Below are 144,179 nucleotides of genomic sequence, written 5' to 3'. Positions count from 1 at the left end.
CCTGGAGCCACCCAAAAATTCAATAGAACTGTCCTACTAATATCTTTGAAACCAAAGATTCTTGAGACCTTCTTAAGTTTCCCTGTGAAATCCTGTCGTGCTTTTCCTGACCAACCAAAACAACAACGTACAAGTCCATACAAGTCAAAGAGCTGCAGGAAAACCTGGTGCAAATTGAAAAACAAAAATTCCAATGTTGGTGGGCTTCAGAGCTGGACTATTGTGAACTTTGTGAAAATCTAATAAAGCAACCCCCTAACGTTCATATAGGACGTGTAAACAGAGAGCCATGTCTGCAGCAACTGGACTGGGTTTCTGCTGTGGGGCTGTTATTGCTTTAGCCAGACCACATGCATGACAAAGTAAAACATATCTTTGTCTTTCCTCAGCCTTACTTGTTTTAGAATGAAGTGCAACGTGAAGCTCAGCTTCGGGGAGGTGATGGACAGAACTACATGCAGGCTGCTTTCTCATATGTCCTCACCTTTGTTAGCAACAGAAGAAGTAAAAATTAATAAAGATTTTTATTACTCCTTTTCCCCCAATCCTTCTCACCCCAGCTTTATGTCAGCAAAAGGTCAGTCTTTTAAAGCATGATTTAAAATGTGCACCCATAAAAAGAGAAAAGCAAAACCACACAGATCCTGGATGTTAAAAATATACCCATCTGTAAACTGTGCATTTGTCTTGTGTCAAATACATACTCCCTTGCTGAGGTCTGGTTTTCTTGTACTGTTTTGTGAGATATCTTTGCGTGGAAAGAGCTGGTATAAATGATACCTCAGAGGAGCAAATGAAGGAGCTAAGATCCTGATCACTTTCTTCTACAAGGCAACTAATGAGATGGAGCCTTAATGAAGATCCTTAAAAAGAGAGCCATACTTAAAGAGTATGGCTTGGGAGGGGGCGGGTTGAATATCCAGCTCCAGATTCTCATGGATCTGCTAGAGGAGATCCACATGCTTTGCTGGTGCTTCCCTGATAGCACAGAATAACTGAGGCCTCATGCGATACTCTCAAAACCTCACTTTTAAGCAGTCCCACAGTCTGGTGCCATTCTGAAGAGAAGTCCTATTAGGCCATAATAGCATCCCATAGCGACCCATGAAAGCTCAGGCCTGCAGCAGACTTGCCACAAGGCACAGGTTAGACAATTTGTACACTGTGAACATTAAATAATAACAAAACTGAATGCATGTAAAATGCAGGAATTTCACTTCTCACGGAATGGAGCATTGCTTGAGGCTTGGTAATACCAAACCCCTGGATGTGGACGTGGTGACTAATGTATTTAATGCTCAGCAGTTCACCTCTGGAACAGCTTGAAAATGGAGGTACATTAAGGAAGGGTGTTTACACTGCTTTCTTTCACCATCTTCCTCTGTAGGAACATTCCCTTGTCCTGAAAGCCCTGAGTGATCTGTAAGATAAAATAGCTGGCAAATGTGTGTGGAAAAGTAACACACTGCTACTGAAGCTTCTGCAAACACGGGAGATGTGGGAAGTAAACCTCCCCCTGCACCTCTGTCTGGCATAGGCAGGAGATCAGTAAAGACAAAGTTGTTGCTTGCAGGCAAGCTGTGTTGCAATGAACCAACCTGTATGCTTTGTACTAAGATTCATTAGGTTTACTGACATTGTGTAACATTCTTAGTGTGGCAGTAAAACACTTCAGTTTTCCAACTTTGCATCCACTGAGGCTTTTAAAAATCCTGTGAATTTATCTCTAGTCATTTGCAGGGACATTTTAATGGAGGAAGAGACATCATTATAGATTTCTTTACCTCAAACAACAGGGAAGCAGGGTACCCACTGGCAAAAAACAAAGCCAGAAACAAGAGCAAAATTCTCTAGGGGACCAGAAAAATACAGTTCTGCCTAGAGATAATATTTTTTATTTAAAGTTTTTATTGTCTAGATTTTCTGACTGAGGCTTCTGCTGTGTGAGAATGGGCTGTGTATTGTGTATGTTTGGGTTTTTGCTGTTGTTTTCCCAGGGATGTTTGGCGTCCTAAAGGAATATACAAACTACAGATGGTGCCCAAATCAAGGAAATGTGGAATGTAGCTTGGAGCGTGACACAAATGGAGCGCCTGAAAGCCTCCTTGTCTGCTCATGCAGGCCAGGGGAGCAATGCAGACTAGAAAGGCTCTTTGCTCCTATTATGTTATATCAAACTGTTTGCTGAAAGACTGTTCATTTTCCTTTTCTTTCTCTAAACATTTAAAAGCCCAGTTTGAATAGTGGAATGTGTGGTACATTCTTGTCTTGCCTGATGGGACAATGTCTGTGCCATGGGCAATTGCTGAGTTAATTCCTTATTGACCCTGAGTAATTCCGGGAGCTTATTGTATAAAATTCCAATGAACTGTATTGTGTCAAAACTATGCTTAATTTAATATCTAATTTAACTTTTGTATTCCCTGTGCTGAAGAACACTAACGTGGAAAGACACCTCCCAGGTTATAGCCAATGCATTTCATGGGTTACACTTGCTATCCAGTGGCTTAAGCTGTTTTTAAATTATTATTTTGGGTTTGGATTTACGAGTTTTTACATACAATTAGAGCTCACTTTTAAGCAGCAAAAGCAAATAAAAAAAAATAGTGGTTTCTCATATTGTTGAAGAAAATTAAGAGTTACTGTATCATCTTTCCTTTCATTTGTTAAAAAAAGTGTATTGTCTAAATGAAGACATCGTAATTCTAGTAAATAAAGTGGGACTACTTCTTGCTGTCTGCAATCCCATCCTGAGGCATCTACCATCTCTTCTGTGCTAAGTTTGTTTACACCATGGCTGCAACAAAACAAACAAACAAACAAACAAACACAGCTGATTGGAACATAAATGCCTTATCTTATAGAAAATATTGAGATTGTGTAGAAAACAAACACTTCAGATCAAGATGGAAACATAGGCTATTAATTATTTTGAAGAAGATAAATTCTGAAAAATACATTGAGTTTTCTCCAAAAGTTGTTTCAAAATTTCAAATAAAATCAAATCTTTCTAAGTTGAGGCATATCCAAATGGAACATTCAGACACTTTCAAACTCAATTGTTTCTATTTCATTAAGGAATTTGTTGGAATGGACAAAATAGTCACAGAGGTATCATCACAAACCCTCTTTCAGAACCCTTTGTCCTAAAACCATATAGCCTGCACCATTATGCAAGATGCCAGCTTATTTTTTCTTCATCAGCTGCAGGGGCAGTGGGTCATGGCTAAAAAAGGTCAAACGGGGCATGTGATGTGATCCAAGCATAAATATTTTAAAAAAATTATATTTTCAACTTCAGAAAAAGTTGAAGCTGTATAATATTGCTTGTATATGATTTAACACCTATGTGATAGCAATGCAATGAAAGAGGAACCGAGTGATTTAAATGCAGTCAGAACATGAGGTTGCTGATGTAGCAATGACATTCGCCTATCTTGAAGATGTATAACTTCTGGAATACAAGTAATCAAGTTTGCTAGATAATTTAATTCAGATGTTTTGTGGTTACTGGAAAACAAACAAAGACCACAAACTGAGAGAGAGGCCTAAATATCCTCTAATGATTTATTAGGAAAACTTTCAGCCTACATAAGTGGTCCTGTAAAATTGACTTAATAACTGAGATATGGAACACAGTAAAACCAGACATTTTTGTCTTACAGTTCAGTGTAACCATATCCTACTGCAACATTCTGAAAACTCAAGCAGATGTTCTTTAAGTAAATTGTTTCATGAAACATGCTGCTCTTTTCTTTTGAGAGGAAATGTCCTTTTGGTTGGGCTGTAATGGAGATACTTTACTGACTTCAGTGGATGGCAGAAAGAAAACTATAACCATATTGATTAAAGCAGACATTTTTAGTTCAAAAGCAATAATAATAATAATAGATCTGAAGACCTTAGTGAGATGAAAATTTATTCCTTGGTAAAGCTCCATAGCTGTAACTGCAAGAACAGTAAAATGTTTGTTCTTTCTTCAGGGCGATGCAATGCACTGATCCGAAACCACAGTCAGCATCCCATGACACCCAACTGCAAGGTGAGTCAGAGAAACACTGGAGTGCGTGTTCTGAGTGCTCCTCCCATTGCTAACATGGACTAGGTTCTCTGGTAGATAGTTCAATAGGCTTGTCTCGGTATCGCAGGTGGAAAAGGGAAACTTGATTCTCTGGATATTATCAGGGTACCATGTTACAGCAAGGGAGTATGTACAAGCCTAGTCTAACAAGTGTGTGAGTGAAAGGAAAAGACCCCTGCTGATTTCAGTGGCCTCTGGTAATTTACTAAAGGATCAATGACCTTTAAAACTGACTAAAGGCAACAGAAGACTGTAGCCTGGGTGAAGGGAATTATGTGATATTGACAACAGTTCCCTTAATAAGGGAGCTTTTCTTTCCATGCCAGTTAAAGACAACTCTATTTTACAGTAAGAACTTCAGGAATAGACTGTTAAAATATTTTATATGCATGTAGGTTGCAACAATAGATCCACTCAACACCATTCCTTGCCTCCAGTGTTTTTTGAAAATCCTTTGTGGGCAGGTGGATTTCAGGCTGTGTCAGCCAGCTGGGTAGGAAGTCAATTTTCAAAAGCATTTTTTCTTTTTTTACTCAAAAAGTGACATTTTCAAAACCTTTATGCAAAACCTAAAGCTGCAAAGTAGCCCAGGCAAAGCTCTTGGAGTTTAATGGGGATTTTGATTTAAGAAATTAATCAACTCTTCAGATCCTTAAAGATTGTAGCGTGCTGAGATGAACAATTTATTATTTAAGCAATCAGATCTCTCTCAACTGATTTGTTTGCTATCCTAATGTTCAACTCTCTTGAGAAAGACTCCTCTGTGACATGTCCTTTGGGAATGGACTGTCTTCTGGGTATATGCACATGGCACTATTGTGATCATACAGTGGAATAGATGGTAATGTTAATCCGTACTAGTAAAGGATCCTCTGCTAGGCTGGAAATATGGGCAATACTCAATTTACTCATCAAAAGATGACATTCACAATTATTATTAAGCAGACCATAAAGATGAATAATTCGGTGTCAGGTTCTCTGTAAAAAGAGGTGATATTTATCACTAAGAAAACTCATTGTGTTGGTGTGTGTAAGAAAGTGACAGATAAGAGCTATGTTATCAGAAATGTATTTTCCCTGTACAATAACAGTAGCTGAATTAGTACTTCAAACATACAGGACTACGTATCTCATTTTTCAGTATATGCTACTGTTTATAATAGCTATCTGCACATGCCCCCAGATACACCTCTGTATCCTCTTCATGTATTAGTCCTTTAAGTTGACTGTCGGTTCTTGCTGAAAATTTCTTTTGACTTTGGGACTGGTTTTTGTCTGTAAGTGTGCAAATTTCCATTTGATTTTGGTTATTAAAAAAGCACATAGATAGCTTAGAGCTCTGATGTATTTTATATAGAGGCTGAAATCAAATAAAGCAATAGAAAAACATTTTACACCCTCCTCTGAGTGAAACACAGTAGCTACAGTTCCAGAGCAGCAGCCACAGCATGTTGAAATTATTTTCTCTGACGTTTGGTATCACCAGTTTTTGAAACAGGTGAAGTCCACTCTGGTGCAGAAGGTGCTGAAACTCCTGTTTCTCTGCATTAACTGGTTCTGTTTGGAAAGCACCAGTGTAACAGCCTTACAAGACGGTCAGTGCATTATTTTGGCCTGGCAGAGAAAAGGTATTCACAGCACCAGCAATCAGCAATGTGGTTGGACCGGAGAGGAGACCACACATAGGGTGTGTGAACACACAGATTAATCGGCCTTAAAATATTGTGTATGGGGCAGAAAGAGGCTGTGGTTAAAATTCCCAGTGGGTTGGTTCACATAATGTCTCTGAGTGGGAACATGTGGCTGTAGTGTTCAAGAAGTTTTGTGTGCACATTCTTTTTATTATTCCAATGCACAATCTCCAGTTTGCTTATGCTTGATATGATTCCCCTCTATATCTCTAGTGGAAATGAATAAGCTAAAACCCTTTGCCATTTACCAAAATAACAGTGATTTATATATTGACGTTCATTCCTGCCTCAAGTATATTTTATATTTGGTAACCGATAGATTTAGCCTTCAGCTCTAGGAAACCTGTTCAGTGATGTCTCTGAGCCACACATCTGTGACGCAGGAGCATAAACATGGCATGACTACAAAATAGAGAATTTCACTGGAAACAACTGTTATCGTAGGTGTAAAATGATGTAAGTAAATTGCCATCAGGCATTAAGGCTGCCCCTGGCAAGCTGCTGGAAACATGGCAAGAAAGAAGCATCTATCAAACTCCGAATTCTTATAATGAAGGCACTTCATAAAAGTATTGGTATTTGCTTTTTACTTGAGAGATGAATAGAAATTACTTGCTTGAGTTCATCAGGAATGCATGTTATAAATGATGTACCAAACACCTGCATCTGTGCTCATTTTTGTAGTCACATATATTTTAGCAGAGCTATTCATAAATGTGGCCTTTTCTAGAAGAAAAAAAATTCCACAGAGCCTTTTTTTTTTTTAAAGTAGATGCAGTAATTCAAGTGAAGAGAATTTCAAAGACACCCCCAATTCTTGTATGTAATATGATTGATAAATGGTAGATTTGTATTTGATCTTTTGAAAACAACTTATGAGAAAAAGTTCAGAAAGCTCAAAAGCCCCTAAAATTCTTTCCTCTAGAAACAATTCAGACTGTTTGGGGGAGTTGTTTGTTTAATCATCAGCATCAGACATCTCTTTTATGTGTTTGGCAAATTGTTACCATTTTTTTTTTCATTTTGATTTGATTAATTAGACCACAATGAAGAAATTGGAATAAAACGGACTGGTTACTTCTTCCTTTGTTTGAAAAATAAACATTTGGTTTGAGATCACATTTTTCCACTCGAGTGCATGAGAATATACTTTCATGGGGCTTGATTTTTGAAGATTTACTTCCAAATGTCAAACATGTTTCTGTTTAGCATTCTTTATTTGCAGTTATGATTTCTTCTTTATTAATCTATATTATTTGAGCCATGTTCATATTCTTTGGAATACACTGTTTAGCAGCTTTCAACTACTGAGTCCTCTGTTAATAGGACAATGAGAAACTTGTCAAATTCATGAGGAAAAAAGAAAGCAAAAACATACCAATTTTTTCAGCAATTTAAAATCTTTCCCTCCCATGACACACAACTTGTACAATCATTAAAGAGTCCTGTGACATAACCACGTGAAATTATGAAAATATATGGGGTGAGAGTATTACAAAGTGATGACAGCTGATTCCTCATTTCGTCATTCATTATATTTCTTGTCTTTATGAACAGCTTGAGATAAGCTGATTTTTGTGGTTGGTATATTCATAGTTAACATGTTGCTATATTTCTTGAGACATATGTACTCTGCAAAATATTTTAACCAGTGGAAGCGCCTGTCTGAACTAAATGAAATAAGGATAATTTAGGACATGCTGAACCCATGTAGAAATCCCCCCTTCCCCCTCTTCTGCATCTGCGTAAGGAATGAGCCATGAGTCAAACCAGGAAAACAAGTTTGACAATGCTCTATTTGCAGGCCCACTGAATAAAATGGGAGAAAGATGGAGAGAAAGAAGGAAGAAACCCAGCTGCAAACAAAAGTTTAGATTGTTTACTTGTTTTGTCTGGTCTGTGAGTCAGGCTAATTTAACACTGTAATTTAAAGAGCCAGAGAGGAAGAAAAGGAAAAGCCTCACTACTGTTCTTTGACATGACATTTGGACTCCACATTAAAGTAACAACTTTAGTATTTGTTGGTAATCAAAGTAAGGGGTAGTTCTCCAAAGCCTCATTTCAAAATGCTATCTGCTTGCTAGGTTACACCTCATGATCAAATACTGAAATAACAGTTGAGAATGGGCCTGAAGTCAGTTCTCCATTGTTAGCATGTTCTTCTATTTTAAGATTTTTTATGTATTTTATGGTATGTAGCAAGTGTTTCCACATTAACATTTAAATACTTAACTTTATATCTCTGTAGTTTAATCTTATTCTTATATCCTTTAGCCTTTCATGACGTTACAGTTATCTGATAAATGCACAGTTCTCTGTTTCCTTTGAAGTAGTGAATTATTATACAGTATGGACTAGATTATCCATAGATTATGTTCCATGCAACACAAATCATGAGATTCTTGAGAGCCTAGGCACACACTCTACATAAAGCTGCAAGGTCTGGTTTAGTATTTGCTCCAAGATTATGGAAATGAATTTTCCTTGGCTGGTTTTGAGAAGTATCTCTAGCCACAGGCGCCTGAAGGCAGCACACAAGCTAGAATCTTCACAACAAGCAGCATTTAATTGGTTTCCTCTGAAGAGTGGTTTCATCATCTAAAAGCAAAAATTGTCCTTGCTCTAAGAATAGTCAGTCAGTACTAGAAGGAAGTTCCAAATTCCAAAATTTTGCTTTTTAGGTCCAAGACTTGATGCTTATTATCAACTTTAGTGATGGTAGTAAGGAAGAAGTAATGTCCCAAGTTTCTTGTCAAGTTCCTTGAAATTGTGTGGTCATTTAAGGATATTACCTTTCATCTAAAAAAAAAAAGTTTCCATCTTGTAGTTTTAAAAGAAAGACTAAAGTCTATGAAAAACTAAAGCAAATGACCTGTGCACAACTGACTTCTGCTGCATAAAGCCTCATGTAAACATGAGTACATAATGATTTAATGGCCTGTACATTTCTCTCATGGTTTTTAAGACAGCGCTCATACATCTGATTTGACATGAAATGCTAGAGTTAGGACTGGAATGGTGCCTTGGCCTTCGCTGCATTCTGGTAACATGGATCTCCGGACTGTGAGAGGTGGTCTAAATCTGTTAATAAGTAGTCCCAGGATTACATAGAGGTGAAACATACTTGCATCTATACTCAAGACTACAAAATCCAAACGGTGTGAAAAATTAATGTTTCCTGTAACATCTCAGAAACAAATATTCTAAAATAAAGGAACAAAAAAAAGGGAAGATATTTTAACAGCCAGAAGTCTAAATGAAGAGGGGTGTGGGCTGAAGATTTATAAACCCTGTAACTCTGTGTGTGGCTCCTGTTCCTTGTTTCCTCATAGGGCATCATCAAACTCTCTGATATTCATGGGGTTGCAGTGAAAATAGTTTTGAAGCAAATAGCAATACCTCCACGGCACTCTTCAATCTCCTGCTCAGGGAAAATATTCTGTCTGCATTGTGCATAATCGTTCAGGTTTCCTTAATGGATACCTCCAGCAAACTGATCTTCTGTTCTTGTGCTGGACAAGCGTTTAGAAGCTTATGGTCCATGCCCAGTTCCTTATAACTTTTTCCACTCCACAGTCAGATGGTGCCCTTAGGAAATGTGTGATTCAGTCATTCCAATTCTCTTTTAATTATTAATTTCTACTCTTCATTTATATTTCATTGAACTGCAGAAAATCTCCAGTCATCACAGTGCCACTTCCATCTCTTAACAGCCTGAAATATTTATTAAACTCATTAAGTTCCAGTCTCAGTAGCTAATTACAACAAACGTATGTTTATGGAAACAAATCTAGCCACCACGATTAAATTTAAATGAGTGCTAAAAACTCCTTGCCTTTGGAGATTTTTGTTTTTCCTCTTTTTAATTTGTCATGCTGATTTGTAAAGCTTCCTAGTTATCCTGGTAACATTAGCACTGTTGATAATAACAGACACTGTTTGTCTTGGAGAAGTGCCAGTATTCTAAGTACATATCTAATTTGTCCAGACAGTTTTAAAGTCTCTTGAATTTAAATTATAAGTTTAACCTGAAGAGTTACAACAGCTAATTGCAGATTAAAATTTGGAATAAGAATTTTTTAAACAAAAGAACTACCAGAATTCTTTGAAGTTAAGGGCACTGAAGAAATTCTACCCCTTTTGTATAATGAATGTCACCAACCCATGTATTCAAGCAGGGCTCTCAGAGGATTGAGCATGTGGACTTGATGCTGTTTAAAGGTTTCAACAGACCTTGTGTACCTGGTTTTGAGGCCACTGCTAGACCTAAACCTCTGTGTGTATATTTACTGGGGTAGAAAAACATTTTGCCATTGCTGGAGGCTCTTCTGGAATGCCGTCCAAGTTAGACCTCCTGTGAAACATCCTCTGGAGGACCATCTTCCTCTCCAGGAACTATAGATAGGCTACTGGGATGAGCTCTTTAGGCTGTGATAGGTGGCATTCTAGAGTAGTGTTCAGTCTTAGGGGGCATTCTAGAGTAGTCTTCAATCTTGGACTGTCTTCCGCAATGAAATCCTCAGTAACATATTCTTTCAGCAAAGTCTTCCCATGAAGATAGAAAAGTGTGTTTAGGCTGCCATAGCAAAAGTTTTAGCTACTTGAATACTAACTCTTACTCACTAAGAGTAATTGCCTTCATTTCTACTTATGAGTCTTTGTGGAAGCTGTCCCCAAAAGTATCAATGTACCTACACAGTGACTCCCCAAGAACCACTGGAATAATTCTGTGTATGTAGGCTGCACAAAGCTTTCTGTGAGAGCACTCTCCCCTCTCCTTCCATGGAAAGGGAGCAAGCTCTTTCCCTCAAGAAATTCTGGCCATAGGATTTACTGGGTATTACAGTTTGTTTACTGGTATAGACAATATGAGACATCCAGATTGGATTAAAAAGCCTCTTGGATTGCTTTGTATTCCCTAGACAAAATTTGCTATTGATGCACATTGTGCCAGTTCTGTTGATTTGTTACACTCTGAGCTGGCCTGAAATTCTGTCTAGCAATAGATTTCAGCAAAATATGACTTCAGTTGAGCTATACCGCTTCACACCAGCAGAGACTTTGGGGAGAATCTGATCCCCTGTTCACAGCAAGGAGCCTGTGAAGTCTCACTGATGCTTTTTAGTAAACTGATACCCAGGTTTACTACAAATATGTTTGCTGTGAAGTGGTGTGAAATTCAGAGCACTGTGTAAGAATTGTCAGTTATGTGGATTAACAGAACATGAGTCAGGAAGATTCTTTTCTGAATGAGAAAGGTAGGGTAGGAACTTTTTGTCTTTTATTGACTTTCGCTTCAGTTTCAGTAGAGTGAAGGATCTGGAGCATGTACAAAGCTGAGCCCATCATGACTTGGTAATGATGGAACTATAATGCCACGCTTCAATTAAGTGATATAACGCTTGGTATTACAGAATTTCCACATTTCAGAATTATATAGCAGCATGAAAAAAATCTAAAAAGATTAGCTATAAAAGATAGCAGCAGATCTAAGAAAACAAGGCATAAAGAAATAAAAGTTATATGCTGAAACTAGTTTTAAATAGCATCTTTCGGCTTGAGAGTCAAAAGGTGGAAGCCAGAGATTCTTAAAAAGACAAAAGGCCTCCCACATAATCACCCTTGCAATGGAAATATTCATCGATTTTTTAATACAGCTGTTTCCTTCTTGATTTGTATGTCGATGACACTGTCTTCTACTTTTTGTATAAATGGCATTTGGTCAATGCCCTGGAAGGAGCTACAGAAGAGTGCGTAACCCGAAGACGGGTGTGCAGGGCTCGCTGCTGACATCTGCTGGTTGGAATTTCAGGTTTACTGGCGAAGGGACTTTGTCTTGACTTGCTTCTTGGCTGCAGTGGAGCCAGGACATAAAATGTTATGGTGGTGTAGAACAGAAGAATTCCTTTATGCACATACTAAGTCTAGCATATCTTTCGGATATGCATAGCAAGTTCCACTGTTTCCACACTGACTGCTTTTCAGGCTAGAGCATGCAGAGGGACTGGATGCAAAAGTCACCAGATAAGTGCTTCTGGGTTTGTGATTGCCTGAACCCTACCCTATAAATTTAGAAAAATTGCTTAGCGTTATTTTCATACTGTTTTAAAAAATACTTGTGGGTATGCTTTGAGTTAGGTTACTTAGACAGATAAGCTTGGAGTTGAACATGGAGTGTCCCTCTGGCATTGTATGCTGTAATGAGACAGATTTTAGGAAAAAGCAGCCCTATTTTTTTTTTTTCTCCAAAGAAATAGGAGTCAGATAAGATATCATAGCTTGATAGCCATCAGTGTACATTGCCAAATAAAATCAGATTTTGTCTTAAAGTGTTTCTGTAACTGCCAGTCAATAAGTATGTGCAGAACTTGGGTCATGGTACAATGACATTAGACAGGGTTCAGAGAAGTAGGCGTACAGACAGCGTAGCTTTTTGACGTGCGGTCGTTCAGCCACACTAGAGTAGCACGTTGCACTAACCATTCCAAATCCAGTTATTTCCTCTAGTATACTAAAATATTAATGGTACATTGCTGAGGGTAGAATTACTTCATCATTTAACTTTCCGGTTTTATAGTCCAAGGCAGGGAATGCGTGGATGTACACTAAGTGGAGTTCCAAACATTTCAGTCACTCTGAATATGAAGGACTGTCTTTCCCCATCTGAGGACTGCAGAGCATGTTCAAAGTACAAATACATTGAAGTGCATTTCCAAAAGTGCTTAAAATCCTTAAAATCTATGGTTACGGTCAAGATTTTTAGTGCATATGAATCAAACACATCTATTAGACTGGAAAAAAAAAAGGCTTATTACATTTTTAATGTTTCAAGGAGCATGTCTCCCTCTTGAAAACCAGCACTTATTTCTGTCCCTCTTTAGACAAGAGTGGACAATGACATATTTTTCTAATATCTCTCCACTGAGCACTCAGGGCACTAAAATGGAATTCTCCATTTCAAGTATCTATGGATTCAGTTCCTTTTTTTTTTTTTTTTTGACCTGATACGAATGATATCTTCAGCTGTTTTTATAATGATACCATTAAGCATCCCAAATTAAATTTGTACTTACACAGCTTACCTAGGACTGCACCTGACTTTTTCCAGGTATGTCCTCTTTTTCTACCTAGATATTTTGTCCAGGAAAAATTGAGGGAGTGTGATGCCTCTTTAGGACTCTGATGCGCTGATCAAGGCCATTTGCAGACATATCTATTGCATATGGTTAGATCTACTCTACAGTGTATGAACAATGGATCCCATGCATTCAGGATGCACGGGATCTAATGTGTGTGCACTGAATAGGTGATCTGTGTGAGCACAGTAAATCCAACTCACTCTGAACTTACTGTATGTGTATAAATCAAGGACGCATCCCAGACACATTAGTCTCACTGCATTTCATTTTGTCTGGGAAAACCTGGACAGAAATGTGGTAGCCCTACGCTTCCCACATTCCACACTCCACACACACACGTAATAGGTTCATGTCTTGAACCCTTAGCCTCTCTTGGGCTTTCCATTATTGTTGATACAACACATAAATCTCAGGTTAAGTGTTCTCCTGACTTTGCAGTTATTTGTGATTTTCCTATAGGCCCAACAGTCTTTAAATCCTTCTCGGTCTCTTATTGGACTTTTAGGTGGGAAATAACAGATGCCCCTTGATTTAGCTCTGAGGATGATTCACTAGAAATCTCGCCTCTGTGTAATGCCCTGCTATCTGACAAACCACTCCAAGTGATTTTTGCAGATGCGGGCATTGTCCTCTTTGTTTAATGTTCTCTGTTGTTTTCTTAGCCAAGTTGCTTTGGTATTTATTAATTGAGAGTTGTAAGTAATTCAGTTAATCTAACACTTGATCAGCAATTTCAAATCAACATTTGAGAGGGAACATGCCCTAAGGCAGTTGTTATTTATTCTGGTCAGGTAATTCCTTTCTGGGCTGTTTAAACAGCAAGATGTTTTCTGTAACAGTGAGACTACCCAACTGAGGAAAGGAGTTTGCAGAAGTCTGCCTTTCTGTTTCTTTAAAAGTTTAGCTAAGTAAACTGCTTACTGTGATAATGATAATCAAGTATTAAGATGGGCAGATAGCGGCATAATTAAGAATATGCAACACTGCAATATAAAGTCCAGGCATCTGGTAAGGATTAGATTTGCTGGCTATACAAAATCATGAAGATACAAACCATTCTGACAGATCTGATAGGGAGAAGAAAGATGAATACATTACCATTTAAGCTGCCCTTGTAGCACTGAGAAATCCTGTAGTGTTTTCCACTTAAAATATTTCAACATCAAAAGCTAAACATTTGGCTCTCAGGGAAAAGTTCTCATATTTACATGTATCACCCATTGCTAAATTCCTCCTTAAGTATTTTAAGTATTTTATTCCTCTGTGGAGGAAATATCGACTATTACTGCTCACATTTGGATTTTAGGAGATATCTTTTCTCCATTCAGAGTTTTGGAGGATAAGTCTGACTTGGTATTCCAAAAAAGTCCAATAGTTATGAAGCTCCATAGTAGAGTTGCTTCTGGGCAGCTCATAAGGAAGAAGTTAGAATAATCTCACTGAAATATGAAAGACTGAGCTATAATAAAAGCACTGTGATAATTCAGGGGCTAGCATATACAAGCCACATTTGTAGTTAATAAACAACCAAGCTTTAATCACCGCAAGTACATGGCTCCCTTTACACCTATAAAAAAGTGCTTTCAAAGTTAAGCGGCACAGGCATTTAGTGAGAACTCTGACATTACAAAAGCTATACCTTGTCATGTTTATCAACAAGGTAAAGCCATAACACAAGCCTCTGTCCTCCCTTTTCTTCCTCCTCCCAAGAGCAACAACCAGCACACTACCAAAGCATTAAGCTCTATTTAGTGAATTGTTAGAGCAGATTTTTCCTGGACCTAATAAGGCAAGTGTCTGCAGCTCCAGAATAAAGTGGGAAACTGAAGAAAGCTTTGAATTTCAAACATCTTTCAGTGAGGAATTAGTTTTAAAAGACATACAACAATAAGCCATGAAATAACTCCAGACACCATAATTCAGGGATAGAATATGCTATGAAACTGGCAGGCATCCAGGCCAGAGCCAGGTGCCTGTTTTGGATTGGATTCAAGTGGCCTTAGGCCACCTACAGAGCTTTCAGGTAGAATCTGGAAGCCGCTCACCTCAATATGCCCTACCTTACTTCTATTTCAGGTACTTGTGAAGGATTCCCAGATGGCTGGCCCTCATCCAAAACAATATGCTTTCAGATCGCATTGTCTCTATACTGTGATGAGGCAGGTTTCAGAAAAAATGTATCTGGAAAACAGAGACTTAATAAACTGCCCATTTTCCTCAGTTTGAAATGAGAAAACTTTACTCAGGAGAACAGCATTTATGTCTTGCTGCTCTTGACACCCTTAGTGTGTGATTGCAAATGAGCAAGACACAAGTGTACATATATAGTCAAAGGGACACAAAAGGTAGATCCTGAAAAAAAAAATCTTCCAGCTTAGACTATTATAGGTCATCAAAAATAAAAGTACTGTGTCAATCTAATTCATATTTTACTTGTCACTTTTTTTTATTTACTTTTAATTCCATTTTATTCTGGATCACGAAAATAGGCCAAGGTAACTCCGGTTGTAGACTTTAGTGTGTAGACTTCTGACTGGAAATAATTTTTGCTTGACCGTGGCTAAGTCCTAGACATGCAATGCCTTCCATAGTCCTCTGAAAGATCCTGTGCATATCCCAGTACACATGATGCAGCCTGAGACTCCAGTTTCATACCGTGAGGGCAGCAGGCAGCGCTAGCTGGCCTGGCAGAGCTGGAGTCAGCGCATTTCTTCCTGCTAGATGCAACTCAGTAAAATTATCCCGCGAGCATGGGTAAAAAATAATCAGGTTACTCTCGAATAGACTAATCAGTTTCAGTTTCTGGTTATGAAGCTCTAGCACAATGTTGCAGTGTCTGTGTTGCCAAGAAGGTTTAAATCTCATTTAAATTCAAGCTAAAAAAAACCCTGCTCTCATTAAAAGTAAAATGATTGAAAAGGCCATGAAATCACTTTTATTAATGTTACACTCTTAAAGAGTTCATCCATGGAGCAAAACAACAGCACTTTCACAGTATTTGGTATTTCTTAAAGGAGAGGAAGGGAAGGATTTTGATTATAAGGCACCTCCCAGCAAACATGAACATACCTACCGTGGGACTTGTGCATAAGGGTTTGCTGAGTAAAGCTTCAACCTGCATTACTCCAATTTTCATGAATATTCTATTCTACATTTCTCGTATTGTAAAATGCCTAAAAATTACTTCTTCTTTAACTCTCCCAGCTACCTTTACATTCTTGCTCCAGTAGAGTGCTTGTCTTAATATGCAAGTTCAGAATTGCCACCATAAAGGTCCATAAGTGTAGACCCTTATTGAATTCAGCTGAAGAGGGGCTGTTAATTTCAATGTTACAGGCGTACAGCCTAAAATGATTTCATTCCTTTTTCTTCCCACCATCCAGCTCTATTGAAAATAGACAAAAATCAAACACTTTCCACTCAGTACACACACACAGTAAGATATTATTAAATGTTGTCACAGCAACCAGTGAAACACTGAGTTTGTAAAACAACTGTTTGACTCCTCAACATGCTGAAATCACTTTGGAAATCAACACCGCAGTCAGGGAATAGTTTTGTTTGCAAATTAGGAATGCAAAGAAGGCTGTGGTAAATTAAAAACTGTAAGCTGAGCTCTTGGGATAGGGACCAATTTTCTGTTCTCCGTGTGTTCAGCACCTAGCTCAAGGGGTCCTGTACAACTACTGCTACCATACTCTTCATCTGTTATCGTCATCTTTGGCAAGAAAAATAGTGGTAAAAATATCCTTCTTTGCAGAAAATAAAAGGTAAGTCATGAAGGCCTTGTTTTCCTGGTGAAAGAGTATAAAGGCAGTTAAATATTTAGAGTTAATACCCTTATACAAAGCTGTGAAGTGATTGCTCACTGCCATTGTGGTGCAAAATAGCCTACAAGAAATGAGAGTCTGGTCCTCAAAAAATACAGCTTTCCAATGTCTAACACAAACCCCACTCTTGTTATGGTACAAGAGTTTGAAGTCTTTCAGTACACGGCAAATAGAATATCTATGCAGATTTATTAGACAACGCCTTCTTTGTATAGTATTGCATGGTGCTGTAAGCCCTTTCTTATAGAAGCAAATATGGAACAGCTCCATAATTCTGTGGGAGACATTTTCCTGTTTGATTGCCAAGCTGCAGTTAAAATTCCCACTGAGAGGTCCATTTTGAGTAAGAAAGGGATGAAGGTGGTGGGTCTGGGCAGACAACTACAAAGGGAAGATGGACACACACTGAAGGAGAAGTAAAAGCACCTAATTTTCATAGGACATGGGCTGATACTTAATTGAAAATGGTAAAACAAAGTATTTGTGGGTACACTGCAACTGTTACACAGAAGGGACTGAAAAGGCTCCTGAGCGTCTTTGCAATCCATGTTCCCAGCAAGAAGGCTGAAGTAACAAAGGCTCATTGATGTGAAAGGGAGGGGGGGAAGTTTTTAATAGAGGAATCCCAGGAGCCAGCCAAAGAAGCATTATCTTGTGTTAAAAAAATCTGCAAATAATGAAATTCAGGGGAAAGAGAAGCCAATTTTCTTCTTTGCTTGGCCCATGAAATTAGTAGCAAATAAAAGAAGAAACACATGTAAAAAGGACTGGAGACTAAATCTTCCCAGCAACATTCTTCTCAGGGTATATTGTTCGAAAGAGTACAGGGGTTCACGTTCAGAAATGCTGAGCAGGTTCAGTTCCTCTTGATCTCAACTGGAGTTGTGAATTCTTGGTACTTTGAAAAATTAAGTCCCCAGAGTGCACTTGAAGTTTTCATCCCAGAACTCAGACTCCCACACTGAAACTAACTGGATAAAAGCAGGAAAACTGTCATCAGAGATCTTATCTTAGAAAGCAAAGCAAACTGATGCTAGCACTTGTGGGAACAAGTCACATCAGCAGAAGTTACCTTTCCAATCCAGAAATAAAACGAAAAAGCAAGATAATATGTCAGGCTTGGGTGAGATGAAGCAGCACTACTAGGAGCAGGGGATAAAAAAAACAACTTGTAGCCGCTATGGGATGAAACAAGTATCTTTCGTTTACCGAGATTAAAAGAAGAACCAATAAGAAATGAATGAGGTACCATTTCATCCCAATGCCATTTGTTTTGGGGGTGGAGTAACCTCATACATTCCTATCATGGAAGACAGAGGTTGAAACTTCCATATGGATTTTCTTTCTTGGCCTGGTTTATCCTTTTCTGGGGTGCAGATGCTGGCTGACTCTAACAGAGGCTGGGCTTTCCTTCCTGCACGTGATGCCAAAGTATGTCTGAAACCAATGCCAGTGTCTTAGAAGTAATTTGCAGGGGTTTTAAATATGTCTTTGTGACTCCGTAGGCTACGCAGCCTTCCGGGTGTAGTGCAAATCAGTATTTACAAAAAGCATTTTCAAAGTGGATCTTTGAACCTGCTGGACTGCACGGTTTCTTCCATGCCATTTTTGATCCATTGTATAAATACAAATTTTGGCACGTGCACAACAGTATAAACTGCATAATTGTTTTTATTAGAGTTCTGTGAGTTTGGAGGTACCTGTGCTTTAATTACACTTGGCAGATTTCCAGGAAAACTCTTCTAAAATGTAGTGCTTGCAAAGCCTTAGTCGGGCCACCCACAATGACAGCTTTTATTTTTCTTGTATTAGTGATGGACATTTTCATTTAATTTTGGTCTGAGTGTGTGACAGAGCCCCCATGTACCGAGCTGCAGCTTCCCCCTGTTCACTTTTCAGCCACAGAGTGTCGGGACACCGTGGCAGCAACTTGTGACATTTGGATCCAAGCCAAACGAATGCTATTTGCGGAGTTTTTAGGCTGTCTTTCTTGCTTCCTCGGTCTCCCCTCCCCCTTTTAAAAATTGCTGGTGACACTAGAAATGTAAGTCGGTTAACCTCTTCTAAAATCTAAGCATTAGCCTACAGCACTGACTGCAAGAGAAATGCAGAACATTGCTCTGTGAAGTTTCTATATGTCAGCCGTAAGCACCCAGCATGGAGGTGGTTTTAGTTCCACTCCTGAGCCCCAGTCTCTTGTGTAGCAGGATAGAGCAAGTACAATGGTAACAAGTCAGCAGGATAGCTGGAACTTCGTACTCCATGCCAGAAAGTAGGCTGTCCAGCTAGCACAAATAAATGTGTAGAACTAATCAAATTAGGAGGGACATGCTGTGCAATACAGAGAAATGCATGTAAGCAGAAAATTGTGTTTAATATTTGTAATCAAAAGCATTTATTTGGGACTACAACAGCCCAGTGCTACGTGCAAATTGGGTGAGGAAAAAATGTAAACATTGTTTCTTTGATTTTGTTGGGAGTTAGGGTACAGCAGGAATGCTGGATCAAGCTCCTTTTCCAGTGGCTGTGATTAAAAAGCTATGTGAAATGAATTTAGGAGCTTATTGACAGAAAATATTACTGTAAATGGTGGTGAAAACCTATTCCACCGAGATTACTCTTTATTGCATGGAGTTTGCCAGGATTTATAGGATGCAAACTGAAAACTGTGGGTTTAGAGACTGTTTGAGGAAATAACTTCAGTCCTAACACCACGTTTTGAGGCTTCTGCAGAAAGCAGAATTTAATACAGAAACTGGTGAGACAGTGGAATTTTATTCTGTGAACTTTCAGGCCCTTAAGGAACAGGAATTAATGGAGGAACCACACTAAGTCAACCAGTAGATGTTTTTGTTACTTATACAGTTTCCATGTCAGCTGAAATATAGTTACCCATAAACAGAATAACCAGTGACATGGTATAGTCCATGCCATGTGTCACTGAAGAATGCAATTAGCCATCATGCAAAAGCAACTTTATTACAGTAGCTCATATTAGAAACTGAACACTGGTTAGAACTGCAGAAATATGCTTTTGGGAACACGCTAGACTAGCATTTTCTGTTCCTGAGAATACTGTAGTCAGCTTCAGATTTCATGGAAGTAAACAAAGAAGTCCTTTTAAAATTTGGGGAGGGGGAAAGATATGGTGTAGGAGTGGATCTGCTGTTAGCAGGCATCGCAATACTGTCTAGTACTTTATAAACCTACTCTGTGGAAGTGAGAGCAAGCGTTAATGCTGTTCCAGCAGGAGGGGAAGCTGAGCAGTGTCCTCAGACCATCAGTTCCTTAGGTTGTGTCGTGTTCCAGCTGGGCCCCCGTACCATACGTGAGGTGCTCCCTGCGGCAGGGAGGTAGGCCACGACCTCTCTTTGTTGACAAGCTCCTTTCTGCACAAGGGATCTTTCTGGCAGGGAGGATACGGTATACTACCTTCTCAGGTTCTGTAACTCAGACAGATAGAGGAGCTATGATCATTTATGCCAGCTGAAAGGATTTGGCCTCTTCCTAAACTGTATGGTATTGAATGGGTTTAGATAACATACGAATAGCCATGCAGATGTAGTTTGATACCAGATGACTACATCCCTGCAACTACGCTTAATGTATGTGAACCCTTCCACAAGTTCTTTTTCGAGTTGCTCATATTTTGTTCAACTAGAGGTTTTGTCCTGCTACAACTGAGTAACAGTCGCTGGTCTCTTTAGACAAATTATATAAATTCACAAAATGCCTTGAGATTATTGAATGAATAATACAATTGGAAAGAAAAGCCTCCTTAGCAGTTGTGGTATGGATGGAGCACAACCAACTCTGGAGCATAACTTCACTTTGGAGCCTCTTCAACTTGGGACAAAGATGAACTTGATGGGTTTTGAAAACTACCAGCTCATTGTAAAGAGGGTCATTTTCATTTGTAAAGGGGTTTCCATGAAGACTTCTCTGCAAGGAGTTTCACCCAGCATGTGGTTATTCACCACTCGCTATAAATGAAGGCAAAGGGCTTCTGTGCTTCACAAGAGTGAAACATCTTCATGAGGATAAACACAGAGAGCATAAAGATTGAGCTGGAAAAATCCTATGGAGTGCTTACATGTATCCTGAATAACCCACCAAGTATGTCATTTAGTAAGAAATAGTCAGAGAAAGGGTCAAGTAGGAGGGGACAGCTGCAGAAACTGAATGCTGAGTTAGCAAAAAACATATCTGCTCCGATTCTACTATGCCTATTCCCTCAATACGATGAGACTACCTGATTAAAACAAGCCCTCACCACACCATTTTCCCATTGTAAGTACTCTGCTTCCAGTTATCCAATCATCTATGATTTAAGTATGGTATAAATTATTCAAATTAATTTCTAATACAAATATATCTGGAAAAATAATCTAGGTTGACAGAGGAAGAGGTGACAGCTATCAGACAACAGACTTCTGTGAATCATCCACTCATCTCAGTGATCACGAATGTCTCACATGATAAAGAACTGGCTCTATCAAAGACAGCAAAACAAACACAATGGCATTTTAACTCAGGGCATATTTCTTCTGCATGCCTGTCAGTCATGTTACCGGTAACGTGACTTCTGTGTGGGGCGAGACGCTATCACGATGCCCATGACAGCACAGTTCTTGGGGAAAAAAGTCTATAGAAATTCACGAGAAAAAGAGGGATTCAGAATTAGAAAGAACAGCATTATTAAAAATAATAATCCATTTTCTCTGATGAGCTAGCAAGTGGAAACAAGAACATCCAACATCTTTGCATCTAGACATCAAGACAATGGACACTTTGCATGCCAGTGCGATCTGTCTAGAGCAGGTAGCTGAGAAGCCCGGGTGAAACTTGGGCTATGCTCTTGCGAGCCTCAGTGTGGCGATGAAAGTGAAGCACTAACTCACTGCGGGTATAGAGCAGCAAGCCCCTTACTTGCCCTTGCAGGTACGAGAGAAATCCTGACTTTCTGAGTCATGGTACATAAATGATCTCTTTACGCTGGAGATCCCTCCCCCAGAAGGGCGTTATTATGTGTAGTGCAAGGCTGCTTAAGGGTGACAAGCTGCTGCTGGGTCCCCACACTTTCTTGTATTCACCGGTGATGGAGGAGTTTCTCATGTAGGCGGAACACAGTTACAACAGGTGGATACAAACAAGTAGGGGAAGAAAAAGACCTACTGAAAACACGACAAAACTGATCAGCATAAAAAAAGTGACAGCAGGATCCAACCTGACAGCTTGAGGAGAACAGAGAATAGTCCAATAACAGACTGTAGTATGGTAATGATTGTCTCTGAAGGATTCTATGCTTGCTGGTCATCTGAGGTGGGAATTGCTAGGGAGTGGGGGGAGGAAAAACCCCCTCTGACTGCGTTGTTTACTACACTGCTGACTGTGGAGCTTTATTTCTCTAATGCTTTGCATGGTAACGATGTTTGCACATGGTAACGAGCTGCCTGCAGGATTCTCTGATGTTTATGACCATCACTGCTGGGATCTTGATTGACTTGGGGAGCAAAGTATGATGTTGTCTGAGCATGTTAACTGATCAATGTTGCTGCCTACAGGCCAAGAAAGGTTGGGGTCCCCTGCCTAATGCCAACTCAAATTTGGACGCATGTCATTTATAGTGATGCAAAGCAGTGTCACATTTTTTTCTTCTTCTTTGATCATACTTAGAAACTATAAATCCCCAGGGTGAAATCTTAACTCCGCAGAAATCAAGAGCAAAACTCCCTTCAATGGTGCTAGGTTTACGGTGAAAGTTGTCTTTTTCTTTCTTAAACAATTCTTGGAATTGCTAGAGAACTGTATTTATTTCCCTCCCCTCACAGCAAATAGAATGTCAGTCTTCACAGCCAGGTATTCTACTGAAAACAGTCAAGTCTGTCTGTTCAGGGTGTTGAGGGCCAATAATAAAATTACAGCCCCATAATTTTATATTTTTCTCCTATTATCTGCAATGCACAGCATGTTTTATGTGTTCTGCTCCTCTGGGACCACCGCAAACCTGTAGCCAGCTGTTTTGTTCGAATATACTCAGTGGGAGGTGGCAGGTGCACTGTTACAAAAAGATCTTGAAACTTTATCATAATATATTCAGCAAGGTGACAATGTAAAACCCACTGGGAAACAGAGAGAAGTGAAGGAGGAATTCCACACCTGGGAACTTATTTAATGTTTAAAGGCAGGAAATGCTTTAGAAGGGAAAATATCTCTGATCTGTCTAATCCACTGCCCCAGTCTAGTTACCACGAAAGCCCCGGTGAAGGAGGCAGCTAGAGGAGATGACCTGCAGCTCACCTCGGCTTCCATTGTGCTCCCCAGCTTGCGTGCCAACTGGAGCAGCGAAGCACCTTGCGTTGACACAGCTACCATTTATTTTCATGGTGTGACCCTGGGACAAGGGAGATTTTGAGTGAGATTGGACTGAGACACATGCTGGAAAACTCTCTAGCACAAAAGGGAGACCGTGAGGTGAGGGACGCTTCTCGAAGTGCAGCCAAAAGCATCAGAAACAAGTTCTGTATTGATTTCCAACCTGGAGCAGTCCCATTCACTTCAATACTTCAGGTTCCTTTCAGATTATTTAGGACTTTGAAGTTTTCTGTGGAAGGGAAAGTGTAACCTAATAGCAGAGACTTGCTTAGTCGCGACCAGAACCTGGTGCTGCGTTTGGCTCAATACATGTAAGTCGCTGGGCAAAAGTCAGCTCCGCTTATGGACACCAGTGTTCAATATTCAGTAACTGGTCTTGGCTATCACAGCTGTATTTTCTTCCCAGGCAACCTAATCTTTGTTTGATTTGTTGCTTTGTTTGCTTGTTTTCCCAGGAAGCTACCTTTCAAAACAATAGAAAGTAACAGCATATTCTCTCCACGTGAATGGTGCTTTGGAAGCTGGGTGGCTGATGCTGGACTCCACTCCTCCTCCCAGCATCATCACGAAAACTCCGGTCCTTTTGATTAAGCCCTGTGGGTCGGACCCCCGTTTTTGCACCCCTCCTACCGCAGCGAAGGTCGCCCCGCTCCCTTTGCAGGCGGCCGCAGGTGTGCCAGCACCGGCGCTGCCCTCGCTCAGCCCAGCCGCTTCCTCGCTTCCCCCGGGGCCGGGGGGGCCGCAAGCCACCCCCTTTCCCAGGTGCCTCCCCGCCTGCGCCCGCCAGTCCCGGCCCCGGCCCGGCCCCGGCCCCGGCCCGGCCCCGCCGCCTCCCCATTGGTCCCGCCCGCTCCGCTCCGCGTCGCCCCCCGGGCGGCGGCCGCGCCGAGACGCGGCGCCGGAGGCAGCGCTGCCCCGCGGCGGCGGCGGCGGCGGCGGCGGCGGCTTAAAGCGTGCGCGCCGGCGGCGAGGGCGCGCTCACCTGGGCGCCGCTCCATGGGCTCCGCCGCCGCGCACGGCGGGGGCGCGGCGCGGCGAGCCGGCCGCCGGAGCTGCTGCGGGGCAGAGCCCAGGTGACCATGCGGGGGATCCGGGCGCGCCCGCCGCACGCTTCGGGGAGCAGGTAGCACGCCAGGTGCGCGGCGGAACATGGACTGTCTCCTGCTTGTCGTCTGGACTTTACCTGTTGCGATTCTCAGCGGCAGCTCCATGCAATTCCCGACTCTCCCGTGGCTTGGAAGCACTGTAAAGGCAGGTCGAGAGCACTTTCTTTTGCAGTCGCCCGGTGTACTTTCATACCAGGTTACTGCACAGTTTCTGGTGCCGCGTCTTTCTGCCTTCCCTTATCAAGTAAATCTCGCCCAATACTCCTTTTCTCTCTCTCTTTTTTTTTTTTTTCTCTTGCAGACCCTTCAGCTGTGCTGCCTCTGTTGCATGTCTCATGCAGCAGCTTTAACCAGTGACAGCATCAGTGAATTGAATCATGGTTTGTATAGCTCTTTCTGTGTCTGTGTATATGAACATTTGCATGGATGCTTTTTTTGGTGGACTGAGCATTTAAAGGGAAGAAGCCACAGCGTTTGGGGAACATAAAGTGGAAGCAAGTTGGCTGCTGTAAAATAGCTAACTATGGGCAGAGATTAACTTGTTAAGCCCTGTGTGCAAAAGCTAAAAGGAATGATATGTAACAGCAATGCACATGAATGAGATGGTAAATACATCCACGTTTACATGTGCAATTAAAAAGATGAATGTGTATGTAGCCACAACAACAAAGCCTCGTGTCTGTTATGAAAGCAGTGAGACAAAAGTCATGAAAAGATTTGGGTGGGAGAGCGGAAGAAGCTGTGCAATGCAGGCTAAGGGAAAACAAACCTGCAGAGAAAGGACTCGTGTGAGTGAGAGCTCAGGAGCTGTTTGTCCCCAGGTTGCAGAGACTAACACTTAGACGCTGATGACTTTGGGAAGTTTGAAGTGCAGTATATGCTTTTTATTGGGTGCGAGTGGAAACAAAGTACAATAGAGAACCACACCAGGGTGCAGAAAGGAAAACCCTCTTGCACCCTATCCTCTGCTCACTGGGGGATTCCGCCTCTCCAGCAGCTGCTTGCGTTTTTTGGCCACCAGCCTGCTTAGCGTCCTCAACTTCTGCCATTGATTAACACCGCTCGAGGAAAGTAAAAGTTCTTGATGTATTGTTTCCACTGTCTAAGGAAAAACAACCTATCACTGGTTATGTTTGCAGCTTAATGTGTGTCCAATAAAGTCTATTCAGGCAAAGAGAGTGATAGTTTTTGCAACATCTGTTACAACCCAAGAAGGAGGGAGTTTTCTTCTTTAACGGTGTTATTTCAGTTTAGGAAGAGAAATAAATTGCTTTACTGTCAAATGCGTGGACATCTTTAAGTATTCACAGAGAAATACAGCTCAGAAATGAAATGGGGTTGGGAAGCAGTTTATTCAGCATAATTACTCATATAACCAGGAATAGGTGCAAAGGTCCTAGTTCAGCAAATGGCTAAAATTCAGACCCAGCTTCCAGGATACAAGTAATCCCTGTATGGCTGGGTCAGCAGCAGTGGTAATGTACTTCAAGCTCAGCACCTGCTCATGCAGCTAGCTGAATCATGGCCTCTATTTTTTCCTTTCTTAGGTGGCTGTGAGTAGATCTTAGTCTTCTCACAAACAGTTTTGTAATTTTTCACATATTTTATCCAAAGCAATAAACTTCTTTGACATGCAATTAGCAATGACTGACTAAAGGTTATTAGGTAGGATGTAATCTCTTTCTGCTGAAGGTCAGTTACAATTTGAAACCCAGTCTAATCGAGTCACTACAAAGAGATGAGGTCTCACTCAGTTAAGGCATTAATAAATTAATCCTTTAATCCATTTGAACAAGTGGTACAGTTCTACAAAGTCTCAGTCATGGTTACCCCTACAGTGATATAATATTCGCTGTGTTCTTAGGGAAAGAAAAAAACCCTCAAACCAGAGCAGCCTTCACATTTGACAGCAATTAATACAGGGGGAGGGGAAAATCTATGGATCTGCTGGTGATGACAAATGTCTTCAGAAGAGCGATTGTGGGAATGTTCAAAGCTATGCTAGTTAGTCTGTACCTCTCAGTGGGGCAGAAAGGAAACAAACACTGTTTGAGAGCCTGTGTGACTTACAGGGGTGAATTTATGCAGTCAAGCTTATACACACATAGCCTGCAGAGCTTTCGGGCCATTCCCTAAATGAGGGAATGCTTCATGCCATAGTGAAAGCCTGATGCTTACCGTGCTAGAATGACGCTTACCTTATTTGTTGGATACAAAAGCTGATGGCTGACTTCTTATTGTTACAGATTATGTATTTGTGACACCTGTCAAAGTGGATTCCAGTGGATCGTACATTTCACATGATGTTTTGCACAGTACTAGGAAAAAGAGATCAACTCAGAGTTCAAAGAGTTCCTTGCACTACAGATTTTCAGCATTTGGACAGGAACTTCACTTAGAACTTAAACCTTCGACCATTTTAAGCAACAGTTTTATTGTCCAGGTACTTGGGAAAGATGGAGTCTCAAATTCTCAGGAACACGAAATTGAGCAATGTTTCTACCAGGGCTTTATAAGGAACGATAGCACCTCTTCGGTAGCAATATCTACATGTGTAGGCTTGGTAAGTGTTTATTTAAAACAAATCAGCATTAAAAGTATTTTCATACATGGAATAGTAGCTGAAGGTATGTAATTCATATAATAATCAAGATACCATACACCATTTGGTGATTTTCCTCATACCAGTAGTTGCTATTGCATTTAACAGAAGAGGCTTAGTTATAGCCAATGAACTGCAACACACCCTTTGCATTTTTGGATCACAGACTTTCAGGAAAAAAACAGAAGACTGGCTGGTAGTCCTGGTAATTATCCCATAGCAATTTTCATTTGTTATAGTTTGTGGTAGTTTATACATTTTTGCTTGCTCTTAAGTAAATGCTCTTCCTGCCTTTGTGCACTACTATGAATAAAGAAAAAAAATCAATCCATAAGCCTGTGAGAAAAAAATATTGTACCTAGGTTTGTCAACTGCTTTAAGGAAGAGTGAATTTTCTAGCTCAGCAGGAGTTATGAACCAATTTTCCTTCGTTTCCTTTGACAATTCCAGCCTTATTCGGGTTTATAAGTCTTGATTATTTGATCTCTTATGAATGTGTTAAATATTATCATTGCATATTTTCCATTTATGGCTGTCATCCAAGTTCATGAAAAATTATTACTCACAAATGATTTTTTCAAATACGTTTGACAGTGTTTATTGCCCGCAGAGAAGTCTTTACTGATGTAATTCAGTAGAATCATCTACAGAATTAATAGTTATTGATGTTTTTTAGGCTTAAGCCCTTGCGCTTGCAAAGCAATCTCCTATGGATGCAGATGAAAGCAGTGATATTTAATAGTATTAGGTATATGAAGCTATCTGTATGCTTTGTGGTTGACTAAGGTCCAGAGGATATGTTGGGTCACCCTCTAGAAATCTGTTTTGCAAAGGTACTTGTCCATAAGGGCTATTAAACTGTGTGGCGGGACCAAAAAAGGAGCACTTGAGACACCCAGTGTTTCCTTTGAAATAGTAATCAGTGACTTGAGAAGAGGGTGGTTCATTAGAAAGAGCTGTTGAATACTGATAACTGATTGAAGTAGTCTGGATTATATTTTGAATGCTCTATCTAGTTTTTTTCTCAGCAAGTTAGAGGAATTAGTGTCTTAGAGTTCATTTGAACAGTTGCAAATGTGACTTTGGAACAGGTGCCAGGAACTGGAATGAAGCTTTCTTTTGGTTTTTAAGTTGTGCTTGTAGTGCTGAGCTGTTAATATCGGATGTGCTTAGTTGTTTGTGTGGAAGCTTCTTTTTCACAACTGCTAGCTTTTACTGCATTTATTCAGAAAAAGAACTGTTTTCACTTATTGCAGTGCTTGTCTTTTCCTCTTAGAGAAGTGCTCTACCTACACACAACAGTTACAGTTTGGGTGATCTCCCCTGTTTGGTCACATTTTGTTTTTTAACATGCTTTATGAGCTAAGTGAAGCTGGGCTTGTCAAGTCTTGTCTGGAGAAGGAAGGTTCAAGTCTGCCTCAGGTCACAGAGAAGCAGAATGTGGTGATCTTAACTGAGACTGAAATGGATCTTTTACCACTGTCTCGACATAGAGATTGTTATGACTGGTAAGCTTCACTTAGAAAAGATCCAGAAACTGATCAAAAGAGAATAGATACTGTGGCATGAACAAATTTATCATGGCAGAACGTTTTTCAGTACCTAGATTATCACCAATTAGAATCTCTCTCTTTCTTTAATCGGTTCCAAAGTTCAATAGATTTCACCTTACATTGTTATTTTCAACTGGTAAATGAGGTAAACCTTTACTTATAATACTCTCCTGCAGAGTAGGTATCACAAATAAAGTATGATTGTTCCTTTCTCCCTATCCATTTATTAATTTCTGTGCACCTAATGAATCCCAGGCAAATTATCAACAGGATTATTAGTCTTTCAGTTTGTAAGTCTGCCTTCTTAAAAATGTGTCGTCAGCTGTCTGTAATGACAACCACATCATTTTTTACTGTGATCCAAATTCAGTAATCATATGTTAAGTCTGGACGCTGTGCCCTGATCAAGAGAACCTTGTGAATAGCTTCTATATCCTCTTTGCACCAACTACTTTTGTCACTTGGTTGCCCTTCTTTCCTATTTGCTTTGTTCTCTGCAATTAAACCGAAAGTGGTGTTTCTTCTATATGGTTGGTAGCACTAATCTTTCCATTGTTCCTTTCATTAGCAATAGCTTCTCTACAATAAAACTGCAGTGACCCATTCTTTCAAGCCTGGAACACCACAATGTGATTTGGAAGCAATTGCATTTCAATAGACTACAGGGACTCTTTGATCTAATATTTTGGATGACCTAGAGTATTCAGTCATTCAGCTGTCTGTTATCTGCCATTGCCTGCAGAGTAGACTTTTGAGAGAGTCTATATGAAATGGTTTGTTAGACAGGATGACCTTAACTTAACACTGGAAAGGAGCAAGAATTTGTTGCTTTGGTATAGATCTCTTAAGAGATGTGTGTATCTTACTTATGTTTTAATAGCTTACTTGACAGTAAGGCCCCATATTTTTATGCTGATTTGTTGATTTGAGACCAAATGTTTCCATCAGTCAACACAATTTTCTTGATGTGTCAGAAGGCAAAACTGGATCTATGCTCTTTATCTGAATAAGTACTGTAATACATTAAGTTAGCATTTTAGGAGAATGCGTACAAGTTTACTATGAGTACTCTGTCTTGCCTTTTCATCATCAAAGTGTTTAGGTGCATTGATTTTCATCAGGAAACTTGCTTTCTTCTGTCATCTGCCCTTTCCTGCTTCAGTCAACGTCCTTTACTTGCTGGAGCATCTGTTATGCAGCAAGAGCTGTGATGTTATTTTTTTTTTTTAAATGAAGTTAACTTATATGCAAGAAATCTTGTTTAGATCTCCCTAAGTGTGTGTTTCACCATCAGGCATTGAGTAGCAGCATCACACTTACTTATCACAGATTTATTAAAATTCAGGCCTGTGTTGTACATCACACAGATTTGCTCAGCCGTTTTATCAAAAATGCTCAAAAGACGGATGTACTTTGTACACCTTCAGAAAAATGTGTTCTGGACTATTTGTGGAGAATATGATACATTCCCTCCAAAGAAGCTGTGATAATTTTTTCATTTTCATATATTTTGTTAATACATTCTCACTCTCAGGAGTGTGGGGTTTTTTTTAACTCTTACAACTTTGGGTCAATGATTTCATTTATGTTAGTAAATACAAAGCTAGTTTCTCTCTTTGACATCATCTTAATGTGGCCCAAATAGAAATTAATGCAAAATTTTCAACTCCTTTCTCCACTGATATTCATTATTACTTTTATTAAAACTCTGTTGTTACTCCAGCATGACTTCTTGGAGTTTTCTTCAATCCCTTCTGCTCTCCCAGTTGATATATCCAGGCCACTGGTTTGTCTTGCTTCATCTTCTGTTCACGTTCTCCAATTCAAACTGTTCAGTCTTCCCAAATTCATTTTTTTTCCAAACTCCTGACTGGAGCTAATTCTTACTTATTCTAATTATATGTTTTTATTACTATTATTATTTAGTAATATATTATTACTTATAATTGCCTTTAGCTATCTAATTGGGAGGCAGACTATGCCAAATCCACAGAATGCAGGGGTCCTTCAGTTTTTCTGAAGGAGATGGTGCTGGCCACTATTAGAATAAGAAATAGGTTTTCAGGACTTACTCAGTGTGACTGTATCTGTATTCCTACCTCATTCCTCTTGCCTCATCCACATGTTGTGCTCTCTCATCTCCATTGAAAACAGGTATCTATTGTAGGTTCACCATCTTTAACTCCTTTTTCATGATGACGTTGTGTCCAAAAGCCTTACTACTGTCTTCCTAGTCTGTGTATGAACTGTGTGTTGTTTGTCTCCTTTTATATGCCAGTTGTTGTCTCCTTTCTGTTTCCTTACGTGCTGCTTATGTTAGGTCTATGTATACGTAATCTCCTGTATGAAGTGAGCTGTTTGCAGTCACACAGTAAATCAGGGCAGAATAGAAGAGAACCCGAGAGCTGTCAGTAGGCCAGTGGTGTTCTAGAGATTTAGAGATTTAGACATTCTTAAAAGTAATTTATAACTGTGCATTTAGGAGCCGAAGTCACATTCCCCTTGTGGACAAGAACTCTCTCTTACAAAGTCAAAGAAGTTTACACTGTAGTCCAATGTACAACATAGAAAATAGTGAACATAATGAATGAGTAGTTTATTGTATAGCATTTGTGGGGATGTTGCTGCTATTTGGTGGAGGAGACAGGTGAGGAAAGAAACATACGTACAGTGTAAAGGAACTCTCCTACCATTACATCACAGAGGAGACATGCATGTGTAGTTTGTGTCAGAGAGAAAATCAGTACAGCTCAGTGGAACAGTTCAGGTCCTTTAAAACTATATGATACACAGTTTTATTGTTTGGGTCAAATTCAAGCTAAGCAAACGCAGTAGCATGAAGGCCTGAGAGGCTGCACCTGCTTACACTAGAGGTGAATGCGGGCCATTCTCTCCCTTTTATTTATGCACCTCAATTAGAAGAGTGGAGTCAGCTTCATGCACTAGCTAGTGCCCTCCTTTGTTTTTGGTAAGACGTGATTGAATCTTTCATTATAAGGGGCCTCTTTCTCTTGTCTCAAGTTCTGTTATGTTTGTTAGTGTCTAGTCAAGGGAAGAGAAAGAGGAGGGAAGGATGAATCATGTTACACTCACTGAGCTGTCAGAGGAGTCTACAACTGGAGAAAGGGTTAGATGTAGCACTGAGAGATAAACAGGAGATGTATTAATTCAATGGAAGTTGTGTGTGCATGTCTGAGGGCAGGACTTTGCTCAAAGTATCAAAGAAGCCACAAAATTAAAGCTTCTTAATGCAGTCTGGCCACCTAAGAGGCAGGCAGGCAAGGCAACTCATGTACCCATTCTTTGTAGTCGTTTAATTGCACCCTGTATTAGCATTATTTAAGTTCATGCTAACAACAACCTCTTATTCCTAGAGCTCACACTTTTAAGTCCAATTAAATATGTTGAGACAAATCCCAAGGTTCTTGTGCAGACAAACTCCCATCAAAATCAGTGAGCCAGACTGCTGGTAAAAGTACAAAATAATTGCTGTTCACAATGAGGTTCCTCAGAAACCTACAGCTGTGAAAATAGCACAAAATGTGGCCCAGTGGGACCTTGAAGAGAAACTAAGTGAACTGGTGGTTTGACTCATTGTCAAAATTATTTTTAGTCCATCCACAAGTCAATATACAAATCCTACATTTTCTGCCATTATACCAGCACAACATGAACAGCATCTGGCATATGAGTTCTTTGACTTTTTTATATTCACACACCATTACATCTCCATCCTTATAAAACGCGAACTGTGTTTTACAGGACCATAATTTTGTCCACTGTTTTGATGGACATTTTGCCATTATTCACTCCATAGTATGGTAAAGATGAAAATAAGAAAAATCTTTACAGGAAAATGAGGTGACAATGGGAAAAAGGCATATTCTTGAAGATATTTTGAATTATACTAGACAAATATGAGACACTGTTCCTGGTCTCAGCCTTGAATTGACTGCTGATGGGGAATGAATTGTGTGATTAGATTATTGATTGCCCTTCTCCATATCTGTCTGGTAAGCTTTCTGTTTAGCTCTGGCTTTAGCTCTGCAAGAGAAAGACTGTTATCCCAGGTATTTTGACCCTATTGATTCCTGATGGGTAAGAAATGGAATTAAAGAGGATTAATGATGGAGCAATAATCTGCTTCCGCTGGACAGGAGAAGTAACAGAGGTGGCATTTCTTCCAGGTTTTATACTAAAAAGCCTGGAACCCTTGAGCATACATAGAGGAAATACTGTGTCACTGAGAGCGCTTTGGCTCCATCAGCCTGAACACAGTGGGCTGCGGGCATAGAAGAGCTTGCAAGAGTGCCCCCAGGAGCTGGTCCTCTCAGTCATTTTTGCCTGCTCCGTTATTGCTCAGCTGGCAGTAAGAGCTTGGAAATTGTTCGTCGGTGTATTTCAGACCAAACTTCAGGCTGTTGTGAGCACTGCTGCTGCTTGCACCCTTAAAGCAGTTCCAGAAACAGGGAGCCGTCCGTTTGTACTTAGATAGGCAGTTCATCCTGGCCTTTCTTGTTAAGCAGCAGTCTTATCATAACTTCTAAAGGAATTGGGAGACTATCTATACTTGAAACATCAGCATTTTTCTTGCTGTAGCAGCCTTTCCACAAAGCTTAGTTCCCACACTTTCCCTAGTCCATTAGAGAGGAGCTTATAGTCAAATGCCCTCATAAGGGTCAGGAGAGGATGACCTGTCTGCACAGACTTGACCTCTTCATAACAGGATGTCTTTGATGTAAATGAGGATTTTTATTTTAAGCGCCACTATTTTCATTTGGACCATACCATCTCTGCTGACGAGATGCAACACATTCTCTTCTGCACAGCTGCGAACTGCTGAACATTTAAAATATTTCTCTTTTTAGAGGCAGATTCTAATAACTAATAGCAGCTTTCAGTCACTAATAATTAACCTAAACAAGGTTTTATTTCTGTCTTTTTCCCCTTCTTCCTCCACTTCAGAAGTGTTTGAGGAAGATACCAGGTTTGCAGACCTGGAGTGTAAAGGCTTTTGCTTACCCAAACCACAATGACAGTCTGTGAAACTGTAGTTCAAGTCCAACTCACTGCTCACTGCTAGAGCTCTGTACCTGACACATGGCAGCAGAGTGAGTGGAAAGCATAGGAGTATTTTGGTTGTTCCCCAGCTCTGCAGCAGAGCCCACTTAATTTGAGCAAACAGGGGTATTAAAACTGTTCTTAAATATTTTTTTTTTCCCAAGCTTACTCCCTCCTTAGCCTCTCTGCAAAACCAGTGCCATGATTATGATGACAGCTGTGTGATTTGCATATTTAAGATAATATTTTCTAATTTGCCACTTTTTAGGGAAGGGTTTGTGTTTCTGATGCATGGCATGTCCCATACTCTTTGAAAGAGATGGTAGTTTGGTCACTAGGACTGCTGTCCAGTACTGCAAACAGTGAGAGGAGGACAGAGGTCTAAAGACTGTTCTCAATGTCTATGGTTTTGAAACTTGAAGATGGGGGCAAGATAAAAGTTGGGGCCATGCTAGACAGAGGCATCCAGAGCTGTGATGCCAATAATATATTGCTCAATTCTTTAAAATAATTTCAGAGCTATTTGCATCTGATTTCATTCTCTCCTGAGCATGAGTAGTGTTGCTGACTTACAGATTTATAACTCTCTAGGGATTTTCTAGAAAATACTTGCTTTCTCTTTTTGGAAGTTGGAGTGTCCAGTGATAACCTGACAGCAGCCCCATTAAAGTCAGCAGCCTTTTTAGTTATCAGAAGTGTTCCCTCTGACTTGACTCCTCACCACAGATAGAAGCTGTCAGCTCTGTGTGCCTCATTTTGTAATGGTCTTCTCTCAGTGAGCTGGCGGGAGAGGGGTTAAACTTAGTTATCTCTGCAGTGAGAGCTAGTAGTGGACCTACAGTGAGTTATATCAGCTGAAGCTCAGACTTCAGTATCTTTTTTCTAAAAACCACTCATTTTGTGTTAGGAAGGCTCTGATGAGCCCTCAAATGGTATCTGAATTGAACTTTAATGGATAATTGCATTACAGACAAGGTTTTCCTCTGTCTTTTTGATCATGTCACTGGGAGCAGAAATGTTAGTCCTTTCTTGCCTTTTCTTATCCCTTTTTAATCACGATTCTGTTGCTGCAGGTCTACCATAAATTACAGTATGCTAAAGGAATTTCCTATTGATTTGCTCTGACAGTGATTTGACCAGCTATGTGAATAGCTGATGGAAGCAGAACTTATCTTTGGTTCAGACAGTAGAGCATTGACTAAAGCTTTGAGGTAAACATTTACAGAAGAAACCTGAAATCATAATGCCTTGCAGCTCAGCACAATTTACAAACATGTATTAATTAAGCTTCAGTACTGGCTTTACTGTGTGTTAGATGAGAACAGCATCCTGGCTCATAATAGGTTGACATCAGTAACCTTTTATTGTTTATCATGCTCGGAAGTCAGTAAGAATGAGGGTGAAGAAATGTCAAATAATCAGGTCATATGCAAGTGAATGAGTCTTGATGGTTGAAGCTCAGTACCGTGGGAACCGTTATTGTCCAGAGTCATTTCTGGAACATGCAAGTTAATTTCTTTTTTACAATGTTAGTTCATAAGCTAGGGAAATCTACAAACAAGTTGTACAGTCAGATGAAAATCCTTTTCCTGAATCTCATATGTGGCTACCCAGCTTGTTCCTGCCAAAAAATAGTAAAAGAAAAAAGTTTAACGGCAAAGATAATAGGTCCTGAAGTTATTCCTACTGGAATAACAAGGCCCAGCACAAACCTGCTTAATAGAAGAGGAAGCTGAGGCAATAAAGTGATATTTACTTGCACAGACAATAGGGCGTTGCCTTTTCACTCTTCTGTGGCATTAGCATTTCTAGCTGCCCCACTATGTACACAACACACTCATGGCTTTATTCTTTGAGGACTGGATTCTTGCTGTTCACAGTGGGATCACTTGAATGCTTGTGCCTGCCTGCCTAATATATGTTAATTGAAGGACTTTTGTGTCTCAACATCTTTATTAATATTAATGGATGAGATTTTTAATGGACCTATACAAAACATGCTTGACCTTGCTTGAGCTCTCACTTTTGTTTTTATACTCTGCAGCAGTGTGGCTTCCAACTAATTTAAGAATGTAATATTATATTCCGTGGCAGAATACACAAACTAATGAAACATGGATTACTCTTCAGATCTGCAGTTTCTTTGCCATGAGATATAAAATTTATATAACACCAGAATATAATTAGGTTTTTTTTAAATCATGAAATTAAAAACAGATTTGCTTTTTCTTCCCACAAATTATTGCACTTCAGTGAAAAGAGTGAGCATTTAAAAATAATTCTATCTTGAGCAGGCTTGTCTTATGCCACACACTCATTCTTTAATTAGCAAGAAGTCATCAAAACAGTAAATCTTAAAATTAGGCTAGACTAAACCTCAAGAAATATTTCAAGTTAATATTGTAATGAAAGTATCAGCTGGTCATGGTAAGGGATAGGTATAAATGCTGTAACACAGTGTTGGAAAAGAAAGTTTAAACTTTTCTAAAAACATGTCTACCCAGTTTCATTTATTGTTAACACTTGATAGAAAGTTACGCTATTTGTTTTATAAGATGCAAGTGTATATTAAAGATTAAAATACCAATCTTGGGCTAGGGCAGAGATGAATATTTGCAGCCCACTGTGGATGGTTACAGTATGGATAAGAAAAATGCTTCTGTCACTTTTGCACTTTTTTGCTACTTATTCTGACAAAGGATCATTCCTTATAGTCCACTCTACGTTACGTTGTTTGCAATAGGTGTCTGTGAAATCACTGTAGAGACCAGCCTACCTCAACAGTATCTCCAGCCTCCATTTTTTTTCTGTTTGCTGGCTTCTCTTCATGCTAGAAGCCATGCTGAAGGCCATATGGATATTTTTTGCACTCCCAGCATCACGTACTGCTGATCAGATTGTTACCCTGCCTCTAGCAGCAAAAGCTTGAGCAAAGGGGCAGAAAAAGGACAATGTCCAGGCTGAGACACAAGTGAGCAGCTGATGTCTACTGATTCCTGCAGCACAGTATCTTCCACTCTCATTGACAGGTATTTGCTTGTTTATGGACTTCATCTAACGCTTGTAGTGAGTAAAGTTTTATGCTGACTGCTTTGGATCAGAACCTGGCCTCAGGAGAGTTCTCTTTTCTTCCTTCCTACATCATCTTGGCCCTTGAGTCAAGAGGCACACCATTTCTTTGGGAAGCATTACTACAACTAGTATTTGGTTTAGAAAGACATTTTGCAAATGGAAGGTACCACTGGCTCATCAAGGAAGTGAAGCATGTCCATGTCTGCTGGCACACCCCAAAAGACATCTCGTAAATAATCCAAGGTGGTGCTGTATAATCAGATTTTACTGAATCGAAAGAGAGATGGAGGCAAAGAAACTGATCTGCAGACTGGCCCTATGCTGTTCTCATGGACCACTCAGACTAGTAACAGCCAGCAGTGAAATGAGACAGGAGTTCAGGCAGTTTCCCCGAGAACCAGCTGCTGCTACTGCTGCTAGAAAATGCACTGAAGTGCTTGGCATCTGGTGCCTGCAGCTGCCAAATACATTTCAGTGTACTAATGCCAACTGTTTTCATTCTGCTATGCTGCCAGAGAATTATGACAATGAAAGAGTAAAGGAAGCACAATGGCCACCAAAAAATATGAAGTCAACAGTAAATGTGAAGGGTTTACTTGGCCTAATCCCGATCAAGTCCTGATAAAGTCAAGTCTGGCACTGGGAGTAAAAGAGGAAAGTAGCTTTTGAGGTTTGTTCCCCTTGTTAGACAGGAGATGGACTTCACAGTGTTTGATCTACAAACATGTGCAAGGTTATTATCACTTGTCATCCTGGGAACACCTGTCGGAGGCAAGACCTCATTCATCTTCTGCTCTTGGTAGGAGAGCCGAATAATTGCAGAGAGGAGAACATGTAGTCTGTTACAGAAATAGTTAATTGATTCCTCTGATTCCTGTGATTCCTCTGATTCCTGTGATTCCTCTGCCTGCCAGAGAGTCCTGAGTGGTCGTTTTAGCTGCCTGAGGCACAGAGAGTCCGGTGGGTCTCACTTAATGACGATCATGCGTGAACCCAAATACAGGGTGGGAGCCATGACAGAAGAGCATACAGTTGGTGCCATGTGTCATTGAACATCAGACTAATGGTACGGCGACATAGGCTTGTTTTCCCCATCAGCCTGTGTGACAGATGAAATACCAATGAAAGGACAATTTGGACCAGAAGCCGAATCAGAAAGAGAGGCTGGTAGATTACCATAGACAGTTGAAGCTGGGATCAAAAATGTGCCAGACTTTGGTCTTGGCCTATGAGTATTGCACCGGTTCTATTTACAGGTTCTCAGCTTTTGGGTTATAGTGCCAGAGAAGTTTATTTTTGTTGTAATTTTCCAAGCATTTCTTGAAAACTAGCTTTCCGGTGCACAGAATAGCACCACAACACTAAATTAGTTGGAAATAGCTTGAGGGCTGAGGGAATAGTATATTTTTTTTTTTTTGTTGTGGCTGTTCACATGATTTATTTAATCATTTTAAAGATTACAGTTTGGGAAAGTCAGGAACACACTCTAATGTGAGAAACAAAACAGAAGAAAATGTTGTTCACCCAGAACGAAGGTCTGTCTTCTGCAAACTAGCAATTGTGCATAGCGAAGGTCACTCTACCTCCACAGCCCTACTTCTGTGTTAGGTTTAACAGAAGAAGATGTGGAGCATTTCCCCATGGGGCTGTTCCCCCTCACCATCAGCCTGCTCTGAATGGTGCCCATGTGCTCCAAAATACCTCCATGGGTATGCCACGTGCCCTTAATGACCGCTTAGCCTCTGAACCTGACTTTTTGCATTTTACTTGCCAATAAAAAGGAAGAGAAATTTATATATACATACATACATACATATCTATACCAATGCACTGAATCAGTGCCAATCCTTTAATCCTGATTTTACAAAGGACAGTGCAATTCAATGTCCATTGTCTGTGAAATATTAATATATTTGTGTTTCCATAAAGTTGCACAAGGCAATGCTCTTTACAGCTGTTGGCACTTCTGCCATTCAATAACTATATTATGTGCTAGCAAAATGGTAATTATCATTCAAATCGATACCTTTGTGTTTCTTCCAGGAAGGGACTTAAATTTTAAAGATGTGATTTGTGATTGGTGTGAAATGTCTCTGATCTTTGTAGCAAGTGGATGGATATAGGGTTATTGCAAAAAATGATAATGTAGAGGATGTATATCAGTCTTGCATGACTTCTATCATTATACGTTAATATATGTTAAAGGAATAAGTCATTATAAGTCTGTAAACTATCTTATAAAATTTATTTACTCTTGAAAAAAATCAAATTTATTTTGGATTGCTGAAATTTGTGAGAATTAGTAATAGTACAAATAATTTGAAAAAATATGGAAGTTCAGTGTCCTATTCTAGTCCTTTTGAGGGGTTCAGTGGAGGTGTATAAAGAGGAGCCCTGGACAGGGGCAATCAGATGTGGAATCTTGGGCTGAAACTATTCCAACAGGATGGGGAGTGTCGTTTAAACCCTCTCTTATCTTACCAGCGTTCTTGTGCATGCTAGCTCTCCCCAGCAAGATGTTTGATTGATTCATAGCAACTGATGGGCAGTTTAAAATTACAAAGCTTTCAATTTCCTTGTTCCTGACAGATAAAGAGGGTGGGTATTTCCTGATTATATGGTATACATTCAAAATATTTAAGTTCCCTATGGTGCTATTTGTGACTAATTTACTTCCATAGCACATTAACACTGCTGGTTTTATACTGTGGGAGGAGTGTATAGTGTAACATGCTGTGAAGAGAGGAAATGTTTCACAACAAGAGGTCCTTCTGGCTTTTCCTCTGTTTATGTTGCCACCTGGAAAGAAGAAAAGGTGGAGTAAATGACTGATGATCCAGATGGATTGCATGAATAGTCACATCTTTAGTCATGACACATTAAGCTGAGCACATTCACGCTGAGAAGTGGCAGGATTGCACTTCAACTCCTGGAAGCACAAATCATCTTATGGAAGAAAATGTGTAGGCACAAGTAGGACTCAACTGCCTTCATGCCAGTAGTCTTTTGGCAGGCAGTGCCCCTTTAGCGGCCACTGAGCGGCCAGATTATTTGGGGGAGAAGTCAGGGATACAGCGATATGAGGGACAGGGACTTGAGGACAGGCTCTAGCACAGAAGCTGGAATCTGAGAATGATAGATCAGTGGCTGTGCAAGCGACATGGAGCTTCAGAGAGTCTCAAAATGGGAGGACCACATTTTTCTCTTTTCATGTTCACTTTTCTAATTCTTGCCTATGAAAGTAGACAAATTATCTCTTGTTTATGGGAGTTGGTTGGTTATTTGACTTATGCCACACTTTGCAGCACACTAAGTGTATCCTGATTTCTAAGTGAGGGCTCCGAATAAAACAGCAGCTAAGCTGTGCAGCACTTCTCTCAAGTTATGCCTGAAGTCCACAGAGAGCAGCCGCTGGCTGTGGTGTGACATGGTGCGAACTCAGGTCGTGTTCTGTGGTGTCAGGACAGAGCAGAGAGCACACTCAGGGCCTGGGACTAGGAACTACCTATAAGATTGAAGTGTCTGTAATTCTCACACAGTTCTCTGATGTCCCAGAGCCTCTGTGACCCTGACAGCACATTCCTCTTCTTGGAGCTTTTTCCTTAACCTATGCTTAACCTGACCTTTGCTTAACCTACTGTTCAGTAGACTCATTGCAGAAAGGTCAGGCTGCTTAGGAAATTTTGCCTCCTAAATCTTCTGCTAATTTTTTTTTTACCATCCTTTTATAACTTTGCAGCATGCTGAGCTGTCAACAAATTCCATATAATTGTATCTCCCTTGACTTCAGTGCATTTTTGTTTCAGTAAAAAGGCCTATGGTGTTTAACATAGTGGCAACATCTGTGGCAATAGATGTCTAGGTTTCTTGGACAAGTTTGATATAAAGAATATCTCATAGAAGAAAAAGTTGCTTTCAGGCACAACTTTCCCTTTGTCACTTCATCTTTCCTATTTCCTGAGATCTCAGAGATCATCATAGGGTTACTTAGATCTTTGGTTCTCCACAGACTATATTTTGAGAGCCTAGTATGTAAGGTAATGCGCTGAAAACACTCTACTGTACAAATGCTTTCATGAAGAAATGCTATTCAGTTGCTTGAAAATCATAGCAAACGGTGCTTGCTGACACGGGAATCAAAGGCCTCCCTTCTTGGATCAGTTTCTGTGAGACTCTGTGGAAATGGGAACCTTTATGTCCTCTCCTCAACTGCTTCTTTGTCCTCTGTTCTCATTTCTGATTCTCAGAGTTGCATAATAGAACTGATTTCTCAATAAAAAGACATAAGTAAATGCTTCCACACCATCTTTCATGCTTTTCTTAAGACTCACCCCTCCTAAACAGTCACATAATTCACAGGCTTATACTAAAGTCTGCTTATAGTAAAATCAGTGTAACCTTTCATGACCAGTTTAGTTCTGCAGGCCTATTCAGTAAGTAAAGTCAAACGTGGATCTGAGTACCTGGGAACTGTTGTGTTAACACTCCAAATACTGGTTTAGACTTGTGTGTTGTACTCTGACCCTGTCAGCAGACAGGATGTCAGGAGATGTAAATTGATGTACTGGGTTGAAGAATGGATTTACCACACTTTATGCTGAAAATCTGGACAAATATTAAGGTAGTATTACTGTTTCCATTTTAAGAAGACAGTTATGGCATGGTGTTTTATTTCATACCAAACCAGGACCTCTTTGTGGCAGTTTTTGCGTGTGATCACAGTTATTTCTACTACAGAGATTTCTATAGTTAGAAAATTGTACTGAAAATTATTTCTCATCAAACTTTCATGTAAAGTAGAAGACATTACAGCAAGGGAATTCCTCATTATGAGCAAACCTATCAACCTTCTCAGACTCCAGTGACTGCTTATTTCTGGGTCACTTACCATGTAGCATTGTTGTTCCTTGAGTGGGGTCACATGGCAGAAGCCATCCAGTGATGTGATGAGGGACAGATCACGGGCAGGGCCATGTTTAAGGAATGTGTCTTTGAACAGGGCGCTTGCCAGCACGGAGCCCTGCTGGGTGGCACGTACCTAGCTATGCTGTGACCTTCTGCGCTTAGTGCAACTGGTCTCTGGATCACAGCTCAAGCTACTGAGTGACCTCCTGAAAGCTGGGGCTGGAGCTTATAGTGAGGAAGATGGAGGCATTTTAATAGAACAACCCAACCGAGGTCAAATGTGAGCCTTCACAAGTCTCTCTTGAGCATTTAGTGGGTTGATTACAAAACCCTGCCTACAAAACTGAGAAATAAGGAACAGAGAAGCTGAATCAGTGAAGAACTGGGAGTTTAATCCAGATAACCCAGGCGCCAGCCTGACATTCTCACTCCTGGGCCATCTTTGCTTCTTGTTTTCCATTCCCTTAATGGCCTAAGCTCTTTTGTTCCCCTCCCTTTCTCCTTCCCACGTAGATATTTCAACATATGTATATGTCTGTGTATGTGGAATATCAGCAAAGCTGATACTTTGCTCCCTACAGAGTTCCTTGTGACCACTCTCTCATGTAACTAATCCATAGCAATGTATACTCCAACAAGGAAAATTAAAAGGTTGGGAATCACTGACCTAACTTCTTAGTAAGCAATACAGCTGGCAATCAGATGTAACCCGAGCTCCTCGTTATTGGAGCTGCCTGAGCTATTCATAGCAAAGTGAAATTGCTATGGGAATTGAGCTGGATTTATTTTGTTTGAATGCAAATTATCACAGGTCAGACAGGCTCAGATCTTCTGCCCCCTCAAATTCATTTGCATCAGCTCTGCCAGGCTGAAGCTTTTATCTGAAGGATCTTCGATGGGGAAAAGCGGGTATGGGTAGTGAACCGCCAACATCTACAGCATTTGCTTTGGGGCTTTGATGCAGGCAGCGTAAGTCACTCTGAAGACCTCTGAACAGAGTGAAGCGTCTACCACCAGCTAGCCCTATGTGGTGTCCAAGTGCATTGGGTAAGTGTCTCTCTATTGGCTGCAACTTCAAAAGGGTGTCTTGTAAGGGAGAAGGAGTCTTTCAGGCTTGTCTGCCCCTCTCACTCATGATATGAAATGTTCTTCTGAAAAGTCCAGCTGCCAAAGTCCCATCATCACAGGAAAAGCTGTGTTTTCCCTAAAAAAAACCCCAAGTTTGATTCTAGTACACATGATCATAAAGAGTAAAAAAAAAGTCTTAAAAACTCAGTTGAAAATGGTTCAAGAAATCAGAAAGAAAATAAAACACCAAAGCCCTTCGGAATTATTTTAAAAAATCTCATAATTTATAGTGTTGTTTCCTGCAAGGCCCGATTCATGACTTTTAATGTTTGGAGTTGCATGTCTGATAGGGAGGAATGTTGCTGATCGGAAACACTCAACCAAGCATCTCTTAATGCTAAGTATCTATGGAAAAGAATTTCTAAGTACTGATTTTGGTTATCTATCATCAGTTCTTTTTTGTAAGCGGTTCATTTTCTATGTCACTATGCCCTAATCTTATTGGTTTTGCCTTTATCACAACTATAGGAGCAGAATATTCATTAAGAAGGCATGCAGTTTCCGTAGAATATTAGTACATCTGAATTCAATCCACATAAAATCGATTAGCTGTTCACAAAGGAGGAGGAGAATCTTGCCAGAACATTTTCATTGCACCTAATCCTTCAAGCAGCATGAATAATTCATAGCAAACCATCCTTAGGATGAAATTCTGCCCTGTCCAAAGGCCTGTTAAAGATCTAGGCATCTTGAAGTCACATTTCAGAGATTTAAAAGGAACATAAATGGTGCTTTTATTTTGTGCTGTTACACAGAATGAGAGGACAGGGAGGGCTGCATTTTCTGTGCTTCAAAATTTCCCAAGGGTAGACCTCCTTTCACACTTTAAGGATTATCTCAAACTGTGCACTCCATTACATGGGATGCTAGATTAGGGGACTAACTAAGCTACCTTCAGAAGTCAGTTGTTCTGTTATTTTTGATGTAGCCTAAGTAACTAATCAACTGTAAGACAGCACGTGACAAATAGTGGGCTCTTTTTAGGAAAAGCGAAGCATAAATGCATTCATAAAACAATCCTGCTGCTTCCTGTTTGCTTTGTGGTGGATTTCAGAACTGTCATAACTAATAAAATACCCAGATTTTATCTTACAGTTGCAGGGATTTGCTTAAACAGGCCATACCCAAGTGCTTGTACAGCTACCAAGCCTAAATTCAAGCTGTTGGTTTTAGTGAATTGCTTTCCAGAACCATTATATCAAGCCAAAGAGCCATACTGATAGAATCATTAATGAAGTGATCTTGAGTGCAACTTGGTAAACCTTTGGCACTTAACTTGAATATTATTAGTGTATAGTTAGTGTCATAAGGCTGTAGTTTACGTTAGTGTTTTTCTTCTGTTCACTTACCATGCCTACTTCTGTTGTTTTAAAAAAAAAACAAAACATGAGAAATGGGGGAGCTCACGTACTGACAAGCAAGTATTTAATCTGTGGCAAAGCAATCAAATTTCTGTGAGTTCTAGAATATCTCATTACCCTGCAATAAATACCAATTTAATGCATTTAAATACCAATGTGACTGGTTCAATTACCTTAAGTGGAGGAACAAATAAGAATATTTCCTTATTTGCTATATGTTGACAGAAGATTGCATAAAGATGTTTTAAACAAGTTCAGTCAACTGCAGAAATACAAAGGCACTATTGAGAGATAACGCTGTCTTTGTTCATATAGGAATAATTAAAGACATGCAATTTTGTTACCTTGTTTTAATAATTGCTGAATGTTCTGCATAGCACTTCTTTTGAGCAACCAAACAGAGTAGTCTTTCATGACTGACTCAGACTGGCAATTTAAACATCATATTCTCCTTCTGTCAGATCCTCAGATAATAAAATGCTATATTGTTAAGAACTCTTTAACATTTTACGTTTGCAAGAAGTCTATATTATGTTAGAAAACAGAATAAATTGAGTTATTTTTGTGAGTCACTTAGAATCTAAAGAAAAATGTGATCTGCTGTACAATTCTCAAGTAAGAATAGGCAACCAGTGACTCTAATGCTTCTTTCAGGATAAAAATATTTTAGTGTGTATAAAGGCCATTAACTTAACCTAAACATTTGCAGTGGTACAGAGCCAGATATTCCAATCTGGTGAAAATCAGGAGAGGTCTGCTGAGGTTATTCTCATCAGCCAAGGACCCAGTCCAATAAAACATTACATTTGTACTTCCCTGACTCCGGGGTAGTTGTCAGTAACTGCCCATGTACAGACTTGATACTTTTCTGAAAGATGGGTGAATTTGTTTGGCAAACATAAAAGCTAGGGAAAAGTTTAGTTAACTTAAATTCTCTCTTTCATTTAGTGTGTTCACATGCCTTTGTGCTGCCTGGTTTGGGATAGGATCAAAAATGAACATGCTCGAAGTTTTACTCGTGGGATTTCTGACTTCAATAATACATGTGTATTATTGGAAACCTCATGAGAGTCCATTCTCACTAGTTTCCCAGAACATTTTCTTTCCCAAATTGGTATAAACGCACTCTGGAAATACTTGCAGAGACAATATTCAGCTCAATGGGAGCTCCTGGGTGCTTAGCACTCTTTAAAAGTCAGCCATTTATTTAACAACCTGTGTATGGATTTAGGGTCCAGACCTTTCGCTTTTTGTTGGAGAATCATGGATCGTGTCCCTGTCACTGTGTCTCAGAATTTTGTTTAATTTGCCCAGTGCTTCAGTAACATGGGCGCATCTGTGTGAAGTGCCCTTCTGAGGGGGACAGAAACAGCATATGAAGGCAAAATACGCCTCAGCTCTGTTAGCTGCTGCTGTCCCCTTTGCAGTTACCACCCAGAAAAGGGGCTGTAGGTCACAGCAGAGAGGGAATGAACTTCTTTAATTACTGTGATTTACTGCCATTGGTTTGGCTGTTTGCTCATGATGCTTCCCGAGGGTAAAGATATCTTTCACCTCAGCACACTTTCTGCAATTCGGCTCCTTCTTTCTGCTTTGCCAGATATGTTGCTTGTCATTTTTTCGACCTAATTTCACATCTTAATTTGCTCATTTTGATTATATTTTCCAGAGCATTGACATTTTGACCCTAACCTGAGAGGTGCTCAATAACCCATCTCTCAAAAAGTCAGTTAGTGATATCAGGTATCTACAATTCCAGGTCAAGCTGTACTATACTGCTGGCTATAATTCTTGGAAGTAGTTTTGCTTATGACTGTAGTGAGGTTATAGTCTCGCATATTTTTCAGACTACCAACTTAACCCATCCCAAGAGGTGAGTCTACTTCATTACACATTCTCTAAAGAAACAATAATTTATTTAGACTGCTTACATGATGCAGGATTGCTTTGAACAGCCTTGTACTAGTGTTAGTTGAATATCCTTGCTTTGGAGGACAGAGGAATCCATAAGATGAATGTTGGCAAACTTAACAGGACTTTATTCTTCCTGGGATTCCTTGGCATGTGTGAGAAAACTGTATCTTTCCCATTTTTTCAAGGCTTGACCCAAAACCCATTCTGAACTGCTGGCACTTTTCCTGCTGTCTTGACAGGATTTTGTATCAGGCTGCTGGTATATGCACGGGGGACTGCCATCTCCACGTGGGTTTCTCCGAGTATGCATTTGAAACGGATCTGAAATCACTGTCGCTGTTCTCCAAGCTGCTGGCCATGAACTAGACGTTACAAAATACCATGTAGACACATAAGTGTTATGCTGTGCTTGAGCTAATAACCCAGTCTCTTAGCAGCTTCATTGCTTCTAGTTTGAGCTGGCTTGCCACCAGCTGCCTTGGAGCATGCGCAGAATGAATGGAGGGCTGAGCGCAAACGTGAAAATCATTTCTATACTTTGTGAAGGGACTACCATTATCCACTTATAAAACCTGAGGGAAGGTCCTTGTCTTCCCATTGGTCTGTGGTGGAATTTGAGCAGAGGTACAGGAGTTATGGGGAGACCTCTCCCTTCTTCTAGCACGTGGTGCAGTATGTTGGTATTTGAAAATTGACATCTGCCTGATACTAGAGGCCAGTCGAGGCCCAAGGGCAACTTCTGGCTGTTTTCAGATAGCTCTAAGTTGTGTGAATAGCTTCATGTTCTCTGGATTTCCATTGTACTTCTTTCTGCTTCTAAGATGCTCATTATTCCAGTATGGGAAACGGTCTGGCAGACAAAACCCACAGGTGGGACATCTGAGCTAGGGGAGTCTCTCCTCCAGCAAGGGAATTCTTTGGTGGCAGAGATAGGTCTTTTGTGTTTCCTTTGTGGTGCCAAAGTGCCAGAGACAGCAGAGCATCAGGGCAGAAAATAAGAGTTTGACTTTGATTGAAATAAACTGTAGCTAAGATCATTTCATGAGTTTTCACTGCAACGTGAATGAGAAAAGACTCCAATATGCTGTGACATGAGATGGTCCCAACAATATTGTGATGTGAATACTAGATATATAGGCATCTTTGACTTCAGATAATTTTAAATAACCAGCAACCATAGTTCTTAGGTCATCTGATCTTCTTATTCTTTATATTTCAAGGAAGTTCTTAATTTACGTTTTTTTTTTGTTTTAAGCAGACCTAAAAACTGTACTTTATGTCTCTGCACTTCATGTGTTGTAACTCTTGTTAAGATGTGTTTGAATCAATGATTTGTGTTTTTTAGGAGCTGGACAGTTGGGAAATAACACAACAGAAGTCTTGGATCAATGTCCACTGAAGTCTGTGGAAAGCTTTATGCCAATTTCAGTTGGCTTTTTGTCAAGTCTTTTAAAACTTTGCATGAATATTTGGAACTATTAATGGGTGTGAAACTACATTTAACTCTTCCTTTTGAGAGATTTTCATCTTGAATACATGCACACTCATCTCATGGTATAGACTTCATTGGTTTCTTTAGCCATTGTTTTAGCTGCTCTCAGTTTAGACACAGTGGTTTTTTAACATCTAATTTTGTGTATATGCTCATAACACTGAATAAAGCATTCTGGATTTAAGTAGTATTCCTTAGACAATACATACAAACTTTTTAGCACTTTATTTAGTTGAGATACTCCTGTCTTCGTACAAACTGTAATTTAACTTTGCGTCAATCAGTATTAAGTAGTTATGCTTAGCAGAGACATTGCAGTTCATTTATTCATATGTTTTAATTCTCAGTTTCATTTCATTATGCTTCTTACCTCATTATTTGCATCTGGTTTATGAAACTCCTGTAACTTTAACATGCATACGGCCAAGCTGTTGCCTTTAATTTAATTAGCATATAATGAAAATGCCTTGTATGCAGAGAACCCACAGCCATGAGGCTCTTCTAGTCTAGAGCAAGGGTTTGTCTACTATCTCAGAACTTACCTCTGTTAAATTATAGGCAAGAAATATAAGTTCTGAAAATCCTTCACTCACTGTCACTGCTGTGTTTTTTATAGAGGGTCTGTTTTTTGGAGATGCTGAAACCTCAAAATGAGTTAGGTTTACAGGCTGGGAAGCTGCCAAAGGCTTCACTCAGAGTCTAAGAACACAGGGGGAGACAAATGGGAGCAGCCTTTGTGCTGTTCCAGTAAGAGGCCAATGAGGCCTGTTAGAAACAGATATGTTAGCGTGTGACTCTCAAAACTGTTCCATGTGGGTCTAAAAACAGTGGAAGATTTACCTGGTTTTGTATAACTAAGATGAACTTTCAGTGGTTTAAAAAATTCTCCTTATTTTTCAGTTTATAATCTAACTTCAATCAAAAAAAACTTGAAGCAGATATTTTATTATCGTTTCCCCTGTCCAAATTTCATTTTGAGATTCTTCCTCCTTTTGAAATACACCAAGAAAACAGAACAAGTACCTTACCTCGGTGATAACACCCTGATACTGAGGAATTTCACAAAGATGTATTGGGTCTGAAAATTCCTTTAGCCCAGAGCTAAGCAAACATTTCATAATAAATAACAAGTGGGAGGAATGTTGCCTTCTCATATCTTCTCAACTTTTCTGCAAACAAACTGCAAGTTCCTCTGATTTATTGATTCAGAATTATTTGCTAACTACGCAGATCAACGTATGTCTTTCCATTTACTTTCCAGTGGCATGGAATATCCCTTACAGAAGGATAGCAAAAATGTGTTGTGAGGGAAGAACAAGAGAACAGCAAATTCCAACTGAGCAATCTCTTGGGTTTTCCTTCCCACCATGTTCTCACAATTGCTGCTATTATTAGTGATAGCCACAGTGGGAGAGAGAGGGAATAGACAGGAGTCCCTGGTCTTTTTCATGCTGTGTTGTCTAGACTTAGTAAGAATGTTAGATTTTGTCATCCTGCTTCGTCTCATGGTGTTATAATTGCAGAAAATCTGAAATAAAAATGGAGTTTTGACCTATCTGACCCTCTCCTTGTTGGGTCCCAAACCCATCAAAATTAATGGAAAGATATTGAGTTCTGATTCAAGGCAAGTCACATGTATACTTAAAGCTATGCTGGCAATAGGAAACCTAACGCATAAATTTCCATGGCAGTTTTGACAGTATTTGTTCATCTACTGAAGTATTTGAGCTGGATAAGCATATTGCATCTAACTCTCAATTAGAGAGACGTTTCATGTATTTGTAGAAAGAATTTTTTTTTTTTTTTGTTAACACTTACACTGCCCAGGAATACAGACTAGCCAAAATCTGGCCTTCAAGAAACTGGAATTCCTTGGCAGTGTAAAGTTAGAAAAGATGGTTCTATGCTAGTATCCTGCCTCTGTGCTCTGGCATTTCTCAGCTGGCATATTTTCCAGCCAACATGACCATAGCGGTAGGCCACTTTTTGCTTTACTTAAGGCTAGAATTCAAGAACCTGCAAGGGAAGTATTTGGTAGTTATTGCCCAACTGCACCCTTTGCAGCGATCCAGAGGACTGCATCTCTTTCAGAAGCCAGGTCAGCATTCTCAGCATTACTTTGGAATTACCAAAGAGATTATTTTAATATGAATCCTTGAAACCATCCCATACCTGGAAGAAATGGAAAATGGTCTGTGATTGAATGAGTGTCCAGGCTGCTCTGTGGCATTTCCCCTTCTTGACAACTTCATAAAACTAGATGTTATCAGAAAAGAAGGTATCTTCCATTCACACAACATTTTTCAATTTGGAGGGTGTGTCTGATGTAAAACCCAAAGGAAAGAAGTCTCATTGGAGATTTAGGGTCATTTCTGCTGGGAAAAAAAGTGAACACATTTGTAAGGCTCTCAGTCAGTTACAGCCTATGTAAAGGTGCAGCAATATACATGCAGTACAGGGCCCAGAATTCAGTTCGCTTTCCACTCCCCCCCAGAGTTCTCAATCCACCATTATGATGTTAAAAATAGAAATTACATTTGGGGCTGAAACTTCGTGTACATCAGGGACAGTTTCTTACAGGAAAATGTAGAAACCCCTTTGTTCCATATGGTTTGAATCATTTACAAAATGAATCCTACAGGAATAATTTCAGATGTGGAAACCTTTAAAATGGGGAAATAAAAACCAGATTCACTATATTTATGTTTTCCAGCTGAAAAAAAAAAAAATCATTTAGCAGTGCCCAGTTATCAGTGGCCTCTAGTAGATAAAGATTGCTTCTCAAAACCACTTTTAAATTGTGTGATGACACACATCATAAGGATTAAAATATTAGTCTTCTTCCCTACAGGAAAGTACTTTGTCATGACCTAATGTGATCTGACATTTGAAATATGCCAACTTATTGCAGTGAGCAGGCAAGTTAAATTCTTGTCAATTATTTAAACCCTGTCTCTTATTGGCAGAGGCAATTTTAACCTTCATTTAGAATGTTAAGTAGATACAGGCTGAGGTACGTAATTATGAATTCATGCTGAAGAAAGGAGAGAGGGCAAATTGTTAATCCAAATGTCATCTATGTTTGTTTTCATATTATTTTTCAGGAGGCAATTAGACCCTCCCAGTTCATAATACGGAATCTTTTCTATTGTCAAAATTAGGATCACAGTGTGATTTTATGAGTGCTATTATTAGGCGCCTGTGAAAGATGCTTATATTGGGGAGTACTGTGAAGATAGCTTTTATTTGGAAAGACAGAAGTGAATTTCCATGAAAAGGGCATAATGTATGACTACAGGCCGTTGAGGACCTGTGTATCTCTGATAAATCTTTTCAGCTGGAATAGACTTAAAATCAATTTTAGCATTAGCTTAGTAAATAGTTAAAGCTGTGAAGATTTCATATGTAACTTTCTATTTTCACTTGCTTTTCAGTTTCTGTTGAGTTTTCCTCATGGGAAACAGTTCTGAAAGCGGAGAAAATTCCACAAATCCTTAAGAAATACAATGCTTACATTAGGCACTCAAACTGCTCTCCTTCTGATACCCTTGGCATTCTGGTCCTTGGAGGTTAGGCTGAAGAAAAGCAGCCATTTCAGAAGGGAATAGGTGATACATGTCTCATATGTGCATTGTCAAAGAATACTTTTGGAGGAAGGAGGTGGAATCATGATCTGGGAGGACTTCAGATGTCAGGCAAGATGGTTAGCAATTGACATTTGTTTGTCTGCACATATTTTTCTGAAGCATAAGAGATATGTAGTCCTCATGGGATGTCAATTTTGGCAGGAGGGTGTTGGCACATGGTAGAGCCTCACTGATCCAAAGCAAAAATCTGTATATCTAGTATTACGTATATAATGTAATAGAATTACCTGATGAAACTTCTTCTTGGTTTTTGACTTGGTAAAAATGAGTGTTTATTACAACATGTTTTACAAAACCAAGAAATGAAATAAAATCATAACTGATTAATGAGCTGCATGGAAATACTTCCTCAGTGCCACCCACATTTCCCTGGCCCTGATCCTGGAAACACTTCATCACATGTGCAGTTTTATGCACAGATACTATGTGAAAAATACAGTGTAGTTTTCCCATACTTACTTATGTCTTTCAGGGATCCAAGAAGGAAAATAATCAGATACTTGATTTCACTGATCAGTGTTCTCTTGTAGGAGAGCATAAATTTTAAATTGCCTTCATGATGATTAAATTGCAGGGAGCTGATTACTGAATGATAGTACTAAAACGTTCAGATGCTTCAACTTTGTGCTGCTGTACCATGATGTGCTTTTGTTTCTACTTAGAGTAACCTCAAGTCTGGGATTCCTGTCTGGTAATACCTTGTTCTGAAAAAAACCTGAATCTTAATTAAAATATTTTGTTTTACTAATGTATGCATGTATTAGAAGTTGCATTTTCCAGAAGCATTTTCTTTTTATGTGAGACTGTATATCCTGTACACAAGCACATATACAAACAAATCTATACTGTGAAGAATGGATTAATATTGCATATGAAATAATTCATGGTACTGTGTGAAAGTGCTATGCTGCCAGTCCCACAACATTCTTGTTTTGTGTGTTACCAAATGTAAAACTTGGGCATCTCCAAAGTGAAACAATGCATACTTTAATTGGGAAGACTATCTAGTTTATCTCTTGAGTAAATCTAATTTAGAGGAGCACATTTCAATCTGTCTCGGCTTTGAAGGGAGATCGCTTTAAGAGCTAGCATGTTCCAGCTGTGAACCTTGACAGTCTTTTCTCTAATTTGTGGTGGTGTTTCTTTTTTTAGTCAGGTTTGATAAGGACACGGAAGATCGAGTTCCTTATATCTCCATTACCTCAGCAGCTAGCACAGGAGCACAACTACACATCACCTGCTGGACACCATCCTCATGTGTTATATAAACGAACTGCGGAAGAGAAGGTGCACCGGTACACAGTAGAGTCCAATCCCAAATACTTTTCTTTTGGCCATCACAGAATTCACACTTCCCACAAGTATCATGCTCAAGCGAATGGTTACCACCATGGAAGGTTTCAAAAGCAACATTTTTGTGGACGTCGCAAGAAATGTATGTAAGGAAACTTTCTGTCCTTGTTTGAGATAGTGGCTCTTAGAGACTGTATGGTGATTCTGAGGTGTGGTTCATAGTCACCTTTGTGATGGAGACATAATATTTTTAAATTATACATTTCTAAAGTGAAATAGATCTGAGAAACTTGATTATTCCTTTAAATTGATGTCATAGTCTGTTTTATTAAGCCATCAGAATCACTGTTTAATTTTCTTATTCTCTACCTAGATTACAAGATCCCTTGCCTGATTTTTTTTTGACATTGACATAGCTTTCAGTAAGCAATTCTGTTTTAGATTGCTGCTTTTGCACAGTGATGGATGCCAAGTCCCTTAACTCCTCTCTGTTAGTTTGGGGATATATAACTAATTAGGCTTGAAGATGGAGAAAAAGTCTTCCAAATCATTAATTTCTGAGAGGACAGAGAACAAGTCTTTCAGAACTCACCATTTGATAATGAAATTTTCGGCAACTGAGATCTTCAAAAAGAACCTCCCATGTAAATTGTTTAAAAAGATTTTGGAGCCACGTCTTAAAAAACATATTGGAATATATTATCCTGCCAAGGTCTATTCTGAGTCCTTCATTAGGCCCTTAAATTGCAGAACATTTTAGAGCCCCCTTGGACCCTATATCTGTACTTACAGGATTCAGTTGATTCTTTTTGAAAGCTGAGCTGCTTCTGAGTTTCTTAATGAGAGTCTCCAGGACTGCACACAGTATTGAAAACATTGTCTCAGTCCAATTACATTCTTCCAACTTCCTACTAGAGTTCTGAGAAAATGAGCACGTTCCTTTTCCAAAAGGCGTGTAAGGAAGAAAGAGAAAACAAATAGAAGGGAAGGAATGAGAAAGGAGGTAGTGGAAAAGGTGGCTGTCTGAGACTGAGGCCTATTTGAGGCCTGAAAACTGCTTATTAAAAATTGACTTCTTCTTCAAAACCCTTCTGCCTAGATTTGAAAGCTAGACCTCAAATGCCAGATCCACAAGCCTATGATTCAACCTATAACCATTTGCATTCTGATGCAGTTCAAAACTACCTCATTAGATACTCCCTTTCCCTCCTGTCTGGTTTTCCTGCTGCCTGCTTCAGAGCAGAGGGTAATGGTGCTAAGTTAGCTCATCTGCTCTACAGTGTTTTATTTTATTTGCATTGTCCACTGTGGTCTTCCAGCTTATTTACTGTGCCCCTGTGACTGCTTGTCCAAATTCAGAATTATTCATGTCCTCTTGAGCTCTTACATGGTGCTTATGCCTATAATAAATAAGTGTATTTTGAACAGTGTATTTTCATAACCTCCTGGGATGTGAGAAGATATTAGCATTATTCCTGTCTTTATAAATGGGACTCACAGACACAGAAAAGGTCAAAAATAACCATTGCTTCTGGGTACCAAATCGATAAACTGAGTTTTTTCTTTAAAATACTTGTCAAAATATATGCTCCTGTAATTGTATATCTGTATCTATATATTCAATAATTTCAGTTGCAACTCTAAGTTCTTAGCTGCATATTCAAGCTGAGTTTATGTTACATGAAGAACATGCAATTAGCATCCAACTGTGACGAGTTCAGTATAAGTGATTTACCCATCATTGCTTAGGAACTTGGTGTCAGCCACACTGTTAGAATCCGATTAAGCAAGATTGCATTTAATTACCTTAACCATGAAACTCACTCTTTTCACATCCTGCAGTCTTTCACTTCACGCAGTACATACCTGTAACCTTCTGAGAGAAAGGAAGGAGGAGTTCTGAAACATAACATCCTATTTCCATACCCAGCCTTGGTTAATCTGTAGAACAAGTCGATCTCGTGTTCACTGAATGAATGCAGTCCTACAGCTAAAATCGCATGTGATTGTTTAGTTGAGTAGGGGCAAATGTAGGATGTAGAATTAAAACATATCACTCTGGTAAAGGCAACATCCCTCCTATGAGCACTTGGAGCTTTTTTCTTCTTCCTTTCTCTGGTGTGGTTTGGTTTTTTGTTTTGGTTTTTTTTTTCCCAGTTTTTACATTGTTTTCCTGGTCTTGTTCTGAGCTCTGGAGTCCTATCAGTTTGAAATTTTCAGCAAAATCCAGTCCGGTCACATGGAATAGAAAATTCCAGCTTGAATGAACAAAGACATTGAGAATGCAGTCTTACAGAAGGCAGTCCTTTACTAGTAACACTGCCTAGTCAAGGTTAATTTATCGTAACCTAAGAATGAATCCAAGCTTGCTGAACAGTAAAAGGGGAGAGCACACTGCCCCTTTTAGTGACATAAAAGTAGCTTGTCCCACTCACCATCTGTTAAAATTTCATATGCTGGCAATTTGTAAGAACTACAGAAGCCAGTTAATTATCTTTCAAACTCTTCTTCACAATCTAAATGTTTTTAGATTGTGAGAATTGACTGGATTATAGTTAGTAAATCATGCTTGAAATATTGCTGCTGCTTAGGTTTTATTAGTAGCAGTGAAGTTAATTCAAGAGCAAAACTCCATTGCTCATGGATTTATGAGGCAAATGCCTTGAAGTTGTATTGCCTTCAAAATAGTGTGTGGAACCTGATGTGCCTTGAACTCAATGCTTCACTCTTGGGTGAGGCATGTCTTCGCGTTTTGACGTGCTTCCAGAAGAGAAAAGTTCTTTGAGCTTGTAAAGGACAATTGTTTATAATGAGCGACACATTTTAAAATTGTACTAGCACAGTCACTTGCAATGTTAAATATAGTTCAGAGTGACTTAGTTCTTGAAAGCAGACCACTGTTGTGCATTCTGTGGTACCCTTGATTTCCCAGGTTGGCATGGCAGGAAGCAGCGTCTGTTTTAGCTCTGTTGTTGGAATAATTTTCTGATGAGGCACAGGCAGGACTTTTTTAATTACCTGAGGCTCCCTCACTTGTGTCATGTTACATCCTGTGTCAAAAAAAAATCCTGTTGTTATCCCAATAGCATGTTAAAGTGGCCTTTGAGTTAATTCTTGATGCAAAGGCAGTGTAGGTTTATGCAAAAGAAGCTATGAATAACAGGAGCATTATAGCATGTAGGATATAGATTTCTTTTCCCATTCTCTGGCACTCTGAAGAAATGGGGTAGAGACCATTCTCTAACTGTGCCATTGACCATGCTACACAAGCACAGAGAGAAAAAGTGCACCCTGGCATTGGGGCGTGTGGGCTGGATGTGCATATCATGTTGTCAAGCCCTTCTTGCTGTTGCCTGACGTTTCCCTATACTAAATAAATATGTTCCCAGCAGGAATAACCTCAATGGCAAATTCATGTAGAAGGCTAATGTCAATCACAATAGCAGGCTGGCAGGAATCTTACTTGTGGTGTGTGTCTGCTTTCTGTACTGACGGTGGACATCTGTTGTGGAAAGGAGTTTTTTACCAACTGCTATGTAAGTAGTATATGCCAAACACCTCAGGAAGTTATCAAAAGGAAGGAAAAATGTAGGTATTCTGTTAAAAATTCTGTGTGTATTTTTTGCCACAGATGCTACCATTTTATTAGATTAATTCCTTATTTTAAACTGCTTATTGCATATGAATGTGGTTCTCCCGTTTCCTTCTCTCCCTGTAGCCATCCTTCCCTCAGGAATGAATTTTTTTTTTTTTTTTTAATAAATATACAAGAACTTAGCCATAAGTATTAAATCACATGCTGTAGAAATAATCTAAGGCTCTAAACCTGTGATAATTCATTTTCTGATGAAACTGTTCATGGGTGATCTGAACCCTTTCCAAAATTCAGTTTTATTTCCTTTTAGATGCACCTAAGCCACCCACAGAAGAGACATACATTCGCTCGGATGAATACGGGACTTCTCCAAGGTTCAAAAGATCATCTGTGAAAATTCAGAAAAATGGAAGTCTAAATGTTGAAACCCTTGTTGTGGCAGATAAAAAAATGTTGGAGAAACATGGCAAGGAAAACGTAACAACGTACATCTTAACAGTTATGAATATGGTAAGACGTGGTGTAACTGAAGTATGTTTTTCCTGGGGAATATTGTTATGTCAGAGTAGGATCTTTCATTAGACAAATAGTGATACCAGAAAGAGCAGGGACACCTTACACAAGCCTTTCTTCAAGCCTCATCTAATGTATTACTTATGTCAAAAAGCTCTTGAAAAATACATCCCTAGATTATTGCAGCTCTGGCAACAGTACTGTAGGGTAAAAAAAAAAAAAAAAAAAAAAAGGAAAATATTTAAAATACTAAATTTTAAAATACTTCTTGTGTAGTACAAAAAAGGCAGGCACTCTGAAATTGAAACTTTCATTTCTTTTAGTATCATGAAGCTTAGTCTGTTTTATCTGATGTCTCTTCTTGAAACAAAAATTTATTTGAGAAATCACAAGTTTATTTTGAGAAAAATAATATAATTTAACTAGAAATATGTTTTCCTTTGTGGCTTTGCTCTTTAGTTTTGTGCTACAAAACTTGAACTTGAACTTTGAACTTGATTACGCTTGATCCAGGAGACCAAGGACAGAACAAAGCACATTGAAATCAATAGAAGGTTTTCAAATTTTTTGAATAAGTGGAGTGGTTTGGGGCATAATTCTTCTGGGTTAAGCTCTTTTGGATTAATCCTACAAGGTATATAACTCCACTAATTTGTATTGAAAATTGAAGCCCAATGTAATAACTCAATACATACGTTTAGTCTATTAAAAAAAATACATGTAGATGATATTTTCTTTTCAATAATCTTTGCAGGTCTCCAGTCTGTTTAAAGATGGAACAATTGGAAGTGATATAAACATTATTGTTGTGAGCCTTCTTCTTTTGGAACAAGAGCCTGTAAGTTGTGTCAGAATTTTTGTGTGGTATACTTCATTTGCTGCTGTTCACAGGGAGCGCTGGGTGTTCCCACATTATGTACATGAGCTTTCATTAGAGGTTTCTTAAGACATAAAGCATGAGAAGATTAAAATCACAAAAAACCTCCAAAATCACACTTTCTGCATTTCACTGCTTCTCAGTTTTTGATACTAAAATCTTTGTTTCATATAAATGTTCTTTGGAAACATTGAAATGCTTCCAGTAAGATAAAACTTAACAATTTCCAGCATTTTCTTGAAGAGTAATGGCTGGAATGAGAAATCTACTTAAGAAGTACTTAAATGAATAAAAAGATTTTGAACTGGGCTTTCCAGGACGATCAGAAGAGGGAAGGAGTCAAAAGTCCCAAACTGAAGATAGCATGTAACAAAAGGTGGGAGTGGAGCCAATTCTTTTGTCAAGGGTGCTGAGACAAAAGAAGACAAAATCTCTTTTGATGAAAAGAAATTTGTGATGGTTTGATCTACTTGGATAATAGTTTTCCTCCACAGAAATCTCTGAACATTTTAATCACAAGGTTGAAAATGGTTTAGTGTTCAGCTTTATCAGGAATCAAATGTATTTGTACACTGTAATTCCAACCACTGACTTTGAAAAGATCTATGTGTCTGGGGAGAGACGCAGTTTTATTTTACAATTGTAACAGAGTCACTCATCACAGACAGTTAACATGGGAATAGAGAAGTTTATGTAGAACAAATATGAAAAAGTAATTCCCTTTTCCCTAACCAACTCTTATTCTTTCAATCACCTTTCTCAAGTACTGATGGAAGCACCTTATTTCTGTGTCTGTGAAATACCTACAGGGTGGATTACTGATTAACCACCATGCGGACCAGTCACTGAACAGCTTTTGTCAATGGCAATCTGCTCTGGTTGGGAAGAATGGAAAGCGCCATGACCATGCCATCTTGCTTACGGGTTTTGATATCTGCTCTTGGAAAAATGAGCCTTGTGATACTTTAGGTATGATATGAAAACACATTCTGAGAAACCCCTGGGTGTCAACAGCAGCGTCTTGATTGATAGAGACTGAAATGTTTTAAAATAAAAAAGTCCATTTTTGCACATAATGTTAGCTTTCTTGAAGAGGAAAGAACAGTATTGTTTTTACGTATTTGTCTTTGAGGTACCTAGAAGAAAAAGAGTATTACTGGTATCATTGCCGCAGAAAACGTGGTAAAATAGGCTATCTAAAGACATCCTTTTGAATTGTCACCTCTTCAAGGAATATTTTTGATTTTGAGAATATTTCTGAGCCACTCTGATGTTTTTTTTTTCTTTTGTGACTACTTGCCCTTTTTGAATGGGATTCCTCCCTAATTTTGGAGCAGTGAAGGCATAAGGGGGGAAAAATAATCTTTATAAGTAAAGTGTATTTTGGGAGGTTACATCTGAATTACACTTCTTACACAAGAGTCCCTTTATTGTCAAATAAGTCTGCTGTAATTCTTTCATGATAAACCTGATGAAGTAGATAACCATCTTCATGCACCACAACAGACTGGCTTTTTAGGACCGGTGCACATGATGTATGTATTTGGAATTCTGTAGAGGAACAAGCTATTCTACTGCTTCCTTCCTTCAGGATTTGCACCTATCAGCGGCATGTGCAGCAAATATCGTAGTTGCACCATTAATGAAGATACAGGCCTTGGACTGGCTTTTACAATTGCTCATGAATCTGGACACAAGTAAGTTTCATGAATCTCACATGATCCTTCTATAAATAAATATGTAAGTGAATGGAAACATAGCACCAGTTTATATAAATCAATTAAATATGGATGGATCATTTATAGAGAGCTATATAATGATTAGAATATATAGAGCGTCCAGTTAGTGCATTGGCCTTATTAAATATCATCTCTTCGGCAACCACAGAAATAACCACTGTGCAATTTTGATCGATTTTGCTGCCATAGGCGGAGGGACCTTATTCTGATACAGGTACCTCACAATTGTTTCTAATTTGATGGGAAGCTATAGGCAATTTTAGGCCAAACAGAGTCAAGACTCTTCACTCAGAGGTGCGTCCTTTAGCATGAAACGGTGAATCAGCTGCCCAGGGTGCTTTCCTTTTATTTTTATTTTTTGACATTTTATATATTCCAAGTGATAACCAGAACAAACAGTAAAAGCTGACAACACTAATCTACAAGCTTCCCACACTGCTACCATGTTCTGGTAGACAAATTGCTTTTAGTATCAGTGTGGTTGCTCCAAAAAGAGAAAGGACACTGCAGCTTACAGTATGGAGAAGTGATCTCTCAGAGTCTCTTAGATGTCCCTTTCCCAGAAGACCCGGTGTTTCATAGGATCTGGGAGCCATTCATTCCCTTCAACCTGTCCTTCTTTGTTCTCTCTACCTATTTAATGCATGATTTGGCCAAAACCAACCTTTGTGGTGGTTTCTGCCTTACTCTATCTATATCCATTGGATTTCCATTTGATTTCTATTGTAATAAGACTGTAATTTTCCTAAGAACCTGCTGTCTCTCAAACAAAATCAGTAATAATCTTCCATGGAGCTTCAGCTATTCTCTGAATTGTTGAATTAAATCTAAAGAAGAATATTAGGTTTTGCTCTCCTATTGTTTTCCCAAATAATTTTTAATTTTGTTTTCACAACTTTTTGCATGGTTTTGATTTTCAGTTTTAGCATAGCTCAAGCTGGAGTCTGTCTAACCACTGGCAGTGTAGAAGCATAGTTTCTCTATGTGGTACAAACCTGAAATCAAGGGTCAGATAAAACATGGGCGTAGGATCTTTATTCTGTGCAGCAGCATTACTGCACAGAATATCTTTGAAAAGCAGTGGTACTGTATTCTGCTGTTTGGTCAAGGCATGAATCCTTCTGATTCTGCATGACTGAATCAGGACTATTTAGTTTTCATTGTACAAATATGCTCTACAGTATATACTATGACCTAATGTCTACATGAGTGACCCTTTCACCGATTTCTGTACATCTGAAGGGAAACAAGGAATTAAAGAATAATCCAGCTACCAGTGTTGCCCGTGGGAATTGTGCCAACGCTTTCAATGGGACCAAATATGTAAAATACATATTGTTTGATCCTCCTGTCACACTAATGCAATTTCGCTGACCTCAGTACATTTTTAATGCCCTTCAATTGGTATTAGGAGAGAATCAGGCCCATAGCTTATTTTTCAAGAATTATCTCCTTTAGTCTGTTAATGTCCTTCCTTCCTTCCGGTATATTTTCGTATTTGCTTTGAGAGATTACGCTTGGAAATTTTTTTAATGTTGGTTTTTTTTTTTCTTTTTCACCACTGGACTTTGATTCTTATATTATTCAGCCTTTCTTTGGTACAGTTCCATACTCCTGTATAATAAAATGCATCTTATCTCCTAGAAAAAGTCTGCCCCAGATGCAAAATGTCTTTATTATCATTTGTTTGTGTTCATGTTCCTGAGACTACCTAGTATGTAATGTAAGACAACAGAATTCAGTCTCTGTGATACAGAGATTCCTGGAAGAAAAAAAAACTGTGACAGCTATGGAGGTGCTGAGGTCCACTGTGAATATATTAACCTAAGGATTTCATAGTAGGAGAATATTGTATACTGTATAGATCACAGTCTGTGATCCACTGAGTAGCTTGCACATTTTAATGGTTTTCTTTAAGTAGTTTGTGGTTTTGCCTGAAAGCTTAACAATTCCTTCAGAAGTTCAGAGGCCATTGTGTCAGTGGGTGTATAAACTGTGGATTCTTTGCCTGCAATGCATGTGAACAAAGCTAATATTTTATAAATGATTCTAAAATACTAGCTCAGTTGGGACTTTTTTTGTCCATTTATAGAAGGAGCCATATATTTTAGCAAGTTTGGAGCCTCAGCTGGTGGCAACACATGCAGTAATTCTGATGAGCCTGCAATGATTTATAACAGTAGAGTCCAGTAAATCAGATATTCCCTGCACGTGCACAGATTACATTCATAAAGTGGCCAATGTACTACAATGGTGAAGTAACAGATTATGAAATTTCTATTCAAAACACATTGAAATTCACAGATGTCCTGAACAGTGAGTAACTATAAAACAGTGAAAGGAAAAAAACTTGAAAATTAGCTTTATTATAACCATAAGCTCCACATAATTTATCATTTTTAACATGGTTTTTATTATTACTTATTATTCTTTATATTATCCTAACACCTCTCCTAGTGAAAGCAGGGCCTCATGATGCTGCAGACTGAGCAAAGCACCCAATAAGAGGCAGTATTCCCACTAAAGGTTGCAGTCTAGACAAAGTTAGTGACAGTGTATAATAAAGGTGAGGAAAAGAAAGTGATTTGCCTGAGATAATATAGCAAGTTAGTGACCAAAATTAGAAAAAGAATCATGTTTTTATATTTATACTTTGTGTTCTATTTATTCAATCCCACTTCTTTTGCTACAGATTGAATGCAGCTATGTAGTTCTTCCCTTCTGTTAGGAGGACAGTTATGAGTTATGTTGTATTCTTACAGCTGTGTAACACTGGTATTTCCCTGGATTCTGATCTCTACACCATTGATGTTAACAGACATTATCACTAGGCAAAGAAAGCCTCAGACTGCATGCATGTTTTAAGCTGATAGATTTATAGGCAAGTACAAGTGTGACTGAACATAAGATCCGCTACTTCTATCCATCTCACCACAAAACATTTCTCCTTCAGGAAAGAGAAATGGTTAAACTGTGAATCTTCTGACACAGTCTGCAGCTCTGGTACGTATGTGCCAGTGTCCTATCATTAGCTCACATTGCAGAGCTCCTGTGCATCACAGTATGGGTCTTCCTTGAAACTTGACTATCTTCTTCTCATTAGACAAGTGTATTATGACAATAAAATTTGAATGCTATTAACTGGAGCTTGTTTCATACTACTAGTCATTTGTATGGTGTGTGTGTTTTCATCCCTTTGGAATGAAAGGGATGAATTCCACATTCCCTGTGGAGTTCAAGCATAGAACTGTTACCCAGAAAGTATTTCTTCTGCTCCAAATTGTGTCTTGCATCTGATTAATCTAGATTTTCACTCTCATGCCTGGTTCTCTTTTCAGCTTTGGTATGATTCATGATGGAGAAGGAAATCCTTGTAGAAAAGCTGAGGGTAATATTATGTCTCCCACACTCACAGGAAACAATGGAGTGTTTTCTTGGTCTGTATGCAGCAGGCAGTATCTCAACAAATTTCTCAGGTAGGTCAGATGTAAATCTGGGCCGGTGCCAGGGAATGTATCTTTAGTAACTGGGCTTGAACTCTTGAACAGACATAAAAATTACTTAAGTGTGAAATTCACCTCTTTTAAAATGTGCTCAAACCCATGTACTATTTGAGCCCACACACTTGGACTTATGAAGCGTATAGGTGGTATGGCATATGAGTGTTTTTGTCCTGCCTCATTTCAAAAGAATGAATTTCACCCTCCATGAATATCCTGCAGTAATGACTGGCATATCATTCTTTCCCAGGCACTCCTGTCAGCAGCTACATTTATTAGGGAATTAGTAGGACGTGAACACAAAAGAGGGCAGACACAGTGGTACCAAAGTCATTACAAAATGTAAATTAACATTAGTGGCCTTTCTCACTGGAGTTTCTCTCTTGGTCTAGCTCATGTCATGAGTAAAGACATTTTACATTTTTCATATACTGTTTCTGGGGGAAAAAAAAGGAAAAAGAGAAAGATGCCAATTATTTCTCCAGCATGTTGGCATTACTCAGTGATGCTTTTAAAGGAACTGTTTTTCAGTCAATGTTTAATGTCATCAGAATTGCAGTTCTTTCCTGTACAACTTCCCTTTTACTTTGTCATACATGGGTAGACTATACACGATTACTAAAAAAATGTGTAAGTGGTACTAAGACTCAGATCCAATACAGGCATTTTAGCTGTTAATTCCTTAGAGTGAGAATCACGCACCTAGATAGTTCTGTGGATCTGATCCTTGAATTCCAAGTTAGTGTCTTAGAGTAGCAGCCAGGAGTTCTGGTGACTTTTTTCTGCTGCAATGATGCAACATGTTCTAAGTACACAAGCCCATCCAACATGCAGTGTGGTCCGAGAGACTTACGCTTGGAAGAGAAAGCCAGCATAGAGTGACCTTCTGCATACATGGGTTCGCAAGCTTATACAAAGGAAAAAAAAGTAGACTATAGGGTACCTTTGGTCTCAAGCTGGACACAGCCAACACAAAGCACACAAGCTGCAGCAGCCTTCTGTTTGTCAATCCACACAAAGCGAATGCTGAAACGAGACAGTGGCCTGTTGATTCTGTTGATTCCTGATTTTGGGAATCCATTTAAGGGAAAGAAGCAGACTAGATTACCTTGCTCTTGGTTACACAGGAGTAAAGGGAGGAAAAGAATTTGACATCATTCTTTCTTGTTGTCACAACAGTCCCAAAGCCTGGAAATTCCTGCTTCCTTAAAACTTTGCAGGTCAGGCTACCAACAAGATGTCAAGATCTTTTGGCTCCTGCAAGCAGATATTCTCATTTCAGTGCATACCTCTAAAGCTAGTTAAAGGTACTGTATACCATATTATGTGTTTTTGCTGGTCTGTAGCAAATTAAAATATTTTGATATAAAGATCATAGTCATGGCTAATATACATTCTCATTATAGTACAGCTCAAGCTGCCTGCCTGATTGATGAACCTAAGCAAACAGGACAGTATAAATACCCTGACAAGCTGCCAGGGCAGATCTATGATGCTGATACTCAGTGCAAATGGCAATTTGGAATGAAAGCAAAACTGTGCAACCTCAGCTTTGTAAAGGTACCTATTGCTATACTTTTGAACAGTTAAAATTACATTAGAGAACTGCAGTACACTAAGTAAGTACAACTAATGCAGTGTTCTTCAGAGGCCTGGGCTATTTCTCTACCTTATCTTGCTTGGCAATTTGCTTTGAAGGTACTGGCCTCTTTTGAATAATACCACAATCCCAGGGGAGTTTCAGAAGGAAATGTGTTCTTTACAGGAGTCATAAGGAGTACAGTTGAATACATAAGACTCATGAGCCCTTGCCTACTAAGGGAAATTAGCAGGCAGGAGAGTTTTGGTCAAAACTTGCATGGGGTGTGGGGTAAGAAGGACTAAGTTTCTTGTGTTTTAGTTTACTCATGCATTGACAGCAAAGTCTGGAAAAGATCTATAGGGTTAGTTTAGAACAATAAAAACATAACTTATACTCTTGACTTTGTGATGAAGGACTAATTTAGATTAACCTGTTATTTTAATGGCTGCTACGCTCCTTGCTGATCTCTTCAGAGAAGACATTTTATTAAACAATCTGGAGTGCTCATTCTGAAAAGAAGTATTGCCATTTCTTTTACTCCTGTTATTATCCTGGAGTATTTTGATTTATTTTATACTAACAGCATTTATCAGGTGATGGCAGCTGTGTTTCTTCTACAGCTAATAAAAAAAGAAGAGAGAGTGAACAGCACTGTGAAGAGACTACGTTCCCAGATATCTCCTGTGTTTTACAAAATCTAGTCTCTTCGTAGTATTATAGTCACTGTAGACTTGATGAAATTTTAGCCTTGAACTTTTTAACACAGTTTTTTTTCTACTATAGTCTCAGACTCCAAATAGTTTTAAAAAATATATAGTGAAATTGTGCATAAATAAGAAGGGAATATACAGGATATGACTGTGCTATGAATCTTAAACCTTGGATTTCCTAAAGTCAGAAAAAGTTTTATTTAGATGGCTTTTAAGGTAGCAAAGGCATGTATAATTTGTTACAATTTCTAAACACCAGGAAACAATAGGAATTATGAGTACGATAGTGAGTACCTTTTTCTTTTCAGGATATATGCAAATCTCTCTGGTGTCACAAAGTGGGTCATAGGTGTGAGACAAAGTTCATGCCAGCCGCGGAAGGAACAGCTTGTGGTATAAGTATGGTAAGTTGTTTTATAAATAGGAGAATGTCATTCTAACTTGTTTTCAGACTGTATTGGGTCAAATACCAGCTTCTGTCAAAAACAATTTTATCCAGATCCCTCCAGGTTTGCTATCATGGACTTCTGCATTGCTCTGTAAAAGATAGCATTGTGATACATAGTCAGGACTGGTCCTCACAGTGGCACCTACCTGATGGTGGGGAGTGATGCCTCTCCCATCAAGCTATGGAATAAGATATATCTGGCAAATCTAAATCAGCAAGAAAAATCCAGTAATTATAACAGAAGTTAGATCAAGGCTTCAAATTCCACTCTGATATAAACATTCCTTAAGCCATCATATTTGCTGTACAGACTAAGGCCATCATGCTATTATCATCAGTGATCACTACTAAAAGAGCATGGATATTTGTTTTAGTTGAACCTTCTAATTTACGCTCATCTATAGTTACCCAAAATATTTTCTTTTGCTGCAATGTTTCTTCCAGTAGAATGTTGGTTTGATTTTCAAGTTACTGACAAATGTTCTGTTTAGCTTTTTCTCTTTGTGTAGTATTTCATAATTCAATGATAGAAGGGAGAAATTTTAGCAGAATTTTAGCAGGCTATTTTTAAATTACATGGGAAGTTTTGAGGTTCTGACAGCACAGGACCATAAATTAACACGGATTTTGTGGGGAAGAGTAAGCCAAAAAGATACTCTTCAAGAGAACAGTTGTGAAAATTTGTACCTCAGAGATCTTCAGCTCAGAATTTGGACAAATTTAGGACATGACTTATCTATACCATTGTGTAGATCAATGTCCTACTTCAGAGTCCTTGTCCTACTGTAAACTATCTCATTGAGTTCAGTGGGTGACCTCATGTTTATTAGGGTGAAGCACTGGAGCTTTTAAATGTGGATTTTTTCTTTTTTGCATCTGCTAGGTACCGCTAACTTTGATGGGATATTTTTTGGCATTCTTTTGGCAGTGGTGTCGAAGAGGACAGTGTGTCAAATATGGTGATCATGGACCCAAGCCTGTAAATGGCCAATGGTCTGCCTGGTCCGAGTGGTCAGAGTGTACTCGCACTTGTGGAGGTGGCGTCACATATCAAGAAAGACACTGCAATAATCCAAAGTAAGACATAGATATGAAAAGGTATTATTTTTATACTAACTATTTAAGTTTTTAGAACAAAAAAAATAACAGAGTTCATTTCTGTAGGGAAATAGTACATGTGAAAATGTTTCTAAGACCTTTCTTTCATGGCCAATATGACCAGTCAGTAGCTGAAAGACAGAAATATGTCCTGATACTAGAAAGCAGTGGCTGTCTGAAAACTGCTAGAGTACTAGAACATCTACAGCCCAACTTTCTCAATTTATTTTGTGACACTACAGTTTATCAAATACCTGCAGGAGTAACGAAACGTCACACAGACATATTCACACCTAATAATTTAAGAGCAAGGGAAAAAGGTCTTAAAAGCTATTAAGACTTCTGATGAGATCATATTATCCAGCACAGTAAACCAAAAATGTTTAAAGTCAATATCAGGATGGTTGTAGACAGATGTCTTTGTATGTCTGTCATGTTCTTTGCATTCTTTTGTGTTTCGCAGGTCAGAATAAAGTTGCTGAACCCTAGAATTGTATGCTAACTCATGAAACATTTCTGGTATTTTCCTCTAGTGAATGTCTTATCACTGTAGATACTACTATTCCTTACAAAACTCTTTCAAAGTAGAGATAAAGTGTTATCTGACCAGCATCTTTCCCGAGTACTCAATTCACTTCAACTTACAAGCAAAAAGGATTTCACTGTTTTATTTCATACACAACTTCAACAGGCATAGACACATGTATTCTTCATTGCACACAATAAAAATAGCATTTAAACTGCAGTAATAAAAAACAGAGAAAATATGACACAGTTTATATGAGGCTGTAAAGAAGCCTCACACCTACTATACAGTGCTGCAGTAATAATATCCACGCTCCATATACTATGTTATAGGAAAATGTGAGTTAGTTAAAATAGTCTTTATTACCCTCACTCAGTGAAGCCAATTTTTGCAGATCCATAGCAGAGCATTTTCTCAACCTTTTCTGTTGTTTCCCAGTGTATTTTGATAAATGAAATTACTTGGATAGTTCCTTTATTAAACTATTTAGCAAGAGAATGCAGGGTCTCAATTACACGTCATACATATATTTTGGTCTTCCTGTATTGGTCCCTGTTTTGCCTGCTAGATTTGTATGTATGACATTTTTCTTTGTATTTATTCATAAGCCTTCCCTTGCTTTCCCTGTGTGACAGAAGAATGTCCAGTAATTGAAATGTTTCCATTTGGTGCACTATTGTAACTGATAATGGTTTCAAATGGTCTTCAAACAGAAGCTCTTTAACATGAAGGGTGTCTGTTACTGTAGCATTATGTATTTAAAACTTGCATTCAGAGTGATCTGTCCTAATTAAAGTAAGACTTGATGCAAGACTTGATGCAACCAAGTAAGACTTGATACCAGAACTGGATCGTGTTTATACTAAATTTAATTTTATTATATTAGTGATAATTCAGTTAGAACAAAGAGAAGATACTATAAATCTCTCTCAGAGTTAGAGTGATGAAATGACAGGACTATAAATAAGCCATCCACACAACAATGTACGACTACCCAGGTAGCTGTATTTCTCATCACAGCACTTTTCTATAAATGTGGAATCATTAGAAAAAATGATACTATCCATTTTCAACGTTACACCACATGGACCGATTTATAACCAAGTCTCTGTTCATTGTTCACCTCTGTAACTACACAGAAACAAAGAATAATGATTCCTTTCTTTTTGAACTTCTGAAATATATTTCAGATGTTTATATATTTCTGTACATATATGTATATTATTTCATATGTAATACATTTATTTCACTTTTCCTAATCCAGATTTGTGTAGGAGCTAATGTTTATTTTGTTCAAAAGCTTGATAGACAATTTTGGACAGCAAAATTTTGAGAATGACAAAGAATAATATGTATTTCTGTAAGAGATTTGGACAAGGGGTGTGGATCTCTGCAGAACTGACTGGACTCTAAAATGAGGTTTTTAAATAAGTAGTCCATTTTTCAAAGCAACTGACTTCTTATGAACATTGAGGGAGATTTCTAGGTTTCCAGTGATTTTAAAGGTGACACATCTTATTAGGAGCTTCAAGACAGGTGAAGAACACAAAGCTGCTGCTTATGAAAATCTCGTTACCTGTGTTTGTATGTGAAATTCTCCTCTTGCAAATAATATCCAGCCAGTTCACTTCCCTTTCTCTTGACAATTTTAAGACATACCTTGTGACCACACCCAAACAGCTCTGGGTATGGCTTCTGAATTCCCACCTGGGTTATGTATGAATTCATACTAACAAACACCTATGGAGGTCATCGGAGAACACAGAACTCTGCAGATTTGCTAAAATCATTATGTTTCTCTAAATTGTCACAGTGTAATTTCATGGATCTGGTTTTCATACATCACAACATTTTACAATTGAGGTACTTTTCCAAGATAGAAATAGGTTACATAATTTAATAGTTTAGCTGGGAAAGAACCTGAAGAGTGCCCGGGAGATTTAACTTAATACCTAAATCATATCTGTGGGACTGCATCCTACCCACTTCACAATAGTGCATTGTTCAGTAAGAGTAGAATGGAGTTTTAGGCATGTATGCAATCAAAAGACTAAATCAAAATTGCTTGAACATGTCTTTTTAATCTTTTGTGTACAATATCTGTGACAGTGATTACAGACAATGCAGATGTAAACTAAGGCAAAGTAATAATGCCATTTAAAATACTAATTAAAAATTAATACTGTCAAAGACCTTGTAGACCTTTCAAATTCATGCAGAATAAAAGTCTAGCTTCGTGATACTATCATACCATGGTCATAATATGAGCAGAAATGTTCTCACTTGAATTTAAATTATTAGAAAACATGAAAAAATAGGAGTCCAGAATTTCAGAGTCTAATTCCCTTTGTAATGCATAAAATACTTTCCTTGATCAGATCGATTCCAGGATTTCTCACTCTCTGTGTTGCATTGCAGTGAACATCCATTTTACTTTCATTGTTCATGAAGTGTACTCTTAAAAGGGTACTGCAGAATTAACTTAAGCTACTTTTGTAGCATTTTAATATTTGAGTCTTACATGAAGTGGAGTATTTACACCTTTGCACTTATACTTCTTTTACAACTCATTCTTTGGAGACTGTTTTTTTGCTGGCCTTTCTCACCAAATTTCTCCCTTTTCCAATTATTCTCAGCAAGGCCTCAGCTCTAACAGCATCTGTTCATGCAGGTATCTTTGCCTACACATGCCAGTGCTGGGGAGGCCCACAGAGGGATGAAAAGTTTCAGCCATACCTGTACTAGGAGCACTGTACCACTATAGAAATATTGGACTACCCTTTGCGCAAAGCGTTCCGTTCTAAGCGCAGTTATACTGAGCTGCTGTAGGCAGTCAAACCAAAATCTATGGGTGGTATAAACATCACCAATAAAAGCATGATTTTGTCAATGTAGATAATAGTCCTTTTTCAGAAATTTGGTTTTGTAGATCTACATCTAGTTTCCCGTGAATTGCTTAACTCTTACTGACGTCTTGTTGGTAAAAAACAAAGGTGGGGAAGTTTCCGTAATTCTCTGGCCAACAGTTTCAGTAATGGGAGTGTACTGTAATATTAAAATGCTGTAACAGAGCTGGGAAACAGAACGCCTCTTTCAGTGCTCCCTTAGTTTGGTGGAATTTTATACCATCCTCAAATGCAAGACTGTGGCTAGAAATCACGATCTAGCCGTAAATAATTCTATTACGTTGCTTGTTTGGTGGCACTTACTTGGAAGGAGGTTGCTTCTTTTCCTTACGCTAAAGCAGATTTGTTCTGTGGGGCTGAAGGAGGTCAAAAATCATCCATCTGCTGAAGCTGTAAAGCAAGTCTGTAGAGAATTGAGTAAGGACCCAACGGTTTGGCTGCCTTAACTCAAAGCTCTCACCAATTGCACAAAGTCAACATAAATACTCCCTGACTTCACTGATCTTACATATCCTCCCTGCCCTTCACAGACTGAATTGCCACCAACTAGGACAGAAAATAGGACTTTGTTTTAAGACCTTCGCCATTATACCCAGTGTCAGGGTAGCTAGTAGGTGACCTCAAAAAAAGTCACTGGAAGTTGTTTTTTTTTCCACAACACATTTTGCTGGTGCTTTAACCCAGTTTTAAACAGAGTAGCAGGTGGGCCTCCACCTCTTCCTTTGAAAGACTGTTTTGTAGCCCAGAATTCTGGAAAAGCCAGATATTGTGTAGATTCAAAGCTGATTCAAAACATGAAAACTAACCCGCAGCTTGGTTAGAAGGTTAGACATATGAGGCTTAAAATTTATAATAAAGCGAACAGAAAAAGCACCTGGATTTTCTCATCCATGTTGCACCAAGCTGTCTCCATATTACTCCAGTCAGATGCATTGTCAAGAAAAGTTGCATGGTATACTCGATATAGGGAATAATTATAACGTAGTGTTTAGGGATCTAAACAAACAAATTAAGCTTGTTGCAACTGTATATTTTATACTATTATTATTAATTATTATTGTTAGTTAATGTATTATTATTCTTCAGTATCTTTTATATTATTCTCATTTTTTTCCTTAATGTGTGTGCAACATGGGCCAGCTGTCCACTGAAAGATAGCTCATAGCTTGTCTTCCAAGTATGTATGGTCCCTAATTTTTAAAGATCATTATATAAATGTATGCAAGTGCAGCATTGTTATATTTCTTTACACTTGATGCAAGATATTGTATAATAAGACAAACAGTTCTCAGAATTTGGTGTTTTGAAGCTTTTGCTCAGTACTTGCAGATGTATATCTGAGCATTGTGAAACTGCAGAAATAACATCCGTGAATTCCTGTGCAGATCCATAAGGAACACAAAAGTGAGTGAATACACTTCTCAGCAGTTTGTGAGAACTCTCAGTCACTTTAAAAAGAGCAGGTGTTACATTTTACATTGTTTTACAGTCATGTACATAGACAAAATAGTTAAAAACTATTATTCTGATAACATAAGATACTAGCAAAGTAATAGAATATGCTCTCTTCATGCTGGTCAAAATTAAGGGAAATGCCCACGTAAGGTTTGCTGAAGTGATCGTGACATGTTTAAAGTTCTCCATGAAGTCCAACATTTTCCTAAAGCAGGACAACTGTGCACAGTCCTTGTTTCCTTTGACTGTTTAAAAGCACATTTTATTCAAAATGATTTACAAAGCAAATGAACAATGAAATGTAATTATTCATTCTGTTTATGTTTGATCAGTGTTATGTTATCCTTTATTGACTCTTATTGTGATAGGTAATTCTTTGCACATGTTCATTCCTGGGTTACAGCAGAGTAAAAATAGCTATACAAGACTGAAACCAGTCAATACAAAATAGCCCTATAAATTTAAATTAGTGAAAACATGACTCACCTCTAGATGGTTGCATCTTTGCTGAGTTTGCAGTAATCCAAGCAGATAATTCATGGCAACTGCTTTGCTTGGTTTTAGGAACCATGAAAATTAATGGCCCATATAAGAAATACTCATCTCCTAAGACAATATGTCCTCTCATTTTCTCTGTTAATACACATGTAACATGCCAGTCACACAAACAGCACGTTTTGCAAAAGAATTTTTTCTTCTTTTTTTTAGGCCACAGTATGGCGGCAAATTCTGCCAAGGTGCCGGTCGTATTTATCAACTTTGTAATAATCAGCCATGTCCAGCCAATAGTTTGGACTTCCGTGCCCAGCAGTGTGCAGAATACAACAGCAAACCTTTCCGGGGCTGGTACTACAAATGGAAGCCATATACTAAAGTGGAAGGTAATTATGCCACAGCTCTGACGGACAAAGGCAATTGCAGGAAGTGAGCCGTAAGCTGTAATTCATCCATATTCTTTGGGCAAATATCACCCTGATGTAAGCAAATAGAAATTCAGTTGGCTTATTGGAGATGTGTTTGCTTTCTAGCACAGTTGAATCCAGCCTCCTGTGCGATACTGCCTGTATGAACATGCAGAATTGATTTTGGTTTTAAATTTAAATCTCTGACCTTAGCATGACTCCCTGGCTGTTGTTACCCCTCTCTTTCATTTTATATTACATATCTGTTAGTGTAAAAACAGAACAAAACAAAATAATTTCCATGGATTTTTCAGCATGGGAAATGTGAGCTCCCACAATAACACTAGCAGAATCTTCCTTCCTTTGGAATGTTCTCAGATTTCGAAACGTAACAATAAATCAACCTTTTGACTTTTCTGCTGGTATAGTCCCATGAGAATTGGAAAAACAAACAATGTACTGGCATAAATTTTTTAAAGTCATCTTTTACTAAGAGATCTTTATAAAGTTCAGGTCTCAAGCAAAGTTTATTTTTACTTTACACATCTTAATTTTGTAAATATTTTGAATCGGTATTCATTTTTATCAGATACAACAAATATTTTCTGCAGTTTGAAAGCCCAGTTTGTAGCTGCAATTGCTACTACTTCAATAAAACTGGCTGGATTATGTCACATTGTAGCTGCTTTATTTAGTAACTGTACAAATTTGCTTTTTTTGATAATAAGTGTATAATTATATATATATACACACACATACATATAACTTTCATTCATAACCTGATTATATTTTCCTCAAAAGACTTTGCAGACGTGGGTATTTAGAAACCTATGTCCTAACAGCCATTGTGAAGAGAGGAAAGAGGAAAGATGGTTTCACAGCATGTAACAATGGATGTTGTGTAACAAGGAGAATAATGCATCTGGTTTAGCAGAAACTAAGGTAGCCTACATTGGTTTAAAAGGTAGGGGCTGCATTTAGTAAAAGAAATAGGAGCTTAAAATTAGGGACAAAGGGCATAATTTTCAAAAGCAAGACGTCCCCAGGTGACTCTGAACTTGAAAATGCCTGTCCTTACTCGTAGCTGCTTTTCAAAATCTCCCCCAAGATCTACATTTATAGTCCTGAAAACATGATCTGGTTTTCAAAATTGCTACAGATGCCTTGCCTCTGTAGAAAGTACTATTGAAAATCCAGCTGCTTATTTAGGAATAAAAGGTTACTATTTTGAATCCAGTTTCATGTTCTTCAAAATTTTGTTATGCTGTGTTATTTGTTGCACTTACTATTTGTATTAAAATTGTGTATTTCAGCAATTGTGACAATATTTACAACTGCATGACTGGTTTTTTTATGTAGAATTAATCAGCCCTTTATAAGCATAACATACTAGCTGTGTAGAAGAAGAAATTTGGTTGACAATAGTTGGGATTTTTTTAGAGGAAAAGCACTTTTGTTAGGAGAAAATCTGGCCCCAGTCCTAGCTTTCAGCTGAACTGATCATTTGTGCCATCTTATAGCTTTTCAAATTTTAACTAAAAATTAAATAAAATTAGTGCAATCTCCCATTTCTTTTAATAAAAAATGAAATTTGAAACTGTGGACCAGTGGAACTGAAATCAGGGCCACATCAGCAGAGCTAATGCAATGTGCATGTTTTCACACTGGTTTTGAATTCTAATTATGTGTGGACAGTCAAACCCACATGTTCTTTTACAATAGCGTAATGTAAGTTACTGTATTTGGCTACATTTCTGCCCATCTTGGGGTCCCATTATGTCACCACACGGAATTAATCTTTGTAGCTTGTCATCTAGGATGCAGGAAGAAACAATAGCGGGGTGCCTTTTTTTTTTTTAACTGTGCTGCAATTCTGCTAATACTTTCTTGTCTTGCTTTTTTTTTTTTTTTCCCCCCAGAGGAAGATAGATGTAAATTGTACTGCACAGCTGAAGACTTTGACTTTTTCTTTGCAATGTCCAGCAAAGTGAAGGACGGAACTCTGTGTTCTCCAAATAAATATGATGTTTGCATTGATGGAATATGTGAAGTAAGATAAAATTAAGTTTCTTACAATCCTGATGTCTATTTTTTATAAGTGGGCGATTGACTCCTTTATGGAAAATGCAGCTGTTTCTTCAAATTCCCTTGTGTCTGAGTCCTTCACTTGTGCCTTTTGGTTGCAGCAAGTAGGGTGTGATCATGGACTTGGTTCCAAAGCTGTATTGGATGCTTGTGGAGTTTGTAAAGGAGATAATTCAACGTGCAAGTTCTTTAAAGGCCAATACTTGATCCAGCACAAAGCTAATGGTAAGGAAAGCTGTTCCACATGATCATCAACTCATTGCTCTGCTGTATCCCCATGTAATATATATGACTCCTTGCTCATTAGGGCAGTGGCTAAAAGTCCAGATGTGAACTGAAAATCACAGGGAGAGTGAGAGGAGAGTTCACATTTCTCCTGTTTCTTGGTAACAAGAAAGCTATGAGCATAAGTCTTGGTTAGTTAATTTGCAAGCATTCCTCTTGTTTCTTAAGCCACATTTTCCCTTTACGTGTGAATTTCCTCTTAAAAGAGATTTTAGGATTCAGGCAAGTGAAAAATAGCTGTCAACAGCTCTGACTGGAATGGGACTGTAGAAGATACAAAGAGAGACACAGAGCATAATGCCAAACATGACAGTATTTCCATGTTCGTTTTCAAATTAAGTTGACTGGAAGCTGTCCAGCTGATTCAGTGGATGATCCAGTCACTGGGAGGTGGACTTTTCTTTAGTGGACTGTCACAGGCTTCTTGTGAAATAATCTCACTATGCCTCAGTTTCTCAGGCATAGAATGCAGACAGTATTTCTTTACCGACAGGGGTATTTTGAGGATCCATTTACTGTTGATCATAAGACATGTCAATACTACTGTAATATAGGCCAGGAAATTGTTTAGGGTACAGTAATACAGAGATCCAATGCTAGAAAGATAATCTAAACTGAATGCTCTGCGAAATTAGCTGTGTGCAGTGTGTGTTCGAGATTGTCAGCAGTGTCTCATCTGACTGTAGAGTGAGTGAGATTTCTACACCGTGAGAGTGCAATGGGCTACAGCAGGGAGACCCAGTGGTGTACAGGGCTTTGCGAAAGCTCTCTGCATCCCAGTGCATCTCACCTCAAAAACCTTGTCCATGATGGAAGTAGTACCTTCAAACTACAGGCAAAACATGGTAAAACAATTACAGTGAAACCACCATTAGTCTGTTCTGCATTTTTCCAAGGTGAACTTGCTTTCTCTTGTCTTTAATCACAAAGAAAAATTCCAGGAATTGAAATACCTCTGAGTTATTCTGATTACAGCCTGCATGGGGGGGGTTTAAAAACAGACCTGGTTTCCCCTTGTGAAAACGGAGTAACTTGGGTGGATCAGAACAGCTGTCTTCAATATCTTTTGAACTGCAAAAATTTCAAATTGGCTCAAAAATTATAAGCCATCTCTATCTGTATGATAACTGCAAAAATGTTGCTTACTTCTTTCATTTCAGACTACTATGCCGTGGTCACTATTCCAGCAGGAGCACGCAGTATACAGCTCCACGAAATGCAAATCTCCACGAGCTACCTTGCAGTGCGCAACCTCAGTAAAAAGTATTATCTAACAGGAGACTGGACAATTGACTGGCCAGGAAAGTTCTCTTTTGCTGGAACAGTTTTTGATTATCAACGCTCTTTTAACCATCCAGAGAGTCTATATGCAGCAGGACCGACTAATGAGACGCTGGTCTTTGAAGTAAGCTTTCTTCTGTTTATTCTTCCCTTGATGTCTATTACAGAATTAGTAACGACAGCTTTAGCTCTCCACTGTAGCTCTCAGCAAGATTAAAGAATAGCATTGAGTCACGATAGTATTCAGACTTAATTGTGTGGTCATGCTAGATTGAAAGGCCTTTCACCAGTTTATCAAGGTCTGAAGTTTAGTAAACTGTCACAAATTCAGTGAAAAGGATGGTGCATAAAACACACCACAGAACATTATTTCTCAGTTGCTGCACAATGGTAACAGAGATTATAAACACATCCCATAAATGGTATACAAGAAAATTCAGTGATGTAAAAATTAAATCTAACATTATGGCAAGGCTTAATGGTAACAGTTTCAAATAATGCTTCTGAAACTGCAGGCATGTGTAGCCATTTTTACATCTACCTTGGGACGCAGATGGTCAAAGTACCACACACAGGCTCCTGTGTAATTTCTGCTGATTCAGTTTTATTGGTGATAGCACCTAAAATAATGTTTATACATGTTTATCTCCCAGTCAAATTTGTATCACCTACTCTGTCTGCCAGATGTCTTGTGTTGAAACCATATTTAGTAGAAAGTGAATTTGGTACTTACATGGTTTGTTCCAGTGTTGCAATTTTGAAATTGGCCACTAATAGTTCTGTTCTAAGAAAAATCTCTTTCTGCATTACATTACTTTACTAGATTTTCTTTTAAAGTGCATCAGAACATCTGAGGGTCAGTTTCTGGCTGAATCGCCAGGCTTTACTCCCTGTCAGCTACATTAGTTTGCCTGCTTTGTTAGAAAGCTCTAGCAAATCCTTGGCTTTGTAACTCATCTGTTATGTCTGTTTTGATGAATCCTTCCCTGTGAGAAGGAAGGAGCCCTCCCCAGAAAGGATTCAATTCCTTCCCACACCTTCCAGCCATACTCCGGTCAGCTCACTATCAGATGCATAGCTTTCTCTGGCGTGCGCTTGGGGAGCAGGAGAGCGAGCGCTGCACCCGTTCTCTGAGGCAGCGATCTGCGGTTCTTCGCTCCATCGTGTAACGCCGTAACTGAGAACTGCTCTCTGCAGAAGTTCAGCAGGAGCGGTTAGCTGAGAACTCTGCATCCCGTCTCCCTTACGCAGCTTTGTTCTGTTAAACTAAGAAACACAGTAAGTATAGACTGTGACTGCAAGGATTATTTAACCTTTCACAACTATTCCGTAAAGTTTTTATTTGGAATACCGAAGAGCCTTACTGCTATTCATACCGATTGAGTAATGTACTTAAACGTATCTTTAAGAACCACTGAAGTTTATGGGCCATGAACACATGTTAAAGTACTTCAGGATGAACACATGTTTTAGAACGGAGAGTTTGACATGGGCTAAGGGCGTGTGTTTTCACAAATTACTATCACGATTTGCTAAGCCTTTTTAAAACATTTTTTCTCAGTTGGAGAATTTTCATTTTGAGTATGTATGTTAGTAGGGATGCTTTAGTCCATCGAAGAGTTTTGTCTACAAGTTACAGACATGCTTCTCTGTCTGCAAATCACCTCCAAAATAGCCTTACACCAAAGAAACAAGCACACTTATAAATACTATGAAATGTTATGCTGAACTCTCAGGAATCTTATTTGTCATAATACAAAGTAGATTGAACTGTATTATTATAGAGCTAAAGTATGAATAATAAATTGCCTGCAAGATGATTTACTTGGCTGCATATCATGCACATACTTTGCAGAATAAAGATTAAAGAAAAAAAATTTAATGCCAAATAACACTTCTATTTTCATCCTATCAAATTATGCTAAACAGTTTTATTAAGATTTAACATTTAACTGGAGGCTATTGCTCCTATGAGAGCTTATTTAAACTTCCCTTGTATTTTTACTGAAATACCTACACCACTGGCATTGGTAACTAGGGATTCTAATGACTGAAAATGTTACAGTTACGTATTCCCCAATTATATATATCTGTGAGCTGTAGTTAAGGCTTTTTTTCCTTTCAATAATTTAAGCAGCATTCCACAAGCTGAATTCTGAAAAAAATGCAAAACTTTTTGTGTTCAGAGATCTGCATTATTTATGATTTGCCAATAACTCTAAGCAGCAAAAATGCCAATGAAAAGTAAAGAAATATGCTTTTATGAGAAAACACCCATATTGCTGAAGATCTGTTTTCAGCAGTAATAATGAAACAAATCCTACTTCAACTATAAATACCAGGAACTGATAGAAGGCTGAAAAAATGAATGTTTAAGCATACTGCATTGTAGCTTTGTTTTTATTTTTCTCTCATCTGTAATTTTCAAAGCAGCATACAAAAAAGTCCTGCCAGCAATTTTTTATCCAATTCAGTTGATTTACAGTAAGATGAGGCTTTCCAGGGTTTGGACCTCAACTTCTTCCTGTAATGTTTAGGTATTTTTTCTTCATTTTTTAATTAGGTTGTATACAAAAGAAATTTAACACTTATTTTCTAGTTTAGTTTTTTTTCCAGAAGAAGTCAGTGCAAGTCCTTGTAAAAATGCACACTGCAGGTATTGAGAAATTGAATAAATTGCATGCATAAATACAGGAAATTTTATTATTCAGGTGGGCAGCAAATATAAGGTTTTGTAGGTGTATTTATTGCCATTCCACTATGATCTGAAAGACAGATTAACACAGCTTGTGCCTGTTTAATTTTGTAGTCATAGTTTTGCTAGACATCTGTGTGGTGACTCAAACAGTCCAGGTTTTTGACTGTGTTTCTGAGTGCAAATCAGTCTGCATGTATCCAGAAAGCTCAGGTTACGCATGTCTTCTGAGCAACCTTCACAGGAGAGGACGGGACCAGCGCTCTCCAGGTATGGGTCCAGACAGGTCTGGCAGGTCTGTGCTCAAGGCAATCACCTCCTTTGAAATGCAGTCATTCTCCAAAATATTTTCTTGAGAGAGACATCTGAGGCATGTATTAAGAGAGAAGGAAGGGAGACCAAATCAGACAAAAAAATCTTAAAATTCCCTATTGTCTTGCATATCACAAGTTCAGCCTTGCAGTTCTACGACATGTTTTGTATTTCATCTTATTGCACAGTATGTTCCTAGGCATCTGTTTTTCTCTCAGGTTTTGCAATAATTTAGCTGAGCATGTATCATTTAATCAGACTTTGCAGTCCTAAATGCTATTCAAAAATGGATAAGAGACAAGAAAAAGACTGATAAAGTGTTTTTCTTATTTACCCTGGAATTTCACAAAGAACTAAATACACATATATATATTTACATGTATTATATGTATGTAATTATGGGAATGAGTCATACCAAAGAAGACAAAGGGCAGTGAATCTGTAATTTAACTAGGTTGTGGGAGAAAAAACCCAAACTATAGTGGCCAAATATTTTCTGAGGAGGAGGAGAACACTGTGAGATGAATGTGGAATTAAATGTGAAGGACCAGTATTTCCTGAGCACAACTACGGGAAGTGTAAAGGCATGATGAGGTTTTAGAATTCATCAGAACCCTTTCTGGATTGTTCGAGAATTAATTTCACGGATGGAGGGAAGGCAAAAACCAGTAAACCTGTGCCCTTCAGAATTAGTGCATCTGTATCCTTCTGAAGTTAGTATTATTGATACTTTGGTGATTGTGGGTTTGTAGAAACCAATAAAAGCTGAAATGAAAAATATTCATGGATTCAGAAGGCAGTTCCCGAAATGGTCAGAATCAGGTTAGATGAAATAACAGACAATGGTCAAAGGGGTAGAAATATGATAGTTAAATGATAATCTAGGATCAGAAATTAATACCAGGTTTTTAAAATATGGTTTCTGTAGCGTAATTGTCTCATCTTAAATGGAAACATGCTGGAATTTTTTTTTAATGTAGTTGAATATATTCAGCTCATTTATCTGTCATTTGGTCACAGGCAATCTAAGGTCAGCACTTTCAATTTTAAGACCTTGTCAGTGTTTTTCTGTTAACTGAGAAATATTTAACTTGAGGAGAAACAAGCAGTAAATTCATCATGCATTTATCTAGCTTTGCAAAAAAGGGCTGCCAGTGGGCACCACTGACTGCTGAAAATACTTCCCAGAAGAGGCTAGCAGAGCAGAAAGGACATTGCCATCACAGGCCTCTGTCAATACAGAAGTCGTCTGAGGTTCGCTCGTGACATCCATTTGTTGAGATATTCAGCCACCCCCTCCCGACTGACTTGAATTACGGGAAAGATTCTGAAGGAGCAAAAGAAACTGAACTTATGTGGGCATGAAAAGTATTGCATGGCCAGGTATTGATAAACTAACTTAAAAACACGAGAGTTTAATAATTTGGTTTTCCATTCTATCAATAAACAGATGAAGAATTGACTGATTTGAGAAGTCAAATACAATTTGAGAAAGCACTGCAAAGTTTTTCAGGATGAGATAGGATCAGTATCCTCACTGAAGTTTACTGCAAACTCAGTGAAATATTGAAGCAAGAAATTGTGAAATCTTCGTGAAAAAAGATAGTTTATTTTGACAGCAATAAGTAACAGATGGAAAGGATGCTTTGCAAAGAGGCAGACGTTCATGGGAAGAGAAGGTGAATGGCACTTCAAGGCAGGACTATGTCTAATTAAAACCAGTAAATCACTTCCTCTTTATCAATAGGGGAAAAACGAGAAAGGAGGCCAGGTGGAATGACTTTACTGATGATCTAGCTGCCACTGGGAGAAAGCCAAGTTGCAGTTATAAAGCATTACATTTATTATTAGCTACTAGATGATAAATTTGTACTGATTTCCCCTAAAGAGAAAGTAAGCTAAAGAGAGCTAAGATGTGCTTATAAGATACAGATGTGGATGCAATACAATGGATAAAAGGGTTCTCCTTTAGTGAGGAGAGATTAGCTGGACAGTATCCCTGAAGGTTGTACATTTAGCATGTGAACAGTAGAAAAATGGAGACACAATAACAACAGAAGATAAATTTGAAACAGCTGAAGTAGAAATGAGATCATACAGGACCTTTCAAGGATACTCCTGTTTTTTTTTTCTTTTAATGACCTTAGTGGACTTTCTTGAAAAACAATCATTTGTCATAACCTTTTAGTTAAGATTGTGTTTAAAGTGACTTTAGAACTATTGAAGAGATAAAAGCTCTTTTGTTTTAAGGTTTGGTTTAAGTAACCAATGGGTAATCCTTCCTTTGCTGGTGCTTCCCAAACAGGTGTTCGCTCACTTTCCTTTGAAGCTCCTGGCGTTAGCCACTGTCACGGAGCCCATCCAGTAACTGCCTATTCAAGACAACGGTCCTGTTTTAAAACTTTTTTTAAACAGTTTTCCACCGGCTTCATATGCTGCATGCTGACATTTATCCTACTGAAACCAGAGTAAATTCATAAAAGTCAGTAGAACGAACCTCGATTGAGCAGAGAAATCAGAATCTGGCTTAGGATGTTGGATGTTACAGTAGTTCTTAAACAGCATGTAGATTCACAGTGGATGAAAACTGCGGGTCTCGCAAGCATAAGACAGCCAGGCACCGGTCTTCCACACAGACAAACGTCTCCATCTGCCCTTGCCGGTGTAACTGATGGCTCACTGCAGATCGCTTAACTCTGTTACATCCACCTAAAGAAATTATCAGAGACTTACAAAGCATGGGAGTGACCCAAGAAATGTAGATGCAATTTGAAGACTCAGATCAAAGCTACCGTGAATGCTGGGGTTCAAAGTTTGGGCTCATGCCCGTTTTGTAAGTTAGGCACATGCAGAGTGAGCGAAGATGAAAATACACAAAGCACATATGGGTAAACAGCAGCTATTCCTTTACCTGGCTTTTTCTCTATGCTCAGCTTCTCTCTGTAAGTGATTTGTAAATATCCATTAGTCCTTCGCAGAGATAATGAGTCTTTTTTTCAGCTTGTTACATGCCAAGCATTCATACGCTTTCCTATACATTGGCCAGAATATTGTGGAAGAAAGAGGAGTTTATCTTGTATAAATTAATCTCTTTTAATTCGGTGTGTTGCAAGTAACTTCACATACACATCTTACAATAAAAAACACCTGAAAAGCACAGTCAAGCATAACAAAGCAATGTTGATAGGCCCTTTGAAAATCTGACCTGCAAAATGGAGTATTGTATTGGAAACGTAGGATAGCCATGGGAAAAAAAAATAATCTCAAAGAAAGGAGCAGATGCACAGCTAGTTTAGAAAATTTATTGGTTTAGCTTTGAAATCAAAATTAGCAGCAAAAGGAAAAGGTTCTTTACCCAGGAGATTTCAATTTATCCATTGTTTTAACATTTTGTGCCCTAAGCGAAAGCCACAGTTCTTTTTCTTCAGAATAGATCTGGCAGATTCCAGCCATAGAGTCTGTGGTTTTCGAACTCAAGAAGCTGTAAATTTTATAACTCTGCGCCCTGCGGTCAGAGCTGCTGAGTGTTGTGTCTGAAGTCAGGTGGTTGGTGTGTTAAAGGTAGACATTAAACAGTTCTATTGAGGAACTGGAAATGTTTAAGGAGGTTGTTTGCCAGCTGTAAATTTGGGAGCAAATGCCAGTTGGCTGAAAAGATGCTGGAATGCATCCAGTTAAGTAGACTAGCACTGGAGGTCTTTCCAAATTTGTAGGTCTGATAACTTGGCTGTATATGCAGACTTCAGTTATTGGGTTGTTAAGGAAGGGCTTTATAATGAATGTTTGAAAATACGATAGAAAACTTTTTATATGCTCATTACTTTGGCAAAATTGCAACTTTGCAATAGTATTGCATTCCTGATGAAAACTTGGTTGACCATTGTACATTGTATACTGTTTTTCAGCTGAGTGCCAGGGACTTTAAAGTATATGGTTCGTGCCCTGCAATATTTTGTCTCTTTCCCAGAGTTTGATTTTGCCCTTTTTCTACATAGCTGGGATGATCCAGGAGGAAAGAGACCTGACTGCAATGCAGCTCTTGCTTTGTAACCATTCCCTCCTGGAGTCTGCGGGGTGGGAAGGGGCTCTAGCTTTGGCCGCCGGCCGGGAAACGCAGCGGAGGTTCGCTTCGTCTGCCCATGCTAGTTCTGTCTCCTTCCCAGTGCGCAAGAAGGGGGTGTAGCCCAAGGTCTTAAAATGCGTATGGCCCAGCTCGCCCGGCGTGCAGGATTTACCCCACAGGCCCTCACTCAGCTGGAGGCTGCGAGTTTCTGCCGTCGCTGTGTGGTTGTTCTCTGAAGTGACGGATACTAACGCGTCGTGTTCTAACTCATCCGAGATCATTTCCTCTTCGTTCCCTTCACTCCGTTGAAGCACCAGGAGAATATTGCTCTAACAGGAGTAAAACTGGTTGCCACTTTTCTCATCCTCCCTCTTTCGTGTTCTGAATTCTGTAGTTCAGGACGCATTTGTTCCGTTTCTTGCCTCTATTATTGCAAAGTAAAGAGCACTTTTGGAAGACAAGTGTTCAGTCTAATACTTCAAGATATTTTTATTAGAAAAGTTTTAAGCTTTACTGTTTTTTTGGCCACTGACATAGCACAGTTTTATGACAGTTGTCAGAATCCAATGAGACGAGGGCTAACCCTTACACAAGGTCTTGAGGTATGGACAAAACCTCCTCCTCTTTTGACACGACTTACTAAAAGGCCAGATAGAATTTCAGCCTCTGCACTTGAAGGAACACAGAGCACCTACTGAAATGGGAGAAAGTGCATCCTCACAGGACCATGAAAGAGGAAATCTGACTTTGTTCATACATTAGCCAGATCTTTTCTAACACAAGAAGAAAATAAAGCTAGGCTCTGAAATTGTTTCTGGCTGCCTAAGATGCTGAGATCTGTGCTAACACCTTGGACTCGTAGGACCTTCCAATGACTAAAAGCAAATTAAAGCATTTCGAGGTCTGGTCTGTAAGAAGAACCAGGAAAGGAATTGTTTTAATTAAAGAATAGTTTTCCAGGGCTCAATTCTTATTAGCGTTAACGCACCCTATTTTTTTCTGAAGCACGTGTTCTGAAACTTCACACATTAGATATTTGTCTCAATTTGTCCTTAAGAGAAGGACAGTAGAGTGAACACGTATTATTGCAACCTGTTTTTTCTAGAAACTCTGCTGCCCATGGACTTGAGGTTCAAGATTCAACGTGACTGTTGAACAGCTGTTTTAAGAGTTGGACTTTTTGCTATCAGCAGTTGGACAGCTTTCTAAAAAAAATTTATATAGAAGAGAGATTTTCCGTCATCTGAAGGGGCTGTTAAATCTTATAAAACATTTACATCAGATAGTGATGAATAGCCAAGGGAAAAAGAAAGGTTCTGAAAAAAGTTACGCTGGTAACGGTTTGAATAGAGCACGGCAAATAGGGCACAGAACCACACATTGATGAATGAGCATAAAGTGAAATATGGAAACTTTGTAGTACGCTCATTAGTGAGCACCATGTGCTGTGAGCACTGAACGCGGTAGAGGCTTTCCGGAAAGACAGTGTGAGATCCAGAGATTCAGAGTGCCTCTGTGCAGGGCCGCGTGAAGCGGCACAGCAGCCTCAGTTCTAATCTCTCCTAATTTCAGAGTGCTATGAACGTGCAGTAAAAACAGAGGTCAGTAATCGCTCTCAGAGCTATTTCTTCCGTAATCTTACAGGAATTCTAAGGTGCTCATGAATTAAGCTTGGATGGGTGAGATGAACACTTTCACATGAAATACTTTAATTTACCTGTGCTTGGAGGATCTTCTAATCTGAATCTTCCAATGAGAAGGCACGTACTTTCCAATTCTTTTGGAAGTATTTTGCCTTTTACAGTCCTAATTGCTATATTCTCAGTTTGGATCATTATTAAGGTTCATTGACTGAAATAAAATCCTTGGCTACTCAGAATGGAAAATATAGCATCCGTTTTTCTTTCTTCTAGAAAAGTAAACAGTATGCAGTCCAGAGCCTTCACGTGTTCAACATTATTGAGCTGGAGGTCATGTAAATTTGGTCTGAATTTTCACTGTCATGGGTAATTTCTGTTTTCCAATAGGTACATTTTCAGAATGCTTTAAAACCCTTGGCTACATTTCAAAATGTTATTATATTTCTTTGTCTTAAATGACATAAATGCAAGTTTGTTGCTATTTTATGAAACCAGTCTATACAGAGATCAGTTCTACCTACATGGATTGCTTAAGCACTCGGGTTAGACATCATGTGAACTTAACTGATATTCTATTAATATTTTGAGTGGTAATCATTAACATAGACTGAAATTGTACTTGAAATGCTAGTGCTTATCAAAAAGCGTATTTAGGAGCTGAGGTTAACTGCACCTGCTCTTTATATCACTATGACCAGATCCATACTGGTGAAGACTTAAAACCTAGTAGAGCGCTGTAACTGTAAACTCTTGCACTTTTTCTATTAAGTATGAATATGAATGCACTTTACTGCCAAAAATAGTTTCTAAAATAAATGCTGTTAAAGAGAAATTTCTCCCCAAATTTAGGTATGTGTCAGATGTTCATGCATCTTGCATTGATTATAATTCAGGCTTGAAATGAATACAGTGAATTTTAGAAAGTTGCCTATATGAAAATTGCAATATAATTCACCACTAAAACAGTACACCCTCATGAGCTAGGCTCCCTGAGTGAAATGACAAAGATTGTTATTATAGTCAGTAATCACACTTTCTATAAATCTTCTAACACATTATGCTAAAATCATGAATAAAAGATTTTTCCAATCCTTTTTCCCTTGTAGACACCCAGGGATGGGTCCTCTCCTGGACTGAAGCTTTATCAGCTTCAATTATCATGAGAAAAATTCCAGCTGAGGGTCTTCCAAACAAAGTTTATCACCAGTCCGCATAGAAAAATGTTTTTTACAAGAAGAAAAAAAATAAATCTATTTTGTATCTGCAGCCTCAAGAACTGAGGTCATCTCTAGCCCCCTCTATTCCCAGTCCCCACACTGCTATACTACTGCTTTGCTCAAGCTTCTTTCAGTAAAGCGTTTGAGTCCCGCTTAGTTAATGGGCAAAGGCTTCTTCACTGTGGAAGGATCAGCTAGCCTGGACTTTGCTTGCTAGAAGAGAGGAAATTTGTCCCACCCCAAAATCCTTAATCCATCCACTGCACCGCCACAGGCAAACTCCAGCACCTGCCAGTGAGCCCCCAGTGAACGCAGGGACCCGCTTGTTCAGGGCCGGTTGCAGGAGCAGAGCACTGAGAGCTGGGGCGGGGGCAGCCCCTACCACTGCCTTGCCTGCAGTCTTTGGATGATATTTCACACCTGCTGAAGGCATTTCTGCTTCACCAATGCAGTCAAATGCCTTCTGATTTAAAGGAGCGTTATGCTGAACTGTGTATTTCTGCACTCTTCTGTTAACTGCCCTGCAGGCGTTAGTCCAAGCAGACGCTTTGCTGTTTAGGAATTACTTCGATGGTTTTTAGTTTATCGAAAAATTAGGTCTCCTGAAAATTCTTTCACAAACATGGTGTGTATAAATATATTATGTGTGTATCATGTTTAGTTCCTCTTGCTTTAGAATGACAGAATCCTTTTCTTTTTTTTTACCCCCTTCCCTTTTTTTTTAAACAAACCCCAAATACCCCTCTCTAGATCCTGTTACAAGGCAAAAATCCTGGGATTGCTTGGGAATATACTTTTTCCAAAACCAACAATGAAAACAAGACATCTGTCAAAAAACATAGCTACTCCTGGGTGACGGTGCAGTCAGAGTGCTCAGCTACTTGTGGTGGTGGTAGGTAACTTTCCAATTGCCAGTCCTCTTCTTTGTCTTGTTTTTAAAGCATCTCAAACATTTCAGCCGCCTTTAATTTTGCAAATGTGTATCAATACATACAGAAGAAAGGTGGTCTTCTTTATGGAAGAAAGACCCGGCAGGAGCACTGCAGACATAAAATACGACAACTGTGTTTTTCTTGCTTCCGTTTAAAACCAGTGAAGGTTGCAGCATGGATATAAAGATGATGGCAACAACCGTGTTTCCAAATTTGACTTAATGTGCCCAATGAACCATGTGTGAGGTGAATGATACATCTCAATTAAAAGATAAATCTATAAAATCACTTCATCTCTGAAGGCATTTGTAGTCTTCTCTGTAATCTGTCCTGATGTTGACACTAGATAGAGTTTAGGTACAGGAACCTGCAGAATTCTGAAGTCTGTAAAGATATACTGTAAAAAGGTGCAAAACGTTTTGTTGCAGTTTGCAAGTGCATAAGGAGAGCTCTAAGCAAGCACTGCTAGTTTCTGCAGGGAATTAGGATTTGAAGAATTACTAATTTTTGCTGGGGGAAGATTCTGGAAATATGCTGTTTATAACTAAAATGTTTCATCTGACTTCAATAGTACCTGTGTTACAGAGAAGAAAATTAATGTTAAAAACATGTTGCCAAATTAAATCCTATTTTATTTAGTTCAAGTCAGTGGAGTTGTACCAAGGATGAGCTTGGACTTGTTTAGTTAAATTTTTTCCCTACTACTTTTCCTCTTATATTTTGCGTAAACGTTTATTTTACTGTATTTTTTCCTAATACTTCCATAGGACACATTACAGCAAAAGCAATTTGTTTAGAAGATCATCGTACACGAGTTAATTCCTCCTTTTGTGGCCCAAGGACGAAGCCTTTAACTGAAACAAAACTATGCAACACAAATCCTTGCCCAGCGTAGTAAGTTCTCTTTATTTTCGTACCTTTTTGCTGTGCCTTATGCCGGAGTTTGCCACGAAAGAAGTCCTCTCCCATAGGCACACAGAATTGTATAGCCTGCTAGACGAACCCACTTTTATTCTGCAACATAAACCAGTAATTGTTTAAAAATGTTAGTTGTGTAGGCGTCAGCCCAATGATAATAATAGAGGCGGTATTTCTAATGGTGCTAAGCAAGACCTCCTGAGGATTGCTTGCAGCTCTGTCACCATGCTGGGGTTAGCTATGTGACACTGAGTAAATCTAAGTTACTTAGAGGCCGGTTCTGCCACCTTTACTCACCTTGAATCAATAAGACCATTTCCTGAGTAAAGTGCTACTCCCTGTGTGGAAGCTTGGCCCCATGACTCAGATTCCACATATTAGATTAGGTTAAAAGAATCTTGTGAAGTGTAATTAGTGATTTTTGGACAAAGTGTCCCACAGAGTATTAGGATACCAAGAAGAGGACTATCTAAAGCAAATAAATCGTCAGCAATGCTCCTGGTGCCCACAAAAATAACTACGAGGACATTGCCTATGTGAACAATCTCATTTTCTAAAAGACATAAGAAAGGTGAGATGCAAAGGAAGACATTGACATATAGATAAGCATTTCGAATCCAGCTGGTCTAAATCAATAGAGCTCCTTTAAAAACAAGGGAGTTACACTGATTTATAGGAGCTGTAGTAGGGGTCCTTTGGAAAAAAAATGTTGTGTGCTCATATAATTAAACACAGTATTATGTGGCTTAGAATATAAATGGGTAGATTTAAGGACGCACCGGCCATCATTCTTCGGCTGTTTTTTTCACTTTTGGATTCCTGACTTTGCAACTTTAGCAATATTTTAATTTTATAGTAAAGATCAGAAAAGCTGTATGATGTTGGACAAGACATTTTGACTTCCAAACCAGGAGATTTTCTAAAGCGAAAGCGATATGTTGAAAAAATTAAGAGTGTTTCAGTGAGAAATAAAGACGGTTTGAAGATGCGCTGAGGCGCACAGGCAGCAGCAGGCAGAGGAAACGGAGGAAAGCTCTAGGCCTGGAGTCATCTGCTGGTTTTACTCTGCGGTGATAAAAGCAACGGGTGGTAAAAGCAATTGGCTAAGCCCGCTCCCATACTTCATAAAATAACACATTTAATGAAGTTTAATAGGAAGCATTCCTCATCTCCCCCCAATCCAGAAGAGGATGATGGGGCCAAGCAAAAAGATGTACATGTTCTGCAGTGGCTTTGGTTTTAGTTAAAAATCCATAGTTTGCAATATGTTGAACGTACTAAAAAAATGGTCCAGTAATAGTTTGGAATTTCCTGCAAAATTTGAAGATTACGGCAGAGTACACAAAATCCAAATGGCAAATTATACACTATGACCACAAAACGATAGAGATAAGGTTTAAATAATGGTAACATGTGACACGAGAGGCCCATCTTCCTGCTTCAGCAGTTTCTTTAGATTGCGTTTAGCCACATGATTTTCTCAACACCAATTTCAAGTAATCTTTGTAGCCAAACACAATCTTTTCATATGTGACTTATCTTCTGCCAGAACTATTTTTATCCAATGAACTCGGTATCATGTACACAGAAATGTATTGTCGATGATGTTCCCAGGAGTCTTTTTAAGCTGTTGATGCTTACCTTCGTTTTGATGTGGCATTGTTATGCTATAAAGCTTCAACAAAATCTTATTCATTTCTATTGACCACACACAAAATTTCCAGTTCTATTACCCAGAGATCCCAATGTATTTTGAACATCCACTGATATTCCTATCACTGAAAATGCTGAATATCCATTTTGACACACAGTGCAATGTTTTCATGCTGAAATTGTTCTGATATTATTTACTACTTTAAAAGACAATTAATGACTTGAATCCTAAAAAGAGTACAAAAAGAAAAACCGTAAAAGCCCCAAGCCACCTCTAGGGAAAACCAATTCAGCTCACTAATTATTTTTAAAATCCTTAGGATATATTCATATATGGAGGATCTACATGTAGGACCATGTCTTAAATTAACAGATTGCCATTCAGCTGAGTGAAACTATGCCAGAATATCTCTGCTGAGCAATCTGCCCAGAAAGTCACGGCATGTAATATTTCCCGTAAAACCGAGACTGCCAACATCAAAAAATGTAGTATTAATAAATACCATGGAGGAAACAAAGAATGCTTAATAGCCAGCAAATAAAGCAAACCCAAATACGGTAGGCATAATAGGCAAGGGAAGGAGGTGAATAATAGATGAGATCCAAGCGTGTCAGTTTTGTGACACAGAAGAGGCTCCCGACCTATAAAGGTCAGTGAGGAATAATTACTGCCTAAGAACAAAGACGCATTAGTCTGAGCAGGAACACACTCCTGTCCCAACAGTAAGAACACAGAAAGGCATCAGTACTGCACGCTGTTGCTGTTGGATGTCAGAGCTGCCAAATCTGGTCATAATTATTTAGTTATTTGAGCTAATGAAAGATACTCTTGGATCACGGCCCAGATAATCTTGGAAAATGGCAGTTTGCTAGAGGACGTTAAAGTAGGTTTATTGCCCTCTCCTCTGTGAAGAGGGGAACTTTCTCGGCAGTTACGGTGAATAAACTCTTAAAATGAACACTTTTGGTTGCTCTACCGATCACCGTTGTCAGAAACATCAAGGCAAACTAATTAAAAGTTGTAAAAAGGATTAAAACGATAACTTTCTTCCAGAAGTCTGTATTGCAATAGTCCAAATATTTATAAATCAGACAAAAAGGAAACTTCTGACATGTTCTGGAATTACATAACTACTGACTTTTCACATTAATATTGCTTTGTCCTTAAATTAGTGCTTTTTATATTTCCCATTACTTTTGGCAGTTACTGAAGTTACTAGACTGAGAGTTGGGACTTCTTCTATTCCCAAAGGAATTTTTCGAAAATAGGCTTTTTATACATTTTTTACAAACTAAAATTAGTTTTGTTTTCAGGCAGACGTGAACAGACAGGCAAATGGGATGCTGGTCATCTTTCACACAGTAAGAAAAGTAAAAAAAAAAAAAAAAAAGCTTCCTTGTCACTAAAACTGTATGTAAGCAGTATTCCGGCGGTCACAGGGCTGACGCTGTGAGAAACCGTGGAAGCAGGACAGGCTGAGCAGTCAGATTTGAGACGAGAACCTTTTCTGTGGCATAAATTACTTAAAAATTTGTAAAAAACTGCTGTTTTGAAATCTTTAGTTTAAATTCAGTGCTGGGTCTTTGAATAAGAGTTCTCAACTTGAGTAATCATTTTGTCATTCTTAATTTCCTTTGTTTCGTCACTTCTGTTTTCCTATCTAGTTGTTATTTATGGTCTTAACGTCGTAAGCCTTCAGGGGCAAGGACACTTGGTTGTATGTTTGCAAAGTGTTCCACAAAGGCTGGGGACCCACTCAGTGCTTCAGCAACAGAAATACTGCTACTGACATACAGCTATTGACACTCCAAAACGGAACTTAGCCTGAGCAATTGGCAATAATTCTTCAGACTTTGTGTAACGTCAGCGACATGATGCGTAACTGAAGCCTGCCTGTGACTGCAGTGCAGATTTGCCCAACAGCTTTTGCTGGTTAAATTTCCTCTGTTTTATTTAGATTCTGCATCATCTGTCTGCCAAATTTATTAGTCTGAGGATAGTTAAATCCTCCAGACACTAATGACAGGACTGCTGATTTTAGCAAGCAAGTTCTTTTTTGTGACTAGGGGCCAGTAAGGTTTGACATAGATGCCACTGGACAGCACCATGCCAACATTTGTCGCCCTGTGTGGATGTACCTACGCACAAATGCCTCGGGAGGTACATGCTCAGCTAAATCGGCCCCGTTCTTTCCCTGCCATGCCAGCTTTTCCCTTATACCAGCTTAGGTGAATCTTCCTCCTCCACCCTGTCTTCCAAGAGAGATGTAAAAAGGAAAAACTGTCACAACAAAGGGCAGAACTTTCCAATAATTGAATCTTATCGATTTACAGAACTCTCTCTATCTGGTTTCTTCCTTTGGCCTTGGGTCTCTTAGTCTGTTTGGAGGTCTCTTCAGCAGCTAAAGTGACAAAAGTGATCATCCCACCATGTCTTTAGAAAAGATTTTTCTTTTCCTGTTTGAGAGAGGTGCACAGGCATGACTAAAAAGGAACGGTGATTTGTTAGCCAGACCCTTGGATCTTCTAGACACTCCACTAGCCTCAATGGCAGCATCTCTCTCAGATCCCGTGGAATTCCAGATTCCAGGTCGGATTCGTAGGCAAGTTGGTTCTGGTAGATAAGAACTGTAAGTAAGTAATACTAGTTTTTCTACTTTTGTGATTTATATTTCATCCCTAGCAAAATGTTCCATGCTTTGAAGATGTATTATGTAAATAAGGCTTTTTGATTGCTTGAACAGATACCAGTACAGCAGGAGAGCAGGCTAAGCAGAATCCCCAAATAATTCACATGTGATAGGTGGCTCATATGTACTGATTTTATAAAGCTATTGGACCCCTGTGTTTCTAACATACATCTTCTCCTTTAAGCTGGTCAACAGGCGAATGGAGCGCATGCAGCAAATCTTGTGGAGGAGGGCAACAAAGTCGTCTCATTCAGTGTGTCCAGAAACGGGCTTTCCAAAGAGAGGAGGTAGTGGCCCATGCCCTGTGTCCTGTCAGCACCCCTACACAGGTGCAGATGTGCAATAGTCAGGACTGCCCACCTGAATGGAGCCCTGGCCTATGGTCTCAGGTAATGTGGAGAAAAACTTACATTTTTGTCTGCTGGCATAAGTAAAATATTGCCAAAAACACTGCTCAAAAAGAAGACTAGTGCAACCTTTGTGAAGACCAGCATTTTGCAAGTGGTTCTATTCATGAAGATAATATGTAAACTATGTATATATTAACTAGCCTTCCTAAGTGCTCGGACAGGAGGGCTTGCCAGAATTGGGCACGTGGTGTCCGTTTTGGTACATACAAACAGACGGATAATTTTTTCTGGTTTCAGAACTTAAGGCTCTATGAATTCTTCAAAGCCATTAACCCCCCTCTGAGGTTACTTCCCACAGCAACATGAACTTTTCTTAGAGATGACAGGCAGTCGAGGAATGAAGAAATATTTGGGGTTAGAGTTGCATATTAATGCGCACACGTATGTGGATTGTGGGTTGATAAATTTGTGATTTACACATTCACTAATCACTTCTGTACTTTTGCCTTTGTTAGAGTAACTATTCTGCTGCAAGTAGAGTACTGCTGCAGTTAATTGCCATGAGGGGCATAAGGCCCCTGGGCAGATTCCTGTGTGTACACACCCTGCTTCACAAACCTGGGAACTGCCTGACATTAAACCAGCCTGAGTTAAAAACCACACACACGCTTACACAAAACTAATCTCTGCTCTTTCACTACTGTTGCTGCTGGTATGAACTGTTAGTGTAAGGATAAATGAAGTACTGGGAAATCTGGGATTTAGCAGAGAGCTGACAGTACACTTGTATCAAAAGGAGCTACACTATTTTTATTTTTCCATCTTCATTTAGTGAGATTCAAGGTGGATTTACATTTACCGAAAAATCTATTACTTCTGTGTACACTTGTTGGTACTGTTACTCTTCAGGTGTTCAGGAACATCCTGACCTAAGCATTGCCAGCTGAGAAGCACAGACTGCCTCTCCAGGGGAGTGCCCTGTGATGTACTATGACAGACGAGGAACTACTCAATAGTCCACTGTAACACAGCTTTAACACTCAAGAAGAAACTTTTTCTTCCAGTGTATGTGCAGGAAATCTTAGTGTGGCAGGAGATTATAAAATTCAGGTATGAAGATTAGATACTTAAAAAGGAAGAACAAACACATTCACACTTTCAAACTTTTTCCTTCCTCTAAAATAAAAAAAAAAAAAACAACAATGAAAAAAAAAATCCATTTTCCTCCCTTTCAGGAAGTGTACAATTCAAGTTGGGATTTTCAAATAAGCCTATGAAAATTAAGTCCACAAGTCCTGCAGAAATGTAGTGAACGGGCCTATTGAACAAGTTAGTGAAGACTTTAAGATTCAGCTGAAAGCTGTTTTATCACAGACTCAAGGGAGTTAAAGGGAAAAAAAATGCAAAATAGCCTGCCTCTCTGCACAAATCAGAGTAATTTTAAATGAAAGGAGGTTTTCGTTTGTTTGGGGGAAAGATAAAAACCACAGATTTTCAGCATGCAGGTATTTCTGTTGCAGCCTCAGTACAACTCTGCTTTCATGAAATCTTTTAAAAACATTTGTGATTTAGAACGTGCCCCTGAATTATTAGTAAAAAGAGGAACAATTAGAAGAGGATGCAACAAGGTAGAAAGCTGGCAGCGTTATTTCAGGGCCATTTATTTCTTCATTTAATCAGAAATGGCTGGTTCGTGCATTTTGTTGTATGCTAAGGCAATTAAAATTATAGAACGTCTTTTCAACTGAACCGCGGTTCAGCAATGCATATTTATTCACTGGTGACTTGTCCTGAGCTTCAGTTGTGATCTTGGCAATTAAAATATCTTTGGTCAAACTTCTTCATTGTCTGTATCAGATTCCGTCTTGTACTGAGATTCATTTGGTGAAGGAGTTATGTATAGATTCCCTGGGCAGTTTTCTCTGTCTCTATCTCATCCCTCTAGGCCAAGGTGAGGACAAAATAACAAATAGCGGAGACCATCTTGCCGTGGGAGATTTTGAGATGGGAGGTTAGGACCAGCTTTCAACTGTGCTGTCCAGGGAAAAAACCATTTTGCTCGCAAGTCCAACTTTCCTCATCTACGGAAGAGAGATATCACTTCTCTGTCCTACATGGGGGCTGTAAGAGTCCATAGTTTACCTTAAGAAAGCTCTTAGAACAATGTTTTAGCAGTCACACACAGATGTTTCTGTTACTTATTTACCAATAGATTTTTCAAGCTTACTTAGATTATAACAGCAGCTACACAGCACATCAGCCACGGTTTCTACGCTCTGCTGTAAAATACAAATAATGCCAATTTTCATTTCTTCTAGTTCAAATGAATATTTCTTTCCATCACAGTGCTCCAAGACTTGTGGGAGAGGTGTTAAGAAACGGGATGTCTACTGCAAAAGTACGGGTTCGCCCAAGGTTAAAATCTTGCCTGAAAGTATGTGCAGCAGAGACCACAAACCTGAAGCCCAGCAGACCTGTGTGCTCGGACGCTGCCCCAAAAATGACCGACTCCAGTGGGTGATTTCTTCCTGGAGTGAGGTAAGGTGGTGCGGTTGCATGGCTCACTGCCTTCTTGGCTGCTCTTGGAAACGTTGACCCAGGGACACACACAGACCTTGGGGGGGAGAGAAAGCTGAGCAATCATGTGAAGATCAGGTGGTGTAGGCAAGCCACTACAAAACCAGTTCTTTACATCCAGATGTAGTCAGATGTACCCTGATGTCTTTGTTTTTCAGGACTTTCACTGACTTTGATTCATATTTCAGTTTACACATTACAGAACATGGTCTTTGTGGTTTTAGTTATATAACGGTTTTGTAGTTTCGCATAATTTGGGGTCTCTTGCGCATAGCACGTTCTCCTTTATCTGATTGTGTTTCTGTAGATGTAAAAGATGTACTTTGCCTTTGCAGTGCTCAGCCTCCTGTGGCCCAGGTGTACAAAAGCGAGAACTAAAATGCGGTGAGAAAAGCGTCCATGGGAAATTGATCACCTTTCCTCAGAGAAGATGTAGAAACATCAAGAAACCAAACACCGACCTGGAAGAAGCTTGTAACAACGGAGCCTGTCCATCACAAACGCTGTACAACATGGTGTCTGGCTGGTATTCCTCACCCTGGCAGCAGGTAGGAATGGGAAACTTTCTCACCTCTCTCTCCCTGTCCCAGCTAGCACTCTTTCTCCAGCACTATTTCATGCCTTGGCTTTTACGGTGTTTACAAAAGGAGGAAGTTTCTCTACACAGTAGCTCAAGTAGCATCCCCTGCTGCTTTTCCCTACACAGCGTTAAAGAACAAAACAACGGCACTGTGACTGCTGCCTCTTGGACAGTGTAATTATACCCACCGTAATTAGGTGAGGCTGCAGTGCTGGGCTTAGAGAGCACCAAACCTAGCAAGGCCGTGGTATCGTATGCCACAGAACGGACGCTAGCTGGAGTGGCACAAACACCTGGCAGGCGTAAAATGCTGAAGACCACACCACTGTGACTTCAGGGCAATGTGAGTCCAAGCTACCTAGATTAAAGCTAGCTCCAGTCTTACATTGTGCTGTGGTCAAATCTCCGATTGTATGGAGGAGGTATCTCCAGTACCAACCATCACAGGTGTCTCCTGCACGTAGCCATTCCCTAAAAAAGGTTGCACCACTCAGCCACTGAAACAGGATGCAGCTGGTCCACATCCATCATGTACTTTGGTGCAGCTCATTTCTTTGTCCTGAAACCAAAGAATGTCACCTAAAAATGCTATTCATGCTCAAGAGGCACTACATTCCACGCTCATTTTCCAACGCTTTCTTCTCAGTCTTCTTCGAACTGCACTGTGGTTGAACTATTACATATCTATATGCATTTCAGCATCTGCACAGATTGCCTGGAATTCCCTAAATACTATGATTAATTATGGGATCAGTCTGTATTTGTTTCTACATTCTTGCAAACAAGCTTCTGTATTTCTGGAACTTATCTACTTTATGAGTCACATATCAATGAGACACACTCATTTAATAACATTTACATGAAACAATGTATGCCTGACAATTGTAATCAGATGAAAATGATCACATTTATCTTAAAGACAACTTTTCATGAAACACATACAAGTAAAAGGCTTATTCATTTTAAAATACTTCATAGATCTTCCTGCAAATGCATAGTGTTTTTCCCCAGATACTGCCATAATTATGGTTCCAATGGGAGTTTTACCTCTGTTCAGACAGCAGGATTGGGCCCAGAGGCTCAGAGTTCAAAAGAAATCAGTGCAGACAATCAGGAACAGGTTTTTTTTAAATGTTGTTTCTGTCTCGAGGCCTAAGTAAGGAACGAAATTTTCAGCTGAGTCCTTAAATAACCAAACTTTTGGAAGGGAGAACAGATGCACACATCTTTGAAAAGCTGGTCCTGATGGGGGTTGCTGAACAGCAACACATCTGATCCTGACCTCTCTCTCTTTGAAAGTCTCATCCAAAGCCCTTGAAAGTGACTCCTCTGGCTTTCATGGGCTCCCAGAGAGTCTCTATAATGAAAGATGCTTTTACTTTTTTCCTCTCTACAGTGTACAGTGACATGTGGAGGGGGAGTGCAAACCCGGAGCGTACAGTGCCTGCGCCACGGAAGACCAGCTTCAGGGTGCTTGCCCCATCAGAAACCAGCGGTCCTGAGAGCTTGCAACACTAACTTCTGCCCGGTCCCTGTGAAAAGAGGTAAAACTCAGCTCTACGTGCTGCAGCAGGGTTGCCTGCTTAGAACTGTATATCCAGCAAAAATCACCTTTTCCAGTTACACCCACTGAAGATTAGTATTTGGCATGTTCCTTCATAAATGAATTTTTCCCAGACTTTCCAGCTTTACAGTTACTCTCTGATATCACAGCATCTCTCTTCTCGGAGTGAACCCTCTTAAAGCAGACTTGAGAGTATAACTGAGACAGAAGATTTTAAAAACAGGGATATGTTAAAAAAAAAAAAGTATGTCCAAAAGTTATGCTATTTGGTTCTGAGCTGCATCTTTATACTATCTTGTTGGGTAAAACAGAGGCATCCTATGCTGGTACTGTTTTATGATTAAGAATTGCAACTTTTGAACTAAGCAATAAGAACTTGCCATTTATTTTTAGTCTTCTGAAGTCTGCCCAAGCTTCAGATTGCACCCATATCCTGGGAGTCCAAAAATGCTTTGTCCAGAACGTACTTTCTCTTCTTGCTGCTTCCGATCAGTGTGTGACATGCAGTCAAGGAACATGAAATGAAGCTCTGTCCCCACTTGTGTGTCCACTGTATCCCTCTCCACCTCTTCAGTGTGTTTTGCAATTGTAGAGGAGCAGGAAGAGCAAGAGGTTTTGTGTCACTCTGAACGATGGAAGGGGAATTCTCCCAGAACCACTACAGAAAGAGAGAGGTGCATTAGCCCCATCCCAGACATTTGCTTACAAGCTGTTACACTTTGTGACTCCTTCTTAACTGCAGGAAAAAAGCTGATGGGGGTCCAGGTTTGTCCCATATAACACTAGTGACCTGGGTATGCTAAAGCACTTTAAACATTCACTTTCAAAATACCGTACATTAACTGTCTTGTTACCATTTTAAAACTGGGAGCTGAAAGTAACCTCTATAAAACTTAGGCCGGATTGCGAGAGAAAGGTGGTAAGAGAGTTGGGAGCAAAGGTCAAGCTCTGGCCCTGCGTCTTGTAAACTGACATTAGCCACCCCCCTTCTCAGCTGTACCGGTTCCTGGCACTCACTGTGCGCAGAAACCCTGTAAATCCCGGTGATACCTTAACAGACCGTTCTGCTGCATCAGCTCAAGGCCTGCAGAGTATCGAACTGATCTATCAGGGGACCTGAATCCAAACAAGGATATATCGATGAAATAGTCCGAAAAGGGATAAGTAAATAGTTCCGCTGTTTTTATAAGTAAATGTTCCTAACACTTCAGATGCTAATTAACCTTCCTAAAAAAGTTGTGCTGTACTTAGGAGTTTCTGTATTACAACCTTTTTTGTCACGATATAGCAAGCACTTTTCTTTCACCCCCGCCTTCCTCTGCTATATTTCATGTCTGGAGTAATGTCTGTTATTAATTTTGGACTTGGCCTGTTTCTCTCTCTCCTCAACATCTGCAGGAGCCCTTTCCCCTTTATTATAACTGGGTCGTCAGGCTCTAGAGATCAATTATCTCTTCACTGCTCTCTAACTTTCTGTCTAAACCAGCAAAAAGAGAGGGAACCAGCTGTGCTGGAATCACATTGAAGTAAATCAGTCTCTATTATCAGCCATGCAGCTCCAGCTCAGTGATCACAGTCAAGAAAGTAATGTTTCAGGGAGAGTTTACACACTTTGCTAGACAAACTGGGTCATTTCCATCCCTCTTAGATGCAGTTACGGTCACCGTAACTCCTAGTAAATCCAACTGCTTAAACTGAATGAAATTTTAAACAACATATAAATACTCGAGTAAATAAAAATAAAGAACTGACAGCCTGATCCACATCCATTGAAGTTTGTGGGAGTCTTTGTGCTCATTCCAATGGTCTTTGGATGAGGTCCCAAGAGTAAAGTTTTTGCCCATACCTCTGTAATGTTAGCATTGCACTCCGATCTTCAAAAGGGACAGAAAGATTTATTAACATTGCCTCCTCAGTGCTTATAATTTTTTTTTTTTAAACAGTAATTTGTAATTTTTGAAAATTTGCCCTTCCATGGCAGGAGAGCTTCTTCCTGACTTAATCAGAACGGCTTTCCTCACTTTGTGCTGTGCACGTTTGTTATCTGTTGTCTGCTTTGCCTCTTCCCAGCAGCCACTTCTGTCTGGTGGACAGTAGGTGAAGTAATGTGGAAGCTGGTGCTGGGCTCCCAGTTTCACCCCTGCTGCCACCCAGTTAAGAACAGAAAGGCTGTGGAGCGGGAAGGCTGCAGTTCATACTGAGCTCCCTAGCTCCTGGACAACTCTGTGTTCAAGGACAGCATTGTCTTTACATAACATGAGCATTTACAGACAGGCTTACGTTTTTAAAAACTGAGGAATAAAACGGCATCTTTTTAAAAAATCATTACTATGAAATTATTTTCTTATTTATTCAAATACATTTGAGGGTGATAAAGGCATACAAAATCACCTTTGCCATCATGTAAAAGGGAATCAAAAAAAGCAAAGTGGTGACTAATCGAAAGAAGCTCCTACAGAGAGACGGAGATGACTCCTGGCCCAAGGAACACGAAGGAGTTGTCTGTGCTATGCGAGGGAGCATTTGTCTTCCGTGGCTCAGCTTCGCTGATCTGAGAACGCAGACAACGGTGGCGAGATTTTTCTTCACTGTCTCCTTGTAAATTCCTTTTATTGACCATGTAAACAGTAGTTCTGAGAGTCGAAGGGAATCTTTTCCCATGCTCACAGGAGATTTCAGTTTAGCTATAAATTTTGCTAAACCTCATTTAAATGCCTTACTGCTCTCTCAGACATGGTGAATTTGTTTATAAATCATCCATATGAATCATCACTCTGCTCTTTTAAAGAAACATAAAGCATCCACTACAAAACTGTAGAAAGGAGCAGCTATGAAATGTTTTTAAAGCAGCCGGGCTGTGTGTGTAAATGATCTCTACATAAATTTAAGTGAAATAAAATCTTAAGTGAAAAATATGGTTTATTTGTATTTGTAATTAAAAGTTGGGCTTTTCAGAACTAAGCATTGTCAGCCTGGCTCTTTTCCCATTGCAGTTAATTAAGATTTCACCAACATGGCACAGTCAAAGTCCTGGAAGCCTGACTCATGCCCCCGAACAAAAGTGTCTAAGAAGAGAGATTTCTTAGGCTCCCTGCATAGTCAAACGGGGAGAAGTAAGTCCCTCTGGAAAGTGCTGGCGTGCAGACACATAGCAGAGCACTTTGTGCACAAAGCAGGGTCCGTGCAGTCAGATTGCCGTGCATTTTGTGTCTACGGGCACACACAGCCAAAGCCGACACTCCTTCGCAGTGCAGGTAAGCTCCATGCGATCTGGGTGGCAACAAGTAATCAGCGTCAAGCATGGAGCAGGCTCCTTTGTACGAGGACCTGGCTTTAGAACATTTGTCATCGGGGATGAAAACACAGGTGACTTTTTTTATCCTCTAGAGTGGACCTTCCTCCCGTTTTCCTGAGCTTCAAAGCGTGCTTGAAATTTTGTAATTCCTTTAGCCTCTGACCTTCCTATTATATTAGCTCTGTCTCTATCAAATTAACAAATTGCAACTCTTAGGAAATTAAATATCTCTTAACAAATTAAAAAAAGAAACTAGTATTTTTGAGACGAAAGCTGGTTCCTCGTTCTCTTCTTTGAATTGAGTCACCCATCGTGTTTTTAATATTACCGAATGCACACAAGTGTGCAGAACCCTTGCCTGAGTTGTAGCCTTGCTAAAACACAGTCTTACCGTATTGCTTGGATTTCTCTCCTTCAGATGATCCTTCTTGTGTGGATTTCTTCACCTGGTGTCATCTGGTACCCCAGCATGGTGTCTGTAACCACAAATTTTATGGCAAGCAATGTTGTAAATCATGCACGAAGAAGAACTGATAGCGGCGGCGCCTTATCTGAGCCCTTCAGTGACAGGATTCTCTTCTTCGATTTATGTTGGAATTAACTTTGCTTTGAGGCAAGACATGGTGCCACATAAACCACTGATGGAAGAGACGTTTTTTCGAAGGGAATGTCTGAGGTACAGTAATTGTTGGATAGATGTTGAAAAAGGAATGTTTGTTTCTTTCTTTTTTTTCTTTATTTGCTGACCTCACTGAAGTACAGGGTACTATGGACCACTTGAACACTGAGACTCGAGGGGCAGTTCTTCTTTCTGTAAAAGTGTCATTTTGCACTCTTATGTTATGAGGAAGAAATTAAGGCAAGGAAGCCTTTTCTGGCTAAAATACCAGAACGCCAAGCAAAAGAGCTCGGGAGCTCGAGGAGGAAGGTTACGGCGTGGCAGCACGACAGATCCCACTACCAACAGCGTTGCCTTTCCTGTTTTTCCAATACTGTCGTCCCAGGGTAAGGAAGCTGTTTACTGCCACTTCCGCAGAAGGACATTCAAGTGGCCGTTGTCTGGAGAGCGCAGCGTCACACGTGTGACCCCAAGAAGTAAATAGTGCACTACAAAGATATATGGTGCTTCTCTATTAGACTTGCTGCTGGAAAAGCAAGTTTTGCATCATGCTAATGTTTTTATTGTTTTGAAGAATTCGATTTCTGCTTTGTGTAGAAACTCAGAGGTGGTAAACTAGTAACTTGAAATGTATTCCTAGAAATATTCAGCGTTAGAATATTTGGACTTTTAATATCGCTGTGTTACAAGTAAAATAGAATTTCATATTTCAACTAACTCAAGGAACTCAGATTTATTGAGCTCAATGGTTATGTTTTCAACTTTCTAAGCTCATTAGATATGTAATTTTAAAATTTAAACTTGATATTTTAAAGTAGTTTTTTTCAGAGGCTAGGTTGTTTGAATGCCAAGATACTGAAGAATGTCTTCCTTTTAATCTCAAATCTCTCTGCAAATTTTGATTCATCCGTTACCCAAAGGGACTGACAAGAATATCACAGCCCATTAATTCATGCTAAACTTCTCTAAATAGTTATTTATTCGCACAGGCTATATGAAAAAAAAAAAAAAAAAAAAGAAAAAGATAAGTGGGTGATTTACTCTAACCAAATAAAAGTCAATTCTATTTTTATATATTCTCCTAACACTTTTATTTAGTTCAGAATCCCCCAGCAAACAAAAGACATGTAAACAGAAGGATATTTGCCATCATTCAGTATGGAGATGTTCGGTGACACGACGTATCAAATGGTACAATTTAAAAAGTTTCGGCATTGAAAAAATTCCCAACCTATTTGCCAAACCCATTCTGAGACAGAGCTGTGTTCTACTGTAATTTTCTGGGGAGTGCCTATGAGGGACATATTTATCTAATTCCACCCAATCCCACAACTTCGTTTGATGAATGTAGTTCAGTTTTACTGTTTTTTTAAAGTATCATTTCAGCGTAAGATCAGCCAGCTCAGCACTAATGCCAGACAGTGGTCACTTAAAATTAGCAGTTCCTTTTGCAACAATTTAAATTAAAAACATGGATTCTATGATACTTTAAGAAATGATGATTGGAAACATATCTCAACCTACACCGCTCTGTCTTGATATTGGACATCGTGTAATTATAACCTTTTTTCTAGGAAAACTACAAGGGTTTTTTGTTCTGTTTTTATAATTGTGACCTTTTTATTATTTGATGTAAAATAATTAATTTATTAATGCATAGCTTTTCCTTTATATTTCTTTGCTCACTTCCTTACGTGACAACTGAGGAAAGAAAATGGTAGTGTCACAAAGTATGAATTATGGTGTAAAAAAAGCAAAAAATATAAGTGTAATATTTAATTATTTTATAAGCTTTGTAATAAAGTACTCTCACTGTTTCATTATATTTGGAATTGTAAATTCATGAATAAAATATGGAGGATATAAGTAAATACCAAGTAATATAAGTGGCGTAGGCATTCATTTGCATTTGTGCTGGTTGTCCCACAGTATCTTTAAGTAAGTAACACATTATCCTGTTTTTGTCTGCTACGTAACTGGCCCACGTCCGTGACTGCGAGCCTACGGCAGCTCCATGGGGGGGCAGCGGCCAAAGCTGCCCCCAGAAGAGCCTGTGCGTCAGGGCAGTGGCAGCCGACCTCGGCCTAACCGTGCCCCTACCCTTCAGGTCTCGTATGGGTTACTGTTGGCGGGGAACCCTCAGAAGAGTGGACGGGAGTGTTAACAAGCCATTATGATGAATGGGATGGAGGTCATTCCTTTCAGGCACTCAAAGTCAGGCGTATGTGCTAAGGTCATGTGAAACTTCTCTGCTTTCGAAGGTCCCATTATACTGGCAAGCGAGGAATGCACGACTGGTTATTCAACAGCCTGAATATATTGTAGTTGCCTTTTAAGAGCAGAAGATGTTTCTCATTTGAATGACCGCCCTACCATTGAAGCAGCTGGCTTGGATTGTGCCCATTTCAGGCACAAAAAGGCAAAATGGACAAAACTTCACGGCTTTATTTTCACAACACCACAAAAGCTAAAATACAGAAAAATACAGTTCCCCCCATGCACAAGACAAAACTGACCTATCGCTTCTCTCACCAAAGACAGGGGAAACTCGTGTGTCACAGAACCAGCGTTACTCTTCCCTGCGTCTATTTATCTGCGCGGTGGCTCGCACGATATGAAGCCTCATTCGACATAGCATTAGGTTTTACAGCCTCTCCCACCTGCCTGGGGATACTGACTCAGCTAAGAAGTTTCCAAACAAATCCCTAGTAGGGACTACATTGATTCGCCGGATCATTTTATACTTTTGCTCTCTAACACATACTTGCCGCTTTTCCCTTCATTCGCCGTCACTCAGGTCTCTGACAACAGCGAGCTATACAGGGCACTGCTGATTGACAGGAAATACTGAGCATGCTTCTGGCTTACAGTATAATCTAGCAGGCGATAATACGCACTAGATCAGTCTGCTCCTGAAGGATTCCCAGCAAGCGCTCTTTTGAACATGATTTGGACTAGCGATTTCAATAATTAATATGCCCACACAAGAATGCAGACTCTAAACTGCTTTGTGTTCTGGGCTAGAATTTTGGAATTAAAATGAACTGACGGTTGTCAGTGAATTACAGTGTTGGAGATGGATGTTGAAAGAGGAAATATTGCATAAAGATGTGCTATTGTGTGGTTGGACCGACCCCAAGTCCACAACTGTTTTATTGCCGAGCCCTTACAACGATATTTGGTATACAAAGCTTGGCAGTTCTCTAGAAGTAGATTGCTGCAAGGCTCACTTTATAAAGCAGAATGGGGTCTTTTCACAAAGGAATAGCTCCGTTTCCTGTAGTCGGATTTCATCACTCAGGTGAAGGATGCATCTGCCTAAAACTCAAACAGATATTTAATGAATGGCTTGATTGTGTAAATCAAACTCAGCTATCTCGGATGCCCAGAAGACATGAAATGTTGGAGACAGATGAACGTTTCGCTGCATGTGGTTTTATAGTAACATGATCCACATCCCATATTTCCTTTATTTTTCAGCAAATCCTATTCAAAAGCATCAATATAATAAATTAACATTATTATTTCTATTGTAATAGAAGTCCAACCCGACTGAGTCACTGGGACCCCATTGTGTACAACGCTGTATACACATGTCATGAAAGGCTGTCGGTCCCGAGTGCGCAGCAGGGAAGAATAGGAAAAGAACACGTTAAGGGTGAGCCGATTGTGGTGAGGAGGAAAGGTGTTGCTCGTGGCTCACTGCCTGCCTGGACGCTGCGCAACACTTCAAAGGCAGCTCCACGCAGATAAGATCTGAAAGAGCAATACTGAGGAACTTTATTTTGACTCTGTTTCAAAAGGAAACGCTGAGCATTGCTGAGGTCTGAGAGGACAGCAGAGGGCAAAGGCAGTAGGGAAGGTGAGATACAGGGAACGAATCAAAAGCGAGGTGTGTCCAGTGCTGAGTTCTGCCCAAGAAGTGACTGTCGTCAGAGGAAAGCCATACATCTGAATCATTCAAACGGTTAGCCTGGCAGTTATCAGGGACTACAGAGATGTGAGGTTTTGGCAAGGCAGTAAGTCGTCTTTCCATCAAAAAAAGTTTTGAAATAAGGAGACGCAGCTGCTAAAAAATACCTTTAATTCCTCCCCAGCCAATACTGTACGAACACCAGCCAAATCAAGCTGGCCTTCCTGTCTGCTTCCTACACACTCTGCACCACTATCATGGACGTTCTTCATCCCCGGCTCCTCAGAACAAATCTGGGTCCAGGCTGGGCTGGAACGTGCCCTTCGATGCATATCGCACTCTGGAGTTCTTCACCTTGCAGCTTACCAATAACTCTTGCTTCCCACAGGAGTGGGGCCGTACTGATGCTGAGGCTGGCACCGCAAACGGCACAGAGCGGGGTTGCTATTTACAGCATTTGCATTGCACTGCCCACGGGAAGTCGCTGCCTCTGCCCTGGGTAGAGGTGATCAAAGCGCACCCTGGCCCGAAGAGCTTGCCTTCCGACAGCCAGCACACCCCAGGCAGGGCTAAGGGAAGTCATGTACTCACTTTCCATGAGAGACACTGCGGCAGGAACAGCCTGAACGTCCCAGCTGGGCTGAACTAGAGACAAAACCTGCATTTCTCAATTCACAATGCAATGTAGTAACATCAAAAACAGTTTTCCTCATGCTCCCTGAACAAAAGCATCTATCATGGGTCCTATACTTCAAAATACTAAATATTTTATGTACTTTCTGTTCAATAATAGCAAGTATTCAATCATGAACAGAATACGTTTTAACTTCTGGATTCTACCAATGGAGGCAGGAACCTTCAGCTAAGCCCTAACTTCCAGGCTTACTTTCTAAGCATTAAGTCAAGCTATTGTCACCATACATTTCAGCCTTAACGCTGTTGTGTACCTACTGCAACTTAAGACCTTTAGTATCCCTTAGGTGACGTGGGCTGCCAAGCATTAATTTATTATGTTCTGTTGTGATAATGTTTGCTAATCCTTTCATAGTAACACAGGAGAGCTGACACAAAAGCTCATTCAAAAAGAATATGGAAGGGTTTATAATGGAGATGTTTACTCATGAAGTTCTTGCCTATGGGAAGCAAACAGATTTCAGAGAAAAGCATACACAAGAACTCCCTTTTTGGGACATTCACCTTCTCCTATCACCATAATACCTGAAGTAGGTCTGTCTAATAGCAGCAACTGAAGGCATTCTCCCCAAAGCAGGAATCCCCTCCCAACGCTCCTGTGCTTCCACGGAAATAGTGGCCCTCTACTAGCTCGATTTAGATTATAGCCGAGGAGATTCAGGGTATCTGCAGAACTCAAGAGCTGTTCTTCTACAAAATACTTAATCCTATCTATGATGGCCTTTCTGTCCAACTGTCACAGTGCTTTTAGCACGGTGAGGTATTGCAGCCCTCCTGATTCCTCACCCTGGGCACTGCAGGACACTGACGATACCCGGGATTCCTGCAGGGCTCAAGCAGAGGCGGGCACCTGAACGTTTTCCTTCCATAAGGAAAGATGAGGGAAAATGCCGTTAATGTTTTCCCTGGGTGCAGTTATGGCTCGTCTCACAGGGAAAGCCGCTCTGGTGCAACGTGTTCCCCAGAGCACGCTCCCATTTCCACATTGTATATTCAACGTAACTGTTGAGCGAGGCAAAAGTAATTGAGGTCTCTATTTCCTCAAAATGCACCACCAAAAAATGATTTTTATAAGCCACTAAACAAAATATTTTGTGGCTTTCATTTTTGGGGGCTTTTGATAGCTGAAATATAACCTCTGATTGAAAAAGACAGAATAAGCTTTCTACGTATATTCTTAACATCCAAACAGATCACCTCACTGATTTTTTTCCCAAATGATACAAATGGATAAACCCTGCAGAAAATGCTCATGGATTATTCATTGTATATGATACCTCAGCTATTTATCCACAGGAGCTGAATAAGAAGTTTCAATACACAAATCATTATTTCCCTCTCCACAAAAAGATACTCTACTTTCAAGTCCATTAAAGGAATTTTAACTTCCAAAGAATTTACTTGAACTGTACAGCACCCTCCATTGATAGACAATATTTTAACCGGAGGAGAACATTTCGTTTCTAGCCAGAGATATTGCCTGTCAGCAGAAAGCTCATCAGCTCAGACTTTGTAAAAATACACTGCAAATGCCAAGCTGCCCAGAAGTACCATGACTTACTCATTCTTGTCTTTGCTGGTGTGTGGGGAAAAGTCAACCAGCACAGACAATAACAGGCTGTAAACACAGCTCCCTCCAATTAAATACAGTATATACTTCTTCAAACTGTATCATTTACCACAATTTAATTTTGAGGTTTTTGGTGTCCACTTCCAAAATACCAGTTGCAAAACCAAAATTGTATATAAACAAACTGGAACATGTAATTTGAAAAGCATTCAGCGATTGAGTGAGACCGTCAGATGGTGTATGGGCTACTGTGATGTACATCTACCATATTACGCGTTCTGAACTTGAAATGCTGTTGTGTCTTTTGGACAGTTAACATCTAATGCTGACTTTTTTGTTTGTTTGTTTCTCAATTGCAATGGAACTTGTGATGAAAATCATGAACATGTTACAAGCTTATTGTTCAGATAAGCATACAGCTTGCTGAAGTGTCAGAAACAGTCTACTAATCTCTAGCTGGACTAGACTTACTTTACATTAGCCACATTGATTCAAGAGCGTACTCTCAGCAACTCTCAGGTAGCTGACATAAACCACTTAACGCACTGAGACACATTTAACATCTGGCACACTCATCAGCCATTTTATTTATTCCTTAGCACAGTGATTCTACCCTGGAGCTTTTGAGACTCCTGCTCAGTTCCACCAGCCACGTTGCTGTTTGTAAGGCAGGGCTAACGCCTCCCTGCCGCAGCGCAGTGGTGCAGGCTGGTTGTGAGCACTGCTGAAAAAACTTCACCTGGGCTAAGGAGCCGAGAAGCCAGAAGTTCACGGAACTGCTTATATAAGAGGTGAGGGTTGATGCCAGAGCTATACGTTAAAGTTTGGGATTACATACAGGGCTTCTGAGCTTTGACCTGCTGTGATCAACAACGGCGAGGTTGAAGGGAGGCCAGACTGACCTGTGTTTGCTGCACAGTATTTGCATTGCATTGAATTTGACCCACTCTTCAGTTTCTGCTGGTATTCAGCAGGGACCAAGAATGGGTTTTTCATCCTGAAGCGTAACTTGGAAACACAAAACATAAGGCAATCTGTCTTCTGACTGACAAAAAACAGAGACGAGATACTGTACAGGATTTGCTGATACTGTCTTGTTCTTGGTTGAGTGATTTGCTCACTCTTGTTTTACACCCAGTGCTAAATCTATGGTCAAGAAGGAGGATTTTTTCTCACCCATTTAAGATCATCTGGACATTTTCAAATACATTCTTATTATTATTACACACATTTTAACCTCTTCTGCAATCTTCCTGTGAATTACCAGGTTTTGAGTCTTTGACCTTCTGTATCAAGTCTGCTGTAAGGTAGCAGGTAGTGGTTTTGTGACTTCTTGTACTTGCACTGGGGAAGGAAGAGGGGAAGGGGAAGAGAAGAGCAGATACTCTTTTGGTTCATTCTGGACTCTACGCCTATGACACAGCAGTCTGTTGTGGTCAGAGACTGGATTTGATAAAACAAGTGATCACTTTCAGCCCTTTAACCACCTCTCTCTAGCTCACCATATCCACTATCGCCTCTTTGATTAGTTTGGTTCAATGGTTAATTTTATTTAGGGCAGGTGCAACTCACGCCTCAGGTCTGCGCAAAGGCAAGCGCAATGGGGCCCTCGCGTTGACTGGTACTGATAACAGCACTGATCTGCTGAGAGATCGTGACTTAAAGGGAGATTAAAGGTCTTATTCTTCTTTTAGGTCAGAGTGGAGATTCCTCTAACAAGGTCAATTTTAGAATCTGCCTCCCAAACTTTTCTTACCCACATATATACAATATATACTGTATAGCTCTGCCAGGCTATTAAATCTAGCTCATGTTTTTATATAAGGAACTTAATTAAGGTGGAAAACCCCCCCAAACTATTTCATATAGGCTATGTCTTCTTATTCAGGAATCAGCCAGAGTGAAGTCGTTCCCCAGCTTCCTAGATTACACACTCACACTTTGCCCAGGGACAGAGCACTTCTTCAAGAACTGGGTTATTCTTGGTGCTGGCTTTTGTAAATGCTCTTCTCTGAACTTCTCATTAACCTTCTGAACCTCATGCCTACTGGATGGATCCCAGCCAGCATCCTTCAGCTACCAAAGGACTCTTTGAAAGGAGAGTTTACACCTCAGTTTCCAAATTGTGTTACTGTGGCATACCAACTATATAGAAGAGGAAGGCAAACAGTGGATTTGCCTTTTTAAAAACAGTGGTCGATTAAAAAATGAAGTACCAATAATGTGAGAATCATACAGTCCTGAAACCTTCAGACGTTTTGGCACATAGCTCTGTCTCTCTCGGACAATTGCATCCCCTTTTTCACTGCTTCTCTCCTCCTGTTCCAAAGCTCCCCCCCGAAGCCATCGGGGGGTGGGGAGCAGAGTGGGATGTGAAGTGTCTTGGGGTAATCCACTTTGACAGGGAACTATGCTGATTAAAAGTTATGGCTTTGGAACAGTAAAGCTCCCACTGCTGTCCATGTACAAGTTGCTGCTTTCTACTTCAACCTTAACAGTCACATCTAATCAAGAGAAAATAAGGATGTTTTTATGAATTCCATAAGAAAAATTCCCCTCAGGTGTAGGCTGCACGGTTTGATCAGCTCCAGTATCATGTTTTAGCATTTCATATTAATCCCGCAGCTTCTGAGCCAAGAATGCTAGCTTTCATACTCGCCTGACGGCCAGGCAAACACACTTTGGCAATTTGTTATTATTTCAGCTAAACTTGCAATATGCAAATTAAGATTTATGGCAAATGAAGGCTTAAAACTATGCATTTATCTTCACGTGGAAAAGGTATCACGTAGTTGCAAGGTGCCAAAAAATACCAGAGCTGGGCAGAGAACAAGCGAATTACAGCTCCCAGAAGGCACTGGAGAGTTGTACATCAGCATTTTGTGTCCTGATGACAGGAAACAAACTGTTTCACAGTCTGAGATTTTCTGGAAGATATGGAGCTGACCGAGCCCTCAGACTAAGTATCTCGTTTCAGTGTTTCCAACCGAAAATTGTTAAAAGTGTCAGGTAAATCTAGGTTTTTCAACAAGGCTAAACTAAAAGAAAAATCATTGTTTTACGGAATGTAAGTATCCTGTTGAAAACACAGTGATGGGAAAAAACTGATTAAGTACAGATAACGTTTCTATTCCCCACTATTCTCCCACCCTCCCCCTTGTTTCTCCATGCATAAGCAATTAAGATCATTCCCAGCCGTGTGCCGATTCAGCTTTGCTGCAATCACATTAAGGCAAAGAGACTAGATACTGCCTATTCCCTACCTCATCCTTCTGGGGTGGTACAGAGTAACACAAACCATGTAAGTAGGATTCAGAGGTGCTCTAGAGAGATGCATTCCTGTGTGGTCTGATTCCCTGCTTTATATTCTGCAGTACTGAAGACAATAGGATGACACATGGACTGGAGATAGATCCATGCATACTTTCCTTCATAAGTCAGGGTTTCCAATGAAAAGCATTGGAAAACTGAGATACATGCCCAAAGTTCAGCTCAGCCTGAGCCTTGGGGTCCAATTTTCGTCTCAATCAGAAATAATTTCCCTTAAGCTAAAGGATTCATAACCCTACAAAATCAGTGTGTACAAGCCAAACTCAGGCCACATCTGGTAATAAGGACTTTAACAACAAGAAGGATGTTAAGTGAACAGCTCATATTTTTTTCTCAATCTATGCCCTCACATACAAACCACAATTTCCAGATTCTGGAAGCTGCTTTGCCTCACTCCTCTAGCTTACTGGAAGAACAAACTAGCCTTAGTTACGCACAGTCGACGTTATTCCCTGTTTGTATCTAACTCCTATGAATACCGCATAGAATCCGAAAACCTGGTGTTGCGAGAAAGTCATTCAAGCGAGGCTTGGACTTAGCTGATACAAATACTTAAATCTGTCTTGGAGCATAAAGGTGGTTTAATCAAAGGGATCTGGTGTCCAGTACGTGCGAGGCCGGGCTCCCTGCGGCCGGCCCCTGCCGCTGGTACCTGGTACCTGCGGTGGCTGATGAGAGGGTGCTCTCCAGTGTGAGACCAGAGAACGGCACAGCAGCCAGCGCGCCCTGTGCCAGCGAGTCAAAGCACATGAGTGTTCTTAGACAGCCACCTAGTGAGTTCAGTGAGGAATCAAGAGCTGGAAGAAAATTCTTTGAACTCTTACAGACCGGAGTTACACTACAAATACAGTGCTAAAACAGTGCTAAAATTAGCAATGCATTTCATAGGTTTGTCACATCACAGTAGATGCAGTAGCAGAGCAGAAGGGCTCTTGAATTACTTAACAGTTGTGAGACAAGATTCCTCATCACTTTATGGTTCTAGAAACAAATTCTTTACAATTCTCTCACTCGCGTAAGAGTTCAAGTATTAAAAAAGATGTCTGAGGGTTAAGTGAGTTTCAAAATTTTGTTTAGGAACAAGTATATGTGTATGTTTATATATATATATATTCACCTCACCTTTTTCTTACATACCCCATTTCTAAATCAAAACATTACTGTTGACTGAAAACCTTTACACCATGCAATATAAAAAAAAGGGGCAAAGTCCAGAGGGAGAGATCCTTAGAACTGCCCCTGGGAATTTGCAGAGAGCCCGCTTCACCAGCGTGTTTCTATGCTACCAGTTCTGCTAACCCAAATTTGAACATGCTTGTGAAAATAATACAAAGTCTTTTGAGTAAGACAAGAGAACCTATGAGCCCAGTTCATACCAGGAATAGCACTTCCATTTACTAGTTATGCGTGCTAAATTCTAGCTCTAGGAAAGAAAAGGAAAGGAAAAAAAAAAAAAGCCTTCAACCGTAAGGGTCCACAGAAAAACATTCAGGTATGATTTCTGAGTTTGCCTTTGCAAAGTTATTCTAGAGAGACCTCAGACAAAGTTTTACACGCTTACGGTCTCATGTCTGTGCTAGTGCTCTGGATGTTCACAGAGCCACAACATGCAACTTTATCCTCATGTTAGAAAAACGCAGAATATGTGGAATTATAATGAAGCAGCCAGAGTTTGCACCTCATCAGGCCAGCGGTTACCTATTAACCACTGCTTGCTAAACCACTTTTTGCTATGAAGACCACTTGCGAGAAGAAAGCTCCCAGATGGTCTCTTTATAACTGTGCTCATTGAAAAGAAAATGAAAAAATAGATCAGCTGAAATAAAAAAATTAAGACACTAGTGGAAAACCTTATCAAAACCACGGTTCTTCAAAGTTCATCTAATATTAATATGCCACAGAATAGCTGCAGGGGTTAAGTCAAAGAAGAAACAACTACACCCTGCTGATGATACTCCGTTTGGGATGCTGTAGAATTTCTACTTAGACATTTACTGCCTCCCAAAAATCAGATACAGACAACTGCCATAGCTGCAGATCATGTCAATTGTGAACAACTGCTGCAGCCTTGGACATATAGTTTCTTTGTTCTTATAGATGTGCAGTATTTGTGATCCCCAAGTCCACCAATATAATAATATACTAAAATAGCTATGAGTACGGTTTGAATTCCTCTCAGAAACATCAGCTCTACATGCCTAATTAAATATCCTCAACACAAAAAATAATTGCAAGGAAAAAGAAATCTCCCACAAGGGTCAGATGATTTTAATTAGGTCTCACTCAAAATCTTCCTAGCCTCACATGGCTCAGCTCACTACAAAACACTCAGACACACCGAGATTGCATGCTATGCTCCAGGCCTTGCCTCTCTCGTTCACACTGGTTGCTGCTCTTCTGTCCCAGTTTCCCACTGTTCCTTAAGAACTTACTGTCATCCAGCCCACAGAGGTCCAGTTCTGAAACTCCCCAGGCATGTGGGGCTGGTGCCATTTGCTGATTTCTTATTTTTTGATACCTCAGGAAGAGCTAGCCTGCACATATGGCACGCTTCTGGGTGGAAGCTGAACATATGCACAAAGGTTCCACACAAAATCTGTGGAGCAGGAGAAACAGTATTTATGTATTCCAGATAAGAGTTACAGCCCCTTTATCCTCCCACAGACACAAGCAGAACTGCTATCAGCCCAGCAGCTAGAATACAAACTCAGACCTCACTGCCTTCCTTACAGGACAAGAGGGGTAAAATCCTGATGGCAGATGACCAGACCCTGAAGGGTATCACCAGAGGGAGTGTGGGTACCACCACCAGCACCAGAAAAGATCCTGACAAAGTCACGCTTCTGCCATCTCCCTCCACAAACCTCAGTTTTCGTCTCTTTTGTACCCAGGGAGGAATTTGTGCCATGATGCTGTGGTGTTCTGTGACCGTGCCGAGACACGCAAGATAAGCACTTTTCAGTGTCCCAGTTCCAACTCAGATATTTAAGGCTTTGGCATTAAAGAACTGGGGCATCTCTAAAGTACAGTCTTCCACCTCCCCCTTTCCCAGCCATACTTATTAATAGTAAGTACTAAAATTTATACCCCATGAGAGTTGGAATGATATGAATATCCAGTTTGCTCTAAGTAGATAGCTACAAATACTAGAATTGTTTCAGCCACTTCAGCAAAACGGATATTGGTTGTCATAGTTAACAAAGTCCTGCAGTTCGTTCTCGTGTGATTTCTCCTTTCCTGATTCTCAGTATTTTTAAGCATAGACTTTTGGTTTGATTTTTTTTGGTTTTTTTATGGGTTCAAACATATCCAGTATTAAGTGCCACAAGCCTCATCCTGGCCCTGAATGACTTTTGTTTACTACAATGTTTTATCTGTCATCTCAAGGTTTCATTCTAGATCTTGCAATGACTTTTGAATGTTTTTGTTTGTTTGTTTTTAAATACCAAATCAGAGAGTCTGGCAAATTATAACTTATAAGATTAAATTCCAGCTGTTGGAAAGACTTACAAGACTTTCTGAAACATCTCCACTGTAGTGTCAAACTTCTCCTCCACTTGGGGTCACCTACAAGTGTTCTCCAAATGGCCACTTGTTCCCAGTGCTCCCCTGCTGCTGGAATTCAGCACTCGCCGGTGCTGCGTGTGAGATTTTGGACTGAACTTCTGCCAGCCACTTCTGCAGCCGCTGAGGTTTCCAGCTCTGCCATTAGGAGTTCTATTCCTCCACACTGGGTTTCTTGGTTTTTAATCTTACTTCTAGTACTGCAACTAGTCCAGGAATTTTATCAAGAAATCTGCTTCCAGTTATCATTTATTTACACACACAAGCCTCCACAGTCTCCATGATTTCTCTGTGTGCTTCTCCAGTTTAGTAGAGATATCTGCACAGATCTTATTAGCAAAATGTAGAAGCCTTTCTCTTTAATTATTAGACATTGAAGCAACAAAATCAGATTAAGGGTCATTTTTAATTTGGCCAAAGAAAGCAAGCTGCTTAGTGCCGTTGTATTAAGGTAGCATTACACTAGCAATTACAGTTATAAAAATACTCTAACCTGAAGCAGTTTCTTTAGCTGTGAAGCCATGCCTATATAGAGCTCCCTACCAACACGTATAAGTCTTGCTTTTATGCAGCTCACCTGAAGTGCGAGTAAAATTCACCTCTATCAGACCGTGCAGCCGGTATTGCTTCTTAACAACTGAGAAGGTATAAAAAAGATTTCCTTTATGTTAGACATGTAAAAGTTATATTACATGTTTTTCTTTTAGATAATACCTGTATGGCACTAATCTCCACATTATGTGGTTAAAATCTTTTCAGTGATGATCCCTAAAAACAGTCCTTCAGAATACCCAAGTTCCCCTGGAGTGGTTTGACTGTGTGTTCCCATTATATGTCTAGAGGCCCCTCTCTGAGAGTATTTGCCCTCTGTTCCTGCAAAGTGGATGAGTATTGCATGCTCGTAGACATCTGCTGTGGAGAAACACCTCTCTTGCGAACCCCGATTCAGATATTTTTTTTTGCCCCATGACCTTTTGTTCTGACACAACCTTGTAACCAGGATCACCCCATGAGGTACTGATTAACAGCCATATGACATTGCAGAATTTAAGTGTGTAGAAACAATAATGTGAACAACTTCTGAACCTACAGCTAGGTTCAGACATAGCCTGCAATTTTGTTCTAGGACTTCTGTTCATTCATTTGACAATTTGTTCAGTAACGTTGCTCTGCTGCATTAAGTGAAAAGTCTAGGCAGGAACTGAAAGGAAGGAACTGAAAGCAGACCAACTTTCTGTGGCCCCTGGAAAAATATCTGACTTCTCATATGAATGACCACTAAGCTGCATCCATCTTTCTGTGGTTTGAAAATAAGGACAGGACTTGACTGAATATCTTTGTGATCATGGGTTTAACCTTTAATGATTCAAGTCAAAAATCTCTCTCCAGGGTCTTCTAATTTAGAAAGAAATGCTACTGTTCTCTCTGGTGAACTACCCCTGTAAATGGAAATTTGGTATCCCCCAAAGCCTCTGGAAAATACTCTAGGTAGACTGGCGAAAATTAGAACCACGAGTTCTCTTGCAGAGGACAGTTTGGTGGATTTTCATTGCTTCCCAGATCCTTAACTACAGAAACATTTATTTTAAAACTGCTAGACCTTTCATAAAACAGAGTTTGGATTATTTTATTGTTTCTATCCCTCATTTACTAACTGGAGGTTTTCTTTTTAAGTTTTGAAGGCAGGCAAGAACATGAAATTACAGATGAAGCTGGTGAGAACTTGAAGCATAGACCTACTAAAAATTCACCTCTGATGTCGGAGTAAAGCCATTCTACAGGAGTAACATTGTACGTCGACATAACACTCTCAACGTAACACTCTCAAGCATATGAAATTAAACATGTACTGGAAGTTACTGTACCATGCTTTTATTTTTTCAAATCTGACATGCTCACACAGAATATGGCAGAGCAACTCACAGCTCTAGGAAAGCATACGTTTAGATCTCCAGTGTATTTTATGTAAAAGCTTGTGTCATCCTGTGAACACGAGATACACAAGAACACAAATTTACCTGTTAAAATTTGCTCGAGTTTTTTGACAAATTCAGCTGAGCTGCAATCAACCAAACTAATGCAGTGTGTGCTTGCAAAAGATGCTCTGCAGACATGACTTGCCTGAGATTCTTTGCAGGTAGCAAAGTTTCAAAGTCATATCAAGAATATGAGAAAAAAAAACACATTTGCTGGATGACTTGCTTGCAAAAACTGATTTCTTCTTTCTTCTGATTTTAGTGAAAACAACCTCAGAAACACAAAGTTGTCACACTTTTTGTAAAACAGGAGAAATGTTGACCCATCTGAGAAACTAAGATATACCTACTGGTTTCATACCATTTCATGGATTAACAGTACGCTTGCACTGATAACACCAGAGGGCTCAGATGACAGGGCCAATAGAAACACACTACTGAGCTTGGAGATAGCGTTTCTCTCTTGTCAGTGTTGCTCAATGCTGAGCCTATCTAGTTTTGGAAAAAGTCTCATATTTTGGATCTGAAAGAAATAAAAAAAAAAACCTCTCTGTTTTCACAGATTTAGGAGATTTAAATTCAGGCAGTCTGTGAAACTTCATAGAAGCAAAAACTTCCCACAGCTCATCTAGAACTTAAAAGAGGTGTTTGCTCATTCCGTTTGATGTTTTACACTCTTCATGTGAGACAATTCCCTCCACTGATCTCCCCTAGTGGTCTTAATTTCAGAACAGAAGTGTTGTATCATAGAAGCAGACTGCGTGGTGAGATGACAGAATAAGTTGTAGAGAAACTCGTATGTCATGTGGGAAAACTTTGAAAGCAAGTTACAGGTGTTTAGATTATTACAAAATGAATGATAAATCCTTCCTTTATACACTTTTTTGGACATTATTAGAAGAAATGCTATAACAACCACCCCCAGAAGCGTGCTATTCTGGCTGTTCAGTATCAGTAAGACCTGAAAACTTTTTACCTTTTTTCCCCTTGTTTCTGTACCTACACATCAAGAAGGTTGTGGAACAAAACTGCAAAGAGGCTACCACTAACAAGCTCTGCAAACATGGGAAGAAAGAGCTTGCAGAGGTCCCCTGACTATGGCTCATCACTATGTAAGCATAAGAGGAATTGATCAAAGGTCGGCGCAAGATTTGGAAGATCACATCATGCAACATGGGAAAGGCATGGAACAAGACATCTGTTCAGGTAGGTCTGACTGGCTTGACCTGCTTGCTAGATGGAAATGTGTCCAGGTTAAACCTGAACAGTACAAAGTCTATGTTATACTGCTCAGAGCACACTAGAAGGGCTGGCTCCTTACAGCCACAGCTACAGGTCTGGAGAGGAGATGGCCTACTTATGGTCAGACAGGTCTGGTGAGTCTTTGCTTAAGGGCATTGCCACCTTCAAAGTACAGACCAGAAGTAGCTTTGGCTTAACTGAGACCATGGTAAAATCATCAAGATGGTACATAGGGGAAACCTTGCATGAAGAATGGCACAATTCTTAATTTAATGGTACTAGTCATGCCTTTCTTTCTTTCTGTGATTTCACTGTAGCTCTTCTCTCTAGCCTTCTGAAAGCACTGTATAGAAGCACATGGCAAAACACCTGCACTGCTACAAGGATCCTTGCTTCCTTCCGTGAGGAAAGTCAGTACATAAATACAGTTCAAATGTTTCCAGCAAGTGACAAAACTCAAGAAGGAACCTCTTAACTCTACTCTTGCACATTATACCTTTCTATTTCTGAGCTACCTTTGCCAGTAGCATCCTGAGTTGCTAAAAATTGAAGCAAGTTTATTAATGTTACACCTGTTCCTTTAACATACACCTCCAAAAAGATGTTTAACGAGAGTGCCTTTCATAGCATGTAACCAAGCTCCCTAACTCCCACTTCACAAGCCTGTTTCATTGAACCAGGAACTAAACACAATGCATAAATGAGCAATTGCATTCATATTTTTTGCCTGAAGGTTTTGCACATATGTGGATCTACTCATATGCTTTCAGAAAAAATACTCCTGCAAGTAAAAACATGAATGTGTCCTTAAAATTGCCCTTCTGAAAATAGCTCAGCCTATTTGTAAGAATTCCTGCAACTTAGCACATGCTTCATCTTTAGCTCAGAGTGTTAGCCAAGTAATAATCAGCACTCAGCAAGAATTAGAAAGCCAGTTTGTCACAGTGAGGTCATGGGGAAGATTATTCCTGCTTTATGTCTCCATTTATAATAAATATTCCATAGCCTGTCATGGAAAGGATATAGAACATATTTATACTTCCAACCTCCCTTTTCACATACAATTCATCAACTTGTTCTGGTAAATTCAATAGGAGCCTATTCCCTTTTGTAATTTTTCACATGCCTCCTAGCTCAGAAGAACCAATAACTGACCTTAGAGTGCAATGGAGATATTGTATAACTTTGAAAGTTAATGTAGTACAGATCTAGATTAGCAAAGGTACTTAGCTATTTCCTTTTGAGGCAGAACATTACCGTATAAATCTTCTCAGAGTGAAGTCAAACATATGATGCACTCAGCTTATACTTAGGCTGCTTATGACCATCTGTTGAGATAACATGATTCAGTTTCACAACTTCATCTTACTCCTATCCAAGTATTTATTTCCAGATAACTGTGGGGTTGGAAAAGCAGCCTACATGACAGTGTAATGGCTCTCTCTTCCTCTTTGATAAACACTTTAAAGAAAACCTAGTGCATTTCTCAGAACAGAAACATTCTCTTCTCTGAAAAAGGCAACAGGAAATGTGAGCAGTGTCTCACTCTGTGGCAAGGAGCTATTGGAATAACTTGGGGCGGTCATTAAAGAATCAGTCCTACCCTAAGGAATCTCATAAGAACATCCTAGATCATAGAATTGTTAAGGTTGGAAAAGACCCTTAAGATCATCGAGTCCAACCGTTAACCTAGCGCTGCCAACCCCACCACTAAACCATGTCCTTGAGCACCACATCTATCCGTCCTTTAAATACCTCCAGGGATGGAGGCTCAACCACTTCCCTGGGCAGCCTGGTCCAATGCTTGACCACCCTTTCGGTGAAGAAGTTTTTCCTAATATCCAACCTAAACTTCCCCTGGCACAACTTGAGCCCATTTCCTCTCGTCCTATCACTCGTTACTTGGCAGAAGAGACTGACAACCACCTGGCTACAACCTCCTTTCAGGTAGTTGTAGAGAGCAATAAGGTCTCCCCTCAGCCTCTTCTTCTCCTCCAGACTAAACAACCCCAGCTCCCTCAGCCTCTCCTCATAAGACTTGTGCTCCAGACCCTTCACCAGCTTCGTTGCCCTTCTCTGGACACGCTCCAGCACCTCGATGTCCTTCTTGGAGTGAGGGGCCCAAAACTGAACACAGTACTCGAGGTGCGGCCTCACCAATGCCGAGTACAGGGGCACTATCACCTCCCTGGTCCTGCTGGCCACACTATTCTTGATACAGGCCAGGATGCCATTGGCCGCATTAGCCACCTGAGCACACTGCTGGCTCATGTTCAGGCAGCTGTCAACCAACACCCCATAGATAGTGCAGTTGTCTCTGCATCTGCACGTACAGGTGCCAAGGAAAATGGTGATGAAGTTGGCTATTGCATAGCTTGATGGGAGTACTATATGAAAACATTTTCTGCAGATGGGATTGACTATGTTGGGGAAATCAGTAACCCAATTACAGTGTCTTAATAGTCAGGGAAGCCAGAGCAACCAGTCTAATCTACAATGGGTGGCTTCCAACATGACATCTCCCATAACCAGATGGTCAGACTTTAGCAGACATTAAAGAATCTGAGGACATAGGAAAATTGTGTCTAAGGGAATATGGCTAAGGAGCTGGTTGTGGTATTTTTACAGACAGGAGACTCCTCATACTAGGAAATTCCCTTGAGAATATGCAGAGAACAGCACATGCCAACACCAATTTTCAACGTGGTGTTGCCAAGTTTGCAAAACAGGTTGAAGAAAAAGTTTAGGTTCTTTTCCTTTTTACTCTGAACATCTTAGCAGCACTGCAGTGACCATGCAACTTTAAAAATAAATCAGATTGAGGAATGTACTATAATTCATGTCCCAAACCACTGAAATGTTATAAAAAAGGCAGGAAACAAAACACGTCAGCTAAGATTTCAACAGGATGGTATCTCAGAAAGGCTTATAGCATGAAATTGGCCAGCAAACAGAAAAAGCATTTATTTACAAGACATGAAGATACATGTTGTATCTCTGTCCACTATAAATATATAACAAATATTTTCATGCATATTGTTGAAGCAAATTGAGTTCAGACAGCTATTTCTTTTTACAAAACATATGGGAATCATCATGATGGAATTACTCTTTTCAGAAATTCAGGCATGAAGTTTTGGGGAACTTCCAGTTGTGCACTAATAAAATTATTGCTTTGAGAGAAAGCAACAATTTTTTCTATGAAGAAAGTTTCTCATCCTACATTTCTTAATCCTATAATTCTTACCGAAATGGCTTTCACTGAAGTCTACTGCATAAAGAAGTACTCTCAAGTGAGTGAAAAATAATAATGAAAAAATTAGTAACATATTTAAGCTTCACAAAGAAATAGATGTTTGCCTTGAGACAGTAAATGAGATGTTTGTCTTGAGACAAACTTGAGAAATAACTTGCATATGAGGTTTTTTTTTCACAATAGCATAGCAATTGCTGATAGGGTTGTGTGGCATATCATAGCTGAGCTGATTCTGCGCTGATACTCAAAGCCTAGCAGCACGTAACTGTTCCACAAATAAAGCTAACAGAGGAAATCAGTGCACCTACCCTTAAGAGGAGAGAGGACAAGGTTCCTCCAAATAGAGAGGAAGAAGGATTTTTTTTTTTCCCCTATGGCTGAGAATCTGTTAAAGCCTTACGTAACTTTGTGGAGTTTTTCAGCCAATTCACACAATTGTTATTTCAGGACAAGAAATCAGAGAAAGGATGAATGAATAACCGAACAGTTAAAAAAGAACCACACTGAGAACAAAGCAGTAACCACATCTAGGTGTTGAAAGGTGTCAGAATTTGTATTTTTAAGTCTTTAAAATTACCTTCTTGCTCTGATGACCTGAAGATAAGTACCCTTACCTCCAGCTCCTGATCTCTCTTCAAAACATACATCCCCTCTCAGTTGCAGATCTGACCTGGGTCATTTCCCATAGCCTGCCCTTACAAGCTCCCGACATCAGCACCTGGCCATTAGCTCAGGCTGTCCAATGCATATCGAGGAATTGTTAGCATTGCATCATTCAGTCCACTGGACATTTCCATCGTTATTCTAAGCAGGATTCTGCGACATTTTAGCTGGTTTGGTTTGGGTCCTCTAACCTAAAGCTGCTGGCAATCTGAACAACAGACTTTGCATTCCAATATATACACATACACAAATTTTCAGGTTACATGTAAAATACTGGTGTTTATCTGAACAAAATGGCAAGTGAGCGTAAAAACTCCAGGTTTTGCGAGTCTGAGGTTGCAGCACTTTACAACTATCAGCACAGTGTATAAAACAGTCAACAGTTAATACTGTTTAACTATCCTTTTCAACCAGCCATGTGCAGCTGAGAGAGTAGCATTAGCATCTCCATGCTCCAGCTGGGGAGACAGAGGCAAGAGGTTTATGTCCCTTCGAAAGTAACACCTACCATTAGGATCAGACCTGCTTAGAATTCAGGAAAATCACCTTAAAACCTGTATATAATCCCACCTACCTTACTGAATGCTTCTCTTCCCCATGCTAACAAAACCTAAAAGTATTTTGCTGAATAAATCTTAAAGAAAATAATAAAAAAGTATCAAGAGGCAAGCCAGCTGAAAAGTGAGAATAAGGATTAAATACTTGCAAGAGAAATAAAGATATGAGCACTGAAGAAAAATAAACCCTGAAGCACGTGTCCTACATCGTAGGTAACATCTTCAGTTAAGATGGGCTACACAATAAACCTGTCATAAAAGCCTTCTGCAGACCCATGAACAACTATATTTTTTTAAAAAATCCTATAAAAAACATTGAACACAAACCCAATTCAGTATACCTAAATACTACTTCTTCTTGAAGTAAGCTAATGTAGCATGAGTGTGGCACTCAGTCAAATCTCTGGTACTTAACAGCACTTAGAGAAATACACAATGCAAACTTGGAAGCCAGGGAAAGACAGATGGAAATGAACAATAAATGAACGGGTGGCTAGACAGACAGCAAATCTCACCCAAGATTCTATCTTCCAGCTGCTTCTCCTTATAACTGTACCTTTACACAACCAATTCAAGCCCCAGATTTCCCTTCCTGACACTGGAAATGGCACAAGGAGTGTTTATGACAGAGTGGAATGTGTTTAAACACAAAAAACAAACAACAAAATTAAAATCTGAAGGTAAGCATTTGAGAGCAGGGACTCTTGAAGGAAGATTTCTTTAAAATAAATCATTCTTGTTATTTCCTTTGTTTTTCCATATTGTTCTTTAATCTTCCTCCTAGAGTGGGGTCTGAACAACAGCAAGAGATAAGCAGAGAAGAGATGAAAGAAGGAAAGATGCAGCTTTGAAAAAGTAAAATCTGTTTCTTTTTGTCTGTCTCTCTAGTATCACCTGCAGCAATATGGAAAAGCAGTAGAAAATGTGCTGGGGTTGAAGTTTTGCTGCAAGCTTGTGTTACAAACTGTATTTTTGCATAGCACAGAATACAGTCTTTCTCATCCTTCCCATCACATGTAATGATATTTGACACTTAAAAATCAACATATGTGGACTTGGCAGTGGTAGGTTAATGGTTGGACTTGATGATCTTAAAGGTCATTTCCAACCTAAACGATTCAATGATTCTATATACCATGTTATTTCAAAACATTGTAAATCATCTTTCATTTAAGTTTACATTGCTCCTGTGGGGCAAAAGGGAGGACAAAAAACCCAAGTGGTTAAAAGCTAGGTAGTTACTGAACAAGTTTCCAAGCAGTGAAGAGTCAGTGAAATTCTTTAATGAGTTTTATATAGGAGGATTGGCCCCTGTGATGCTATGTACCATATCATCAGGGATACCTCACAGATACATATGGTTAATATTTTCTCCTGTCATCAAATGTGCAGTGACAGTATGAGACCAAACCTTTCTATTCCTCTGTATTGGAAGAAATAATTTGCTACCTAATATAAAGTTAGTTCTTCAAGAAATAAGTCATAAACAAAGCATACTTAGAGCTGAAGATACATTTATAATGTAGCCCTAGATTACTTCTTCAAACAAAACAAAACCACCCCAACATGCTGGACTTTAAAAGTTCTGACTCACCATCTACATCATAGTGCATCTACTGTAACTATCACTTTCCATCCCCATTTACTAGACTCAGAGTACAATAAAACCATTTTCAACAGGATTAGCAAATTTAGAATCAATCGGTTTTATTGATACAAAGAATAGAGGGATTTCTGGTAGCAAAATAAAACATACACACATACTTGAAGCTACCACTAATTTAGATTTCTTACTTAAAAGCAGCAAAACACTTTGAGTTGTCTCTGGTGACCTATTTCTGACGAGAATGGAGTTGGCGTGGAGCACTAAATCAGTGCAACACAGGACACTATTCCCTGGCACTGATGTAGTGTGTTTTTATGGCAAAACCATACTGATTTCAGGACCACTCTGTAGTCAAGCATTTCAGAGTGCTGCAAAGATTTGCAGGAGTTACAGCACCAAATTTCATCAGTTGTGTCAGTTTGATTGGGTTGTATTCTAGCTTTAGAGATGCCAGCTATATAGTGATATTTTATGGCTTGTACCTCTGACAAAGACTGTATTATCCAGCTCTAGAAATGTACTTAGAGGGCTGTAAATAAAAAGCAAAATTTTGCAGGACTGAGATTCCAGGTTGTGAATGTCAAGAGGGCACACGCACAACTGAACACTGGTAGCATTTCGTGGCCCCTAGTTAAGTGTTATTGCTATTTTAACAACTGAATAATGATGGAGAACAACTTTGCCTTGGGTCACAAGGGAGATCAGTGTATAGGTTCAGAAAAAAACCTCTGCACATCCATCTCCCTGCATGTTAGTTCCCTATCTTAGGGAACACTCTTTGTTGAGTAACTATAAAATACAGTCTTTTAATTAAATATCAAAATTAAATGCAGAATAAGGAGACTAATTCTGCTGAGCGAAACTTCGCATAATGCACATCATAGCACATATACAGCACAGAGATGGCGCTTCTAAAGATATGTACTTACCGCATCTAGTGCCTATCGCTGCTTTCTAGCACATGGCTTATTTTGCAGAATTGCTTGTGTTCAATATCGCAGATGACAATACCAACTCAGCTAATGGAGAGTTTACTTCAGCTGACATAGTAGAGAGCTCCTCTGAGAGCAAGAGCTGCAGAGTTTGCATTTCTATGTTGTGTTGAACCTGATCCAACATCCATTCCAGCTGATGGAAAGACTCCTGTTAACTTCAGCATGCATTAGGCCCTTGGTGCACTTAGTTGCAGTGACAGTGTTTGAATGCTGAAGTTCTTGTACCCTTATGCTACATGGATATTTCACAACTTAAGGAACACATATAATACAGAGCTAGAGAAAGTTATTTTCCCTCCCTTTCAGTGCTCATTTTACAGTCTACCACAAAAAATACCGGTTTCTCCAAGCCGTTGAGCAACGTCCCTTGCTTTTACATGCTTTTGTTATTGGAAAAAAATCAGACAACAATATCAGCTGCATTGTCTCCATATCAAACAGCTACTTCAGAGCAATGACTATCTTATTTTTTTCAATATTTAGCAGTTCAGAAGTGGATTGTGTTGAGAGTTGAAAAGAATCAGCCATTTCTTTTAGTGAGTTACAAAATCCTAGTCAAAAACTTCTTCCATTTCAGGCATGTCCCTATATGACACAAGGCCGTGCACTCCCTTGACCATGGACCAAGAGAAGAGGTTCTCTCAAGAGACTTAGCCGAAAACTTCTCAAATATCACCTTATGCTAAATACTTTAAAACCAGTTTCAACCGCCTGATTTCCCCCCCTGCCCTTGCTTCTAAAATTGCTATTGTTTGCAAAATCCACACAATACATGTAGGAATGACTCCTTTTGTCACTGTAGTTATCTGGTGTTTTGCCATACTATTACTGCGATTAAATATGTTAGTTCTCAGCAGGAACTCCTACTGACAAATCACTAGAAACTGAAAGTGCTTCGGAGAAAAGAGGCTGTATACGTAAACAGGATTTTCCTTGTCTTCCATATTTTTTCTATTCCTAAGTGCCTCCAAAATATAAGATGTCACAACTAACATAAGAAATTTAAGTTACTCAATGGTCTTACACTGTATTCTTTGTCCCTTCTAGCAGCCAACTCTTTCCCTTTATTTTTTATCAGAACAATGCCTACACTTGGTGACGTTGCTGTGACCAAGGCTTACCAAGTTACAAGCCATTGAGATTTTAATTCAAGGTGAATTCTATTACTATAAAAACATACGTTGTTTTGTGGGTTTTTTTTGTTTGTTTGTTTTGTTTTTTTTTTTTAAACTTAACATAAGATGGCATCATCAGGAAAATGACATATCCTGGAAGACTGTTTCAAGGGAATGAGGATTACAGGCTATCCATGGAAACAATCTACTTGAGGTACTTCCTAGAGATCCAATCACCGTCATAGTAAAATTTCAATGTGTGAGGCAGATAAATATGGATGGCATCTGAGCTGCAAATTGACCTTGTAGGCTTGGGACAGATTTAGTAACTGCTGCCAAAAAAATTTTCAGGTACATCAGAGATTTGTGCCCAGGGGTCCTCCTCTTACCCAACTAACTTGTAATCACAACTGTCAGTTTCAGAACATTTATATGACCCTGTGGAGTGTAATGTGAGTCAACCATCTGAATGTGAAATTCGTTAGACAACTGCAGCATGCTCAGTGGGAGCAGACTGTGAGACAACAGTGATGTATAAGAGAAGATGAAAGAACAGGTTAAAGGGTTCCTGCAGTGGTTTTGCAGGTTTGGGAATAGGTGTGCACATATTATGTGCCGATGTGCCTTCTCACACACCTCAAAAGAGATCATTTGGAGGCTGTGAAAACTTCAGCAGTAACAGAACCTGACACCTATCTCTTCCAGTCTCAGGGTATAACAATGATTAGACTACACTTTAATAAGTCTTGCCATTCTTTGTTTATCAAGGACATCAGGCTTTGAAAGCACAACTTGCTAGATCATAATTTTGCTGTAAGAGGTCTGAGCAGCCCTCCCCATACCACTCTACCCATTACCCACAGCACCTCTTAGCCTATGCCAATCACTCATCCGTAAATCATTCTAATTGTATAAAGGGGTTTTGAACACTACTAACTTGTGCCTAGTACAAGCAGGGTTGATTTATTACTCCTCCCCCACTTATACTTGTTTTAGCCTTCAGTAGTCCAAAAGGAATCTAGTGATACAGTTAAGGGCTTTATGTAAAGCTGAACCCTCAGGCAATGAGAGACTACTTGGCAGGCTCTCACTGAGTTATCAGTTACATGTTTTTTTCATTTAAGTCTAATTTTACTTCCTACTTCTATTTTTCCCCGTAATTTCTTATTGCTGAGGTGGGCACTTACAGAGAAAAGCAGTACTGCTATTAAAAGAATCAATACTTACATTGCATAACTTACACTGCTTCGTTCTGTTTGCATCCTGTGCCCTTCATCTGTGAGGAATAGTGATCAATTATGAAGATCTGTCGGGTTTGTTATTACATGAGATCATTTATTCTGTTAAGAGGATAAAGCAAAGTCAGCAAGCCAAGAACATCTCAAGTCAACTACAGTTTCAAAGCCTACAGTTAGAGCCTGTTAGACAAGTAGTTTCCTATATTCCAAACTCAGAGCTTAAGAACAAAGGGACAATTTTCTTCAGCCTGACCACAAAAGAAATTTAAACAAGAATCACAACACAGCTTGAAAATTTCTGAAAAACTTTTTCTAACTGTTTTTTTGCCTAAAGGCTTTCCCCTAAAGGCCTCCCCTGCATCATAAAAAGAGTCAACCAGAACAGCACTTATCAGATCCTTTTTATACTGGACCAAGAGAATTACTTAATTTTCCATAGCTGGCCCAGTTCAGTTCTGTGGGAATTACAATTAGGGCATGCAGCTGTGGTCTTCTCTTGCCGCTCTAAGACAACGTTAACTTGAATTTGCCAAAACTACCCAAGTGCGCTGTAACAGGTAAAAAGAAAAGTAGCAAGTATGAGCAGCGTACAGCTTCCAGAACTCTAAGAACTTGTTATTAGTGTGATTAATCTCTCTATTGTAATTGAATAGGTTGGACACCATATCATTAAACTTTCAAACACATTCAGTTGCTGACTAACAAGACTCTAGTTCCATACATGCGTATGCCCAATCCAGGCAATGGTAAGGTCAAAGACAGATATTGTTTCTTAAGGTTTTATGGTTTTGCTTTTCTTCACAAGATAAAAGACAAAGACAAGAGTAGAATTACTTATAGTGATTTTCAACTAATGCTTTGAAGGGGAATTTCTGAATATTTAAACTTTCCTCACAGTGGGAATTCTGATATTTGTAGCCACTGCCAAGGAAGGATCTTTTACTACTAAACTGTTTGAAACTGAAAGTGAACATACTGCAGAGTCTGGGAGAGATGCCAGAACCGCGAGTTCTCTGCGAAGCTACAGAACAGGTATAGTGCAAGTACAGCATGTTCAAGATATTTTCTATCCTCAGCAAATGTCTCATCCTAATTTGGAGATGACTATGTTGAGGGTAAAAAGATTTTTCATTCTGCACTTACATTCAGCAGTGATTTAAGGAGCTAATTAGTGCCAACATCTGAGATCCAGATCCTAAATAAGCTTAAGCACCTGTTATCTATTGCATCATATGCCAGCTGAAAGCCATGTACATCAGAGGATCTGAACCCAAACTCTACTATAAGAGGTACAGCCCTACATATTGAATCTTCTCATGCTCTCCAGTTAGAGGAAACCCAGGCACATAGAGACCAGTTCACACTTGTGCTCAGATCTTATAGGCAGGAAGAACAGATGTGACTCTGAGAACACAAAGAGGACGTTACCCCCAGATACCAAAGCCAGTAAGGTTTAAGCTACTTGGATCTTCATAATCCTACACGAGTGTGCTGGTTTTGACGGGGACAGGGTTAATTTTCTTCACAGTAGCTAGTATGGGGCTGTGTTTTGGATTTGTGCTGGAAACAGTGCTGATAATACAGGGATGTTTTCCTTACTGCTGAGCAGTGCTTACACAGGGTCAGGGCCTTTTCTGCTTCTCATCCCACCCCACCAGTGAGTAGGCTGGGGGTGCACAAGAAGCTGGGAGGGGACACAGCTGGGACAGCTGACCCCAGCTGACCAAAGGGATATCCCACACCATATGATGTCATGCTCAGCATAGAAAGCTGGGGGAAGAAGAAAGGAAGGAGGGGATATTTTGAGTGATGGCATTTGTCTTCCCCAGTAACCATTATGTGTAATGGAGCCCTGCTTTCCTGGAGATGGCGGAACACCTGCCTGCCAATGGGAAGGAGTGAATGAATTCCTTGTTTTGCTTTGCTTGTGTGCGCAGCTTTTGCTTTACCTATTAAACTGTCTTTACCTCAGCCCATGAGTTTTCTCACTTTTACCCTTCCGATTCTCTCCCCCATCCAGCTTAGTTGCTGGCTGGGGTTAAACCACAACAATGAGCTATCACTTAACATTTAAAGTCTTGAATCAAATTGCTTCCATTAAATTGCATTAGGTGCTAGGTATCTGCTTGGAGGTATACATAATACCACTGACACCCTTAAGACGTTAGCTCCTAAGCTAAAGAATGACACTTAAAATAGGCTTTTCTCTGTCATTCTGCTTTATGGGACTCAAGGCAGAAACTATGGTCTCAAACCACATGGACCCAATTCTCCTTCTCAGTCAGCATGCTCCTGGCTAGACCTACACAATGTAGTCTGTGCTATTTCCAGGGCCAAGTCTTCTTCTCAGTACAGACTTAAACTCTACAGAATGCAGTGGAGATTTTCCAGACATAGTAGTAGGAATGCATTTAAAGCTGAACTTCCATTGTTTCTTGTTATTCTCCCATATATCTCATGTACAGCTTTCTTTTAAAATGTCAACAGTCTTAAAATATGTATTTGCATATATGAAACCAAGGTTTCATCCTCTTCTGAATGTGGCCCAATGACATTTGTGTTACTGTGCCTGTCCCGAGTCTGCTGATATGTTACACAAGCAATGACAAGCTGCAGAGAAACAATTCAGAAGAAAAGAAATGCAATTCTAAATGTGTTATGCTTATCTACATTTGTAATTCCAGTCATGGATCCTATCTGTTTGTAAATTTCAAAGCAAAATATCTCTGAACTTGTTAAGTCAGTATGGATATGCTCATCTCTTTCCTGCTGCATAAAATTAGACACATACCAGGCAACTGTGAACTGATTAAAAGAGTCTCTCCAGCAAAATAAAAGAAGATAGGTCTTGTTATAAACTTGGTTCCTGGCTCTTGACAGAGGTAAGAATGTAAGGTGCATTGAGATGCTTATGAGATTCCTACTGACTATTATGAGAACTTTAAGAAGTGGTTACATGCTGAAAAGTGACTCTGAATAAATAGCATTGTGAAGTTCCAAATTTATTTTCTCTCAAAGTCTTGCAGAATAAATTTGCCCGCTTTACAGGTAAAGACACATTTTCTCTTGCTGACAGCCCTGCAAACTCTGAAAGTCACAGCTGTGTTCTCCTTGACTTGTGCATTTCATTACTGTTCTTCTGAAGTGGCGTCTTAGTTAAAACTCTATTGTTAATGTAAGAGAGAGAAAATCATCCAAACTACTTCCCTGCTGCTCCGTTGATTCTACAGGACTAACAAGAATAAAAAGACCCTGGAAATTGTTTTTGCCATATAAAAGGAAAAAAGCACGCAGGGAAGAGATCTAATGAGTTTGAAGGGATCACTACACGTGGCTCCATTTTTGACCAGAAGGAGCAAAGGAACACAGGGACAGGGAGGTGCAAGCAGTGACCTGTTAGTCTTCTGAACTCAAAAGAATTTTCTCGCATTCTTTGGCAGCCCACCTTCCAGTCTAGGTTGCTTATGTAAAAATTAAGGAATAAATCCCCCCAAAGTTAAACAACCCTTGCATTCTGACCATGAAAAATATCCTGTTTGTGTCCAGCTCAAATTAGAGGTAAAGGTGCAATCTTCCTTACATATACTACTATTGTGACTGGCTCAATAGTAAATTTAGAGTGCAACAAGTTCAGTCATGGCCCAAAGGCAGCTGTGTCCCAGAGCCAGCAGACGAAGGTAGCTTATGCACCATGTTCAGTCCCTTTGCTCAGAGATCGGAGCTGGCAGTTTTATTAATATCAGCTAGTACAGCTGGGCTGCTCAGAACAGAAAGTGAATAGCCAGAGCTTATTTCCACACTGTGTCTTTTGTTGGGTTGCGTGGAGTCTTCTCTCATGTTGATACAAATGTGTTTAATGCACGAGGAGCTATGCCAAGTGCCTCTATGCTGTGCTTACCCCGACAGATTCCTCTGTGGAGAGAATTGTTTACAACTGTGATGGCTGCAGTTGCTGTGGGCTATGAAGTAAATCTTCAGACATTTGTGCTGCTGCTCTGAAGTCTTCCCTGACTCTAGTGGAACTCCTCTCTGGAAAACCTCTCACTTCAGCCACATACATGGAGAGAATTGGCCTCATGATGTACTAGGAAACTGTGCAACCTGCAGTACATGTACCCATTTAGCTTCAGATATAAATCCTTTAACAGGCCTTGAATATAAAAAACAACTAGTGCACATCCTAAGATTACTATAAAGCTATAACCATAGCTAAGGGAGGACACAAATCACTCTGAGATTTGATTTCCCTGAATCATAAAGATTTACCATAAAAATCTAGTTATGAGCATCGTTAAAAAAATGAGCTTCAGAGCATGAAATGTTAGAGACGTTTGCAATCTTTTAGAAAAATAGTGTCTTGTTCAAGATCAGATTTTAAATCATCCTCCCTAAGTTGTCTGAATGCTAACTTCTTGCAGGCAGGTCAAGGAGATGTGTAAAAATGTTGGCAAAGGGTGTTTTAAAAGTGTCATGTAACACACCCAGTACTAGGATGTCATGGTTTACTCTTCTCAGAAAGGGATTAGGGTCACATTTTGAAAGACATTTCATTTCTAAAGATGTAGATAAATGCCCATTGACAGTTTTGAAAATCTTTAGTATCTCACTCTTGTCCAAATCCTTTAGATCTGCAAGTACCTCAGCTGTTTTAAAAATTCCAGGAGGTATTGAGCATGACAAGTGCCCAAATGACTTTTAAAGTCTAATCATCAGTGCCTTTAAACAGCTGGCAAAAGAACATAGATAACAGACCCCTTACACATTTAAAGACAGATAAATAGGCCAGAAAATGTAATGGGATATTTAACATTGCTCTGATTCTGTTCCTTTTATTAGGATAGGTCATGTTATGTCATTGAAGTTGACTGCAGTATACAGCTGTAAAATCGGTATGAGATAAAAATCATGCCCAATATGAACATTTAAAAAAAACATAGTAACGTTTCTTGTTTGGAAACACCTAGGATGTCATGATTCAGCTTGTGTTGGGGATTTCAGGATTTTGAATAAGAAATGAGCAAAGAGTTCTTTGGTGGATTTCATCAGCTTGTTCCCAGCAAAATCTTTTCCAGTGGTGCACATGAGGTCCTGCATGAGCACAGGATGAAAGCACCTGGAAGTTGTACTTTGCATGGATCACTTTGAGACTCTTGAGTCTTCTCGATTTTTCCTTCAAACTACCCTGGAGTTTAGTCTGGAGAAGAGGAGGCTGAGGTGAGACCTTATTGCTCTCTACAACTACCTGAAAGGAGGTTGTAGCAAGGTGGGGGTTGGTCTCTTCTCCCTAGTAACGAGTGATAGGACGAGAGGAAACGGCCTCAAGCTGCGCCAGGGGAGGTTTAGGTTGGATATTAGGAAAAACTTCTTCACCGAAAGGGTGGTCAAGCATTGGAACAGGCTGCCCAGGGAAGTGGTTGAGCCTCCATCCCTGGAGGTATTTAAAGGACGGATAGATGTGGTGCTCAAGGACATGGTTTAGTGGTGGGGTTGGCAGCGCTAGGTTAACGGTTGGACTCGATGATCTTAAGGGTCTTTTCCAACCTTAACGATTCTATGATTCTACCCCCTAAATGGCAGCAAAATTAATATGATGGATGGTTTGAGGAAAGTATATTTACCTGCCGATCTGGGCTCAAAACTTCCAGGAAGGTTAGAGAAATTTCTGTAAAACTATTGTGAGTTTGAAGAGAATTTAAAAAATCTAGTAATTTATCCTGTTATGTTTAGAGCTTTCAGAGGAAGTCTGGATATTGCCTAGTAAAACCCCAGCTCTGATGGACCATTTTCATCTACAGATCTCAAAGAATTCTACATAAGAGAATTATTTCATCATCCTATTTTATAGACGGGAAAAATGAAGCACAGGAAAACAATATGACACAGGAGATCCAGAATTTGAACTCTTAGCATCCCACAGGTGGTAACTTTATCCACTAAGCCACATGATATACTTTCCAGCAGACCTCCATCAAATGAGGAAATAGATTGGTAAAATGAGTAAATATGCAGTATTTGATGCCTGTCTGATAATAACGCTGAACACCATTTAAATAACAACCAAAACATGATTTTAGAGGTCTCACTTTCAAAGAAACTGAATATTTCTGTAGATTGCTTTTACTTAAAATTGCAACTAGCCAGTATGCTATTAGATCAGGTTTAATGAGTTACATAAATAGTGATACAGGGTCATAAATTTCAGCACCTACTCTAGTGAACTGGTAGTAGCCTGCCTACTAATATATAATTTTTCTCTGGCAGGGGGACAGTAGTTATTTTGTCCCTACTTTCATGAAGAGGGCAGATCTGGATCCATACTCCCTCACGTTCTAGGACTGTTTACATTAAGAATTTGTTTTAGACATAAGGGAAGAATTGGGACTTAGTAATTTTCTTCCCATTTCAACTTGTAAATTTCCCTGGAAATTGGAAAACCTTGGAATATTTCCATAGAAAATCATAATTATTTACTTTTTTCCCATTCTCTGATGCACATCTAAATCTCATGAACCAGACATGATAACAGGTCACACTCCAAATTGTTCATGCCATTCTACAGCAATGCTGTTTTGAGCTTACCCTGCCATGTTTATTCATTTTATTTATATTGGACCATTGCTAAAGCAAGCATTTTAAACTCCCTGAGAAACTTTCAGCCACAGGAAAACTGGGATTAGATCAAAACGCCCATATGGCACCACTGGCATCCTCTTTGGAGTACAAATAGAGATGTGGAGAGCAAAGTAAAGATCCCTGTTCTCCTCTCGCTCCCTTTGTGTGGAAATGAATATTCAAAGCGCTGGTTCTTAGTAAAGACCTTAGATAATTGACCCACCTGAAATCAAGGGATTGCAAAATGCCTCTTTTCACGGATATATGGTCACTTCTTCTCAGGTACTGATCTGGCCCTGTCTCTTTGAAACATGCATTTGTTCAATTTTACAGATGGAATCTTCTACGTACATTCTGAAGTAACACTAGAGGGCAATAATGCATGAGATTATGAGCCTGAGAATATTTCAGATGGGTGGTATTCATTTGTTAACAGTTAAGCAAAATTCATAATTTGCTTCATGTGTTTGCTTTAATTTGGAAAGGACTTGTGCTGGGATAGGAAAGGAGGAAGAAAAAGCTTCACAGCTGACTGGAAATGAAAAATCACTTGCTTTCTTTCACATTGCTGTGATATTCTTAAAAGAAAGTGAGAACCTCTTTTGGGAAGGATATCTGAGTACAAGGAAGGGGTGTCTCTTCCAAACAGAATACTAAAGGACATTTTAAGATCCCTGAATTTATTTTGTATTTTGGTGAAGCACTGACAGAGAAAAATCTCCTGGAAAGGAAAGGAGAGAAGAGGGAAAAGGGAAAACAGAAGGAAAAAGGGAAAAGGAAGGGGGAAAGAGAAGAGAAAAAAGTTTATAGAGGTAGGTAGAATTAAAAAAAAAAAAAAATCTCTTCATTAGGGGTATCTTACCTGCACAGCTCAAAGATTGTCATTACCCTTACTGTCTTTACCCCTCTATAAGTTTTACCTTTAAAGCTAGTTGATCTGTAAACTGGCAGAGTTTGGCAAGGGAGGGGAGGAAGGGTTTGGTTTGGTTCTCTTTGCTCTTGAATCTAATTTATCACCCTCTCATGTAGTGTCGTGGGCTATATATTATTTTTAACCACTTTGCTTACTCAGATTGCTATTAGTAAAGGATATTGTCTAAAGCTTGGACATTATATGGTGCTGGGAAATAAAACAAAAATCTTCACATTTTACTGCTTTCAGGTCTCAATAAATTCAAGGTACCTGGATGGCTTTTTGTCTTGAATTTACGGCTCTGGTTATTAACATCTTGAGGGTGCATTTAGACATCAAGAGAAGGTTTTGCTTCAAAAAAGCTTTCTTTTAGGAACATCAAGTGCAAAATTAATGATTCGGGATTTAGTCTGGAAGAAAGAGATGTAAGTGTGAAGTGAACCTGTAATGGTCTGTAAGAGGGAGTGACTGCTCAGAAGAGTTTTTATAGCGCTGCACTTCCTGCTACTTCAATAATAATAATAACAGTAATAATGCCTACCTCTTCTATTTCGCTTCCCATCAGCAGAACTCAAGTAATTATGTTCACTTCTTATCTTAAAGCAAGTGTTACCAAAGAAAGGAATGTGATAATGAAGTATGTGTTCTACTATCTGTGTTTTTAAGCAATGTAGCAGGACCAGTTTTGTCTCTGCTCAGGTAGGATGCAGAGAAGGACCAAATAGCAGAAAAAACTCTTTTTGAGCACCCACATTTTAGACAGATCACTATAATTTCCTTAAAGGTGAGGTAGGGATCATGTCATGGCCACACAGGATGTCTGGCTCCTTTGAGTAGAAAAAGAATATATTTGTTACATTTAAAAGCCTCACCATTTCTGCTTTCAAATATATAGCACAGGACTAGCATGAGGCCACATTAGTATGGCATGTTATGGATGGCTGATGCTACCTATCGGTTCAAGCCAGGCAGTTTAAAAACAGAATATTATGTTCTTTTTAAGAAAAGGAATTAAAGAGCAGTCTTAAAATGCTCATCAGTCTGAGCATCTCCTTCTAGAGCCAATAGAAAATTATCATGCCACATGAAATTAATTCAGGCCATGATAGCGCAGCTGTAAAGCTGGAGGACAATGCATGGAGATTGCTCAGAACAGGCTCTCTGTTTTCATGTTGCGTTTAATGAGCCTTTTGGTTGAAAAATTTGTTATGATGCACTTCGTTTCCAGTATAAGATGAATATGGCTCCTGTGTTTTTGAGCCTCACCAAGATAATTACTGAGATTCAATTGTTTCTACTTCATGTACCTGTGTTCCATAGGTCTACATTCACTTTGTCATTGGCAGGGTATGAGAGGGAACAATGAGGATATTCACATAGGTCAGGTTTCCCTGAAGAGATCTTGCCTCTCATACTGGTGTTCTTTCTGCTAATCCAAACGTAAAGATGAATAGTAACAATTCATTTCAGCTATATATTATTAATTTTAAGCAGTCTAATTTTTCTTTCAGCCACTTTATGTTACCCACATGTAATGACCCTTGCCCACATAAATCAGCCAGGAAGATTTAATTCGCTTACTGATGAACCCAGTTCTGTTCATTTCCAGCCTCTTCCAGCAAAACTCTGAACACAACGCTCAGTTTTTCCTTAGTCTTCTTGAAGAAGTAATGCATAACTAAACCCTTCAGTGAAACTTGGAAAATTGCCCCTCAGCTCCTAAATGCAGACTATTAACTGCAGGAATTTTAAGTGTTTCGGTCTATTGTATTTAGCTCTACTATGCTAGATTATCCTTGATTTTTGCACTGTCCACTTAGGTTGAATGAGGTGATAATTAAACACATGCAGTCTATAGAACAGAAAGTGTTATTCAAAACTAACCAGCAAAGGTCACAGAATAAATACACTGACAACTTGCTAAGAAAGGAGATTATCCAAAGTCTTGACTTGGTGTTATTTCAAATCCCAAGACACAAGAGAGTTTTTATTCCCTCTCAATTCCTTTGTTGTTTGGGGATTTCTATGTATTGCTTAGCTTTAACTTCTGTCAAAGCCATCCAATCAACTCTGTTGACTGCTTGGTAAAATTCCCTTCTACACTTGGGTCGGTATGTACTGAAGAAGAAGGTTATCTGCACTATTAAACGTTTGACTTCTTGTCTTTTGAAGAGATCATTTTGCATTTTGCTATGGCAGAGCTGTAATTAGATCTGTTAATTAAGGACAGAATGAACTTTTTAAAAACTCTAAACCCCTTTGCATTTTTGATAAGTTTGCTTAGGTTGCTACTGACCTTCGTACAGGGTTTGCCACTGCTTATTAATTGTTAAATTTTAATTAGGCATGCTGATGAATGTGCTAGCCTTTGCAATAAATAAAAGGTAGCTTCATTTATAATCGGATATTTACCAGTCTACAGTGAAATTATCTGCTTTCCTAGAACACAGTTAATTTAACATATTTTGATAACAGTAATTGGTGGTATATAAAACCTAAACCCAAACAGATAAATATAATGACTCCCTGGTTCAGAGCTTGGATTACCAGTGCAAACTGAGCTAGGACACTGGATCTTAAAAACATTCCACAGGCACTTAAACTAAATGACTTTAACAGCTGGTCAGATATTCATGGTATTTTTACCGGAATTCTTTCAAAACGTGTTTCTCAGAGAAGAATCAACCCTTCTTACAGAAAAAGCAGGTCAAACTGGGGAGATAGAGAAGTAAGGGGATGAAGAAGAGGATCATCTTTCATGCCTAAGGGAAATGGAAATTTGCAACACTAGCAAGCAACCTGCTCTTTTCTTCGCCAGTAATAAATATGTGGCCTGTACTTGTGCCTGTGTGACCCATCCAGGGACTCCAGAGACTAACCCAGCAAGAAGGCTGTGAAGCAAAATAATGGGAATCTGTCCCAAACTCCCTTGAAATCAAAGGGTACCAGGAATCAAAATAATTCTTTCAGATTGATCAATAGCCCCATATCTGAAAGAAATAGCAAGTATCTATCCTGTTAGATTACTCTACTAGAATTAATAACCACACTGTTTAAATTGGACCTCCTGCCACTCTCACCTCGTGCCTCTGTGAAGGATCATCAGAGAATCTTCTCATGATGAATGTGATATTTAATTAGTCATGTCCATTACCATGAAGACAGAGTTAACACTCGCCAGCTTCTGACACAGCACACTCATGTATGTAACTTTATCCTCAGTTTCAGTGTTGTAACTCTAAGCTGCACAGCAAACTGTGAAAATAATAGAGACAGTGATTGAAGTCCTGGTTCAGGTAGAGGCAAGTGGCAAAAGTCACCCTTAATTCCCACACAGTCCCTGCCAAACTTCAGGGATCAACGGCCAAATGCTCTGCACTGCTCTTATCAGGACCTACCACATACATAATGAAATGCTAGTGCTGATTTTCCAGCTGTTTCACTGTTTGCCTTGAAGAAAGAGCATGTATGTCTCACTTTTTGCTGGGAAGTTTATTAAGTGTCTCTTTCCAAGGACTGGATAATTAGACAATTATCATGTTGTCTGTATTATTACTGATGAAATGCTACCTAAATTTCATTAGGAATGGTCCAAACAGGTTTTGAAAGCCAATGAAGTGCAGTGCTCAGAACTGTGTGTGTAGTGCCAAGGGTTCCCTGTCCTCTGACCATCTCAAAGCATGTGGTCACTGCTGTTTGGTTTGATGCCAGTTCTTCAAGTGTCGAGTGCTGCTTTCAAGATTCACACAGCAAGCAGCAGGGCTGATGATTGACTTGCCAGGGTGATTTCAGGCAGTCATGAAAGTAGTACTTTTCAAAGGCTGGTGCTTTGGGAGCATTCTACCATACTGTGGGAACATTTTGCTAGCGGTACACCTAGTTGCTAACTGGACTTACAGTGAGAATTCAGAGACAGTAGGAAAATTCATTTTCCAGGTCCTAATAACCATGACTTCCCAGAAAACAAGTTTCAACAGACTCCTTATGTGGGACTCGGTGATACATGTTTGATTATCTCCTGACATTGAAAAAGAGACCCAAGCCAATTTTCAGAGAGTGTTCAAGGAACCTGTCTGCTGTTAACCCTGTTTCATCCACAGATGTTCCTGGCAAGTCTACTGAGAATCAATTCTTTTTCTTTTGAAATCAGGTATGATTGCATGCCTGGCTTCAGTTTTCCCTGCAATGAAAAAGCAAGAGAAATATCTGAAAGCTTTCCCCCTTATGGACATACAAATGACATCGCATCTTCAGCACAGGGCGGGGCATGCTTCATCTGGTACTTCAAGACACAGGCTAATGCATCTTATGCAGTGCTGTTGATTTAAGCGAAGATGAACACCCTAGAAATACAGTTGTTACTGCAACAGAAAATGGGGCATGAAATAGAGGCCGCATACCAGTCTTTTTAATAATGATCTCCTCGGAGCTGTATTAACGAGCTGGAAGCAAGGAATTATGGTTGAGCAGAATTTCTTCCCCTTGAACTCAGAATAGCAGCAGGACATGAAGGAGCTGTAATAGAATGTTATTTTACAAGAAGTAAATAATGTAATAGAGTCTATAAGGATGTCAGCAGGAGAGTTAGAACTGTCATAGCATAATCCTGACTTGAGCAGCAATGTGTGAAAAAGTAGCCTGCAGCAGTTTTTCCAGTACTTCAATAATTTCTGCTTTCTCACTGATCTTTGTTTACTCTACTTACCTTGTCAAAAAAATGTTTTACCTTATGTTAAAATGCAAGTTAAAAGAGGAAAATGTACTCCCAGAAATCCCAACTTTTCAAGCATACACATTTTCTTTTCTTTTTGAGTTGTTCTTGTGGAAAAGATGGAAAAATTGTATTCCCTTCACTTAAAAAATATGAAGACTAGTAAAACCATAAATAAAAAGAAGCCTGTGTCTTTGTTGCTTCTTTTTCCTTCTGACTAATGAATAATTCAAAAAATTGGCAGTATTACACTTCACATCCTTGTGATATGATGGCAGTTTTTCCAATGAGTCCTCAAATGTAAGCTCAGGAGGGTCATGAAACTACACAGTTATCATTATTGGAATACAACATCTTCCAAGATACTGCAGCACCTTTATATCATTATTGAAGCAAGGCGGAGAGGACAAGTTTGCAACTAAATAAAATGCTAAGTATTAAACTGAAGTTACAAAAAAAGGGGAGGGGGGCTGAGTCTCCTTTTTGCCATGTCTTTTTTCATATGACATCTATTTAAATTTTCTTAAACCATTATTACAGGAATCTAGTAAAGACTGGGGGACAAACTAAACGAAACTTTCAGGATGGCTTTGCTCCTGCCTTGATATCATGCAAAGAATTCAGAGTATGTACCCCCAGAAGAATACTCTCACAATCCTTCCCTGCCACGAATTCAATCTGACTTTCCACAGGACCTAGGCACCTCTACTTTCCTTTAGAAAAGTGTTGCTTCTGTTGCTACTTTGCTAACTGGCGCTCTGGCAGAACCCAAGATCCTATGCAATTCTCTCACCCCATCCTAGTCACAGCTTCAGGAATACTATGCCATGCTTTTAATTCAAATTGTATTGGCTTCTCTAAGTTTGAAACAGACCTTTTAACATCAGTTTGGTGTAATGTGTTTGTATGGAATATTGGTCTTGGTTTTAAGGAAATACATTAAAAACCTTTCACTGAGAATGTGAGATATTGCATTGTCCTTGAAATTGTGCTAGGTCCCTCAAAGCCATTTAATCTCAATTAAAGCAGAGCATACAAGATAAGGTGCTCTGAAGATGCATTAAAGCGTGTTATAGTGCCAAGCCTCCATGCACTTTGACACATCCTAAAAGCACTGTGGCATTGGTTTAAAGGTACGGTTCAAAAATCTCCTTGCGACCCATTACCCATGGATCATTAGCATAATTCAGAACTATTACAGTGTATTGTGCCAATGTGTGCTAACAGGAACTGTTAATGTATGAAGTCTTGACATGATAGATTGTAATGCCTCTGGCTCTGTCATGTCAATGGAAGTTTATGCATTAAATAAAACACACCAGGGGATTAGATAGCTAAGAGACTGGAAATGCACTATAAAGCCTTTTAATTCAACATCACCATTTGTAATCTGTGCTGGAACTGCAAAGTACAACCAAAAGTTTGACCTCAGATGGATGGTCAGAAATTTATTTGAAATGAGTTTAGTCTTCTCAGTACAGTCCTTCCACCACAGGACTGCATCCTTCTTATCATTCCTACTGGGATCCTAAGGACTGTCGGCGAAACGAAGCCCAGGCTACCCTCACAGCTGAGTGAGCACAAGACATTTCAGGGTGACATGAACAAGTTTATGCTGCCATTGATTTTGCTGCACTAATTCAGAGGATAAACAGAGGACTCAATTCTCCAGAGTTATCAATCTGGCACCTTTCAAGCACATTTAGATTGGCATGGGCTTTTGTTTTCCGTTTTCTTTTTTCCCCTTCCTAATTACATGTTAAGTGCAGCAGTGTTAACAGATGTCACTAGAATATAATTCCCAAGGATTTCAAGAGCAAATAACACTAGGAAAAAATTGATTCACAAAAAAATGTTTAGCTATCATGATCACTGAGAATAAACTACCTTATTTTCTTAAATGCCTAGCTCAAATACTGTTTTTAGAGTTATTTTGTCATAAGATTTTGCCAAAGTTGCCAGCAAACAGTGTTGAATGACAAGCTCACAGGAAGAAGATGGTGCAACAGTGAGAATTTACCAGCCACAAAGATGAAAGGCATTGGGCCATGGTTTTTACAGTGGTCTAACTTCCACACCTATAATATGGTACACATCGCAAAATCCTAGTGTGGCAGAAAATGTACTTATATTTGTAACACGCTAAAAAATACCACGAGTACCATGATATCCTGGCTCTATTTCCTACTTGCTTTTTGGGCTTAGAAAACCATTTCTGTATTTCTGTCCTCCTTAATTTGTTAACACTGATTTTTTTTTTAAGCAGTTCACCTACTACATAAGTCTGTTGTTAATAAATTTACAGCTGGTCTGACTGATAAATTTTGAAAAAAAGAATTACGTAGGAACCTGAAGTAATTAATATACCAGAATGCCTATTTAGATTCCTACAAAATAATGATCTTGGAAGCACAGAGCTCCCACAGCTTCCAAAGCTGCCAGTGAAAGCTGCAAAGATTAAGCCTCTCTGTAGGCGGAGCTGTTTTAATACATCTGCCCACAGTGGACATACATGCTAAAACTGATGCCCACAAATTTTATAATGTCAGGCATGATAATAACTGATTAGTAGTTAAACTCATTTTTAGAGTTCATTACCACTGCCTCTTTATTTTACACTAACACACATTACTAATTTTTAATATGTATCTATTTTGGACATGGCAAAGCACATCACAACAGATGAGCACACTTACATGAAAATACTCAATGCAGACTGCCTTTGTAGTTCATGTACAAGGACTGTATGTTTGTTTAATGCTACCCAGGTCTACTGCCAAAAGTAACACTGATAAAAGTAGAAGAATAATCTGTGAAAATTGATTTCTGTATAAGATGGGAATATGCCTGACCCTTATCAGGAACTCTGTTGTTCATCTTCTACTAGACCACAGCGCCTGGAGCTGTATCGGCACATCAAGTTCAGACAAGTCTCTTCTGCACGTCCTGATCTGGCAGGCTGTGAAGGAGGTCTAGCCTGGGATCCATGCGGCCAGGCCAGCTAACAGCCAGCTGAAACCTGACCAGAAAGAAACTAGCTTGTCTGGCCAGCTCAAAGCATGGGGAAAGCAGATGTGTATCTGTCTGCATCTGATCATAGCTTTTTTTCACTTTTTTCCCTCCAACTTTGCCCTTGGACTTTGGGGTGAGATCTGCTCATTTTGCCCATTCCGAGCATGGTCTCAGTGAGTTACTATCCTACTCGGAGAAAGCCCATTAACACCCTTCCCACTGACATTTGCCCACAGGCCCTGAAGTCCAAAATAGAAACACCAAAATAGAAACTGGCCAACACCCATTGCGGAACAGCTTCAGCTGTGTGCTAACGCTCCTTCTACTCCATGTCAAGGAAAAAGCAGTTCCAGCAAAACACATCAAAATTTTGCACTTTTACCCTTACACTAGTGCATTCTCCTCACTTAGTCCACTGTTTAAAATGTGAACAGAATCTGGGTTTTATCTTATTAGTGACCTGGTTCAGGCTCATATTTCCAATACTTCTGGAACTATTTCAGTGATGAACTGTAGGTGGAGTTATTAACCCACCAGAAGCATCTAACAGAGGAAAAGGCCCTCAACGCATTCTCCTCTGAAACATTTCTAATCTTTGCAATCGTTTGTTCATTTACTAAAAATAGTATATTTAAAAGCATGGAATGGCAAAAGGCTGGAGTTATTGAGGCATATGACAGATATGACAGATACCTGGTTTGGAAAAGCCACATGATTTCTTGTCCATCATCCACCTCCGAACACTTCTTAACAAATTCTAGACCTGCAGAAAAAGAACAAAAGCCATAAATGCAACAGGAAAAGAACAGGAGAGATCTCAAAATAAAAAATAAAAAAAAACCACAACAAAACACATTCTTAAAAACACAAATAGCCAAATTTGCTTGACTAAATTTCAATTTAGGAGTAGCTCCTCTCTGTTCCCCAGCTATGGGTTAACATCACAGCTCACTCTTTCTGTGTTTCATCCTTGTTTTGAGCTGAGCTTCACCGGTTTTTAGACTTGGGCAAGCATCAAAACCCTGGTCAGTAACATCATCATTGGGCTAATACAAAACCAAAATCATCTTCATTTTCCAAGATATGCCAATTGCCTATTGAAAATATTAGGATGACATTCTCTTTCTTTGTAATAGGAGATTTCTCAATTGTTGTAATACTTGCACGTTTCTAAGGAAGCAGAAGACTCAGTCAGTGGTGGGTTAAGAAAATCCCCTGGAACTGCAGCATAAGTAAATTTTATTCCTGTTCAGTGATTTATTTAAATGCAGTTATCTCTGAAGGATAAGAAACAAATCCCGAGGGTATTCACAGAAGCAGGGAGTTAGGGCACAAGGGGATTTTTCACCTTCAGATAGAATTAACTGACTTTATTCTAAAACGAGGATCTGGGATGGTCAACCAAGCATTTGTTCAAGACTACAGAACATGACTAGCAGAGGGACTCTGCTGACCTGAAGGTTTTTTAGGTAATCTGAAACCTCAGCTGTGCGAGCAAGTGAATTAGCAGAGACTACTGGGGCTGAAAACTAAAAGCCAGTCCTAGACAGCATCCTGGAGAGCGGTTTGCTTTTAAGACATTCCTCACCTCCTCCTCCTCTATCCATTTTACAAGGGGTTTGGTATTCATTTTCTTATCACTCTCAGCAATATGAAGCTATCAAGATACAGTTTGTACAGTTAGGAAAGCCGGTCTAATCTCTTCTAGACAGCTGTTCTCAGCAACTGAATGCCCAGGCAAACATGGAAGCATCCTCTCACATCAGGACATCCACAACGGAACCTCTAGAGCAAAGGGGACACAACAGCCAGGGCACCCCTGCTGACATACCGCACTAAGCAGGAGGAGACACTGGGCTGTAAGACCCTTGTACTCCAATACAGAGCACATTTGTCACAGGGCCTGAAGGCAAGCTGGCGTGAGGGGTCCTCTTCCTTCAGCTAGACCTCCTCTGCTCTCTCCCTGTCAGCTTAGGGTAATAAACAAGGGTCAAGAGAAACAATTTGTTCTGAGGTCAATATTACTTGCATATTTTCAATACTCACACAGATTTTTCTCTATGTCTTCTGAACATGAAAGAATGTGTCGATCACCTTAATATGACTTTCTTCTATGCACATATATGCCCCTATTCATACATACTTCCACTGTTTGCCTAATATCAGACCTTTAATTTACATCGGAGCATTGTAGGAGATGGACTAATTCTGAAAATCGCCAACACAGACATTCATTATTATCAATCAGAGCAAGGTGGTCCTAGTAGCTTCCATGTAAGCCTATGTAATAGTTAAATATGCAAGTTTTCTTATGCAGATAATGCCACAAGATAAATTGCACACAGAAAATTGTTCA

At 39.4% G+C, this 144,179-nt stretch overlaps 1 protein-coding gene across 4 annotated transcripts; it reads left to right on the top strand.

Annotated features, from left to right (window-relative positions):
* Positions 1–24,223: 24,223 nt before the first annotated feature.
* ADAMTS18 (ADAM metallopeptidase with thrombospondin type 1 motif 18) lies at positions 24,224–100,891 on the top strand. Of its 4 annotated transcripts, none has more exons than XM_087739075.1 (23): positions 24,224–24,367; positions 24,524–24,602; positions 26,469–26,785; positions 52,110–52,392; positions 56,156–56,355; positions 57,113–57,196; positions 58,045–58,204; positions 58,827–58,932; positions 62,313–62,450; positions 63,881–64,034; positions 65,075–65,170; positions 66,143–66,291; positions 71,908–72,080; positions 74,021–74,151; positions 74,288–74,411; positions 75,632–75,876; positions 86,430–86,571; positions 87,379–87,505; positions 92,057–92,261; positions 94,569–94,760; positions 95,135–95,347; positions 96,776–96,923; positions 100,657–100,891. In XM_087739075.1, the coding sequence occupies exons 1-23, from the start codon at positions 24,266–24,268 to the stop codon at positions 100,770–100,772; spliced, it is 3,684 nt and encodes a 1,227-aa protein (XP_087595201.1). In that variant the 5' UTR covers positions 24,224–24,265; the 3' UTR covers positions 100,773–100,891. The 4 variants fall into 4 exon arrangements, with proteins under 4 accessions (XP_087595201.1, XP_009465418.1, XP_087595200.1 ...); XM_009467143.2 differs by having other exon boundaries at positions 24,335–24,371; XM_087739073.1 differs by lacking the exons at positions 24,224–24,367; positions 24,524–24,602; positions 26,469–26,785 and adding an exon at positions 55,643–55,786 and having other exon boundaries at positions 52,332–52,396.
* The last annotated feature ends 43,288 nt before the right edge of the window (positions 100,892–144,179 follow it).

The sequence above is a fragment of the Nipponia nippon genome, unplaced genomic scaffold (assembly GCF_047370975.1).
Source record: "Nipponia nippon isolate SJK-2023a ecotype South Korea unplaced genomic scaffold, ASM4737097v1 scaffold_7, whole genome shotgun sequence".
Taxonomy (NCBI): Eukaryota; Metazoa; Chordata; class Aves; order Pelecaniformes; family Threskiornithidae; genus Nipponia; species Nipponia nippon.
The sequence above is the reverse complement of the archived record's forward strand: the minus strand, read 5'-3'. Positions and strand labels throughout refer to the sequence as shown.

What these genes read in the sequence shown, in the direction of transcription:
- ADAMTS18 (XM_087739075.1), top strand. Translation starts at nt 24,266, where the DNA reads ATGGACTGTCTCCTGCTTGTCGTCTGGACTTTACCTGTTGCGATTCTC. An exon ending in GCTCATGAATCTGGACACAA is followed by an intron (nt 58,933 to 62,312) that starts GTAAGTTTCATG and finishes TTCTCTTTTCAG; the next exon opens with CTTTGGTATGATTCATGATG. An exon ending in GCCCTGGCCTATGGTCTCAG is followed by an intron (nt 92,262 to 94,568) that starts GTAATGTGGAGA and finishes TTTCCATCACAG; the next exon opens with TGCTCCAAGACTTGTGGGAG.